Below are 144,179 nucleotides of genomic sequence, written 5' to 3' on the forward strand. Positions count from 1 at the left end.
TACTTGATATGAACAAATCGAATCTCCAAAACCCGGGTTTGATTTAATGACGAAAACTCGCAAATATCGATTATTAGGGATTTAAGTCGGAAATAAATCATGATAAATATTAAGAACGTATTAAAATTTGTTATGAATGAATGAAAATAAGAAATTAAGACATTAAGACAAAAGGAACGAAATCAACAGAAAACAGAGGAAGAAGAAGAAGAGCAGGAACTGCGGCAGCCTCTGGAAGAGGCGCAGCAGATGCTGCGACTCTTCGAAGAGGACCACCATTTGCTGCGTTTTTTCTCGACGTCTGGTTACTGCTGATCCGTAAAAGCAGTTTAACAAAAGGGTTTTATAAGTCGGTTTTAAACATACTTTTGATGTAAATCTTACATTAATTGGTACAAAAATAAAATACAATAAAAAAAAGACGGGATTTACACCCTCAGACTTACATGTTTGACGAAACGAGATTAACTAAGTTAACGGTTTAGTGATTTGCTCGACTCGAATGTGTTGGAGCTTGTGTCCTCCACAAATTAGTGTGATAATATTTGTAAATCTCTTACAGGTTCACAAGGGTATACTTCGTATATTTAATCAGTTGATTAACGATTACCTAATAACGGTTGGCTTGCTAGAAAGTTTGACGTTATTATCATACAGATGGTGGTGATCAACTGGTCCCTAAAGGTCACACCTATAGGATGTGTTTGAGAGATGTGGTTATAGAAATATAATCACATTGATGCCTTATATGACTAAACAGTTAGTCAATGTGTTGATGAGACAATTATTTAATGAAGATTAAATAATATTAGTTGAGACGAATTAACTGTCAATTCATAAATTGATAATAATAAGTTATATTTAATTAAATGTATGTAATGTTAGCTTGGACGAATTAATCTGTTAATTCGTAATTAAATGTAATCGGTTATATTTAATATCAACAAGATGAATGTGTCATAGTGGTAATAGTGAGGGTACTCAAACCAAGAGGTCATGGGTTCGATCCTCACTAGATGACAATTTACACATTTTATACATTTTTGGAATAACCGAAAAAAAGAGAAATTAACTCTCTTAATTTCAGTATATGGGCCGAAAATTTGGAAGGAAAATATCTACCCTATTACACCTTATACTCGGTTTTATAAGGGTATGGTAGATCATTATTTTTCTAACCTAATTTTAACCTAGTTTTGCTCATCATTTCTCTCATCAGAAAATCACACAAAAACCCTAAAATTTACAGAAAATTGGGGATCTCATTCTAGCAATTTTGAGGGGTATTTCTCGGAGCATCTTGGGTTCAACTGATAGAAGAATATCATTGTGATATTGTTCATAGGCCTAATTAGCTAGGACCGAAGGTTATTTCTAATTCTCTTTACTCTTTTGTTTATGTAATTTAATTTTATGACTAGCATTCATCATGATATATTCGTTATAGTCCTTAAATTCAAAGGGATGCATACAGATAAATCCCACAAGTGGTATCAGAGCCAAGGCCACGAATTTTAATTTTGATGATTTTCATAAAATTGTTTGTAAACAATAATTAGGGTTTGCGAAAAAAAATATAATCGGCTGGAATTTTTTTTGAGCCGTGGAATTTTTTTTTTTCGTTTCCGTTACTGTTCACGGATGAACAGTATTTTTTTTTTAAAAAAAAAAATTTCTGTTTTTTTTTCTTTCGGTTTCTCCTGAAAAACCGATTAAAGTTTTTTGCGGCTGTTTTTGTTTATGCCAATTTGAAAAGCATCCGAGAAAAGGAAATTTTTTTTCCTGTTACTGTTCTTGTGGTTACTGTTCACAGAGGACAGTTTTTTAAAAAAAAAAACAAATTTTATCTTGTTTCGGGTTTTTACAGATAAAAACCGTGAACAATATGAGTAACGGGCTGTTTTTTTTTGTTCTTGCTGTTTTTGCCGTAAAAACAAAAGGGCTTGTTTTTTTTTCTTTGGTTTAGCCGAGACATATAAAAAAAAGGATTTTATTTTTGTTTGTTTTGGCCAATATTAATTATACATTACCTTTACAATGTATGATTAATTGTTGTGAAACGGTTCACAATTTTGAGATACCTGATTATTTTAAAGCAGTTTAAAATATTGATGGATTAAATTCATATTACAAGTTTAATATGAATTAAGATTGAAATTAATGTGATTAATTGAGGAATTGTCACTTAATTTGTTTTTAAATAGGTGATTTAGATAAATTAATCAACATAATTAAGGAATTGTGTCATGTATGTTTAATTTATTTTTTAGTTGATGCATTTTAATTTTGTTGAATGAATCGTTGAATGAATTTATTTACGTATTTTTTGCAATCGGTTGTAATTTGTAATACTTAGTGTGGCCTTAGTCAAATTATGTTTTCGTAATGAAGGAAACATGATTTTTTATGTAATTATGAGATCTCGAATCTCTTTTATTTTTCTTTAGTTTTCGGGTTTTGAAATTAGACTGTAATAAATAGGTTTATTATGTAAATTTATTTATTGTAATTTTCGAAGAAGACTAAAGATGGAGATTGGAGCTCACTCCCGCTACATGGATCAAGATGGAACATCGAGACAAGTTCTCGGGTCCAAGGATGGATTCCAAACTTGTATATAATGTTCATTTTGATAGGATAGGCCACACTAGGACTTTATTATTGCTTTTACGTTTTTCATTCCTATTGCTTTTCATTCACATGATAGTTTATGCATCATATTCCGCCTAAAACCAAACCACGTACTACTAAAATGCATGAAAATTGACTCATATAGAATGTTTGTTAGTTTTCATGGACATACAGATGTCATATACTCATTAAGCCATCACCTTAGTTTATTCATTCTCGCATGCTAGATATTAGTTCACTTAAAATGAATTAAAATAAAGTTGATGGGATCTTCCTCTAAAACGGAAATTGAGACTAGTCTTTATAACGGCAAACAACTATGAATCCCTTCTTCGTCGGTAGGCATAATATGACCCCTTCTACGTTAGGTAAGTAGTTGTGTTGACTTAGTTTACCTCAACATCATAGTCCGAAGAGTTTCTCGTGATTATGATGGACTAAAGATAGAATTTGTAGAAATTTATCGACCAAGAATTCTAACGGTAGAATTAGCTAAAAGGTTAGCTTATCAATTTACAGATAATTGAGTCTTGGGATCATTTATATAATTCTTGAGGGAGGTCAATTGTATAAATGTTTTGAGTCTTCGCGTTATGACAGTAGTTCATTAGACTTAAAAATTATAAACGATGCACATGCTTATTATTTTTATTCTTCTTCTCGCAGTGTAGAACACGTATATTTTCATAATACTGTTACAACTAAATGGCTGGAAATAACGCAATCCCAATGCTTAATGCCACACTTGGACGCGAGTCCTGGCTGAAAAATTTCATGGACCATATGAATCAGTCCACTCGACTGAAGAATGATGGGTCCAACTTTGCGGACTGGGAGGCGGCACTACGGAATGCTGCCATTGCCGACGGTAAGCTCAGGTACTTAACTAAGCCAATACCGGTAAACCCATGCCCCAATGCAGGAGTCAACGAGTCACTCGCTTATAGTGACTTCGTTATGGAAGCGGGTGCGATAAAGAACGTACTCATCTTTGCAATGGAAACCAATTTGCAGAGACGCTTCATTGCCCAAAGTGCGAACAAGATTTTCACCACGCTCACTAACGAGTTCTCAAAAGCACCGAGAATCGTTACACATGAGCATACCTATCGGTTCTTTGATGCGAAACTCCAGAAGGGCCAACCGGTTAGCCCACACATTCTTCACATGATTGAGAATGTCGAGAAGCTGGAGGCACTTGATTGTAAAATTAGTGAGAGCATTGTCATAGACCGAATGCTTCATTCTCTTCACGATGGTTTTGCCCTTTTCAGGGCGAACTACTACATGAATGATTTGAAAAAGAGTCCTCATGAGCTACACTCCCTTCTCGTACAGATCGAGAAGGATATGAAATTGAGTGGGTGCATGAAGCAGGATGGTCTCACGATTTACAACAAGGGTAAAGGTAAGGGCAAGGCTCATGGCGACCTAGCTGTAGGTAAGCCAAAGTTTAAAAAGCCAGGAAACGGTAAGAGTGCGCCCGGTGAGACTAGTGTCTCACAGGGCAAGGCAAAGAGCAAGGGAGGTGACATTGAGTGCCACTATTGTCACAAGACTGGACATTGGAGGATGAACTGTCCCGTCTACCGTGAGGACATCATAGCAGGCTGTGTCGTTTCTGTTGGTATGTCTTCTTATATTCATATGATTGAGATTAACCATGCAAGTTTCAGAACTTGGGTACTAGATACTGGTTGTGGTTCTCATCTATGTAATCATTTGCAGGGCCTAAAGAACATCATACCTCTCGAAAAAGGTGATGTGGACCTGCGAGTCGGGAATGGAGCACGAGTTGCTGCTGTCTCGAAGGGAACATACGTAATCCAACTCCCTAGTGGTTTTGAGTTATTTTTATATAACTGTTACTATGTACCCAGTTTGTCTAAGGACATTATTTCAGTTTCCGTAATTGCTAAAGACGGTTTTGCATTTTCAATAAAGGATAATAGCTGTATTTTCTCTTTCAGTGAAATGATTTATGGCAAAGCAGTTTCCATGAATGGAATTTACATCTTAGATCAAACCACGGAAGTATTACACATGAATAATAAGAAATTAAAGGTTGGTGACAAAGATCAAACCTATCTATGGCATTGTCGAATGGGACACATAATTGAAAAACGTGTAAAGAAACTCGTCGATAATGGGACTATTCCCGCATTCGATTTTTCTACATATGGCACGTGTGAATCATGTCTCATTGGCAAGATGACTCGAATTTCCTTCAAAGGTGTTGGAATGCGCGCTAGTGACCTATTAGGACTCATACATACTGATGTTTGTGGACCTATGTCAATTACCGCTAGAGATGGCTATAGATATTTTATCACTTTCACGGACGATTTAAGTAGATACGGATATGTCTACTTAATGAAGCATAAAAGTGAGTCCTTTGAGAAATTCAAGGAATACCAGAACAGGGTACGGAACCAACTGGGTAGAAAGGTTAAAGCACTCCGTTCAGATCAGGGTGGCGAATATCTTTCAAATGAGTTTGATCAACACCTTAAAGACTGTGGAATCGTTCTACAGTTAACTCCACCTGGAACACCTCAATTAAATGGTATGTCCGAACGTTGAAATCGAACCTTACTTGATATTGTTCGATCCATGATGAGTCACACGGTAGTGCCTGATTCATTATGGGGTGTTTCTCTTTTGTCAGCTGCTCTTATACTTAACCGAAGTCCGACTAAAGCTGTCGACAAGACTCCATATGAAATGTGGAAGGGAACGGTCCCTAACTTGTCCTTTATTCGGGTTTGGGGCTGCGAGGCTTATGTCAAGTGGAGACACGAGGATAAGCTCGGCCCGCGATCGGTCAAGACATACTTTATAGGTTATCCAAAAGGAACATTTGGTCATTACTTCTATTCGCCTACCGAACATCGAGTTTTTGTTGCGGCTAGTGCGACGTTCTTAGAGAAAGAATTTCTCGAGAACAAGACGAGTAATAGAACCTTCGAGCTGTCGGAGATTCCAGAACCAACAACCGAGGAACGGATGGAGGAAGTTGTTCCTCCAACTAATGACACGCTTGATATTCCTGAGGAACCTAGGAGGTCGGGTAGAGTCTCTAATCCTCCGGACAGATACATTGGTATGGTCGAGGAGAATGACGTTTTACTCCTAGAGAGTAATGAACCCGCAACCTATAAAGGTGATATGGCCTGTTCCGACTCAAAGCTATGGCTCGAAGTCATGCAATCCGAGATGGACTCCATGTATGAGAATAACGTATGGGATCTAGTTGATTTACCTAATAAGGTAAAACCTCTACAGTGTAAATGGCTTTACAAAATAAAGCATTCTGTAGACGCACAACCAGATACCTATAAGGCACGACTTGTGGCAAAAGGTTTCACTCAAATGCACGGATTGCATTATGATGAAATTTTTGCACCTGTAGTCATGTTACGTTCCATTCGGATAATCTTAGCGATTGCCGCTTTTCATGATTATGAAATTTGGCAAATGGATGTGAAAACCGCCTTATTAAACGGTTACTTGGAGGAAGAGTTGTATATGGTGCAACCCGAAGGTTTCATAGATCCTGAACATCCTAAGAAAGTATGCAAGCTTAAGCGTTCCATTTATGGACTTAAGCAAGCTTCTCGGAGTTGGAATCATCGTTTCGACCAGGTGATAAAAGAGTATGGTTTCACTCGATCGGTCGAAGAACCATGCTTATATATCAAGTCGAGTGGGAGCAAGATTGTATTCTTGATATTGTATGTCAATGACATACTCCTGATTGGGAATGACATTCCTCTCCTATATTCGGTTAAAGAATGGTTGAAGAACCATTTCCAGATGAAAGATCTGGGTGAGGCATAATGCATATTGGGAATCCGTATCTACCGAGATAGATCATGACGAACGTTATCACTTAGTCAAGAGTCTTATTTGGATAAGATTCTTGATAAGTTCAGCATGACCAATTCCAAGAAGGGAACCTTCCAATGACATTTGGGATGCAGTTGAGCAAGTCTCAGTCACCCACGACGCCCGAAGGGGTTCAGCGCATGAGTCGTGTTCCTTATACATCAGCTATAGGATCAATCATGTATGCCATGATATGCACACGTCCAGACGTGGCATATGCATTGAGTATGACGAGTCGGTACCAAAAGAATCCATGAATCTACGGAGGACTAAGGATTGGGTATTGACTTATGGAGGAGATACTAAGCTATGCGCAACCGGTTACGCAGATGCTAGCTTCCAAACGGATCGATATGATTAGAAATCTCAGTCTAGATTCGTTCTTACTCTTAATGGTGCTGCGGTCAGCTGGAATAGTTCCAAACAGGAAGTTGTAGCAGATTCTACTACTGAGCCATTGAAGTATGATAAGCATGGAGGGCACGTTATTTCCATGAGAATTAAACATGTTCCTGAGTTGTAATAGTTGATTATGAATTTGATACATTATCTTTTTCATATACTATTTATAACTTCATCGTATTAATATAATATTTTGTTTTTCATGTGGATTGTACTGACAACTTTGAACGCCACAAAGTGAACTGAATTACATTATATTTTGTTTGGTCCGTAATCGCCTACAAGAGCTGATAACTCTGGCTATTATATTGTGCAGTCGATTAATGGTGGGTTCAATGAGCCATAAGTCAAACTGTTGACTGATCGATCACAAATGCGAGATTATAACGATACCTCGTAGGACAAATTTTTGTGACAACGTAATGGAGTCCTAAATGTTTAAAAACATTCGGTGCCAGGTCGTGGATAGGACATCCATTGTGTTCCTAGAGTCGATTCTTTTGACTATCGACTGTCTCTTGAGATTAAGGCAGTTTTTGGGTGACTTTGGTTTCTTTCTCACGGTCTGCCGTAACTGAAGGCTAAGTAGATTTTTTCTGGGTCATTTCATATTGTGCTTACATCTGCAGGATTCGAGTTGAGAAAAATATCCAACCTTTATCAGGTATAGTTATTTCTCAGGGCCACTCGAGGAGTTGTAACTGAAATGCATGGCCATGCTCGAATGTTGATTCGTTTATCAGTTAAGTTACTCTCTAGTCGGGGAAACCACTCTTGATAATGATCGCTTGTAAAATACGACCTTTGTGAATACGGATTTGTAAATTGTTTTACATTGAGTGGGAGAAATTTTAGGATATGAGAATCGGTTATCGCACATACACTTGTGAGGACAAGTGGGACTTTGTTGGAGCTTGTGTCCTCCACAAATTAGTGTGATAACATTTGTAAATCTCTTACAGGTTCACAAGGGTATACTTCGTATATTTAATCAGTTGATTAACGATTACCTAATAATGGTTGGCTTGCTAGAAAGTTTGACGTTATTATCATACAGATGGCGGTGATCAACTGATCCCTAAAGGTCACAACTATAGGATGTGTTTGAGAGATGTGGTTATAGAAATATAATAACATTGATGCCTTATATGACTAAACAGTTAGTCAATGTGTTGATGAGACAATTAATTAATGAAGATTAAATAATATTAGTTGAGACGAATTAACTGTCAATTCGTAAATTGAATATAATAAGTTATATTTAATTAAATGTATGTAATGTTAGCTTGGACGAATTAATCTGTTAATTCGTAATTAAATGTAATCGGTTATATTTAATATCAACAAGATGAATGTGTCATAGTGGTAATAGTGAGGGTACTCAAACCAAGAGGTCATGGGTTCGATCCTCACTAGATGACAATTTACACATTTTATACATTTTTGGAATAACCGAAAAAAAGAGAAATTAACTCTCTTAATTTCGGTATATGGGCCGAAAATTTGGAAGGGAAATATCTACCCTATTACACCTTATACTCGGTTTTATAAGGGTATGGTAGATCATTATTTTTCTAACCTAATTTTAACCTAGTTTTGCTCATCATTTCTCTCATCAGAAAATCACACAAAAACCCTAATATTTACAGAAAATTGGGGATCTCATTCTAGCAATTTCGAGGAGTATTTCTCGGAGCATCTTGGGTGCAACTGATAGGAGAATATCATTGTGATATTGTTCATAGGCCGAATTAGCTAGGACCGAAGGTTATTTCTAATTCTCTTTACCCTTTTGTTTATGTAATTTAATTTTATGACTAGCATTCATCATGATATATTCGTTATAGTCCTTAAATTCAAAGGGATGAATACAGATAAATCCCACAGAATGTATGTAGAAAGTTGTAATACCCATCTTTTTAGGGACCCATTGACCGACGTTGACTGACCTTAGAGGCGTGTTGTAGCCTTTGGGAATTCGTACAAGCGGTGTCTCGTGTTGTGATAGACCTTGGGATGAGTGGTACTCGATCTAGTCGAGGCTACTCGATCGAGTAGCTTGGGTACTCGATCGAGTAGGGGCCATTCGATCGAGTGAGTTAGTTACTCGATCGAGTAGCGTCTTTTCAGTGAGAGTTTATAATCGTGTTTTGATAGAAAGCATTCGTATGCCTTTCTAACCCTCGAGTTCATGAGCTCGTTTAAATACGAGCCGGTGGAACAAACGGTGGAGTTCCGTTTCATGAATACCAGCTTTGTCTTGACCATGGACTTGGTTGCTTCTCACCTTGGCTTGGCTAAGCCTGCCAAGGGAGCCCTTCGTGACATACCGACCGAGTGTGGGGTTTGCAGTCTTATGCCTTGTATCACCAGGAAATCAGCTCCCACTGCTAGTAAAATGTTGATCAATGATGTGCAACATGTTATTTTGAAGATATTTCTTCGTGCTTTGTCGTGTCTTCTCTACGAGAGATCGGATGTGAGTAAGTTGAACTCACATGAGTTGATGCTTCTGATGGCGCACCTTAACCCCGAGCGGACTGAGAGAGTGACCTTTAGTGCTCCCGCCATAGTGTGTGCCACTCTAGCTTTGATGGCCTCGTCTGACACTAGGATCCTGAGTTGTGGTGCCATTGCCACACGGTTAGCTGAGAAGCTAACTTCCTTTGAGGCTTCTTCGGCCTACACCCCTTTAGCCACCCCGGTGCTTACCTTGGACAGAGTTTACTTCCTCGCCTTGAAATGGTTGAGAACCTTGGAGGATGGCAGTTTAGCGTGGAGGGTGTGGGGCATGAGTTGGATGAAGATACCAGCTCCTGAGCACCTCCCACCGACAGAGCCTTTACCTGCGGCAGTTATATCTGCCGATTCTGACGAGGAGGAGGAGGAGGTTGTCTGTCCTGCGAGGCAGACATATTTCATCGACCCGGAGATCCTCCGAGTCATGCCTGAGCCGAGGAAGGGGGAAAACGTGAGAGCTGAGGAGGATCGACCTAGGATGGGGAGAGGGCCACGCTGAGTGCGAGAGAGAGTGGCTGAGACACAGCCACCACAGCCAGTACCACCACAGTATCCGTTTCCTGTTTACCCTTCTTTTGATACCCTGGAGATGCGTGAGAGCTACTTGGCCGAGAGAGTGTCCTTTACCTTGACGATCCGGAACTTGCATGAGATGGCGTATGTTGAGGGTATTGGGACTTCGCGACCTCATCCGGTTTGGTGGAGGGGATTCGGGGACAGCAGCGGGGTTTTCCACTCTTGTGGGGTGGACATGTCTACTTGGGGAGAGCCTAAGTCGTACCCTTACGGTGGTTTGACCCCTTGGTACGTGAGACCATATGCTGGAGTCGGTGGTGATGCGGGTCTTGGTGCGTCAGGATCAGGCACTTCGGGTGGTGGTGGACATGAGGATGCCGTGATGGACGAGCAGCAGCAGGAGGGGTGATACTCCGTTTCTTTCTGTTATGTTTGTAGGTTATGATGGATATTAGTTGTTTCGGTTAGTACTTTTCTTTCGAACTTGGTTTGTATCGGTGGCCATAAGGCCGTACTTGCTTATTTCTGGACTTGCGTTACAGGATTTTTGGCCGGGTTATCATCCTGACTCGTAGTTATCTGATTATATAGCTTGTGTTTGGACTTCAGGGCAATTCTTGACCTATAACAACTCGATCGAGTGCCCCTCACTCGATCTAGTAGCTACAGGTGTGTCTATTGGAGGGGTATTCTGATCTCGGGCTACTCGATCGAGTAGCTAAGATACTCGATCGAGTAGAGCCAGCTCGATCGAGTGCCTGACCAACTCGATCGAGTGTCATTGTTACAGGCACTTTTCGAGATTTAAATTGTTTGAATGCTTTTATTTTTGGATGTTTCGATAGTAGCCATGGTTGTTGATGGTTCGTAGCATGTTTTAGTCTCATTATTAGTCACGTTTTGACTTGTGCTTGAGTTATAAGTGAAATTTGTGAGATATAGGTGTGACGGGACAATGACACATATTGTTGCGGAAACTTGGCATGCGAGTGATGTTGTTTAAGTTCATAGTTTCATATGTACATATCTATAGCGTATGAGTAATGGTTATGTGGTGTCGGATATCATGGGTGGATAGGGACTTGAGTAATTCACGCAGTCTTAGTAGCATTTGTGTTACCATGTAAGCTTCATGCACCTACCGTCTGTCGTAGTTTGGTCGAATAATACGTTTCTAATACTCCCACTTCTTCCGTGCGGTTGTATTATATAAAGTTATTGAGAAGCTGCTAGTTTGTCACAAGATATATCTATATATGTATGTATCCGTGAAGTAGTGTGTAATTCTAATGGTTTACGCTTGTATGGGTTGTGATCGCATAGTGTCCATTAGTAAAGTACCGTATGTATATGAATCGATGTTAGTGATGGTTTATGAGTAATGTCAATAAAATGCAATAGGTGTCGGGTTAAGGGACAAGAAGTCGTTTGATGGTGAACTTCGGGGACGACGTTCCTTTTTAGAGAGGAAGAGTAATGTCGCAAAGGAAAAATGCCGTAATTATCACAATTTTGCATTATGTTTGTGATGTTTTATAGTATCTTATTACATTTAAAGTATGCGTTTATAATTGTTTTAATAGTTTTGTTGTGGGAATTGTATAATTGAGTGAGAGTGAATAATTGTCGAACAAAATGGCATGTCGTTATACCTTATTTTCAGTAATCATTCGTTATGTTATCATGAGAATATGATGTCATGAGCAGCAGCGGGGTTGTCATCAGTAGTTTTGCGTTGTGTGGCTATGAATCATACATTGTTGTGAATCTATGATAGGACCGTTGTGTTGCATGTTTTGTGTTGGTAATTGTTGGCCAGTGATAGCATAGCCCGGTAATTGCGTTCAGGTATGTCTGCATAATTCGGTGTAGCAGGACAAGCGATGGTCGAGTTGGTGCAAGTTGTGTGTTCGGTAATTCAAGTAGTGGTTCTTCGAGACTTGAGTGTGTGGTGTGTGTTGAACAATTGATGATGATGATGATGTTTGATGGACATACGTAGTGGGATAATACTTTTAGAGAGTTGTTGACCTGTGTCGGGTAAACGGTGGTGTCGACCTTGGTTTCTTGTCGTGTGGTTTGGGGGAGGATGAGTCGAACTTCGGGGACGAAGTTATTTCTAAGGGGGGAAGACTGTAATACCCGTCCTTTTAGGGACCTGTTGACCGACGTTTACCGACCTTAGAGGCGTGTTGTAGCGTTTGGGAATTCGTACAAGCGGTGTCTCGTATTGTGATAGACCTTGGGACGAGTGGTACTCGATCTAGTCGAGGCTACTCGAGCTTGGGTACTCGATCGAGTAGGAGCCACTCGATCGAGTGAGTTGGTTACTCGATCGAGTAGCGTCTTTCAGTGAGGGTTTATAATTGTGTTTTGATAGAATCACAATTCATTTCTGCCTCCTTCCTTCAGACCTAGATGTCGCCTTACCTCATTTCCTTCACTATAATTCCTTCCATGGGAGCCTTTGAGAATGCTTATGCCTTGGGGGTAGGTTGCTTGAGTCGGGTAGCGGTCTTGACGTCGATATGCGATGCGTAGGTATGTCATCATCATCATCTTTGTCGTTGTTGTTTCTTGTAGGGTGGTAGCGATAGTAATAGGTGTTTGTACTGTTTGTATAGGGGTTTTGCTTGCTTGGTTGATGTCATGTGATTGATCAAGGAATCGTTGCGGTTGGCTAAAGGTAGGTTCGCTTACTCAGTTTCTGTTGGTTGTTTAGTGTGTCGGTTGTTGTGTTGATTGTAGTGTCAGTTTGGTTGATTGATTATGGTAATCGGTTGGTGTTGTGTTGTTTCGTTTGTTGTTGTTGGGGTGCAGCTGATTGTGAATGATTATCTATGGTTCTCGAGGTGCGTCCTCGGCTGAGTGGGGCACTTGCGGGAGTGGCTTCACGCCCTAGTTTCGCCCTCCGTGAAACCCGCCACGGGAGGGGATGTGCACATTAATGGGACAGGGTTATCGCTCAGTATGATGAGCGGGGCTTAGGTGGGAACGACTGCGGTCCCCCACTGGCAGGACTGGTCCAGTGGACAGTCGGTGACGGTGATTGATCGGAGATGTGGTGTGTATGTGTTTTGTGTACTTGTGTAGTGTCTGTGGTTGTTGATGTGTTGCCTCAGTTACTGACCTTGTATGGTTTTGTCTATTGTTTGTTTCTGTTGTGTCTGCCGTGATCTTTTATGGTGAGCAGTCGGTCTTTCAGGTGATATCTTGGAAGTTGGCTGGAGTCTTGATAGGGCTGGATCTTTCACAAGTTACGTCAAAGGATAGTTCACCTAAGACTGTCGAGTTGTATTTTCTGTATCAATAGTTTTGGTTTAATCACTTGTAATATTTATAAATGTTCTTTTATCGACTTTTGATCATTACTTGCCTCGGGTAACCGAGTTGGTAACGCCTTTATATGCTAGGTGAGGTCTTGTTAAGGCTACTCGGTATATGAGGGTGTTACAAAAGTGCCCTCGTAAGAGGATTTAGATTAAGTTGATTGATGTGTAGTGGTTAAATTGGTCGGTCATGCAACGTAACTGGTACTCAGAATGATCTGGGCTTACGTGGTCGATTGATCAAGCACGTAGACGTCAAAAGCTTAGAGCATGGTCTTAGAATGCAAAGGGAGAAGAGAAGGGCGGGCACTCGTATGAAAAATATGTGGAACGAATTTCCCTATTTATACTAAAAAATATGGAGAGTTATGGAATGACTCAAACTTTGGAAACAAATCACGGAAAAATCTGAAAACATGCAGAAATGAGCTGGGCGCAGCAGCTGCTGCAACCCTTGGAAGAGGCGCAGCATCTGCTGCGTCATTTCCCCAGTGGTTTCCTGCTGCGGAAGAAAGAATTCCGTGTTTCTTTTATGGAATCGCTGTGGATCTCAACTTATTTCTTAAAATAAGATTTTCGGGATATATTTTGCCAAAAGATATAAATTTAATTTATGGAATAAATATCTGGAATATTCTAGGACATCCCGACTCGGCATTTTAAACGGTTATTAGAAAATGAAGCGGTTTTTGACCCGGACTCCAAATAAACTCTAATTACTGTCAAAACGACCGCATCGGCACGTAGATAACGACCAAGGGGTAGACATAAGTATTTGAGCTATCAGTTGACGATAAACTTACGAACTGTCATAAATAGTTCCGCGTACCAAACATGCGGCCCAATCATCACTGGGTGGTTGGCGGGAGGTGTAGAAATGAGGTATCTATAGATACCCACTTTGTTTTTGAACATGGGCTGACAAGCATGACCATATAGCTCAACCACAAATCCCAACCACACTTTTGCTATTTACGTGTGGTTAGTTGTCTGCTGGATGAAATCAGTACAACTAAAACTTGAGCTTGTTTTGTCCAAACAACGCCTTTTCTTTCAGAAAGTGCTACTATAGTACTAACCTATCATCTACTGATAACGAAAGTTGGACTATGTAGATCGATGACGAAAGTTGGACTAGTATTTGAAAAGTCTGATAACGAAAGTTGGACTATGTAGATCGATGAAGTTAGTTTTCAAATCTAATGATTGTAAATACATATTATATCTAGGTTCTTCGCTCACTCCAATCTGTGTTCCATATTCCAATGCCATTTCATAGTCCACCTGCAAGGACCAATTTTGAAAGAACAACCAAATCAAACCGTATTTGATTAACTACACTATGATTGAACAAAGAAAAGATAAAACAGTCACCAATGGCGTTTTCAAGCAAAAAAATGTATATAATCTTACCCCCGTTTTAGGACATCAGATCCAGATGACCCTATATGAAAATTACGTCCAGAAATAACAAGAATTGCATCAAATGATTTGCACTTCACAATAAAAAGAAGTGCAACAGTAGCCGGTTTGCTTTCTTTCACCAAAATCTATGGAGGAAGCCAACAAGGTGAAAATTAATATTTACTCGATCCTCTTTACTGCTGTCCTTGTGATCACATCAGCACCTTGCTCGAACAAAAGTGGTATTCGGTTGGCAAAACGAAAAATGTTTAGACCCTGCAATGTAGCAAGAACTAAAGATAAGAATCACGATGTCGTAAAATCTTCCCAATAAATGTCCCCAATACATTTGTATGCATAGTCTAAACAGCAACTCTTCTATAGGACCGTCCTATAGCATAAGACGGACCCAATAGAGAAGATTAGCCCAATAAATAAATGATAAACCAAAATGAAATTAAAGAAAAATACAAAACCCCTACGCTGCAGTGCTACACTACCCTTTCTTGCCAACTGCTCCATGTCCATTCGCAGCCAACGACATCGCCAAAACCACCTCCTCTACTGCTACAACAAATTGCATCCTCGCCACCTTCACCGTTGTCCTTCCTGTCAACTCCCTTTTGCCGTTTATGATCTATCCCTCCCCCAATCAATTAAAACTCAAAGGTGAAGATCCCGACATTCATTGCCGGCGACTCTTCGACGCCGACTATCAGAACTAGGTTTCGTATTTATTGTCAAATTTCCAGTTTTAAAGTTGAATACTTGTGTTTTTAAATGGAAAACTTTGAATTTTAAGGTGGAAATTATGAGTTTTAAATGGAAAACTTTGAGTTTTAAGTTGAAAACTATGGGTTTTATGAGTTGAAATTTTGTTTAACTTCCCTTTAATCATCTTATATTTCTAATTTCAAAACTCGCAATTTTAATTTGAAAACTCATATAAAAGCGATGAAATCTCAAGGTTTCTATTTTGTTTATTTTCTTTATTTATGTTAAGCAAGGTTTTAGTTTAATGACTACTAAATTTAGTTTAAAAACTTAAAATTGTACTTTAAAAAATCATGGTTTGAGTTAAATGATTGTGAAGAGGTTGCGGTGGGTTGCGCGTTGTCGTTCTGGACTAAAGGCTATCGTTGCCGATGGCGGGGACTTTGGATGTTGGTTTCCTATTTTCGTGAAGATTTTAGTTGTACGGAGTACTCTATTTGTTTACTCATGTTGGTTGCCGGCATCATGGCGGGGACTTTGGATGTTGGCATCATGGCGGGGACTTTGGATGTGTCCATTCCGAAAGTAGTGTTTTCCTTATTAGTATTAGGTAGTACGGAGTACTCTATTAATTTGTTTTATGTGGGCTTAGTTAATGGACTGGTTTTATGCTAAGAGACAGTCTTATTAAACAATTTGCGTAGTCTAAAACATGGCTGATGGGATAAGGTAAAAACCGTAACGTGACAAGAATATATATATATATATATATATAATCATGATCTCGTACGAACTAAATTAGGGTGCGAACTGTACGAACTGACCTAAAAACCAAAACAAAGTTACACGCGCTGACATTCTCTCACCTCACCTATACTGTATACACTCCCAAGTCTCTGACATTAATTATTCCCAATAACCATTTTCCCTGTCACCTCGACACATATACCTCCGTTCGGCGACGCCGGACCACAAATCACAGTCAGAAAACGCCGACAACCTCACTGCAACCACTTAATCCACCAGCGATGTCGGCATTCAACTTAGTTAACCCCGTTCTTATTTCATTTATTTCTTTCATGCTTCACATTATCGTTTCATCTCGCCATTTACTGCGTTTAGGGTCACGCTTAGGATCTCGTTGAGGCGTGAGGTAAGTTGCAGGTTTGGATCGAGCTTTGAATCTAGGCCAGTCGTGGAGCGGTGGGTATGGGGTCAAGGTTTGGCTTATCTGGGTTGGTCGTGGGTCTCTGGTCGTTGGATGGTGGGGCTTGGGTGTGATGAGTTGGCGGTGGTCGGAGAGGCGGAGGTGATGTGGTGGCTGGTGGTGATCGTGAGATGGTTGGCAGGTGGTTCAGTGGCTGATGGTGGTTGTATGGTGTTGAGCGGTTGTGGTGGGCTTGGTGGATCATGGTGGAGCGGTGGATACACTAAATATCAGCCCGGTTACACATGGTATTACTACCGGATACCCAAATTGCTCTTGGATACACAAACCGATTTGTGTATCCAGTAGTAATACCATGTGTATCCAGTAATAATACCATACGTTTGTGAGGTAGTTCATATTGTGTTACTGGGTCTAAAGTTTTGACATTCTGTTGAGAAAGGTGTTCTGAAATTTTGTTACTGAATGAAAGAATTGCTGAATTCCATAATTCATTCGTCTTGCCTTTTTTTTCTACTTTGTTTTATCAATTGATTAAATTAAATTATGGCAAACCACAATAAAGTAGCTACTTTTACTGAGTCTTACGTACAATTTGGGTCTTCTCCAAGATTTAATTTGCACTTCATGATTTAACCCTCGATTTCTCAACGAGGTAGTACTACATTCGTCTTAATTATCTAAGAAACAAATGAGTTAGACGGATGAATCTAAAAAAAAAGGGAGAGGGAAATTGAGAGCTTCTTAATTAACTACACACCCTGATGTTAGCTAGTTTGGATGGCACCCATCTCAAGGAACCTTTTCTTGCTAATTTTTGGGTCATAGTTTAGATCTTAATGAAGCAGAAATGTTAAGTTTATTTTTGGGTCATAGTTTAGATCTTAAAGAAGAAGAAATGTTAAGTTGCCATCTACAGTCTATTTTTCAAATATTTTGTTCGGTAAAATAATTTGTAGATGGATAATAGCTATTGGATAGACAAACCGATTTGTGTATCCGGTAGTAATACCATGTGTATCCAGTAATAATATGATCCGTATGTGAGGCAGTTCATATTAGTGAATTGTTTAAGGGCTTTATCGCAGAAAATCATCCCAACAATAAGTCATATCGTTGTACTTCTTTGTATTTCCTTATGTTGCTCAAGCACCTAACTACCCAAGTATTGTTACTAGTTTGTCGAAATGGTTTCCGAAATAATCAAAATTCATTCAGAGCGTTCTCTTCGCTAATCTTTCAAAAACCTCTTTTTTGTCACTTCTAAATCGTATACTAAAAATGGTCATGAGAGGCTATTAAATGAACATACTGAGAACTTTACAAGACAGTTTGCAAGTCTACTATTATTGTAGGCTTGTTCCACAAGGATAACTTCATTCTACTCTTCTAATGCTATCTCTTGGATGTTCAAGTCAGATATCGTCTCCTTCCCGAAGATGGTGAATCCAACTGTTATCTGTAGTGCAAGCAATTCAGAATTATGGTTTATGACAACAGAAAAATTTAGTTTAATTTTTCTCAACATGCAATATTTATAAGCTAAGCAACAAGAATCGAAATCCTCTCTTGTACTCTATGGCCTATGACTATAACATGTTGAAGCAACTTACTTTGAATTTACATAAGAGGCCATAACTAAGGATTCAGATTCAATAGTAGCCCTCATTGCGTCAATAGCTACAAAATACGAATGATGAAAACCAAGGTTAAAATTCAAATGTGCTTCCCCATCCCAATCACATTATCCTCATCTCAAATTAATTATCACCTTCCCAATTACAGTAAATTAAATAGTGAAGATCTTATATTATTACCTATTTAATCATCACATTATCTAAAATTCAATCATTTAGTCAAAGCACAAAAAAAAGCGAAGTAATAGTCGTTACCTCGGAGAAGTGTTGGCAGTGATGACGTATTGGATCAAGGTAATGATGAAAAGCAATAGATAGAATCCAAAAGACCTGAAGGAAAGCAAATGTAGTAAGGTATTAGAGTTAGTCTTCTTAAGACGATCTTTAAAGTTACGAGCATAAAGCATTGGAAGAAGTGGTATTAAGCTTAAGACGGTCTCAAATGAGAAAATAGCATACCAGGGGTGATTAATAGCATTATCGAAGAGTTGGTGAGTAGGGTTGACAAGAAAGAGTATGGAAAAGTAGATGGCGTGAATGGTGACCAGCAAGAGCTTTAAACATAAGGTTGATCTCCGACCTGAAGGAGAATAAAAAGTCCATAAAATTGGGACGGAGGGAGTATTAATTAAATTAGAAATAAAAATAGAAATTGGTTTAGAAAAGGTACCAGGATCGGAGAGACAAGGGAGGCAGGCATTGCATCGATCTCCCAAATCGGCCATATTAATTAAAAAACTATAAGCACATAGCATTCAATTGAATCAAATAAAATGAAACCTAGAAGACAGAAGACTGGTAAGAGTAAAAGACTAATTGCTTCAGAAGACAAAAAGTTCATCAAGAGGTAGTTAGACGGAAAGGAAACCATCAAAGAAAGCAATCCCTAACATCTTATGACGAACAAAGACATGCCGATCAAGCCAACTCAAAAAGACAGGGATCACAACTTAATGTGCAAGAGCGAGAACAAAAAGTATTTCAAACAAATGAGTGGTAATCAATATCAAATCATGACTTCATTCACTAAATGGAGTCAGTAACACCATATAACTAGATACACTGTTGATAACATAACTAGCATAGGTATGACCATAGTTAACAGATGTTACCTATATCAGGGGGATTTAGAATGTCACAAGTATCTATTCTTGCATGCTTTTTCTCTAGACAGATTTGGGTTGGTCTGCAGGAATGGATGGGTGTGAAGACGGGCAGGATGGACTACCTTGGGTGCACTGAATTGGATATCCTGCAAGTCTAAGAGGAAGCATTGGAGAGCATGTTGGATCCGTAGCTGTCTCCTTGCTGCTGTGTATTCCATTTGGTTGGAAAGGGATGCTAGGGCGTTCTCTGGTAAAGAGAGGAATGTTGAACGGTGCTGGCCAAGATTAAGTTTATAATCAGTTTCTAACACCAGGATACCAGATTGCCTTAGTCCAATACTTCATCCATCATGAAAATTATCGACCACATGCAATAAGATTATAAGCCTCAGTTTAATTTGTCTCAACATGCAATATTTATAGATAAACTCCTTTACCTTACTAGATACACATATTTGTCATGCTAGATACACTCCTTTAGATTGTTAGATACACATCTATGACATGCTAGATACACTCTTTTATCTTGTAAGATACACATCTCTAACAAGCTAGATACACTCTTTTACCTTGTGAGATACACATCTCTAACAAGCTAGATACACTTCTTTACTTTGCTACATACACTCCTTTACCTTGTTAGATACACATCTCTAACACACTAGATACACTCCTTTAAAATACGATCACACAATTTGTCGACCAAATATCTCACTTGTCTAATAGAGTAACACTACAATAGTAAAAAACACTCTCAACATATAGTGGAATTATAAGTAAACCAGTTAAATCGCTGAAGCACACAATTTTACATCTAAGTAAACAAATTTAGCTCAAATCCTAGTTATCCACAAAATGACAAACACAGAGAAAAAGCAAATCGTAAACTCTTACATTACAATCAAGCAACATGAAAGAGAGTATCAATCAGTTATCAACAAAATGACAAACATGAATTTTTTATCATAAAATACACGAATCCGACACTTGAACACAAACCCGTATCGGATACTTCTAACCAAGTGCGAGCAACATAGGCAACAACAGAACTCAAATATTAAGCGACCTAGCTGATACTTACGGCCTCTTGAAGCTTGGGGAATCATATTACCATGCAAGAGGTGGACACACAGAGTCCTCTCTCAGAAGTGTCAGCATCCCAATCTTGGCTATCCGTGATTTCCTTAAGCTATAGCCCGTCCTATTTGGTGAGATGCCGTAAGGGACACTGTGGAACAATATATTAGAGACCCTTCTGATCTCCACCTTAAGCATATCACCGGGTTTACTTTGGCCTCGACAATAGCAAGTAAAATTAATAAATTGTTATTTGTCCTCATGGCTGACAAGAGAAGAGATACAACACGTCCAATTCTAGACCACATTGTTGAAGCTTTCTGAGGTTGTAGTCAATTTATAGGAAGTAACTGTGCAACTTTTGACACCTCTTTTTACCTTTTCATCTCAGGTATAGACTATTTTTGAGGTGTACAAGTATAACATCAGTATAAATTTAAGGATTTTGAAATTGTTGGGAACACAACACAAGTCCTCAATTATTCAACACTCCCTTTACCATTTCTGCCAAAGTCTTGGTACAGTTGAAAAGAAAATCATGCATTCCTTTAATATCTTTGAATAGTTTCGTTTCTTTAAAGTCCGTGTCATAATTGATTATATTTGTAAAGAAATCAGAAATCGATACGAAATCAATTGCGAAAAGCTATCAACTCAAATCAATAGTGTTTTTGATTTCACCTATCGGATTTACGATTAGCATTATGGACTTATCAAGTGAAAATAACATAAGCATATCAACAATTGGGGAAAAAAATTAGGAAATTAGGGTTTGGGGAAAAAAATTGAGAGGACTTACGTAATAAGCTTGTAGTGCTGATGAAGGCTCGTCACTTGTCGTCGGCGGATAGCACCACCTCCGACGTGTGGTGGTGGTGGTGGCGGTGGGGGTTGTACTGGATCAGGGAGACGGAAGTCAGGTATGGTGGTAAACTGGTAATGGCGTATCAGAATGAGAAAGAAGGAAATCACAGTTGATTATGGTTTTGCGCGATTCAGGGGAGTTTTTAAGTGAGTTCGTACGGTTCGTACTGAACTCAAGTTCGTACGGAGGATCGCCCTATATATATATATATATATATATATATATATATATATATATATATATATATATATATATAAAGCTGGGTTGAAGCGGTATGGATGACGCGTGTCAGCCACAACCAAACCTTTAAATACAAGTATTAATTACAATTTGAACATTAAATATAAACATAATAAATCTTTGTATAAATCTCAAAGAAAATATTAATTATAGCTTAATAAATTTTATTATAAAATTACATTGCATAATTACGGTGATTTGATTCTAAATTTATTAAAAATTTATTTTGATAAAAATCCTAAAATGTAAATAATTATGTTTATTGCGAAAAATGCTTCAAATTGAGTATAATTTTCATTATATTTATTGAAATATTTTGATTTGTAGAGATGATTAAAGTGAGTGTCTCATAATATTTTATGTTTACGTAAAAAGATATTTTGAGAAAGTTATAAAACTTAGACTATTAAATCCTAAGAAAAATATATTTGGAAGAGTCAATTAAATCCTAAGAAAAATATATTTGGAATAGTCGCAGTATTTCTTAAAAATGTAACTTAAAATAAAACTACTAAGAGATAAGTTTTTATGTGGTAATGAAAAAAAATATTTTGCGAAAAAATGAATACATATGAGATTTTGATAGATTTAAAAAATGTGATAACAAAAGTATTGATAACAAAAGTATGTGTACGAGTATGTATGTACACAGTGATCGCGAATGCATTTGAATAATCAAAACAAAAGTAATGATTATTAAATAATATAGTATTATAGAAGACATGAAAAAACAGAAAAAAAACATTACATTTTTCTTTAATATCTTCAATTAAAATACGTATACGTCAAGTATAAATATTGATTATAACTAGCTAAATACGGAGTATTACTTTTAGTTAACAATTTTATATGTTATATTTTAAATACTTTGAAGTTAAACCTAAAAAAATATTATTTGAGAAAGTTTAACCTATTTTATTTACAGGTAAACTCTTAAGCATGATTTATATATATAGTTGTTTAAAAATACAAAAGCTGCAATTTTTATAGATATGTTTGATACATAACATATGCAAAACACAATCAAAACATTTGAATAAGTTGAGTTTGAATTCTATATGTTTGATACTGTTAGGCCCAGTTTAGCCTGGTTTGACTCTAACTTAGCCTGACCCTATTAGGCTGATTAAGACCTCCAGGGGCCGGACAAATGTGACTACTATCTGGCAGATGAAGAGTATTACAGGATAAGCAGGCTATTAGATCCTGGAAGAAGAGCCTGATAGTAAGTACGGAATAGCTTGGCGGGGCATTCAAACAAGTGGATTAAGAAGATAAACAAAAAGTGCAGTTGTATGAGTCAATAACCGTGTCCTATTCTCAAGGAAGACCAAGTCCAACCATGAGACTATATCATCTATGAATCAGGACGGAAAGAAGAGGAAAAGCTGAAGATTGGTTCAGAGTGGAACGGGTCAAGCGAATTAATAGGGAGCGTGCCCTATTAATCCGGCAACAGCTCCTACAATTGGGAAAAACGTTGAAGATGAATGTAACGGTAGCATTTGTAGAACTATAAATAGCAGAATCTAACAATTGTAAAGAGATTCATGATTGGTCGACTATTTACACTTTATCTCTCATTTTATTCTGAATATTCACTACACACACAAGATTGTACTCACTTATCAAAATAATACAAACGTTATTCCTTATACTTAATTCTTCCCTTGTTATTCACTCATAATATTCCAAACTTATAGAACTAGATACCCAAATTACTCTTTGATCAAGCCGGATCCGATCAGGGGGAAATCTGCTAAAACAATTGGCGCCACCGTGGGCCATCTAGTTCTTTAATCAAAAAATTCCTTTTACCATTTTCCATTTAATATTCACACACAAAAATGGTGGAACTAACCCCAGAACAACAACTAGCGGCCGCTTACGACCAAGATCAAGGAATTGGAGACAATCCAAGAGAAGGCACCAAGGAAATAGAAGTCGTAGGCTTAAGGAATCGAGTCGACCTAAAAAGAAATTGGAAAATCGGGCTTGGGTTCCAAGACCATTCGAGCCAGGAACACCATTCTCATCCATTATCAAAAACATTGACTTTTCCAATTTTGGAACTCCGGAGAAGGATACCTTATCGGCACCGGACCACTCCCAATGATGAAACAAACAAAAGCAAGCAAAGAATAATGATGGCTATGCTCCGGGAAATTCAAAAACTCCACAACAAAATAGAAAATATACCCGGAGTGCCGGACCCGTGGTGAAGTAGAAATTGACAGCTTTGTCGACTCGCCCCTTTGCAGATGAAATTGCAAAGATTGATCTCCCAGAAATTCACCGTCCCATCCATGAGAACTTATGATGGAACCTCCGATTCACAAAATCACGTTGCTATATTCAAACAGAAAATGCTAGCTACCTCAATACCCGGTGAACTCAGCAGTCCGCATGTGTAAAGGCTTTGGTACAACACCGACCGGAGCAAAGCATTGCAATGGTTCATTAATCTCCCAAATGGAGGTATCAAGAATTATGCAGAATTGATCAATGCTTTCAATCAACAATTGGCAAGCAGCAGAGATATGGCCAAGAGACCCAGTAACCTGTTCAGGGTAAAGCAACTTCCTGAAGAATCTCTTAAAGAAATCCTGGCAAGATTTGTCAAAGAGAAGGTGGCCATTCCCAGGTGTGATGAAGAGACAGCGGTAGAAGCCTTCGTGCAAGGAGTCTGCTTGATAGTGACATCTATGCGGACTTAACCAAGAAAGCATGCCCAACCTTTGCCCTTTGTTCAATCAATCGCCTTAGAGCATGTCGATTGGAGGAAGATCTCAACTTCGGGACGAACTCATCCGGAGGAAAGCAAGGCTATGGACACACTAACAGGAAAAGCTCCTACCAGAAAGGAGGCAACCCCAGATCAGCACCCTAATACAGGCCTGAACGATCTGAAGTCAACATGGCACAAGAACACAAAGGTAACCTTTCTAGCCTTCCAACTATTCCTGAATATAACTTCTCTATCAATACTGCAGGATTAATCAAACGCTTGGAAAGCCTGGGAGATACAGTCAGATGGCCCAAGAAATCCGACAACCCCAGGAAAGACCCAACAAGATGGTGTGACTTCCACCGGGACATCGGGCACACCACAGAAGAATGCATCCAACTCAGGAAACAGGTGGCATATCTCCTAAAGAAAGGCTTTTTGAAGGACTTAATCCAGCAGCCAAAGAACAAAGATGAAGGACAAAGCAAGAGAGATTCAGGGAACGGCAGAGATCCTCCTTCTCCTCCCCCCATCTATGAAGTTAAGTTCATAAATGGAGGATCGAAATCGTGGTCCGACCAGCTCGGTGCCAAAAGAATATCCAGGGAATCGGACTTGACCCCTTCAAGGTCCAAGTCATTGCCTGCTATTACTTTTGATGACTCGGACCTGCAGGGAATATTGGATCTACACCATGACAGCTTGGTAATCACCATGCAAATTGGCACAGTTAAGGTATCAAGGATCCTGATAGACGGAGGCAGTTCAATTAATTTGGTGATGCTTGACGTCCTCAAAGCTATGAAGATAGATGAAGGAAAAATCATCAAGAAAGCCAGCGTCCTGGTTGGATTCAGCGGAGAAATAAAGAACACCCTGGGAGAAATTAGCCTGCCAACCTATGTGGAAGGCGTGGCTTCGTATGAAAGATTCGGGGTAATGGATCTTGCCTATCGTCATATAATGTAATCTTGGGCAGACCATGGATCCACAACGTCAAAGCAATCCCATCAACATACCATCAATGTGTGAAAATACCAACCGAATGGGGGATAACCACCATCAGGGGAGAACAAAGGACGGCTCAGGATTGCTACACCCAGGCTTTGAAACCCTCAAAGTCAGGTAAGTCCCTTGCATAGCAATTAAAGTCACCTGTCAGGGAAGAATATATTGCACAAACACAGATGGAAACAGAAGAGGTCATTTTGGACCCGAGTTCCCTGACGGGAAGGTACTTGTAGGGTCGATGATGCACGGTTCAGTCGGACCAATCTGGTCGCTTTCTCAAAACTAAAATGTCTGTTTTGCTTGGTCACATTTTGATATGACTGGTATAGATGCTGATGTTATAACTCATAAGTTGAATATTGACAAATCATTTAAGCCTGTCAAAGAAAAGAGAAGAAAATTCGCAGAGAGGCATGAAATCATCAACCAAGAAGTTGACAAGCTATCTGGACATGGGAATGATCGGGAAGTAATGTACTGATCGGCTTGCAAATGTAGTAGTCGTCCAAAAGAAAAACGGCAAATGGAGAGTCTGTGTAGACTACACCGACCTAAACAAAGCCTGCCCAAAAGATCAATTTCCCCTGCCACACATCGATGCAATGGTGGATGCCACCTGCAGCCACGAGATGTTAACATTCATGGATGCCTCCGGATTCAATCAAATAAAGATGCACCCTGCAGATCGGAAAGCACGACTTTCATTACTGAAAGAGGTATATATTGTTATCTTTGCTATGCCCTTTGGATTAAAGAATGCGGTGCAACCTATCAAAGGCTAGTCAACATGATGTTCAAAGACCAAATAGGAGATACCATGGAAGTCTACATAGATGACATGGTAGTCAAGTCAAAAAAAAGGCGAAGACCACGTTAAAAACTTGGAAGTAGCCTTTCAAAACTGGAGAAATTCAATATGAAGCTCAACCCATAAAAATGCCATTTTGGGGTCTCAAAGAGGCAAATTCTTGGGCTATATGGTGACAAAAAGAGGAATAGAAACCAGCCCTGAACAGATCAAAGCTATCCTGGAGCTAGAACCACCAAAGACGGTCAAAGACATACAAAAGTCGATTTGGAAGAATAGCAGCCCTGAACAAGTTCATTTCAAGATCGTCAGAGAGGTGCAAATCATTCTATAACCCGCTAAGGAAGAACAAGGACTTTCAATGGACCCCGATCATCAGGCGCCTTTGAAGACCGAAAACATATCTATCCTCTCCTCCCTTGCTGGCAAAACCATTCAAAGATGAACCCCCGACAGTATACCTTCGATCAGAAACTTCTTTGTCGGTGCGGTCTTGGTCAAAGAAGCAGACGGACAACAACACCCCGTCTATTACGTAAGTAAAAGTCTTTGGATGCGAGAGATCGGTATGGCCTGCTTGAAAAATATGTTTTAGCCTTAATTATGAGTTGCACAAAATTAAGACCATACTTTGAAAGCCACCCTATAATAGTCAGAACCAATCTTCCTATCAAGTCTGTACTTAGGAAGCCATAATTGTCCGGACGAATGTGCAAATGGTCAGTCCAGCTAAGCACATACAACATAACATTTGAACAAAGGACAGCAATTAAGTCACAAGCACTAGCAGACTTTGTGACTGATTTTAGTTCAACCCTAGAACCCGACCTAATAAAAGAAGTAAATAAACTGACCAGCGACCAAACAGACCTAGAATGGACCCTATTTGTCGATGGTGCAGCCAACATGAGGGGCACAGGCCTGGGGGTAGTACTAAAATCGCCACAGGGGGATAAGATAGTACAAGCTATAAGCTGTGCATTTGAGGCTACCAACAATGAGGCAGAATATGAAGCCCTAATAGCTGGATTAAAGGTATGTATTGACCTTGGTGTACAAAACCTAAAGCTACGTACTGATTCCCTTCTTATTTCCAACCAAGTAAACGGAATATATACTGCAAAAGACTCAAAAATGATGCTTTATTTGGAAGTTGTTCAAATTTTAAAATCAAAATTCAGCAATTTTAATATTGACCAAATTCCCAGGGACCTGAATAGCCAGGCCGATGCCTTAGCCGGCCTAGGATCCAACTTCAGTCCCCTGGACTTCGACAAAATACCCATCGTACATTTATTAGAACCTGCAATAAATAAACAAGATGAAATTTTCCCAATTTATGTTGCCAATTCTTGGACAAAACCCTACTATGACTGGCTACAACAGGAATCCTTCCCTAAATAAGCAAGATGCCGAGCACTAAAAATAAAAGTCGCTTCATATACTATTATTAACAACGTGCTTTTTAAGAAATCGCAGCGGGGCCGTACCTCGGATGCCTGGAACCTCAAGAAGCGAGCAGATATTATCAGAAATCCATGAAGGATACTGTGGAAATCATAAAGGCGGAAGGAGCCTGGCAAGTAAAGTACTCAGAACAGGTTATTATTGGCCCACCTTGAGGGCCGATTGCCTGAAATTTAGCTCTAAATGTGAAGCTTGCCAGATTCACGGACCATATATCCATCGACCATCGAGGAACTACATTCCATATCCGCACCCTGGCCATTTATGAAGTGGGGCATGGATATAGTAGGAAACTACCTCAAGCACCCGGACAAAAAGTTTTCATGCTAGCAATGTGACTATTTCTCCAAATGGATAGAAGGTGATTCATACAGGCAAGTCAAGGAAAAAGATGTCATAGCATTCATCAAACACAACATCATATGTAGATATGGCATCCCCTCCGAAATAGTATGCGACAATGGCACGCAATTCGTGGGAAAAAAAGCGTGACCTTCCGTGCTCAATGGAACATCAACCTGGTAACCTCCACGCCAGGATATCCAAAAGCTAACGGTCAGGCGAGAATCCAAGAACAAAGTAGTAATCAGCTGCATAAAGAAGAAGCTAGAAAGAAGGAAAGGCGGATGGGTGAAGAGCTCCCCCGGTCCTCTCGGGGGGCGTGAGAACCACGCCTAAAACATCCACGAGGCCAAACCCCTACTCCTTGGTCTATGGATGTGAAGCGATAATCCCGGTGAGGTAGACATTCAATCAGCCGGATGCGGCTGAACACAATAACAAGCAATATACCTCTAATGGAGGATAGCCTGGACTTAACGGAAGAGCTAAGAGATGCGCCCAAACATTAGATTGATGAGATATCAAAGCCAAAGAGTTGCGAAAAGCTACAACAAACTGTCAAAGCTAGGGTATTCGGGGTAGGAGACCTTGTCCTCGGAAAGTCTTCCAAAACACAAAAGAAAAGAATCTTTGGCAAATTGGCCCCAACCTGGGAAGGTCCCTACCGATTGACTCAATAGTCGGCCAGGGGAGCTTATAGATTACAAACCCGGACGGCGAAATGATCCCAAGAGCTTGGAATATTGCACATTTAAAACTATTTCACATATAAAATATATCTCCCAGTCCAGGTATAATTTTCACCTTAACATTTCTTGTCTGGCTTGATATGAAACTACATGTATGATACTTGCCATTATATGAATAAATGCCTTATATAATTTCTCCCATGATGTGCCCAATTACTTGTCAACATTCTCATATTTCTTTTTACCAAGTAGAATCTTCAATACTTGTTTTATATACTGCACTTTACTTAAAACAAATCTTAAAGATTGGGGCCACCCCCACTAATATCCAAGCGATACCCAACTTTCGGTTGCAAAAACAGCCTTAAAATATCGAGCTCAACTTAACATACAAACCTGGAAAATCTATTCCTGGATTGTATAACATAGATGGGTCATAAGCCCTCCAGACAGGCAGGGGACGTAAGCCTTCCAGACAGGCAACAACCCCACCCATAACACAATAAATTGGCCAGATGCAGCACAAAAAACTGGCCCGATCCAGTCGAATAACTGGCCAGATCCAGTAAGACATCTAATACTAAAAAAATGCCTTATCAAAACACAAAAAGGAATCAACAAAGACCAAAAATTTATTCATCCAAAATAGTCAGCCTTGCCACATACCTAATAATTATCCATTCCAGGGACATCCCCCCTGGATGGGCCAAAAAAATACCTAAATATCCATTCCAGGAACATCCCCCCTGGATGGGCAAAAACAAAGAAGAAAAACATAAATCTAAGTAGGTTTTGAGCCAGTAACCGACTCACAACCATCCACCATTTCGATCACCGATTTTTCCTTGGAAGGAGGAGAATCCACTTCTTCTTCTTGACCCATGTTGGCCAAATCGGGATACCGAGTGTCCGATCTTTGTCTCATCCCGGTCCGGATCCCAATTAACCCGGTCGATTCCCGATCCCTCATAGCATCAACCCGGCCTTTCCCAAAGAAATCGACGGCGGCATCGCAAGCCGCGCCTCCACTAATTCCTTTTCAAAGACCAAGCTCTTCATTCTTCCTCGGTGATCTGCATTGCCTCGCTTCTCGGCTGACCAGCTCCCCCTTGATGACCTCCAACTCTTGCACGACAACCTTCTCGGCATTTTTGCAGCCACCTCACAAACTATAGCGACCCTGGATGCCTCTCTAGTTGTCGCCGGTGAGATTGAAGTACTACTTCATTACCCCTGGATGTGTGCAGCTCACGGTTAACCTTATCTAGTTTTTCTTCCAAAGTAGAAACCCTGGCACAGGCATCCCCGAGGCGACAAGCGAGCCAACTCGACATCCAATCCCTACAAGAAACAAAATTAGTCAGCCCAATATAAAGCAACACAAAGAGCACATAAACAATTAAAACATCCTTTTACAACTAACCTCCTTAGCTTGAGAAGCAAGTTCAGCAGCCTTTGTCACAAGAGAAGTCAGGATAGAAACCACTTTAGTAGAAGACTCAAGGGTATTAGCAGACAAAAGTTGGCAGCCCATTTTTGTAGAAAATTCATTTATCTGTGCCCGGGCAGTATCCATATCATCAATCCTAGCAGACACTTGCCTGATACTCCTGATCGGTTGAGCCTGAATAGGCTCTTTCTCTCCCCACTCCTCTTCAGGAATAACATCTTCCCTTCTCCTTTTAGAAGCCTGAACGACCTCTGGTGATACTAGCCTGGGCGGTTCTTGGGGAGGCTGGACATCAGAAACCAAAATATCAAGCGTCTTGTCACTCCCACTAGCCTCCTGGTTCTTGGACTATTCAGCAATCCTAGCCACCCCAGCCTTTAAATCTTTTGTAGAAAAGCTGGCCAACCTAGCATAAGACCTGAATACTAGATACATAAAGAATATACATAAATATCAGATAAAAAGCGATAAGAAGGCAACAATTAACATAAAGACATATAGGAAACATACAGGAAAGAGCAGTAGAGCTAGGCTTGCCTTTGGGCACTTTGACCCCACTCAGCTTGGTCTTCATATACCGGGGCAATAATTCCCTGCCCAGACTGGCAGGCCAGGTCCTCTCTTCCTCAGGAATAGAAAGGAAAGTGTCTATCCTTGCAACAGCCTCCTCATCAAGAGGATCATGGTTCCAATCAGGAGCTACAAATATTACAAAAACAAAAATATGTAGGTAAGACTTATATATCCTACTTTCATTCAATATAAATTTCAAATTAAAAGTACAGGAACCGTACCACTCTCCAAACGAGGATATCTCAAATAGTCAAAGCCTGAGCCCAGACTCTCAGTCCGGATAAACAGGAAAGTTTTCGCCCAGCTTTTATCGTCTCCAGAGTCCAGGTTAGTAATTAATGGAGACATCTTTGACTTAATTGTCAAATTAAAACGACCATCAACAGTATTTTTCATATGATATATTGCCTTGATATCATTAATAGTAATTACAAGGTTGTGTTTAGCACATAAACTTTCAATGGAATGAACAAGTTTCCAAACCATTGGCATAATCTGAAAAGGTGATACTTCCATAGCACGAATGGTATCGATCATTAAAGGAGTAAAAGGTAACTTACAACCTGCTTTGAACGCCCATTCAAAAATACAGAACCAACCAGGTGACACCCAGTTAGCTCTGACTGGACAAGACTCAGGAATCCATACCTCAGTCGACTCATGAATTATTTTCTTCTCCCTTAAAACCTTGTCATAGTTTGTTTTCAATAAGTTCTCTTCAGGGAAGTAAGGATCCAGAGATTGAAGGGCAGAAAAAATAGAATCCTGATATTTAAAAGCTATGGCACGAGCAGGAGGATCAACTTCAAACACCTCCTCCTCCTGGACGTCTTTGGGTTCAGGTTCAGCAACGGATTTCTGAGGTGCAGGACGCTTTTTGGCTCCCATATCCTTTATTATTTAAATTATTGTGATGAATTTTATTTATTGAAAAATTATAAGTTGGAAGAGTAAGACTCCTAAGAAACAGGGGAGAATTTTAGAGAAAGTTGAGCAAGGAAAGTGGAGGAAATTTGGTGAAAAACAATCTCATCCCAAATACCGTATTTATAGAAGGGGAATAACGGTGTAAAAACCCTAGAAAACACAAAACTGTCAGCGTGGCATCATACAAATTAGCCGTTGCAAGTGTTTAACGATAACTAGGAGTCTAAGAGTCATTGAGTAAATATAATTCTTTTTATTGTTTAACCCGGTAAAGTTGACATCTCACCCCTGGCCTGATCCAGCACGGGCAAAATGTCAAGGGGCAATTGTTAGGCCAGTTTAGCACTGGTCGACTCTAACTTAGCCTCGACCCTACTAGGTGATTAAGACCTCGGGGTAGGACAAATATGACTACTATCTGGCAGATGAAGAGTATTACAGGATAAGCAGGCTATTAGATCCTGGAAGAAGAGCCTGATAGTAAGTACGGAATAACCTGGCGGGGCATTCAAACAAGCTGGATTAAGAAGATAAACAAAAAGTGCAGTTGTATGAGTCAATAACCGTGTCCTATTCTCAAGGAAGACCAAGTCCAACCATGAGACTATATCATCTATGAATCAGGACGGAAAGAAGAGGAAAAGCTAAAGATTGGTTGAGAGTGGAACGGGTCAAGCGAATTAATAGGGAGCGTGCCCTATTAATCCGGCAACAGCTCCTACAATTGGGAAAAACGTTGAAGATGAATGTAACGGTAGCTGTTTTGGCAGGGTTTTTACTGATCTAGATTGTCCTGCCAGGGATTTATATGTAGGTGATCTAACTCAAACAACTCGCCTGATTGGTATAGTTAAGTGCAAAATGAACTAATAAATAATGACACAAAGATTTTTATACGTGGAAAAACCCTGGGAATAAGGGAAAAAACCACGGGCACCAAGCCAGGAGTGATTGTGACTATGGTTTTGGATAGCCTGACAGAGTATTGTTATATCAGGCGTGACAGGCGAATAGATTGCTTAAGAATATAAAAATATAAGTAAAAGTAAGGGTATATCCGATGATCCTTCTGATCTTCTCTTCTTTTCTATTTATAGCTGATCTCTCCTTCCTTCTTATGCCGTTTAGGGTTTCCTGGTAAATAGGGAATGTGCCCTATTTACCCGGAGGTGGTTGCCTTTTGATTAGCCGTTGCTTTGACTGCTTCCTATATCATAGCTTTCTGGAACTGGTCTTCCTTTTTTGCAGGGAACATATATCAACTGCCTGTTTGTCGCCTGCAGTGGCCTGGTGCTTTTCCTTTTCATTCTTTGGTTATCTTTACTTTGTCTTTCATCAACTCTGCTTGGTGCCTATCCGTGTTTGAATAAATGCCTGGTTTCATATGTCTTTTGCTTGGAACTTGTCTTTGGATGTTGCCTGGCCTTCGTCGGGTCAGGCAGAGAATAATTTTAGGCCCAACAATTACCCCTTATCTCGCTTATTCCATTCTTTTGGGTCGGCCAGGAATAAGGAGATAAAAATTTGGGCAGGCAAGTGATTTGTGTAGGGACTTCTTATCGGATTAGAATTAGTGTTTGATTTGGCTTCTAATGCTGATTTGCCATTAATAGGTAGGTTCACAAAACCCTAGGAGAGTCATGATTAGTCTCTACCACTTGCTTTTCTTGCCGTTTAGGATTTGCGGTTATAAATATCCTTCCTTTGCCGTGATTGCTTCCACATTCCAATCCTCAAATTTCTTCTTTCCCTTTCTTAAAAATTCTCTCTTTGAAAAATTCATCTTCCAGAAAAAATAAGATATGGCTGGTGGCAGGAGAAGGACAAAGCGACTTCAAAAGCTCTCGCGAGGTCAAGAAGTTCTGTTGAAGTTGAAATGGTTTCTCTTTGAGGTTGAGAGGGTCCCCGATATCATCCCCCGAGGATGATGTGGTGGAGATTGTTGCTCCTCCAGAGGTTCTGTCCATTTCTTATAAGGGGGTTGAATATTCTCCTAATAAGGCTTTGGCGGCTTCTTTTCAAGAAGCCAATCAACTGAAACCTACTTTTGAGCATTATATAAAGGGCAGGGGCCTTATTCCTTATGGGGCTGAGGTTTGGATTCGAGAACGGTCTGTCGGGGCTAATTGGAGTAGCCGGGTTGGTTTGTATTTTTGAGTGGGCGTTCGGGGTGGCGGTCGGCTCCCCTTTCTCCTTTCATGGACCGAGGTGATTAGGGCTATCGGGGTTCCTCCGTTTCAACGCATGCCAATGGTCCGGAAAATTGTCCATTATGTTGAGCATTTATGTTCTAAGCATAAATTGGTTATTACCCTGGATGATTTCAAGAATGTCTATCACTTGAAGAGTCATTCTCTTTGGGAGGTTCAATTTTCGAGTCGGTCAAAGATGGCTCACCTGATTACCAACTTTGATTCAGGGGATGATAAAGGATGGGCTCAAACCTATATGTTTATCAAGGTTGATTCAATTGCCCCTGACCTGGACTATCTCAATTACCCATTTTGTTGAAGGAGGTAACTTTCTTTCTGCATTATTTTTGGTTTGGTAATAATATGTTTTGGAGAGTTTACTTACTTTGCCCGTGCTTTCTTTTAGTAAATGATTGGGTGAATGATCCCGATTCGAGGGGGTGGACCGGATAGCAGCGTTTATGGCGTTGCACGAAGAGGAGAGGGCTTGACCGCCTGTGCAGGGGCAGTGCTTCTATACCTCGTTTTAAGAAGGCTAAGTTGAGTACGTATAAGCCTGTGAAGAGCACTAAGGTTCCAGGGGCATCTTCGTCAGGGAGTAAGTTCTTTTGCTTATTTTTGTCATTGTTTCTGTATTGGATTCATGCTTATATTCTTGATTTAGAAACTCGTAAACAGACTACCGGGCTTCGAAATTGCTAGTTTTGGTCTGTCTTTGGTGAAGGCGGGGGTCTCTCAAATTACAGGGGGAGAAGTCAAAGAGCGGTGAGGCAACGGGAAGTGATAGTCTTTGTTCAAGTTCGGGAACTGTGCGTGCGGGAGGTTCGATTGGCGTCGCTGAAAAGATTGTGGATGATAGTGACCGTCACGAGAAGAGGAAGAGAGTGGATGAGTCTTTAGGAGGAGTTCATGAAGTCGGGGGTCGGGGCTCGTATGGATGAGGTCCGGTTTGCAAGGATCAAATTCGGACTCGGGCTTTTGTGGTTGATGATCCCTATTTCAAGTACTAGGCGGAGGATGCTTCTCGCCCGTGCTTTGGTTGCTATGTATCGTTCCGGGACTATCGCCAACCCGATTACCATGCTTTAGGAGGTATATATTCTCTGTCTTTGTTTATTATGGGTTTTTGTGTGTGTTTTCTTTTTTGTGGCTTAGATAGGCATTTTTCTTTTGTTTAGAATGTTAATGATGTCTTTGAGGAGCGCTGTCAATCTGGAATCAGTCCATGGTCTAAAAATACCTTGGATTGGGAGGTACAAATCTTGAAAAAAGATCTTTGACAAGTTTAAAGCTGAGTTGGAGGTGTCTAAGGTGAGAATCATTCTTTGAAGGAGGATAATGAGGCGGGGAAGGCTCGGTTCTTTGGTGGAGTCTTCTAAGTGAAATCGCTCGGGATGCTCAAAGCTCTTGAGGCTAAGTTTGATATTGCTCGGGAAGAATTGAAGGTGAAAAGCAGGCTATGCGGGAGCGATTAAAGGTAAATGAAGAATTGGTGTAGAGAGGGATGAGGTCCAGGCTAGGTACAAAGATCTCAGACTTTGTATTTCTTTGGCTAGGGCCGTGTGGATGCTATGAAGGAGCTCTTTGAAGTCGAGGCCTTTTTGGAATCCCGATCGGGAGTTGGCTGATCTCAATACCACTTATCCTGGGCTTTGTAAGTTGCATGCTAACGAGGAAGTGGACTCTCCTCCATCCAAAGGGAAAAATAGTAATGCTGAAGGGGAGGGAGATGAAGAGGAGGAGGCTGCGATGAGGGGATTGGCTCTGCTCATGTGTCAAGGCGGGCTAGTTTGGTTTTTTCTGTTGTGGAATTTTGTGTTGTTTTGGCCTATTCAGGGGGATGTTCCTGAACAAACAATTTAGAACTTGTTTTGGTTTTTTGGCTTTTCCTGGATAAACGGTTTGTTCTTTTGCCTGGGAAGGGTATATTCCGGGTAGGTTTTAATATATATATCCTTTCTTCTCTTGATTTTCTTCTTTGTGTTTGATTGGAATTTGTACATGTACATTCATGTGATATTTTTTGTTAGAGTGATGCCTGTCAGGAGGGCTTATGGCCCTCGTTCACGTGTTTATGGGGAATGGTGGCTCTATTTGCCTGTCGGGAGGGCTTTTAAGAATGAGGGTGGTTGCGGTCGGGAGGGCTTATGGCCCTCGGCTGTCGGGAGGGCTTCTTTGACAAGTACTCTGGTCTATTCCACCTTTGTACTTGTCTTTTTGTGTCGAGCTCGTTTTAATTTTGGTCGGCGGCGGGTGCCAAATTAGAGCATTTTTAGAAATGCTATTCGGGTTGGGTGGAGTGGCCTCAATCACGAACATTTGTTTAAGCCTAAAGTGTAACATATAATAAGTGAAAAGAAGGCGTAAAACAAGTTTTCTGTGGATTTGAAATAAAGTTTTAGATGAAGCTAAGAATAACAGGCAAGCAATTTAGCACATAGCAGGAAGTTCTGTTGACATGTATATAGGGTGGGTAATTTTACTTGCTTCTCAGATATGAAATAGTTTTAAGTGGAAAATGTTCCAAGATCTGGGGATCATTTCTCCTTCCAAAGTTTGTAGCCTGTAAGCTCCTTGTCCTACTATTGAATCAATTAAGTACGAGCCTTCCCATGTAGGGGCTAGTTTGCCTGCGTTCTTTTCTCTGGTGTTGGGGAAAACTTTCCTTAGGACCAGGTCTCCTTCTTTGAATACTCTGATGTTGACATTTTTGTTGTAACTTCCGCTCTTGCTGTTGGTAGGCGGCTATCCCGACTTTGGCCGCATCCCTCGGTTCTTTGTTAAGAATAGGTTATCCCGCAATAAGGGCTGTTGTTCTCTTCTATGTGTTGTTCAGCCGCTTCGGTAGTTGGCACATGAATTTCTGCTGGTATTCTTCGCTTCACGGCCATAGACCAGGGAATATGGTGTCGGCCTGTGGCTGTTTTGGGTGTGGTCTGTCGACCCATAAGACTAGGGGAGCTCTTCCGCCCATCTTCCTTTTCTTCTTTTGAGCTTTTTCTTCAGCACTGATTACTACTTTGTTACTTGATTCGCTTGGCCGTTGGCTTTAGGGTAGCCTGGTGTAGATGTGACTAGGTTGATATTCCATTGTGCACAGAAGTTTGCTGTTCTTTTTCCCACAAATTGTGTACCATTGTCACAGACTATTTCTGAAGGTATTCCATATCTGCATATGATATTCCTTTTGATAAATGATATGACATCCTTTTCTTTGACTTGCCTGTAAGAGTCCGCCTCTATCCATTTGGAAAAGTAGTCAGTCATTGCTAGCATGAAGACTTTTTGTCCAGCGCCGAGGTAGCTTGCCTACTATGTCCATGCCCCATTTCATGAATGGCGGGGGCCTGAGATGGAATGTAGTAGCTACGATGGTTGATGGATATAAGGGGAGTGGATTTGGCGGGTTTCACATTTTGAGCTATATGCTATGCGATCAGCTCTCGGGGTTGGCAAGTAGCCTGTCCGAGAATTTTGCTTGCCAGGCTTCTTCCACCTTTATGATTTCCGCAGTATCCATCATGTATGTCTTCTATGACTGGTGGCTTCATTTGGTTCCGGCAACGTAAGTAAGGTCCGACTGAGACTTTTTAAACAGGTGTTATTTATAATGGTATAAGTGGATGCTTTGATTTTCAGGGCCCTTGCTTCGTTTTTATTTGTAGGGAGTATCCCTTGTAAGAACTAATCATAGTAGGGTTTAGTCCAGGAGGTTGTATCTTCCTGGATAGGGCAAATTTGTTCAGGCCTTTCTATGGTTGGTTCCAACAGGTGGACGATGGGTATTTTGTCAAACACAGCAGGGCTGAAGTTTGATCCCAGGCTGGCTAGGGCATCTGCCTGGGTATTTAAGTCCCTTGGTATTTGGTCAATGTCAAAGGTTTTGAATTTTTTGCAAAGGTTTTTGACATATTCCAAATAGAGTATCATCTTTGAATCTTTTGCAGCATATACTCCTTTGATTTGATTGGAAATTAAGAGAGAGTCAGTTTTTACCTTGAGGTTTGTTACACCGAGTTCTATACATACCTTTAGTCTAGCAATCAGGGCTTTATATTCAGCCTCATTATTCGTGGCTTTGAATTCACAATTAATAGCCTGTGCAATTAGGTCTCCCTGTGGTGATTTTAGGACTAGTCCTAGGCCAGTGCCTTTCATATTTGTTACCCCATCTACATGGAGAGTCCATTCCTGGTCTGTCTTTTGGGTGTCAAGAAGATTGACCTCTTTTATGAGGTCTGGTTCTAGGGTAGATTTGAATTGACCACGAAGTCTGCTAGTGCCGAGATTTAATTGCCGTCCCGGGTTCAAAGGTTATATCATAGGTGCTAATTTGTATCGACCATTTTGCCATTTCGCCGACAACTCAGGCTTTCTCGTGACAGTTTTGATAGGCGGGGTGGTTTTTACAATAATTGGGTGACTCTCAAAATAAGGTCGAAGTTTAGTGCAGGACATTACTAAAGCAAGTATATATTTTTCAAGTAAGCCATACTGGTTTTGCGTCTAGGAGACTTTTACTTACATAGTAAATCGGATCTTTGTTGGCCATCAATTTCTTTGGTCGGGACTCCACTTGCTGTTTACATTTGTGAGATAGGTAGACCGTCGGGGTTCTCCTTTGTCCTGGTTTGGCAAGTAGTGGAGGTGTAGTCAGGTACGTTTTTAGCTCCTGGAAGGCTTTCTCGTGTTCAGGCAACCATTTGAATGCCTTGTTCTTCCTGAGTAGGTCATAGAATGCCTTGCACCTTACTGATGATCTGGAAATGAATCTATTCAGGGCTGCAACTCGTCCTGTTAGTTTTTGAATATCTTTGACTGACTTGGGGGATTCCAGTTCTAGTATGGCTCTTATTTGTTCTGGGCTGGCTTCTATTCCCGTTTTGGTCACCATGTAACCTAGGAATTTGCCTGAAGATACTCCAAAATGGCATTTGGATGGGTTAAGTTTCATATTAAATTCTTCCAGGATCTTAAAGGCTGTCTCCAAGTCCCTGACATGATCTTCAGCTTTCTTTGATTTAACTACCATGTCATCAATATAGACTTCCATGGTGTCTCCTATTTGGTCTTTAAACATTGTATTGACCAGGCGTTGGTATGTTGCCCCTGCATTTTTCAGGCCAAAGGGCATTGCTGTGTAGCAGTATATGCCTCTTTCCGTGATAAATGCAGTATGTTCCTGATCAGATGGGTGCATCTTGATTTGATTGAATCCACTTGAGGCATCCATGAATGTCAGGAGTTCATGCCCTCATGTAGCATCCACCATTGCGTCTATGTGTGGGAGCGGAAATGGGTCTTTTGGGCAGGTTTTATTGAGGTCTGTGTTATCTACACAAACTCTCCACTTGCCATTCTTCTTTTGTACCACCACTACGTTGGCTAGCCAGTTAGGGTACATGACTTCTCTTATCATCCCCATGTCCAATAATTTGTCCACTTCTTCATTAATGATAGCATGTCTTTCAGCGGCAAACTTTCTTCTTTTCTGCTGGACAGGCTTATAAGACTCATCTATATTTAGTTTATGTGTAATAATATTGGCATCTATGCCGGTCATATCAAAATGTGACCAGGCAAAACATGAAGATTTACCTTTAAGAAAATTTACTAATTCTGGCCTGATGTTATCAGGGACATCAGATCCTACCAGTACGTGCCTGTCAGGGTACTCAGGGTCTAAAATTACTCGATCAGTTTCCATTTTGGTTTCTGCCACATGAGTTGTCCTGACAGGGTACTGTAATTGCTAGGCGAGAGACTTACCTGCCTTGGAAGGCTTCGGTGACTCAAAGATAGCATTCCGGCGATTTATGTTCACCTTTTATGGTTGCTACTCCCCATTCTGTTGGTATTTTGATGAATTGGTGATAGGTGGAGGGTATGGCCCTGACGTTGTGGATCCATGGTCTTCCCAATATGGCATTGTAGGATGATAGGCAGTCCAGGACTCCGAATCTTTCGTATGAAGATACTCCTTCCACGTATGTGGGCATGTGTATTTCTCCCAGTGTGTTCCTTGTTTCTCCACTGAATCCTACTAGGACATTATACTTCTTTATGATTTGGCTTTCATCAATCTTCATTGCTTTAAGGACATCAAGCATGATCAGGTTTACTGAACTGCCTCCATCTATCAGGATTCTCATGACACGTGCAGTCCCTATTTGCATGGTGATGACCAGGTTATCATGGTGGAGGTCTGGAATGCCCTGCATATCAGTGTCGTCAAAAGTAATTTGAGGTAAATTGATAGGTTTAAAAGGAGATTTCATTTTTGACTCCCTGGCAATTTTCTTTGCAAATTTGAAATGGTCGGACCACAAATTTCGATCCTTCATTGATGAATTTGACTTCATAGATGGGTGGTGCAGGGGGTAAGTCACGTTGTTGCCTTTCTATGTTTTTTCTTGTTCCATCATCTTCCCTGTTCTTTGTTGGCATCAAGTCTTTCAGGTATCCTTTCTTTAGCAGGTAAGCCACTTGTCTCCGTAATCCCAGGCATTCTTCTGTTGTGTGCCCTATGTCCATGTGAAATTCGCACCACCTGGTGGTGTCCTTCCTTGAGTTGGGGTTGTCTGACTTCTTTGGCCACTTGACAATGTCTCCCATATGGTCAAGTCTCTTGATTAGTCCTACAATGTCAACAGAGAAGTTATATTCCTGGACAGGAGGATAAGTATAGGAGTTACCTCGTTGTTCATGTGTATAGTTGACTTCGATCCTGTCGGGTCTCGTGTAGGGAGATGGTCTGGAACGCTTCCTCTGTGGTTAGAGCTTTTTCTCGTTGGTTTTGTCATATCCACGAGTTGTTGTCGGCATTATACGCCTTATAGCCTTTGTCTTCTTCCACTGATATAGCCTATGGCTAATTCTTGGACATCTTCAAAGGTATGACAGGGCTTCATGGTCATTGCATCGTAGAAATCCTTTGTCCAGGGGTAGCCCTTGCCTGAAAGCTTCAACTTGTTCCAACATCACATCCGGGGATTGAAACTTTTTCTTTGTTGAATCTTGTTATGTAGGATCGATGGATTCTCCGGACTTTTGTTTAACCATGTATAGGTCACTGGATCTCTTTTCTAGTTCCCTGCTGGCAAACGATGATTGAAATAGTTGACCAGGTCGTGAGCAAAGGACTTGATGCTTCCATTTGGCGAGGTTTATGTACCATTGCGTAAGGTGTCCGTTCGTGAGTTGTTCCAAATCCCTTACACATGCGAGACTTGACGTAGTTCATCGGGAATTGATGTCCAAAGCATCCTTTGCTTGTAATAGGCAACATGGTTCGTGGATCTGTGGTTCCATCATAGATTCTCATTGAGGGAATCACAAATTTCTTTGGCAGGTCTATTTTTGCTATTTCATCCACAAAGGGTGAATCAAAGATAGCTCTCTCGGATTTGCTTCTTCAATTGGGGTAGGAACTCCTGGAATTTTTTCAAATCTCTCATGAAGTTTTTGGATTTCTTGGAGCGTAGCCATCATAATGGCCGTGTTAGTCTGATCTGATGAGGTCTCTTCATTTTGGAGTTCTCCTGAGTCTGTCTCTTCTCCTGCTTTGGACTTTGATGGAGTAGGAGTACCCATATTGGAGAAATCAATGGTCCTTATGATTGAGGAGAATGGTGTGCCAGACTGGACTTTCAACTTTGATCCTGAAGCTTTTCTCCCAAAATTTGTATTTTTAGGCCGGATTTCGATTCTTTCAATTTTGCCATACTTGGCTGGACCATTTTTTGTTTCAGTTATTCCATCTCCAACAACTGTTGTTTGGCAGTAGCTAATTGTTACTCAACGCTATCTCCTGCCATCTTTTCTTAGTTTTTTTGTGGTGTTTAGTTATGTTCTTTGATTATTTTTGAGCTAGATGCCCCACGGTGGGCGCCAATTGTTTTGGCAGGGTTTTTACCGATCTAGATTGTCCTGTCAGGGATTTATATGTAGGGTGATCTAACTCAAACAACTCGCCTGATTGGTATAGTTAAGTGCAAAATGAACTAATAAATAATGACACAAAGATTTTTATACGTGGAAAAACCCTGGGAATAAGGGAAAAAACCACGGGCACCAAGCCAGGAGTGATTGTTACTATGGTTTTAGATAGCCTTTGTGAGTATTTTTATATCGGGCATGACAATGAATAGATTGCTTAAGAATATAAAAATATAAGTAAAAGTAAGGGTATATCTGATGATCCTTCTGATCTTCTCTTCTTTTCTATTTATAGCTGATCTCTCCTTCCTTCTTATGCCGTTTCGGGTTTCCTGGTAAATAGGGAATGTGCCCTATTTACCCGGAGGTGGTTGCCTTTTGATTAGCCGTTGCTTTGACTGCTTCCTATATCATAGCTTTCTGGAATTGGTCTTCCTTTTTTGTAGGGAACATATATCAACTGCCTGTTTTGTCGCTGCGCAGTGGCCTGGTGCTTTTCCTTTTTTTCTTTGGTTATCTTTCGCTTTGTCTTTCATCAACTCCGCTTGGTGCCTATCCGTGTTTGAATAAATGCCTGGTTTCATATGTCTTTTGCTTGGAACTTGTCTTTGGATGTCGCCTGGCCTTCGTCAGGTCAGGCAGAATAATTTTGGGCCCAACAGTAGCATTTGTAGAACTATAAATAGCAGAATCTAACAATTGTAAAGAGATTCATGATTGGTCGCCTATTTACACTTTATCTCTCATTTTATTCCTGAATATTCAGCTACACACACAAGATTGTACTCAGCTTATCAAAATAATACAAACGTTATTCCTTATACTTAATACTTCCCTTGTTATTCACTCATAATATTCCAAACTTATAGAACTAGATACCCAAATTACTCTTTGATCAAGCCGGATCCGTTCAGGGGAAATCCTGCTAAAACAGATACATAAATATCATATGTTATATATAAGAAAATTAAAAATTTCATAAAATTATATTCACATTATTTTGAACAAACATTAATTGATTTGAAACCTAATGTATTGTGAAATGATATAATTTGAGAACTTAATGTTGACTGTTGCATTTTCGAATAAATTTTATTTTAATTAATAGAGAAAATTGTTGATTACAGCCTTTTATAAACCTCATTTTGAAAATTACAGCCTTATATAATTTTTTTTGAAAATTACATCCAAAATATTACTTTTCTTCTAAAATTGCACCAACTTGAGTTTTCCGGTGAATTTTTATGATGTTTTTATGATGTTTGGGGTGATTAATTGGTTTGTGTTAAGGAGAGGTAAGAAATTTGGGTAAGTAGGCTCTCAAATAATAAAGGGTACATCATAAAAAACATCATCAAAAATCACCAAAAACCTCAAGTTGGTGCAATTTTAGAAGAAAAGTAATATTTTGGATGTAATTTTCAAAAAAAATTATATAAGGCTGTAATTTTCAAAATGAGGTTTATAAAAGGCTGTAATCAACAATTTTCTCTAATTAATATGATATTTGATCAGTCCCAAAATAATTTATAAAACGTTGATCAACATAATTAATTATCACTTATTAGTTTTAATTAAAATTGTATAAATTTTATTTTAACATATTGAAAATAAACCTACAAAAATTAAATTTGAGAATAATTTATTTTTATTTATAAGTAAAAATATTAAAGATCTTATATAAATTATGTTATTTTCTTCAATTATAATAATTAAATTTTCAAACAGGCCGCGCGAAGCGTGGGATACTACCTAGTAACCAATATGTCCAAGCAAGCAACATTATAACTTTACCTTTTTTTTTAACTTTCTTTTAGGAAAGTAGTTTAACATATAAGCATTTCCTGCATTACAATACCATTATCTGTTCCTACAGTGAACTGTGTCCCTACTTTTGAATGGCACATATCAACAATGAGGATGAAATACTCACATGTTTAACATCTTTACCGCCCACACTTACTCCAGCCTCCACAATAAAAGGATGACCTTCAAATACTTGAGCACTGCACATTCGTAAAGTACAAAATGGCCATGTTTAAAGTAAGACGAAACTGAAGTATTTTCTAGTTCATTACAAAAATCTATTACGAAACAGTAACGTAATTGCGCAAGTTTGCCAAGGCAAATATACAGCATCAAGTCACCAACACAGTCAAAAAGACAAAAATCAAGTGATGTGAACGGTAATACAGACCTGCCTGAGTGCGTAGCAACCATGTCAGGATGCAACTCTTTTATAATTCCTAATTGATGATTGTACTCCCCTGCAGGACTGAGGCACTGCACATAGTTGACAACTCATATCAAAATGCAACGAAAGGTACTCAGCTCAGCAAATTCAAACTCAATAGATGGAAGTAATGAATATGTTAGTATGGAGCAACTAACATCACCACTAAGATCATCAAATTTAGCCTGACGAAACAACTGACGAATGCGAACTATTTGCTGCGAGGTCAGTGACTTTACATCCATTTTGGGGCTGAATTCTGGGCCCATTTCCCCTACAGATTACAAACATACAATAACGGATGTCAATGTCTCATTTGATAGCATACTTGAGCGAGCAGATTGATACCAAATCAAGACACTCAACCGTGACCACGTTTTATAAACTACTTAGGTAACCACGGTACAGCCACTGGACACCTTTGTTAACATAAATTTTGGTCATTGCTCTTTCATATACATCCTTTACTCAATCATATACAACTATCCTTTTTTACCCCTCTCATTTTTTCACTCATCTTTCTCTACACTCCCCTTTCTCTTATACGCGGGGAAAAAATTGACAAGTACTACCGTCGCCCCCCGCCCCCCACCTTCTTTACCATCTTCTATTGCCCCCTCCACCACTGCCGCCAATGTTGCTCACCGGACCCACACCTCTCACACTTCTAAAAGTTACATGTTGATTAACAGCAAAATCGAAAGCATGTGTCTTACGGCAACTTCTAAGTTAAATTTAAACACTCATTTTCCATGCTACATTATACATCCAGATTATTCTTCCTAATGATGACAATAACAAATTTTAGTATCGCCTGAAATTTAGAGTCATGGTTTGGTTCAAATCATCATTCATGCCATATTTTGTCCCTAATTTGCCATTCTACATAATTCACTAATGCCATAGTCTTGAATTTAATTAAAATAACCATATGCCAATCTTGTAAATTTCTATTATCTAATTAGGAATTTGATTGGGGAAAACCTCCCAATTAGTCGAAGTATCAAAACCTTAATTGGAAGAAATCTCAATTAATTCATCAAAAAACAAAAATTCATACAATTTAATCAACTATACAGATTTATTACTTGTCTGATATGAGAATTGAGATCCATAATTGACATCTCGGAGGAATTAATTTATAGAGGAAGAGAAAAACGAGAACTTATGTTTTGTGTTTTGAGGGGAAGGATAACTTATGGAAAAATTCTGGAAAAAAAAGTACATGATTGAGTAATCTTAAGATCTTTAATATTGACAAGTGAAAGGGTTTCAGTAATAGTTATAGAAGTTATTCGTCAGAGAGCATTGCAAGATAATCATCTATAATCTTGTCAAAACTTCGCAGTAATTTTGAATTTCCCATTTCATTTCAAAGTGCTACCACTCTGTACAACTATGGTTTCAAACCTTTCTGGTTCATTGGGGAAGTCATAGGTGTTAAGTGTAAGGAGCCGCAGTTGTAGCACACCATCTCTAAAAATTGCGCGCGCGGTCCTTTCTTTTCGAGGCCTTAGATTTCTTATTTGTACTCATGTATTTTCATTTTTGTTTTTTGTTTCATTTAGTACTCCAAGACTACTTCATGCGTGTCAAATCTTGGAGTCCCGTTTTTAGTTTAAGATACGTTTTTAGGTGTTTACAAAACGTATCGCTATTCTGCGGAATCAATGTATCCTGCTACAGGACTCAAACTATCAAATTTGTCACTATGAGAGGTGCTAGTCAATAAAAACCACTTCTCATCCATAAGCTTGATCTTCCTTGTTTTTTGCTTTCAATAATCGTATTGCTTACTTTTATTGCTTTCGTGTGCCGGACTTGATAATCGTGACTAGGATTCCCGACACACGCCAACCGAGACCGATTACGAATGCACTAGTGATCCTTCACTACTGCTTGACGCTCTCGCTTACATTCTTGTCGTGTGATAGACAAGGGTGCGCGCCACGTTCCGACTCAAAGTCCCGAACCGTGACATTTGGTATCAGAGCCGGGTTTCCACAATGAGCTGCTGCATACGATACCGTAGAACCGAGAGGGAACAAAGGAGAAACTAGGGCCCTGGTGTCGGCCTTAGAGAAACTACTTGGAGGACGAAATTCCGTATCTGGAAGGACTAGTGGTGAGTCTCGGGGGCACTCACCACGTCGTAGATGAGACGGTAAAGGGGGATGAGGCTCGCCTTGAAGCCGTAAACGAGACGATAAAGGGCATGAGGCTCACTTCTACGTCGTAGAGGCATTGATCCCGCATGAGTTCGGGGAAGAGATGGGCTATGTCCACGAGAGACTCGGACAACTGGAGAACATGTGTAATACATTGATGAAACTGGCCGCAGACGGGAATTTCGGTGGGACTCCCAAGGTGAAGCCGCCTGCACCTCACAAATATAGTGGGGCGAGAGACTCGAAAGAACTCGATAACTTCCTCTTCGACATGGAGCAATTCTTCCGAGCGAGTGCGCTCGACGAGACACTGAAAGTCGCTACTGCGAGCATGTATCTAATCGATGATGCCAAACAATGGTGGCGCTCTAAATACGCCGAGATTGAGGCAGGGAGCGTGGTGTTAGAATCATGGGACGATTTCAAACGACTCTTTAGGGAACAATTCTATCCGGAGAATACCGACTTCCTAGTTTGATGAATACTCAAGAGCTTGAAGCATACGGGTTCCATCAGAGAGTATGTAAAAGCCTACTCGACCGACGTGTATGCTGGAGATAACTGATATGACCGAGAAGTATCGTGTGTTCCTGTTGATGGTTTGAAGGAGTTGGCTCAACGAGAGATCATGCGACAGAGACCCGAGTCCCTCTCCGATGCAACAATAACCGCGGTCGAGAGGCTAGTCGTCTATTATACCGAACGTGAAGCTGCTTAAAAGAAGGTATTTCCTGCAGCAAGTGGGGGCCACCCCAGATTTGGAGGAAACACGTCACAAGACAAAACTCCCTCTACGGGAAACAGCCGATTCCGTCCCGGAGGAGATAATAGAAGGTGGGGGCAAGCTAATCCCTCCCTAACTTCCTCGAAAGGGAGCACGTCAGAAGCGTCTACTGCTAATAAGCCGTTTTCCTGCTTCTTATGTAAAGGACCACACCGAATGTCCGAGTGCCCGCACCCAGTGGAGTTCAACACTCTCAAGAAGAACTTATCTAAGATATCGATGGAACCAAACCCCGAAGGGACGGACTTAGAAGCGGACATGAGAGACGAGGAGGAGTCTAGTGAATAAGAAAAAGTGGCGCGAATGGGCGCGGTGCGCATGATGTGTTCAATGGGAAAAGGCACCTACCACTCCGTGCCCAAGTGAAGTCCACTGAGCTCATGTATGTAGAAGTGTGAATTAATCGAATTAGCACTTGTGCCATGATAGACACGGGAGCCTCCCACAATTTTGTCACCCCAAATGAGGAGAAGCGACTCGGAATGAAACTAAACCGAGAAGGAGGTAGTATGAAAGCTGTTAACTCCAACGCTAAGCCGATTCAAGGCGTGGCCAAAGACGTGATTAAGATGGGTGAATGGAGCAGAAAGCTCGACTTCACCAGTGTCCCGATGGATGACTTCAAGATCGTCCTCGAAATGGATTTTCTAAAGCGAACACCAACTTTCTTAGCACCCCATAATCGCTCCCTTATGATGGTCGGGTCGAACCCTTGTTTGGTGAAGGTCGTGGGAGGAGATCGCAAGATGAAGGGACCCCACCTTTCGGCCATGCAATTGAATATAGAACTTCAAAAGGGTGAGCCGACTTACTAGTGTACCGTGTCCATGAAAGAGGACACTGCCACCGAATCAGAGGAACCCTTAATAAAGTATGTGCTACATGACAACAAGGACTTGATGCCATATCATTTACCTATAAGTCTTCCGCCACGACGCTCGGTGGACCATCATATTGAGTTACTCTGCGGGACAAGACCTCCCGCTCGAGGGCAATACCGCATGGCGCCTCTGGAATTAGCTGAACTTCGAAAGCAGCTACATGCTTTGATTTGCTCGGGGTCGATTCGACCCTCTAAAGCTCCTTATGAAGCCCCCATGCTCTTTTAAAAGAAACAAGACGGTAGTCTGAGATTGTGTATCGACTATCGGGCCTTAAATAAGTTGACAGTGAGAAATCGCTACCCCATTCCTCTAGTAGCGGACTTGTTCGATCAGTTGTAGGGTGCCGTGTACTTCACCAAGTTAGATCTCAGATCTGGTTATCATCAAGTTCGAATTGCCGAAGAAGATGAACCAAAGACAGCTTGTGTGACAAGGTATGGGTCTTTCGAATGGTTAGTCATGCCTTTTGGGTTGACGAACGCACCTGCCACGTTTTGCACGTTGATGAATCACGTGTTCCATGAGTACTTGGACAAATTCGTGGTGGTGTACCTGGATGATATCGTTGTGTAGCCGCTCTTTGGCTGAACATGTAAAGCATTTGAGGCTTGTGTTCGCAAAACTACGGGACAATAACTTAATAGTCAAAAGGGAGAAGTGTGAATTTGCCCAACCTGAAGTCAATTTTCTCGGCCACATCATGGGGAAAGGGAGACTTAGAATGGATTCGAAGAAGATTACTGTCATCAAGGACGTGTAAGATCATTCTTGGGCTAGCAAACCACTATTGGAGATTCATTCTGGAGTATTCAAAAATAGCCGCCTCGCTAACCGATTTGCTGAAAAAGGATATCAAGTGGGAGTGATCTATCGACAGAAGAAGTGCCTTTGAGTAGCTCAAGGAAGCGGTGATGCAGGAGCCCATCTTGGCGCTATCGGATATCACCAAACCTTTTGAAGTAGAGACGGATGCGGATGCATCTGATTATGCCCTTGGGGGAGTACTCCTCCAAGAGAGTCACCCAGTGGCCTTTGAGAGTATAAAGTTGAATGGGGCCGAGACTCGGTATGCTGCCCAAGAGAAAGAACTTCTTGCTATTGTTCATTGCCTACGTGGAGACACTACCCCACACTATCCCCTATCTCTTGGGATCGAAGTTTGTCGTCGTGACTGATAAAACCACGACATCCCACTTCCTGACTCAACCCAAGCTCAACAGCCGACAAGCTAGATGGCAAGAGTTATTGGCCGAGTTTTATGTGGAGTTCACTTATCGACCGGGAGCAGCGAGCCTATTCGCTGATGCCCTAAGCCGTAGGTGCGACTTGGCCGCACTGCACCTGATTGCTCACTTGTCCACTACTACAGTGGTCACAGATATTTGAGCTAAGACGAAGGAACACCTCGACCAAGACCCAATGGTGAGGACTCTGAAACAGTTGGCCTTAAAAGGGAAGATTCGCAAGTTTTGGATGGAAGATGGACTTCTATTCACGAAGGGACATCGGATCTTTGTTCCAAAGGCGGCATGATTGAGGAAGATTCTCCTCCAAGATTGCCATAATACCTTGTGGGCAGGTCACCCGGAATGGCAGAGAACTTTATGCCTATTGATGATAAGTTACTATTGGCCGCAAATGAAGGATGATGTGATGGAGTATACGAAGACATGCCTCATTTTCCAGCAAGATAAGGGAGAGAAACATAAGCCGCGAAGGCTGCTAAATCCGTTGCCGGCGCCAACACGGCCATGGGAGAGTATCTCGATGGACTTTATCTCTAGGTTACCGAAGATAGGGACGTTAAGTGTGATCCTTGTCATTGTGGATCGATTCTCGAAATATGCGACTTTCATTCCCCTTCCTAAGGCGTGTAGCGCTGAAGAAATAGCCACGATGTTCTTCAGGCATGTTGTGAAATATTGGTGAAATATTGTGAAATACTGGGGATTGCCTCAAAGTATAGACAATGACCGCGATTTTTGCTTCACGGGACTATTTTGGGGAGAGTTGTTCAAGCTCCTGGGTTCCAAGCTGCGGATGTCCTCAAGTTACCATCCCTAAACGGATGGATGGCCAGATTGGAAGAGTGGAAGAGTGAGTACTTGAGACACTTTGTGGGGGCAACTCAAATGGAGTGGGGAACCGGAGACCAAGGGAGTTCAAAGTAGGCGACATGGTCATGGTGAAGCTGAACAAAGAGCAGATGAGATTTCTCCGAGGACGGGACAAACGACTAGTGCGAAAGTACGAAGGCCCCATCCAAGTGATCAAGCGGATTGGGGAAGTAGCATACAAGCTTGACCGCCTTGCCTGGATGAAGTGTCACCCTGTCTTTCATGTGATGTCTTTCGTGTGAGCTGTCTCAAGCCTTACCATACAGATCCTAAAGATCTCACCCGCAACAAGAGCAAGCGTGCGAACATCCGTTCCAATCAACTTCCTGCGACATCAGCCCATCAGCCCCAGCCGACTAAACGAGCCATGCAGATTTTCCAGCGTTGCCGAGGACGGCAACAAATTAGGTGGGGGAGAGTGTAAGGAGCCTCAGTTGTTGGGCACAATCCCTAAAAATTGCGTAGGCGGTCCTTTCACTTCGAGCCCTTAGATTTCTTATTTGTTCATGTATTTTCATTTTTCTTTTTAGTTTCATTTAGTACTTCAAGATTACTTCTTGCGTATCGAATCTTGGAGTCTCGTTTTTAGTTCAATGTATCCTGCTACCGGACTCAAACTATAAAATTTACCTCTATGAGAGGTGCTAGTCAATGAAAACCACTTCTCATCCATAAGCTTGATCTTGCTTATTTCTTGTTTTCAATAATCGTATTGCTTACTTTTATTGCTTTCGTGTGCTGTACTTGATAATCGTGACTAGGATTCTCGGCACACGCCAACCGAGACCGATTACGAATGCACTAGTGATCCTTCACTAGTGCTTGACGCTCTCGCTTACATTCTTGTCATGTGATAGACAAGGGTGCGCGCCACGGGCCGGCTCAAAGTCCCGGACCGTGACATCAAGCCAGTATACCACATTTGACGCCCATATGAAAAACATAACATAACTGTACAACAAGAGGAAGCATGCATAATGAGATCCACCGACACTACCTTACATTCTTGCCAATCAGACGCTCAGCATGGGATTTTCCAATACTCACAAACTCATGTCAAGAAACGCAATGCATTCTCGCTTTGAAGTTTCCCCAATTAGCCGCTTGATGAGGAGTAGAGCAACCGCTGATGGATGATACTTTGTTTCCATGGGCACAAGAGGCATGACATCTGTTCTCCGAGCGAATCTTACGGTCACATTTTTACTGCATTAGAGAGAGAGAAAAAAACTCAAAAGGTGTCCCAAATTGGAGAGAAGAACAAGTTTTCCATACATAACGCAGCAACTGAGTAATACTGCCACAAGGATACAAATGGATATGTAAGGCATGGCCGGGAAAATAATAACAAGAGAAGGACAACATACTCAGTTGTTTCTGAGACAAACTTAAAGAGGAATTGGGCATAAGGTGTGATGAATGCCATCTGACGCATGTAATGCAAGATCTTGGACTGTAGGAGGAAAATGTTACCAATAATCAGAATAAATGCATAACCTGTAGGTAATACTACTGAGCAAAGATGAGCGACAATTGTCATGCATACCCTGTAGGTAGTCCAGTTACCCTCGATGACAATCTGAATTTCAGCTCCATGCCACCGGTCTTTTTTTTCACGCTTGTCATGCAAATGAACATGGGGGATATTCCTGACAGGCTAAAGTCGTATGCCTCAAATTAACAATTTATATCACTTAAATCCAAATACTAAACAGTAGTAAAGCGGAAATAAGGGTCGAACCCAAGGGAATCAGATTAACAATTATGCAATTTATAATGTAGGAACAGTCGATCTTTAATGTAATTAAAGATCGTAGTAACAAAAGGGGATAGGTTTGAGTAGATTTTCTAATAAACTAAGATTAATAGCTAATGAAAATTGAGTAGTAAAACTAATGACTTTCAGTGTATCAAATGATTTAAAAAGGGTCTTAGAGCCAACTAGCCAAGCATATATCCACACTCAATAACAATTGATCACTGTAAGACGGTTTCAATTACTAATTTTGATTACTTTATCGTGAATGACAAATTCCAATTCCCCTTACGAATAGTTAATTAAAAAGAATCCCGTTCTTAATCAACCCTAACTGTTAAACAACCTTAACAGTCCAGTTCAAGATTTAATTCAACAGCAGCAATATAAAATAGATGATGTGACCATTATTTGCGCACATTTAGTCCCCTAATTGAGCCCATTTTGCATACTATTATAACATTCTATGACCATTTTATCCGTCAAATGCTTTCTATTTTGCATTCCTAGTGCATTTTACATGTTTTGTAGGAAAGAAGATAATAAGGCGGAAATTCCCGTCTTTCGTGCATATTTGGAAGCTTATTGACGATATTTGATGGACTAAGTATGAAGAGGAAGCAAGAATGATGACCAAGGAAGAAGAAATAAAGAGTATATGGAGGCATCTTAGGCTTAAAAGCAAAAAGAAAGGGAATAGCAGCTCAACCCGCGCGGGTCAAGTCTATCTGGAGCAGGATACTGATGAAACCGCTCGGGTCAATTTCAAACCGCTCGGGTTGAGGCTCAGGACGCCCATATTTCGCTCGGGACAGGCGTATTCCTAGACAGGAAACTTTTTCCTTGCTACGTGAACTACAATCCGCTCGTCTTCACCCTTGGACGCCCGGATTCGGCTCCAGCACGAATTGTCTTCTTCAAGCAACAAAGAAAGAAGCCCTTCCTTCGAAAAATACCGGCTCCTCCTTGCTCAATCTAAAAAGTGTAATTACTAGTTTAGCCCTTAGTTAACCCTAATGCATCCTCCCTAATTTTCACTATAAATACCCCATTAGTCTAATTAGAGGAGCATGTTCTTCTTATCAATAATTAGTGTAGTTAATATCAATCAAATCTCTCTTTAGTATTATAATCAACAATTAATCAAGTTCTAATACAAGTTTTATTTCCTTAATCTCTCTCTTGTTCATCCTTTATTTTGGGTAATTGAAGATTATTTGGGTTATTATTGGGAGATTGACAACCTCTCAATCAAACATCAAGTACTTCTATTATTCTTGCTTTGTTATTGGAATCATTAGTAGGTATAATCTCTTAATCCCTTTTTAATTATTGCTAATTACTTTTATTTGTTCATCATGTTTCACTATGTTAGTATGATTGACAACCTTGCTAGCATGTTCAATATGATGACGAGTGAGTAGTATCTTAGCTAGGGTTAATGGGTGATTAGGGGAAACCAACATGGGGAATGATTCATGCTTAAATTAATATGCTTTCATGTTTTATTTGCTTGCTTGTTTTGATCTCAACTCATGAACATGTTATGTTTGATGAAATCCTAAGCCTATGAATCCTTGCATTTACCACCATCACCTATCTTTTCAATGAGACTTGTAAGACATAACCCAACTCGAGTCTCATTAGACCATGCATGTTGTTGAGTAGGGAAGGCTAAGTCGACTTGTAGGTGTTGTACAATCTAATCGATTCGGCTCCGGGACCCAAACTTTCCTAGGATTGTAAGATATGACCCAACTCAATCCATCACAACAATAATTGCTTGCTTATAATTTGAGAACATGTTTGTATGATCATATCCCATGATTCCCCTATGATCCCATGACACCCTAGTGCTTTTTAATCAATTGTTTACATCTTTCCTTTTGTTGCTTGTTTATTGCTTTTATTAGATTAGAATCATCAACCCATTATAATTGTGACAACCCCAATCATAACCATAATTAGATTGAATAATTTGAGTAACCACCGTCCCATGGATCGACCTCGACTTACCGCTAACTAGTTGTTTGTTGAGGATTATAAATGTGTTTGATTGGATGTGACCCGACGACATCACCCACATCAAAATGGCGCCATTGCCGGGGACGGTGTTGTTTATTTGAATTGTTCTTTTGTCTAGTTTTAGTTGTGCTTCTTCTTGAGGAATTTTGGTTCCTTGGGAATTTATTTCTTGTACTTGTTCTTTTTCACATGCTCAACATGTCTACATTCACTTTTTGGCAATATGAAAATGAATCATTTGATAAATATGTTGCAAGATTTGAAGATTATATGACTCATGCTTGGCATCATGGTTTTACTCTTTCAAATTATGAAGCATGTTGTGTTGTTTATAATGGCATGAACCTTGAAACCCGCAACTTGGCATTTCACTTGAGTGGTGGTAGGATATGTGAGATGAGTTGTGAGGAATTTTGGGAATTTGTTGAGTTCATGACCACCCATTGTCTTAAGCAAACTATACATGACATCTTTGAGAATGCCAAGGAAGGTATGGAAGTGATAAAAGCCACATTTCAAAAATTCATTGAGGAAAACTATGATGAAAATGAGATTTGTGAGGATGAGAAACCTTCCTATAACCTTGAGCCAACCTACTTTGTCCACAAAATTACCCCACCTTGGGAAGATGGAGTGCTAGATGAGGAGAGTGATGATGAGGAGGAGTACATTCTTGATTGTGAAACTAATGCTTGGATGCCGTCATCCTACTCTTCTTGTGTTTCAATGAAATCAACCTCCATGGAATTTGATGTTAATGGGCAAAGTCAGAATGATATGGATGTGAACTTGAGTGAAAACTCACCCTTTGAGGATGACATATTTGAGGGAGACAATTGTGTTGAGCTTGGTGAGCCTTGCTATGACAACCCCTTTGATAATGGACCTTGTTGGGATGAGGAATTTGATGAGGACATTTGGGAACCTCAAATAGACACCCTTGAAATGACCTTAAATGATAATGAGAGTACTTGCATTGAATGTAGTGATTTTGACTATTTGGAGGATGAGTTGAGTGAATTGCCAACCAACTACCCATTTCATGTTCCTTCCATCCATCATTTTCCTTATGATTTTTGTCATAATGTTCTTGACATGCTTATTCGGTCTCTTACTTGGGAATTATTTCATTGCATAATTTTGTGTTGCTATGCATGCCTATTCATGTCCCACTCCCAAGAATTTGACCAACTTCTACGTGCTTTGAGTGCTAGTGATAATTTTCTATGAAATTGTTAATTGATAGTCCTTGGTTTGATGGAGTTCCTCAATAACCATTAATTTGTATATATGCATTTAGTTTAGTTTTGCATTCATTTAATTGCATGAGAGATGAAAGGGAGGGATCTCATATTTTTAATTGAGTTTTTGAAGGAAATTCATAAAAATGAGAAGATGAAAAATGTCAAGAAATGAAGAAAATGGAAAAATTGGGCTTATGAGTAAGTGTGTTAACAAGGGAAAGGTGTTGGGCCAAAATCTCAAAAAAGACGCCCATCCCGAGATAAATCCGGGCGGGTTGAAGGCCAATAAAAGAAGAAAAATTCCCTGCCCAAGAATCCGGCGGATTTTAAGAAATATGCCCTTCTTTGCTGTCAACCTGAGCGGGTTGAAACTATCTGGAGCGGGTTCCTAGCCAACCCGAGCGGGTTAATTCTGTCCCGAGCGGGTCCACCCTCTGATTGCTGAAATTTCACAGAATCACGGGCAGAATAATACTACCCCACCCGTGTTCAGCCTTTGACTCGTGAATGCATTGATTTTCAGCTATAAAATTCACTCTACACTCAAGCTCACCTACCATCTTCATCTTCTACCTTCAAACTCAACCTCAACTCACAAAACTCACCCAAATAACCATAAAATCCAACCAAATCACCATCTAATTACTCTAAAAATCATTCTAAACCATTTCTACACAATAAAAACCAACTTTACAACCTTCTATTTGCTCAAAATCACCCATTTTCATCATTTCAAAAATTGGAGCTCCAAAAATCCGTGAGCAACAATTGATTTTCGGGTTTGATTTTTGCCTTCTAGCTTCACTACATTGCTTTTAGTGTTCTAGTAAGGCATTTTCAAGGTTGTTTGGCTCTTATTTGTGAAGATTTGTGGCATTCTTGAGTAGTGATACTTGGTGGATTTCAAGACTACAACAATGAATTTTTGGGGCAAGAGTAAGGCTACTACTTCTAAGGGATCAAAAAGAAGGAAAGGAAGCAATTCTAATGCTCCACCGGAGTACCAAATGCAAGAAGAGGAGTTAGTGCCGGAGATTGAGCAACTTGATGATTTCCCGGAGGTAGTATTCATCAAAAATGAGCATAGGAAGCGATTTTTGAAACTACTTGGTAAGGAGTTCGAACCCACTCGTTTCATTTGTCGTTAAACTTTGGATAAACTTGGTATTGAAGGACGAACCGAGTCCTTATTTAGAGAAATGGGTCTTGAGACTTTATTTAATATGCATGAGGAAACATACCTTAGCCTCACCTTGGAATTCTTGTCTAGTCTCAAAGTATTTGAAGGAGAGACATATGGGGTGTCTTTGGAATTTAGGTTGTGTAATGAGACCCATCAAATGAATTTGGGTACCTTTGGTGAAATCTTTGGGCTTGCGATACCCGAGACCGACCTTGAAAAGCCCGTGGGGTTCACGGAGTCACATTTGTGGAGAGCAATCACCGGGTTGGAATTAGAGGGTTTTAAGAGGTGTCATGCCTTTTGCATTCATCACCCGGTTATTAGAATGTGGCATCAATTTATAGCGGGGACTATTCATGGTAGAAGTGACACGGGATGTGTGAGTCAACTTGACATGACTTTTCTTGAGTCATATTTGAATGTCCAAGGTTTGCCAAAGTACAACTTTAATCCCTCTCTTGAATTACTTGTCCGATTTCGAAATCTATCAAAGGGTAGGACAAAATCAAATGGAATTGTGATGGGCGGTCTTGTGACTAGGATGGCCGATGCTTTATGTCCGGGGTTTAATGATGATGGGAGATATGAGCCTCTACCCGGAGATACTTTACTTAATGAGAGGGTCATCTTTAGGCATCACAAATGGTGCAAACATAATGATTTGGGAGGTATTGATTGGTACACCAAGGGAAGCACTACATTCACCCTTCCTTGTTGGGACCTTCCTCCTATCACACCTAGGTCGAGTTACCTTGCACCCATGCCGAGCTACCTCCTCCCCATTGAGAGGATTAGGGTTCCACCACCTAGGAGACATGAGGAGGCACCTTCTACTCCTTCCCATGCACCACCACCGTCCCAAGGTCCAAGCCTTGGATTTCCACCATTCCTTCGTGATGTTCGGCCCTCATATGCGGAGATACCTCCATACCCCCATGTCTACCGACCCTTTTCACCTTCTCCCCCTCGCCCGAGTAGCCCGCCATCGGCCATGGATATATTGATGGGTATGATAAGCAACATGGATGTTAGGATGCACCGAGGGCAAGAAGACAACTATTTGGCCCTCTATCCTCAATATTATCATATGGCACAACAAGGGTTTATTGATCCTAATGGTCCTAGGCCTTCTTGGGTGAAACCGCACCTTGTGTTCCCAAACCAAGGCTTGAATGAAGATGACCAAAGAGGAGGAGAATAAGAAGAAGAAGAAAGTGGAGATGATGATAGCGTTAATGATGGAGGCTTTGATTGAGATCGTGATTGTAAGACCCTTCCTTCCTTATTTCTCATGTATATTTTGCATTGTAATATACTTCACATGATTAGATTAATTTGCATTGTATTTATCCCACATGATTCATGTAGATAGTTGCATATAGACTAGAATTCGTGCTTAGTTACTAATGGCCAAACCTATTCATTTCTACACTAGAAATAGTGTTTAAATCGGTTTGGGGAGGTTTGATCATAGGTGACTTAAGCATTTATCATGCATCATATAGTATAGTTTAGATTGCATTCACTTGTTATATATGTCATATAGAATTGCATATAGTTAGAGCATGCATTCATTCATATCATATCATTGCATTTGTACTTCAATTTCCATAAAATCAAAAACCCAAAAACATGTATTTCCTTTTATTCCTACTCCTACATGTACATTGAGGACAATGTCCAAAATAAAGTGGGGGATGGGAATTTATATTCCAAAAAATGATAAAAATTGAAGAAAATTTTTGAAAAATCCCAAAAATATGTCTTTTAATTTCATAAAAACAAAACCCATAAAAATTTGAAAAATTTAAAAATCCAAAAACAAGTTCATTTCCTTTGTAGTGTAGTCATGTATATATTATTGTATATATTGTGTTTGTTCATCCTTATTCACATTGATTGACTACGCCACATCCGAGACATGAGGATACTGAAGACCGCATGGTATGATCTTTCCAATCTCCTTTTTCCTCTTTATGTTAATGACTATGTGGCTTTATTTTGATTGATGCGGTAAAAACAATGTGAATTTAGGATTGCATTTAGTTTATTTGGCATATTAGTTGGTAGAATCATATGCATTAGGATGTTTATATGTTAGTTGCATCATGGCATATAGTTGCATGTTAGAAAATTTTTGCAAAACCGTCTACTTGGGAAGCTTGACAAGTGTATATAGGCCCTAGTAGATGCTTTTTCTTCTTAAGACTTTGCTTGTTAGAATACTTGTAAAACACCCTAGGATGTGTCATGCTAGTATCCTTTGACCCATGTATTAAGGCCTAGTCAAGAGTACCTTGTGGTGTGATAACTCCTTGGCTACCGTTTATTCCAAGGTGACCCTTGAAACCATGCATCCATCATTCATCCATGTTCTACCATACATTTTGTCATCAAAAAGGGAATGGGTACAAAAAAAGAAATCAATTTGAGTTCAATGAAATGAAAAATGAAAGAAAGTTTGCAAAATTGCATCAAATGAAAAGAGGAGCAAAAATAGACTCCTAAAAGCTTCAAATATAAGGCACCCTCACTACATATGGGGTGACTTTGAAAATGTTCAAAAGAAAATGCAAAAAGTTGAAAGTTGTCAAGTGTTGAAATGCCAAAAATCAAAAAGAAATGGCAAAGAAAGTGTTCTCAAATGTCAAATGCCACAAGAAATTGGGGGGAAAAAACAAAAACAAAAGCAAACTCCCAAAGTGAAACTCAAATATCTATTGATCCCTTTATCCATCGTATCCATTTTTGTGCATGGTAGAGAGGGGACGACCCTTCTTCTTGTCTAGGCAAGAGGGGGAATTCCGCGATCCTCCAGTGTTTCTAACACCATAGGGAGTCTACTCTTGACAAAAGCATTTAACGATTAAGGACAAAGGTACCCTAGCTTGACACATTTTGGAGGTGATTTATTGGTATCCTTCTAGGCTTAGTAGTTTGAACAAATTGCATCTATGAAGGATTATGTACCCTTGAATTGCTTCCCTTGTAGATAATTTCCGCCACTTAGATGAGGAAAGTGGCTATTCTTTTGTAGATGCATCCATTACTTGATTTTGTGTGCTTAATGTTTGGATGTGTCGCCATTTTGGCAAGACCCACCTTGCCTTGCAAGAAGGCATCCTACCTCATGGTTGTCTTGTTGTGAGTTGAAGGGGCGGAGTGAGACCCGCTAATTGTCTCATATCGGCTTTGTTATTAGGATAGTTTAAATAAAGGTCTAGTTTTTGTCACCTCTTTACTCGGGACGAGTAAAGGTTCGGTTTGGGGATATTTGATGTGACCATTATTTGCGCACATTTAGTCCCCTAATTGAGCCCATTTTGCATACTATTATAACATTCTATGACCATTTTATCCGTCAAATGCTTTCTATTTTGCTTTCCTAGTGCATTTTCCATGTTTTGTAGGAAAGAAGATAATAAGGCGGAAATTCCCGTCTTTCGTGCATATTTGGAAGCTTATTGATGATATTTGATGGACTAAGTATGAAGAGGAAGCAAGAATGATGACCAAGGAAGAAGAAATAAAGAGTATATGGAGGCATCTTAGGCTTAAAAGCAAAAAAGAAAGGGAATAGCAGCTCAACCGGTAGCGGGTCAAGTCTATCACGGAGCGGGGATCGATGAACCCGCTCGGGTCAATTTCAACCCGCTCGGGTTGAGGCTTAGGACGCCCATATTTCGCTCGGGACGGGCGTATTCCTGGACAGGAAACTTTTTCCTTGTTACGTGAACTACAATCCGCCCGTCTTCACCCTTGGACGCCCGGATTCGGCTCCAGCACGAATTGTCTTCTTCAAGCAACAAAGAAAGAAGCCCTTCCTTCGAAAAATACCGGCTCCTCCTTGCTCAATCTAAAAAGTGTAATTACTAGTTTAGCCCTTAGTTAACCCTAATGCATCCTCCCTAATTTTCACTATAAATACCCCATTAGTCTAATTAGAGGAGCATGTTCTTCTTATCAATAATTAGTGTAGTTAATATCAATCAAATCTCTCTTTAGTATTGTAATCAACAATTAATCAAGTTCTAATACAAGTTTTATTTCCTTAATCTCTCTCTTGTTCATCCTTTATTTTGGGTAATTGAAGATTATTTGGCTTATTATTGGGAGATTGACAACCTCTCAATCAAACATCAAGTACTTCTATTATTCTTGCTTTGTTATTGGAATCATTAGTAGGTATAATCTCTTAATCCCTTTTTAATTATTGCTAATTACTTTTATTTGTTCATCATGTTTCACTATGTTAGTATGATTGACAACCTTGCTAGCATGTTCAATATGATGATGAGTGAGTAGTCTCTTAGCTAGGGTTAATGGGTGATTAGGGGAAACCAACATGGGAATGATTCATGCTTAAATAAATATGCTTTCATGTTTTATTTGCTTGCTTGTTTTGATCTCAACTCATGCACATGTTATGTTTGATGAAATGCTAAGCCTATGAATCCTTGCATTTACCACCATCACCTATCTTTTCAATGACACTTGTAAGACATAACCCAACTCGAGTCTCATTAGACCATGCATGTTGTTGAGTAGGGAAGGCTAAGTCGACTTGTAGGTGTTGTACAATCTAATCGATTCGGCTCCGGGACCCAAACTTTCCTAGGATTGTAAGATATAACCCATATCAATCCATCACAACAAAAATTGCTTGCTTATAATTTTAGAACATGTTTGTATGATCATATCCCATGATTCCCCTATGATCCCATGACACCCTAGTGCTTTTTAATCAATTGTTTACATCTTTCCTTTTGTTGCTTGTTTATTGCTTTTATTAGATTAGAATCATCAACCCATTATAATTGTGACAACCCCAAGCATAACCATAATTAGATTGAATAATTTGAGTAACCACCGTCCCATGAATCGACCTCGACTTACCGCTAACTAGTTGTTTGTTGAGTATTATAAATGTGTTTGATTGGATGTGACCCGACGACATCACCCACATCAATAGAGAACTCGATAGAGAATAAATAATGCATACAATCCAGTTGCACTTTAGATATTTATGTGAATTGCTTCTAAGTACTAATATCAACGTATCCCGTTCAATATTAATTCCTAGTTGTTACTAGCGTAGAGTTAATCAATAAACCCTATTCAATTAACAATACTAACAATAGAATGAAGAAATCGACTACTAGTTGCGCACCTAGCAGTAATCAATCACATTCATATAATTAATAACTAAGCAATTCACAATAATCAAGAAGAGAAATTAAAACAATTAAACTCACAACCGGATTAGAGTGCTTCAATCGCTTGAATCCAAGAATAAAGATTAGTTACACATCGTCTGCTAATAACAATAATAGGGTTTTCTCTTCTCAAAGTTGTGTAAGTTTTTCCCTAAAGATGCCCTCACTCCTTATATAGTAATAAGGTAAATAATTAATATAGGAAATAAGTACTAAAAATAATAATAATAATAAAATTCATCGGAATAAACCGAGTCAAATAAGGAAAGAAAACACGAGTCTTTATGTTACGCAAAGCTGGACGCGGACACAGCAAGCACGCGCCTTGGTCGCTCATAGTTCGTGCATAGGTCGCACCTCGGTCGCGCGTAGGTCGCGCCTAGCAGCTGCCGCCCCTTCTCTTTTTGATTTATGGGCGCTCAATTAGTGCACCTTAAGCGCACACGTCTCAGATATCTTCATAGGTTTCCGGGCCTACTTATCCTCAAGCTTAGCTTCCGTTTTTGACATACAAAACCGACCCACAAGATCTTCTTCATCGTCGTTACCAAGCTTAATTCTCAATATTTGAATCCAAGTTCCGCCAATGTTACAACTTAAAGCATTGTACCATTATAATTCATTAAGGACCGCCTTTATAACTTGAACTTCAATAATTCGACCCTCTTAATACATACTAAAACCGTCTCATCAATTCCTAAAAGCAAACCATTATATATTTATATGGGTGAACAAATACTATACAACAACAACAATGCCTTAATCTCTAAATGATTTGGGGACTAGGGGTAGGCTGACATGAATCATAATCTGAACTCGTCAAAGATCGATTGCATATATAAAATATAACGAAAGAAAATGGATACGGAAAAGGGGAAAGGAAAACATGAGAAATTGTGAATCTGAATGTGAGATCATACTGATGGATGTCAATGTCCAGCCTGCAAAATGTGGTAAAATTTTGGTTCTGCATTACTGATGAGATCTCTATGGGCAGTCCCGTACTCATCTTCGACCAAATCAAAGCCTACATAAGTATGACACAGATAACATAAACCAAACAGCACTTATAGAAATGAAAGTGCCTGCAGAAGGACACACTGACCATCTTTGCACCTAAACCAAACTTGCCACGTGTTTGTTTCAGTCCATATTTAGTTCTAGATAGAACTGCACAAGTTGTCAAGTTAAATTAGACAAAAACTAAAAGCATACATCAGATACAAGTTGGGATGAAACAAAAACCTCTCCCAAACATATTTGGTATATCATCATGTGGCATTCCCTTTCCATTATCCTGCAGCGAAGAAAAATACAAGTGAATGGGCAAGGAGATAGACACATAATTGCATAGAATGCAGAGAGAAAATCTGGGTAGAGGTTGAATGAGAAAGTGAATGACACACCTTACAAGTGACCCTGTAAAATGAGGCTTCACCGCGACCTTTGAAGGGCCTTGCGGCAGGCTCCTTAAATTTCTTGCCCGAAGCAGCATTTTTGGCCTGAATTTCTTGATCTCGGGCTTCCTTGATGAGACGTTTCTATGAAGATTAAAGCAAGAAAACCTAGAAATAAGTAGATAGTTGGACATAAAATTGCAATGCATTGGTGACATTAACGACGAGGCAGAGTGAGTTTAGGGTTAGAAGGTAGGAGAGAGGGACCTGGCGAGACTGAGTAGATTCAAAATCGTCATACAAAGCCTGATTAACACATTCTCGATCAATAAGACCAATTGCAATGCATTGGTGACATTAACGACGGGGCAGAGTGAGGTTAGGGTTAGAAGGTAGGAGAGAGGGACCTGGCGAGACTGAGTAGATTCAAAATCGTCATACAAAGCCTGATCAACACGTTCTCGATCAATAAGACCAATCATGGAGTTAAATTTAGTCTTACCAATCTCTTCACTGGAAAATGAAAAAAAAAATAGAAATGAGTTCGGGTGTAATGACTAATGAGGCGAGTGATGAATGAAAAAAAAAGCGGGGGAAAGAAGTAAAGACAGACATGGTAATCTCGACAAGAGGAAGGTTGCAGATTGACTCGGCAGAATCAAGAGAATTTTCAACAAGCTCCCAGACAGTTGTATATAGTGATTTACCCGGCTTCTAGCAAAGGGATAACATGACAAATTAGTTAGAGTAGAATGTTACAGTAATTAATTTAGTACTCTGTAATTAAACAATTGAGTATGTTTTTAAGAATTAACAGTAGTAGTAACAACATACATTGTCGAAGCCCGCAATATTTTTGTTGTCTGCAAAGAACTCGGCGGGGGATTCTGGGGAAGCATTACAATTAGCAATAATTAAATAATTAAGAACCCCCCTAATCTCGAAATACATACATGAATATAAATAGAAAGAACAAGAACAAACTCTGCTTCAGAATGCTGTCCTTGGGCTTCCTGGGGTTCTTCAGTTTCGTCGTCTTCTTCTTCGTCTGCTCACTCGAACTCGGACTCTGAGTCTCGCTCTCGCTCTCCATTTTAATTATAAACCAATATCAAGAATTAATCAATAAAAAAAATGCTCTTCTTCTTCTTCTTCTTCTTCTTCTTCTTGTTTTATATATCCGCAGTTCCGCACTGGTAGTGGTGTCCTGCTTGCTTACTGGGCTTACACGATTTCTAAATATTTCGTAATAAAATGTATGACAATCTCTTATTTACACCAGCAACTTAACTCTCGTATACGACAATAGGATGAATTAGCCCAACAAAAAGAGTTATTAGGAAGAAAAATAAAAAGAAAACATAGAATTCTCCGTTAAACTCTCATCAGCAGCTGTTAAAGTCTATATCTTCTCCTCCATCATCACGATCTTGTCTCCCACCACCTCTACAACAACCGAACTGCCATCACTGTCATCCCGCTCACTCCCCATTGCTTTCACTCTGCTTCATCTTTCCACTACCGCAAATCAATTAAAACAAACTGAAGAAAAACATTCATCGTGAGGGCGATCATTAGCAAGCTGGTTATGAAATTGATATTGTGACTTATATTCTCACCGGAGGTCTTTTTGTCGCTAACCCAAAGACACAGCTTGATAAGTACTAATAGCTTTAATTTCAAAACTTACAATTAATTTGAAAATTTTGAAAGATTTTATGAAAACCCAACTCTTTAGGAGGCGTTTGTTTCGTGCATGGGTATGAGTTTGGAATCAGGAATCATACCTGGGTGGTATGGGGTTGGAACTTGATTCCTCATGCGTTTGTTTTAATTCTGAGCGGTATGGGTTTGGAGTTCAATTAAAAGTTAAAATTAGTAAAATAAAATATTCTAAATCGAAAATTTTAGTATTATAAAATCATGAAAATAAAAATTTAATCAAAAAAGTATATAGATGATTTGATTTATATTATGCTATAATTTTTATTTCACATTTTTGCTTATTTTAATTTCATTCCTGTGGGTATGAATTTCACACATACCCCCCTTCTTGGGTATGAGAAACCCATACCTCATGGGTTTGAGGTATGGGTATGAAACCCTCACATTTTCAAACTAAACACATAGTATGGGTTTAGATCATTCTAAACCCATACCTCATACCTTTTACAAGTGAACCAAACACCCCCTTATTGTTTCTCGTCTTTCCCCCTATGGTTTATTTTTGTAAACTAGAATGATTAGTTTAATTTGTGGTAACTTTAGAGCATTCGCAAAGGAGAGAAATCACCTCCCCATTTGCCTTCTCTTCCCTCAAATGAGCAACTCCATTGTTGCACAACCCTCCTCATAAAATGGGGCTCTACTGTTTTTAGGGGAGGTCCAAAAAAAAAAAAACTAAAGCAATTTGTGTTACTTTTGGGAAGGTTCCAAAATTTTTGTGTGTGAATTAGGAAACCCCATTGTTGCATAGATATAGTTATGAAATGGGTTGGGTAAATGGAAAAGTTAGTGGAAAATGAGGTGGACGAATAAGAAAAGTAAAGAGAAAATATGGGGAGCCTCACATTTGCGGATGCTCTTATCTTCAAAACTTCTAATTTTAATTTGGAGGTTTTTACAAGATTTTCATTAAATAATGTCCGTCTTTATCATGGCTCCTTGTGATTTATTTTGTAAAATAGAATTTTAGATTGATAACCAGTAACCTTGGTTTGACAATGTAGTATTTTAAGAGTATAGTTGTTTTTCTCAAGTACAGTATGAAGTTTAGTTTACGGGCGGTTGTACTTTGAGAACTTGTCGTTTTAAGTTAAAAACTCGTAACTTAGAGATGAATATCTCCGGAGAGGAGCTATGTAGAATCGAAACATCGGTAGCGTGAGCTCGGTCGCCGATACAAATTTGAAGATGAAGAATTTGAGGCATCGCCATGTGGCTTTGAGGGTAGTATGGTGTAGTGTGGCGTGACCATGGAGGCGTAGAAGAACGAAGAGGAAAAGTTTGGACAGGGTGATAAAGTTGTCATAGGAAGTTTGGCTAGTTTATATGGGCCTAATTATTTATTGGACTGGTCTTATATCATAAGACAGTCTTATAGAACAATTTGTGTATTTCCACACATTGCCACTACTTGACCCAAGAAATTAAACACTCAAAACCCACCCTAATACTAATCTGGGTCAATTAGTAACCCCTGACCAAACCCACTAAACTAAGCCTTCCCTCCAAATTTCCCTAACCTAACCCAATATACTCCCCTAAACCAGTTCAAATTTTCTCTAGAAAATTCCATACTCAAAAACCAACCACCAACTAATCCTCTCCCATTTACTCATCTCATCCTTTTCTAGATTATTTTAAAACCCTGATCCTACATTCTCTCCCTCTCTCTAACGCCGCCTCCATCAGTATTCTGCCTCACCATTTCCTCTGTCACTTGCAAGATCTCTTCCTTATTCTTCATCCTCTTTCAATAATCGTCTTTATTCTTCATCTTATTTCAATAATCGTCCTTATTCTTCATCCTCCATCACTTAAAGCTTTCATCTTCGTTCTTAGATCTATATGGCACCTTCACATGCAAATTGTTCCAAGGAGTGTCTTCAATGTGTTCTGAATTGGTACCGGCTTGGTTCATCTGAAGATGAAGAAAAAGACGAAGATGATGAATCTGGGCCTGACTCACCTCCTCCAAAGACGATAGAGCCTGACTCTAAAGATCCGGATGATTTAGTTGATGAATCTGGTCCCGAAGAACCTCCTCTAAACATCATACTGACTGGCTCCCTAGATCTGGATGATTTAGGGTCTCAAGTTGAAGAAACAGAGTTCGATGATGGTTTTGTATGTATTCTTAAGTCCCCTGAGAACGATGACTTGTCTGGTATCCGTCCTGTTGTCAAAGAGGGTTGTAGATCTAGTGAGCCTAAATCACAATGCACAAAGAAGTTAAATGGTTATCTGAAAAGAATGGCTGAGAAGCGTCAAAAAATCCCTTGAGAAAAAACTGGGCCTGATGAATATGTGGAGATTGAGTCTCCATCACCAATCTCAAATAAATTCAGGGCTTATGTGGCTAAATTATGTGCTAAGCGTTAATTATTCAAAGTTGTAGGTATAATTCTTAAATCTGAACCTTTTATTGTTATTTTTTATTTTTTTAGATCTTATTTGAACATTTTATTTAACTACTGATGGGATTAAACTGCTGTTAGGATTTATTGGCAGGATTTGTGTGTATTTCTGTAGTTTTGTGTGCATTCCGTTTTGAACTTTTTATTCTCTTTAGATCTTTTATTGGCAGGATTCTGTTGTGTTTTTGCTGTTGTTATTAAATGGAGGATTTGTTCTTGGTTTAATGTTATATTTATTGTTTACAGTCCAGTATTGTTGGTTTAATTATTTGGTTTAATGTTGTTTGCAATTCACAATTATTGGTTTAATGTTATTGTTATTGTTTACAGTTTAGTGTTGTTGGTTTGAGAACTTTGTTTTATTTACAGTTCAGTCTTGTTGGTTTCAGTTCACAACTGATTGGTTTAATGTTGTGTTTTTACTTCTGTCTGCTTGCTTACAACAATTTATTCTACTTTGTAGTACTGAATTTACATGAGCCTCAATGAATGGTCCTTGATGCCCATCGTTGTGCACCAAAGATAAATTTATAATTCCTATCTACAACTATAGATAGCGGTAGCAGGGTCGAACCACAGAGAGGCAGATGTAATTATTAGTTGTTTAATTTCAGTCTAAGGTAACGATTATGTGGGGGTTGTTTTGAATTGGCCTATAACTAATGAGCAATAAACTAAAGAAATGTATAAAATCAAATATAAAAGGGGTACTAAGATGATCGGTTCACTGTAGTTTCGGCAGCAACATACTAAGTAGGTCTGGAATAAACACATGAGGTGGGAAAACAAGAGGTCCTCTCGGTCCACTCTCAACAAGTAGCGTCTTTCGATCTCGCTACGGGTCCCAAATATCACTAGTACTGACTCTCGTCCTAAAAAGTGATTAAAAATCTAAACTTTACCTATCTTTCGATCTTAGCATAGTTTAGTCATTTTAATTGGTAGTCTAACAACTTTCCCTATCTTTCGATCTAATGGGACGGTCATTTCCTGAGCATTCAACTAGTCGCGTGCACTAGATTCGTCAAATATAGAATTTAAATCAATTAAAACGAAGCAAAACCTCACGTGGCCAGTCGATCGACCAGGGTGTGCGGTCGATCGACCGTGGCGCGACTCAGGTCGTACTATTCTATTGTCGCCTAATCTACAGATTCCCTACATCCTAGCACGAGGTATTTAGCTACTCATAATATTGGTAAAAACAACAACAAGATTAACGAAATAGACTACTAAATTCATGCTTAAATTAACGGAACAAAAGATTAGCATAAAACGATAATTATGGCTTCGGGAAACTAATCTATCAATCCTAGCTACGAACGAAATAAAGCAATAAAACTGAAATAATGAACAAAGGAATACCAATAGAAGAATTGCAGGAAGAAAAGCACGAACGAAAGAAATTGTATTGAATGATTCAACTCGGAAACCAAACCCTAATTAATGATAAATTAAAACTGGATGTTAGCTCAATGAAAACTCAATACCTAAAGCTTAATGTCAGGTTACGTTATATAGGAATCTAATGTAACAACTTATTCCTAAACCTACAATACATTGGGCTTTCCTATTCTTGATCTTTTAATTCACGTCTGAAATAGTGGTTTGGTCGATCGACCACACAAGGCGATCGATCGGCGAGGTATCTTGAGCAGGGAGTTCTGTAAGTCGGGCTCTGGTCGATCGACCATAGGGTCCATTCGATCGACTAGATTAGCTGATAATCCGCTTTTAATTCTTCATAAAGTTGTCTTTCAAACTTCGAAACGCGCACCAAGTTCATCTCTCGAGTCTCTACTTCATGTCAAACGCAATGCAAGGTACTCAGGGACGGATTTAGCTCAATATCTACTCATTTCTGCATAAAAATGCAATATTACATAAAAATACGAAAGTAGACGAAATGGGGTAAATAGTAGCATAAACTACCACTACTACAGAAACAGGCTTAGAGAACTGTTGAAATTAGCATTAGAAAACGCCTTAAAGGCGTTCTTCAACTCAGTGTTCTCTAAAGCTTAGAGAACGGTTAGATGAGGCGTTTTGTATTCACAGTCATATAGAATGGCTCAAATGAGCTTTAGAGAACACCTGATAAGCGTTCTCTTTTCCAAGGAAAAGAGAACGGTTGAGTAAGCTAACAGTTCTCTATCCCTCTTGGTTTTTTTTAAAAAAAAAAATTGATGACATTTGCTAAAATTAATATATTTGTTCTCATTAATATAAAATACCAATACCAATACACTTGTTTCACAACCTGAAAATTGACGAAGTCCTACTCCGTATTACATAACTTCGAAACATAGCATTACGTGCACCCATAATCTCATCTTTAATTCATGTTGTGACTCCAACCGCCAACTTCAATTGATCGACTTGGAAGAAAGGAGAAATAGGAGGGTAAAATATTTCCAATGATAACCTGTCACTAATAACAAGAACAAATATATGTAAGATATGAGTAGTAGAATGGAAAAATAAAATAAGCAGTGAGTACCATAACAATGTACGTACACGTTGTTCTAAAAGGTATTGTAATTTGTCAAGTGAATACGAGCGAAGACGATAAATAATTCCACAATGGTATTTAAGAGAATTAAAAATAAACAAATGATAAATACTAGTAGTCAATTATTACGAACGTTGAATTTATAGGCAATTAAGTCTTTTTTTGCTATAACGCTAGGGCCTTCACATAAGATAATAACCTTAACAAACCATACATGAAGGATTAGCTCGATTAAACGGAAAGTGGGGAAAATCAGTCTTTGAAAGGTAAGCTTGATAAATCGCATAAAACGGTGGACGTGTTGGAGAATTAGTAATTATTTGGCCGCCACTGACCAAGTGATTAAACTATAATAATAATAAAACCATCATCTATCCAACTTAAAAAACACAATAAAAGCACAATTACACTAGTATATACATATTAATAAATAGACAATAGAGAACCAACAATTCATAAACAATGTTCAACCAGCCACGACCATATCTTGGTATGGATTTGACCAATTTCTTAACAATGAGTAGCAAAGAAACTAGGAGAATTGGAGATGGAGGTTTATTGCTGGAAAATGGAATTGGGGGAAGTAATAATACTCTGGATATTGGATAAGGTGTGAGCTTTAATTTATGATTGGGGGATTAAATTGAGGTAGCATAAACGAACGACAATACATACCATAAAAAATCACAACGAAGTATAAATTAGGGTGATTAAATTGAGGGAGTATAAGAAATTTACCATAACAATCACAAGCATCTTTTTCTATAGCAATCACACAAGCAATTTGAACTCACTTGTTCTAGCCATCTCCCTTCATCTTCACCTAATAAAAACGACAAAGACATTGAACCACCATCAATGATTTAATAATTTGGTGATGACATAAGAGACTTCACACTATCTAATTCTTAGCAAGGCATACATTGAAGCAATGCAGCGAAAATTATATATTCGACCAGATCGACCACGTGCTTGTAATGATGCAACCAAACAATTTGGGTAAAGACACGATCATTCAAGTAAAAAGGTCAAGCCTGCGAAGAGTCAAATGTATATCCATCATATGTTTCAGCAAGTAGAACAAAAAAAAAAAAAGGTCCGGACCTTGCGAGAAATTAAGACAAGAAGCCAAATGATGTATCTTTATCCAATTTATATTGGCATCTTCTATCTTAGACTTGGAACAAAAAACTTTAAGTCACCAATAATTCTTTGAATAAGGCACAAACAACACAGTCGGATAAGAATTAAATTAGGAAGTATATACTTGTATAATTAACCAGTCAGGTGCGTCTAACTCGCTCATAGCTAGATAAGAATAGAACAGACGGACATACCATTATATAGCTGTAGATAAAATACCAGACGGACATACCATTGTATAACTAACAAGTCAGCCAAAACTAATCTAGCAAATATTGTGTACATAAATCTTTTGGCAAAAGCCAAAGAATGTTAAGGAAATCCAAATAGATAACTCGATTAACTGGTAAATAAGAATTCCACGGTAATTTTGAGATAGTATAAGTCGTTGACATTAATCTTAAAAGTAACACATCTCGTAGTATAAATATTTGAGCAAGCAAACTGAGAACTGAGATATATTCACATTATTGATAAAATCTGCACACGGAAAAAAAAAAGGAGCTACATACATCAATGTACTTTGGCATTCTTAACACTCTTGAATGCTCATTGCTATCTATGCAACAAGATATGGTAGAGTCATAGGTAAATGTTGCATAGCCTCGTGTGTTCTTCTCCTTGAATTTGTCTGTCTTTCCCTGTGATACAACAGGAGGTATGGTTGGATAAGTGGCATCATGGAATTACAGCAAACATTCTGCAAACCTATTCAAATTAGTGGCACAAAAATAATTTCTTATAGAGTATCCAATTTGGAATAGCAGCGCCCAGTATTTAGCAATTAGACTGTAGACAATTAGGATAATTTTGACAAAAATTTAACAAGAACTGAAAAGAGTAGATGAAATACCAGTAGAATGGATGTAAGAGTTGTGAAACATCAAGACAATCCCCAATTCTACCCATTTTCATCGACTTTCCTTGTTCACTGTAAAATCCCCAAATTTCTAAGGTTTATTGAAGTAAAAACCTCAAATAGAAAAATCAACCTAAAATTAAATTAGCCATATCATTTTATTCAGTAGTAGTTTGTTCTTTTCTGATTGAAATCGGATTGCTGCTGATTGGGCTGCACAAACTTTGTCTGGAAGATCTCCATTTGAACACTAATTTATGACTTTGCTCCCTTATAAAATAAGGAGTAGTTCAACAAGTATAGTTTGTATCAACTGACCAATTGAAAACGAACAATAGATTGAACACAAATTTGGGAATTAGGGTTTACTTAAACTGAAATTGAAAACGAAAAATTAGACAAGAATAACCAACTTACCAATTGAAAAGAACAAAAATGATAAAGGAGGTGACGTCGTGCATCAGAGCGAATGAAGACCAGACGAAGCGGCGCACGAAAGTTTTAGGAAGAACCGCCTAAAAGAGAAGTAATCAGAAAATAAAACAAAAAGTATGAAGGAGGTGAGTATACTGGTATGTGTGCGTCGTTCGATTCAAGATTCAATATAACAAATTAATAATTAATTATTTATAAATTAATATTAATATAATAATAGGAGTAGAAAAAGGCGCTTCCTTGTACCCATCACATAGATAATGCTTATTATCACAAGTGTTCTATATTTTAGTTTTAAAGAACAGTTTTATGTTGGGAGCGTTCTCTATTAATTTAGAAGACGCTTATCCAATTAAGGTGTTCTCTATCTAGTGTTACTTATTTCATTAATTGTATTAGTGTACACAAATGAGCTCTGAAATGCGTGTAAAATGGGGTGTAAAACATCATATTTAAGATACGCATCAAACTTCCCCAAACCAAACCCTTGCTTGTCCCCAAGCAAGAACTAGACTCAATCCTAAAACCTAATGGAATGAGTTCAATCTCAGAGCGAAATGCAAACTGTACGGCCTAAACCAATTTAATGCAACAACCAACAATCAATCAGAAATGTGAATCATGCAAACGCGTTATGAAGTCGTCAAAAACTGCTGAACCGTCAACGATAGAGACTTATCAATATGGACTCTCACGGGTCGCTCAAATCACTCAATAAATACAGGTGAGTATATTTAAAAGATAGAAAGAATTTACTTTGTAGTGACTCTCACCTAACTACGACCTATAAGAACATGCCTGCAATATAATATGAAAATGATCTCTACAACCGTACATACGCATTCCAACCAAACAAATGACCATGACACATGCCGAGGTAGATAAGGGATATGTGAGGTAATGGGCAGGAAGAGGCAAAACATTTATGGGAACGTGGAGGTACAAGTGATCAAGCTAGTACCCTAACAAAAACATATGACAATATCCAACTTCTTGCTCAAAATCTTCGATGAAACCAGTGCTATTAGCAAGCACAAAACTCACAATCTCCATAGTAATCAATCAACTAACTCCCCATAAGATATAAATGCAACATGGGAGCAAAAATCGCCATATAATAAAGACTTTGAATTATGCGAATTGATTTTTCTTTTCCTTCTCGGGCATCAATCGATCGACCAGAATGGTCAGTCGATTGACCACGTCTACAGTACAGTACTCTTTTTTTTTTATTTCTTTTTCGAAACATTTTTTTTTCTCTTCTTTTTTTCTTTCCAATTTTTTCTTTCTTCTTTTCCTTTCCTTTCTTCATCTTCCCAACAACATCTCAAAATGAGCAAATGCCACCAAAAACATAGTAAGAATCCCAAAACTAGACTACTAGCTTAACAAGGGCAGGCTAAATGTAGGATGTAGTAACGGGACAAAAAGGCTATTTCTGGCAGTGTGGAGCTTATAGGCAAAATGAATAAAGGAAAACCTCTACCATATGTGTCCACTAACCATAAACCGAATGCATACAGGTATTAAGCAGATCAAATTCATATTTATGCATATTTATGTAACATGTCTCATAAGGAGAACTACTCACAATCCTAGATAAACTGGTTATGGATGTCACCAGTTATAGGCTCTAAATCTCAGAAAGTGATGTAGTTTGCCAAAAATCAAAGTCAAGTTTCAAGTCCAGCAAATAATTTAACGAAAACTCGTAGATTATGCATATTTGATTCTACTAATAACATGTCAATTAGCAAGGCTTAGGCAAAAGATGCAAATGCAATGTCATCATTGAAATACTATCGTTCCGACTCGGCCTATATACTAAAATAAACGTGCATTTTTTGAATTTTTTTCAATTTTTTTTTTTGAATTTTCTGTATATATAAAGGAAAATAAGCAACAATGCAAGACAAAAAATGTAAACGTGAATGCAAGCAAATGAAATGCAACGCAAAACCCTTCCCCAAACCAAATCGCACAATGTCCCCATTGTGCAAAATCATATAATAAAATAACAGGAAAACGGGAATTTGCGTAAATTAACTACATAAGGCATGAAGTAAGAACTCGGAAACTCACAAGACTTTAAGCGCAGCAAAAAGAAACCTCCCCAAACCAGCGTGAGCTAGGAGGTTTTAGTAGCTAGCAGTGCTACCAATAAGTACCTGAAAAGACAACAAATACCACGCATAAAACCAAGAAAGTAAAGTGGATGCGGTAATTATGTGCAAAAATTAAAACGGAAGAAAACAGAAATATGGCGGAAAATAAAGAGGAGAGAAGACTCCCTCAAGTCCGTAAAACGACCAAACACAGCAGGGGAAAGGTTGAAGACAGGTACAGCAGCGGGCAACGGTCGATCGACTACCTCACCCAGTCGATCGACCAGGATGTCAGAAACAGAAGCTCCTGGAACTGTGCAGCCAGTTGATCGACCATACAGACCAGTCGATCGACTGGAATAGCTGCTGCAACCTTCTGATTTCTTCGAATTAGCTCACTAACTTGAGCTAATATGGTCTATATACCTGTAAAAACACATAATAACGCGCCCAAAATTGCGCAAAACCCAAAGTAACCGACTAAAGTGTTTAAAATCCTAAGCAAACGTATTAAAATGCGAAGTCTTGCGCACATGAAAACAATAAAAAGTCTTAAAAAGCAATAAAATGAAAGTTTGAAAAAGCATGTGATCAACTAATAGTTGATCAAGAACGGCCACGGAATGGCCCACTTGGTCGGCTTCTGGCTACAAGAGGTAGCCTCAACAGTGCTCATCTCCTCAGCTGCACTCTTCTCAACTCCAACATCTGCAGGACTCAACGGATCAACAGGTCGGACATCTTCCCACTCAATGACCTCCTCTAGCTCATCAAAGTCCAAGTCGGACTCCCTCACTTTGACTGGCTCATCTTCAAGCTCCTCATCAGTACCATAGCTAAGACATCCTAAGCCGCCTCTTGAGAAGATTGGATCCTGCACAGCTGGAGCAACATGCGGCTCTTCCTTCGCCAAACCAGCTCCTGCAATGTCTAAAACAGAGGAATCGTCCTCCACTTTCCTCCCAATCTGGAGCGGAGGGGTTACAACAGGAATAGGCGTAGAGACAGACATATCAGGAATAGTCGATCGACTGACATACCTGTTGATCGTCTTTTTCTTGTTATTATTCGTTACAGCTTTCTTTTGACTCGGTTCCACTTGATCTTTTTCAGCGACATCCTCAACCATAGCGGGCCCATCAAGGGTAGACCCACTCCTCAAGGTAATTGCATTTAAGGTCTCCTTTTGATCAGTTTGAGTCGGTAAATGTCCCGGAGCTCGAGTTGTATTCTTTCTAGACAATTGGGCGATTTGGCTCTCTAACATCTTCATCCCGGCCTCTCTAGCTTGGGACTCCTTCAGCAACAAGTTCTTCAATTCGGCAAACTCAGAATTTTGGGATTGCTGTTGCTGCTGAGGGACATATGGAGGGTTTTGGAACTGTTGTTGCTTATGAGGGGCACATAATTCTGCTGCTGCTGTGGAGGTTGATTCGGATTCAAGACATTTTGGCTGCTCCACCTCAGATTCGGATTGACATTCGGCTCATAGTAAGTGTTTGTCCGCCTATAATGTTGAAAGGCGAGTACAAGACTCAAAGGGACTAGGACAATTGTCCGAAACATGTCCTCGGCTCCACAACTTTCACGAGCACGAAAGGACCGTCTGAAACAGCATTTACATGGTAAATCCCTCCTTTTGAAGCTCCTCCCAACTCGTACTTATCAAATCTCGCCGTGAGAGCCTCTAATACAGCTACAGAAGGAGATTCAGCAGCTCTCCTTTGATTTCCCCTAGAATTTCCATACTCGGCTTTATGAGTGGCCAAGTCATCAATGATCTTCCACCCCTTAGTTTCCCCCATATTCTCCTGGAATCTGCCACTAGCTGCCACATCTAGGATAGCTCTCTGATCGTCATAGAGCCCATTATAAAACTGATTGCATAGGCTCCACTTCTCAAACCCATGGTTCGGAATAGTTTGCACCAGCTTCTTGAAACGGACCCACGCCTCATGAAAGTTCTCGTCAGGACCCTGTTTAAAGCTTGTGATCTGAGCTCCAATAGCATTCGTCTTCGAGGTAGAAAAATATTTCTTGTAGAATGCCAAGGCCAAAGAATTCCAGTCGGTGATCCCATTAGCAGCTCGATCCAGGTCTCTATACCACTCCCTTGCAGCATCACGGAGTGAGAATATAAACATAGTCTCCTTTACCTGGTCCTGGGTCACACCGATCGGCGGGGGGATAGAGCAGCAATAATCAATAAATATCTCCATATACTTGGCTGCATCTTCATTTGCAGCTCCCTCGAATTGGTTTCTCTCAACCAAGGTTATATAAGAAGGCTTCGGTTCGAATTTTCTATCAGCTCCCGGTAATTCAAACCCCTTATATAGATTTGCAGCTGTCGGCTGAGAGTGACTTGCTATAGTCGCTTCTTCAGCCATTTCTAGAAAATTTGGAGATGTGACGGTCTCAGCTGATGAAGTGGAAATGGGAGATGAAGGTGGATCTTCCTCAAACAGCTCGTTCTCGTAGTAACTAGACAGAGTACTCACCTCTTCCTCTGTCGGCAATATCCTAGATGATCGTCTCGACTCGCGCAAAGTCTTCTCAACCTCAGGATTGAACGGTAGTAATTCACCACCCTGTGACCTGCGCATAAGAGGAAACTACAAAAAGAATATGAGAATAGCTTAAGGAACGAATGTCCCTTAAACTAAGAAACAGACTAAAATAAAACAACTAAAAAGTTAGAACAATTGCCTCCCCGGCAACGGCGCCAAAATTTGATGCCCGTCATTGTGCACCAAAGATAAATTTATAATTCCTAACTACAACTATAGATAGCGGTAGCAGGGTTGAACCACAGAGAGGCAGATATAATTATTAGTTGTTTAATTTCAGTCTAAGGTAACGATTATGTGGGGGTTGTTTTGAATTGGCCTATAACTAATGATCAATAAACTAAAGAAATGTATAAAATCAAATATAAAAGGGGTACTAAGATGATCGGTTCACTGTAGTTTCGGTAGCAGCATACTAAGTAGGTCTGGAATAAACACATGAGGGGGGAAAACAAGAGGTCCTCTCGGTCCACTCTCAACAAGTAGCGTCTTTCGATCTCGCTACGGGTCCCTAATATCACTAGTACTGACTCTCGTCCTGAAAAGTGACTAAAAATCTAAACTTTACCTATCTTTCGATCTTAGCATAGTTTAGTCATTTTAATTGGTAGTCTAACAACTTTCCCTATCTTTCGATCTAATGAGTCGGTCATTTCTAGAGCATTCAACTAGTCGCGTGCACTCGATTCCTCAAATACAGAATTTAAATCAATTAAAACGAAGCAAAACCTCACGTGGCAGTCGATCGACCAGGGTGTGCGGTCGATCGACCGTGGCGCGACTCAGGTCGTACTATTCTACTGCCGCCTAATCTACAGATTCCCTACATCCTAGCACGAGGTATTTAGCTACTCATAATATTGGTAAAAACAACAACAATATTAACGAAATAGACTACTAAATTCATGCTTAAATTAACGGAACAAAAGATTAGCATAAAACGATAATTATGGCCTCGGGAAACTAATCTATCAATTCTAGCTACGAACGAAATAAAGCAATAAAACTGAAATAATGAACAAAGGAATACCAGTAGAAGAATTGCAGGAAGAAAAGCACGAACGAAAGAAATTGTATTGAATGATTCAACTCGGAAACCAAACCCTAATTAATGATAAATTAAAACTGGATGCAAGCTCAATGAAAACTCAATACCTAAAGCTTAATGTCAGGTTACGTTATATAGGAATCTAACGTAACAACTTATTACTAAACCTACAATACATTGGGCTTTCTTATTCTCGATCTTTTAATTCACGTCTGAAATAGCGGTTTGGTCGATCGACCACACAAGGCAGTCGATCGACTGAGGTATGCTGAACAGGAGTTCCGGTAAGTCGGGCTCTGGTCGATCGACCATAGGGTCCAGTTGATCGACTAGAGTAGCTGATAATCCGCTTGAAATTCTTCATAAAGTTATATTTTAAGCTTCGAAACGCGCACCAAGTTCATCTCTCGAGTCTCTACTTCATGTCAAACGCAATGCAAGGTACTCAGGGACGGATTTAGCTCAATATCTACTCATTTCCGCATAAATATGCAATATTACATAAAAATACGAAAGTAGACGAAATGGGGCAAATAGTAGCATAAACTACACAAATGAGCTCTGAAATGCGTGTAAAATGGGGTGTAAAACATCATATTTAAGACACGTATCAGTCCTTCGATGTTGTAACACCCCCAAACACCAAGGTGCCTTACCAAGACCACCTAATGCATGAAAGTGCTACCGTCTCGGTTTCCCGAGGCAATGAATATCAAATAGACTATAAAAGAACGTACTTTAAAGAAATAGTTTAAGTGAAGACTTCTACTAGACACGTGATGACACATGCCCAGCTACCCTCGCACATCCAAATCATACCTCACTACAAAAAAAAGGTTTTGATGCGACGGAGACATTGCGACGGACACTTAACCCGTAGCAAATGAAATCCTACGACGGACCTTGCGATGGACCACTAAGTCTGCGACGAAATTGCGACGGAAATTCCGTAGCAGCCAAATATCACAAGCCTGCACAATAACTGCTCACCATCCCCGAATGGATCGCCACAGTTTTTAAAACAATTAAACGAAGTCAGTTACTGCATACACAATATAAGATGATACAACAACAACAATACACACAATTCTCCAACACCGTCACATCACCAATCACCTGACTTGCCTAAAGGTCCAGTCCTGCCAGATTACGGCCGCAACCAGTAATCCACACCGCTAGTGGGGGACCGTAGCCGTTCCCACCTAAGCCACGCTCATCTTTACCGAGCGCAAACCCATGTTCTTTAATGTGCACATCCTCTCTTATGACAGGTTCCACAAGGGGCAAATCAAGGGCGTGAAGCCACTTGATACGTGCATTTTATATAGACTTTTTGTACTAAATTTGCACGCATTTCTAAGCATATTACATAGTATTAAGCTACAAATGTCCCTCGAAATGTCTACTTTGGTTTCTCTTGTCCTATTTGCAGGAATGAACCGGAGAGGAGCCTAATCAAGCTTAAAACATGTCCCTATGCATACATTTAGGAGATGAGTTGAGTCGGAGCTTGGAGACTACTATTTTGAGATGCGCATAGAAGTAAGGAAGCTTAGCGGACAAAGGAAGAGCTTCATATTACTAGTGTCTAATTTATAGAGCCATATCTCGAGTTCTGCAATTGATAATCAGGTGATTATAATTGGAGATAAAATCTTATTCCCTTAGATTTCCAACGCCTCTGAAAATGCCTGATTTATCCAAGTAACGAAGAAATGGCGGCTGTTTAAAGTTCAGGGCACGAAGCAGGAATTACGCGCTGGAAACCACTCGATCGAGTACTATAGTGCTCGATCGAGTACTTAATGTCCTCGATCGAGTGGTGCCTTTTTTTATAGTGCTCGATCGAGTACCTAATGTCCTCGATCGAGTACTTTTCTATCTGACGCAAGATTTTAATATCTTGTTATCGTATCTTAGGTTTAATAATTGTCTATCCTATAAATAGGATAGACGTAATTAGGGTTAGGATATCTCTTTTCATATTTCTGGAACCCTTTTTCCTGTTGAACATGGCTTGTCTCTCTTTTCTGGATCTAAAACTTTTGTAATTCTTTCTTCCCTTTTACTCTAAGTTTTGTTCTTCTCTTGTCATCTTTATACCATGCTTACTATTGTTCTATCTTTCGTTCTTGTTTTATTCATTGTTATGAGTAGCTAATCCCTTAATGCTAGGTTAGGGGAGCATGATAGAAATTGATGACGATTTAATTGGTTAGGAGGCTTGTTGTGAGAATTGTTTGATAGCAATATAACTGTAATTGTTAGGTTGAATGCATGCAACTGAATCAATTAATCCGGTTAATTTCAGACATAGATCGAGAGATTGGAATGAATAGACCTGTTATGCACAATAGACTACACTAATGAGGGCGAGAGCTAAGTTAGTAGTATTTTAGGGCGGATAGCGGACCGAGAGGACCTTTCCACTACCCTTCTCCCATCAGACCTACTGACCTACCTTAGCTAATTTGTGTAATATCATGGTTAACCGACATCTTGGCATCTCACTCTTTAATTGATCTTAATTCTCATTACTCTTGCTTTATTACTCTTTAGTTTAGTCAAACAACTCAAACCCCCCATTTTGTGACCGTAGACAGACCAGAATAACGAGTAGATAGTGACCGCCTCCCTGTGGATACGATACCCGACTTGCCTCTACTATATTAGTTGAGCCGGTTGGTTTATTTTTGATAGGGTTGCGACAACCGTGTCACCACTACCGCAAGTGACTCCACTCGGCCGAGGGTGCACCTCGCGAACCACAGAAAAACAACAACAACCAACCAGAACATCAACAATACCAATTCAATTACGATATAGACAAATGCCATTAACCAACAATGAACAACCAATCAACTATCTCATATTCATGTAAACAATAATTGAGTAGGAAACCCTACGTGAAAATGCAATCCTCACAATCGACACAACAACAGATCAAAAACGCTCCTCTACGAAATCACCTCTTATCAACAGGCAATCATACAATCACCATCTAATACCAATAATACTCCCAAAACCCCCCAAATTACTCAATTAGGGTTTAAACCAAAGTTAACGAAATAATATAAAAACTGTACTAGGATCTTACCCACAATACGACGGTCTCAAAAGTGTAAAGAACTCTGCAATCCGACACTCTAGCCCTTTGGATTTGATAGCAATGTGAGAGAGGATTCAACGTAACTTGTTTTCTCTTGTGAAAAGTTTAGAATGAAGTAAAAAGTAAAAAGAAAATGGTAAAAATCCTTTATATACCAATCTCGCGTTGCTATCAAAACCCGGCTAAAAACCCGTAAGAACCGATGCACTCGATCCAGTAAGTGAGGTACTCGATCGAGTACCCAACAGACAGAACACTGTCCAGAATGCCAAAACACACTTACTCGATAGAGTACCCAACAGCACATAAAATAGTAGTATTACAGTCTTCTCTCCTTAAAAATGAACTTCGTCCCCGAAGTTCAAACCCATACTCAAAAACAAACATACTAACTCAATCATTACACAACAACGCAACGAAAACTAAAAAATAAAACCCATACGCAACCCATACCGACTCAAAACAACCACTAACTGTACCAAAACCAACATAAAACCATATCAAAACCTTATGTGTTCATCTCCTACCCTCCTAAAAGAAACATGGTTACGTCCCCCTAACCACACATACCTAATAAAAAAGAGACGGATACTGCTCCTTCATAACCTCTTCCGCCTCCCAAGTCGCTTCCTCGACATCGTGATTAGACCATAAAACCTTAAGCAACACTGTTTCCACAGATCTTATTTTGCAAACATTGCGATCAAGAATCTATTTTGGCACCTCTAGATAAGACAAGGATTCGTCCAACTTGATGTTCTCCACCTCTAGCACATGGGAAGGATCACTCACATACTTCCGTAACTGAGACACATGAAACACATTATGTACACGATCCAAAACTGGTGGCAAAGCTAACCGATAAGCAACCTCTCCCACACGATCCAAAATCTCATACGGAAAATTGAACTTTTAGCTTAACTTCCCTTTCTTACCAAACCGCATAACCCCACGCATAGGTGACACTTTCAAAAGAACCTTATCCCCAACCTGAAACTCAATGTCCCTACGATGTAAGTCCGCATAGCTGACATGTCAAACATCTAGCCACAAACTCAGCTGTCTCCCTTTTCATCCCAGGCCACTAGAAAGTCTTCTTCAAATCTCTATAAAGCTTGTCACCACCCGCATGCACTGAATACAGTGTGCAATGCGCCTCTGTCATGATTACCTTTTTCAACTCATCATCCTTAGGCACACACCATCTCCCATCAAACCGAACACTCCCATCAGAATGAATAGAGAACCGAGACAATGTCCCTTTCTCTACTTCAGCCCTCCACTCCTGAATCTTAGGATCAAGAGCCTGCTTCTTGCGAATATCATCATAAAGATCCGGCACCACTGTCAAGTCTCCCCTAGCATCCCCCTTTTGAATCACATGTATCCCCATCTTACCCACCTCATCTCTCAAACTCATCAAAGACATGGATGTGCAAAGAGAATGCACACTCTTCCCGCTCAACGCATCAACAACCACGTTTGTCTTCCCTTGATGGTATATGATATCCATGTCATAATCCCCAATAAGCTCTATCCACCTCCTCTGTCTCATGTTCAGCTCCTCTTGAGTAAAGATGTACTTTAGACTCTTGTGATCAGAAAACACCTTAATAGTCTCCCCATAAATATAGTACCTCCAAACCTTGAGAGCAAACACCACTGCACCCAACTCTAGATCGTGCATCGGATAGTTCTTCTCATAAGGCTTCAATTGCCTAGAAGCATAGGCAATAAATTTCCCGTTCTGTATCAACACACAACCCAACCCGTTCTTTGAAGCATCGGTATACACCTCAAAGTTCTCACACCCTTCAGGTAAAGCTAAGACTGGTGGTCAAACGCTCCTTTAATGTTTGGAACGCCGTCTCACAACTTTCATCCCAATGAAACATGTTCTTTTTTCTCATCAACGCGGTCATAGGTCTGGCGATCTTTGAAAAGTTTTTCACGAACCGTCGATAGTACCCTGCCAAACCCAAGAAACTCCTGATCTCGGCCACGTTTTTTGGTGCTTCCCACTTAGCTACTGCCTCTATCTTGCTAGGATCCATAGATACACCCTCTTTAGAAATGACATGACCCAGAAAAGCCACTTTCTCTAGCCAGAACTCACACTTAGACAACTTTGCATACAACTGATTGTCGCACAGAGTTTACAACACCAACCTCAAATGCTCCTCGTGCTCCTCCTTAGTCTTATAATAGACTAAGATGTCATGTTTGAACACCACTACGAACTGATCCAAGAACTGACCGAAGACCCGGTTCATCAAATCCATAAACACTGCCGGCGCATTAGCCAACCCAAACGGCATCACCACATACTCATAGTGACCATACCTCGATTGAAAAGCTGTCTTTGGTATGTCTTCATCCCGAATCCTCACTTGATGGTACCCAGATCTGAGATCAATCTGTGAAAATACTCATGCCCCACTAAGCTGGTCAAACAGATCATCTATCCATGGCAAAGGATACTTGTTCTTCACTGTAACACTGTTCAACTCCATGTAGTCGATACACAACCTCAAGCTCCAATCTTTCTTCTTCACAAACAAAACTGGTGCTCCCCACGGCGATACACTAGGTCTAATGTATCTCTTCTCTATCAAGTCATCCAACTGCTTCTTCAGCTCCCCTAACTCCTTAGGCCCTATGCGGTACGGGGCCTTAGAGATCGGTCCCGTCCCTGGTTTCAACTCCACACTGAAATCTATCTCTCTCTTTGGTGGCAAACCCGGTTTCTCCTCTGGAAAAACATCTGGAAACTCTCCCACCACTGGTATCTCATCTGATATCGGCTCCACCATACTATGATATTTCACATGGCATAGAATCAAAGGACATCCCTTCCTCAAGTAAGACTTTAAGGTCACCGCTGCAATCACTTTGACTTTGGGTTTGACAACAAACCCACGATAAGACACACTAACTCCCTCAGGGCCTCTCAAAGAAACTTTCTTTTGGTGACAATCTATTTTAGCCTTGTACTTACCTAACCAATCCATACCAACTATCATCTCAAAACCATCCATAAGAGATTCTAACAAATCCACTGTAAGATCAACCTGCCCAACTATCATGGATACACCCTTATACAACCTCCCACAAGACACTAACTCACCCGACGGTATAAAAACTTCATCTTTTACAGACTCAAACTCTCTCAAACCCAAAAGCTTAGCATGACTCGACGATACAAAAGAGTGTGACGCCCCCGAATCAAACAAAATAAAGGTAGAAACATCATTAACAAGAAAGGTACCAGTGATCACGTGTGCATCATCCTCAGCACCTTTCTTGTCCATTATAAACAACTTGCCACTAGTCTTCTATCCATCTCCTTGTACTGTACTAGCTGAAGTAGATGGCTTGGCAGCTAACCCCTGATTGTTGTTAGCTGCCGGTTTCGGATAAGAATTACCGCCATTACGGTTGGACCCACTATTGTTGTTACCATGTCCTCCTTAATTATTCCATGACCCAGCCGGTCGGTTGCTAGCATAACTCTGTATCGGACCCTGCGAAAAACTCCCCTACGATGGTCTCTGAATACTTCTGCCCCTGGCACTCGTGCACTCATGCCTCTTGTGGCCCATACCGCCACAGTTGAAACAAGAGATACTCCAACTACTGCTTCCACCACGTCCACGCCCATAAGAAGCTCCACCAGTGAAACCCGATCCCAACGAATAAGCCCTTGCCTGGTTATGATTACCCCTCTTATAGCTAGAATGACCACCACCCTAACTCTCAGCCTTTCTCTTTTTCGGACCCCTCTCCTTGTTTCTTTAGCCATCTCGACCAACCGCTCAGCTCGACCTGCCTTCTTATATATTTCCTTAACATCAATAAGGACCCCAACTGGTAGCTTCTCCATGATCTGATAGGTAAACCCCTTCTCAAACCGAAGTGTCAAGTTCTCCTGGGTTAGCCCCATGTCCTCAGCATATCTCGATTTCTCATTAAACTTATGATAGTACTCCGCCACCATCATATCCGAGGTCATCTTAAAAGAATCAAACTCCTCCCTCAACTTACTACGAACGTGCTCCAGAACGAACTCCCTCCTCATCGCTCTCTTGAACTCAACCCAGTATAGCTGACTTACCATAATTCAGATAAAGATCTAGGGCACTCTCCCTCACCTTGTCTCACCAATCCTCCGCAACATCTCTTAGATATAACACAGCTTGTTCCACCTTATAATTCTCGGGACAATGAACCACTCCCAAGATATTCTCCATCTCCTTATGCCAATTGTCGAGCAAAATTGGCGCACCAGTACCCATATATTCTTTTGGGTTAAAGCGGGATATCATAGTACTCATCTTGGCAAAGTCTACCCCGACATCTTTGTCTTTACCAAACCTCTTAAGGACCTCGGTAAGCGCATCTTGATGCTCAAGCATCTTGGCAATCTCATCAACACTCATCTCTTAAGCCCTAGCATACATGACAGACCTCTTTGGCTGCATATCTTTAAGCTATTAAGAGGAGAGATAAACGTAAGCAGTAAACACATAGCCTACGGCTCAAAGCAAATATGACCCGCACAGCACCTACTCGATCGAGTAACCACACCTACTCGATCGAGTAGAGGTCACTCGATCTAGTTGCCCACTTACTCGATCGATTTCCCCAATTCCAGAACCTGACCAGAATTGACATAAAAACACACTCGATCGATTCACACACATACTCGATCGAGTAGCCCTCACTCGATCGCGTTCTCCCCCTACTCGACCGAGTTGCTCAAAATAGCAGCTACTGCCGAACGTTGTCATATACTCACTCGATCGAGCTCAGCCCACTCGATCGAGTCCACCCTACTCGATCGAGTTACCCCCACTCGATCAAGTCATGCTGACGTTTCTAACTACCCGCATGCCTTTAACTTAATAACTTTTAGTCAAAACCAAAACATAGTATACCTCACAATATCTCCTATTCACATGTTACTAATGTGGCCACATTATAAATCAATTCATCATGCAACATGCTAAACCAGAATCATATTATCATTTACATCTACCTTCACCTTTTTCCACCACATCCTCCATTCAAACACACATCATCCATCCAACATATTCATATAAACGTTATTAACCACATAGCGATCCCACGACACCCCATAGTGACCGGTTCAAAGTTGTAGGGCGAGTTCACAACTTTAGGACGTCTCCCAAGTCTTTGCATTATCTCCTAACAACTTTCACCCGGGTTCATTTTAGTTTGACTCTCTAACACTACTACAGATACAGGCTATAACAACGGTTAAAAACCGTTGTTATATAAAAAAGCGGACGTTGTTAAAGCGTCAGTTGTTAAAGGTTTTAACAACGATTGGTTTTCCTAAGAAACCCGTTGTTAAAACTATTAACAACGGTTTTGAGTATAAAAAACCGTTGTGGAAAGGGTGACTAAATTTTGGAGGGAAAGTTATAACAACGGTTACAGTATAAAAAACCGTTGTTATAACTAAAGAAAACGGTTTTTTTTAAATAACCGTTGTTTATTTTTTTTTAAAAAAAAAGAATTAAATTATATATTAATAGATGCATGCATGATTATCCCCTTAATTATAATTCCGATGCAGCATGCATTATTACTGCCAAATTCCTGTATGAAAGGACAATAATATATGGAATGAGAAGGGTTATAAGATTTGAAGCAGATATTATGGCACAACTTCCTAAACAAATATTAATTAAAAAATAACTCAAACGACACATTACTTAGTATAAATTCATGCATTATCTCAATAATTAACCATCCATTCCATTATCTCACTAGCTATCTCCAAACCCTAAACTGCTAAAACGAACTCCAAACCCTAAATATTTCAAACAAACTCCAAACTTCCTCAACAATAAATGATACCATCCGTAAGATTGTTACTATGACCGAGTACAACAGGAGTTTCATCCGCCGGTTGCTGGAGATCGAGGACAGGTTCAGGAGCTACTTAGATGAAGCTCGATCTGCACTCAAGGACGCCAAAAAAAATGGCTTGACAGAGCAGCAATTGTTGCAGCTATATGACGATATAGCAACTGCTGAACGAAACCTCCAAATAGCAAAGGAGGAGAGGATGGATATTATAGAAGAGAATAAGACTCTCTATGCATATCTAAGAATTGCATTTTTGTCAATGTAATTCGTTTTTTAATTTATGTATTTATATATATATATTAATTAATTAATTAATTAAGTTTATCATGTATTCCTCTCTATCATCTTGCTTCTTCTTTGTTTTATTTTATTTAATTTGTTTTACAAGCTAATAAACGTTGAAAAACAACAGTGACAAAACTAATTAAGTGAATAACACTTAGAGAAGAACATAATGATCGATAAAAACACATACAAATAAAATAATTAGAGAAAGAAAATAATGACTGAGATGACAAAACCTAAATTAAACCATGCATCTTTACCTGATAATTAGAGAAAGTAAGAGACGATGAAACCAACAGTGACGGCGAGATGATAAAGCGACGATGAGAAAGAGAGAAAGAGACGATGATAAAGTGGGTGTTTGTGTTTGTGTTTGTGTTTGTGTTTGTGTTGTTGGAATATGTGTCCTCCGACAATAATGCGATCACGACTGTTGATCATGATGATCACATGTTTAAGTCTCATTAAAATGAATACAATTGGGAAGTAATATTGTTCTTGTCAATCGGTCAACATATATCGGTAATGATTGGTGACTAGAGTTTGACATTCTTGTCGTGTGACGGTGGTGATCAATTGACCCCCTAGGTCATACCTAAAGGGCAATACTCTTAATTGATTATTTAATTAATCGTATAATGTTACGAGTTAATTAAATTACTTGAAAATTGACGGACGATTTTGGAAGTAAAATTTACGTATCAAATTGAAATGTGATTAAATGAGATGCGGTCTGAGTAATTGAATTGTATCATTACTCGGATGAAATAATTGTTTAATGTAACAATTAAATTGAATGAATTGTTATAAATACAATCAGTTGTGATTTATAAATTGGTAAAATTTTTGGCACAAGTAAATATGAAATTACTAAGTCAATTTTTGTATGTGACGTATTTTTATTAATATGTTGATTTTTAATATGTTAAAAATACATAACAAATATATGTGACATGTGACATGTGACATATAGACAATTGACAAAAATAATATGGAATCCATATTATAGAATGGGCCGAAAATTAGAAGGGTTTATACTAATTATATGTTGCTTGTAATTAGTGGAAAACACAATGATTAAAAGGAAACCTAGCCATGCAAGCCTATTGTTCCTTGTGAAGAACAATTTCTCCATGCATTGGCTCACCCTAAAGCTCCTCTTACACGGTTTTGGGGAAGCAAATGTGATCATTGTTTTTTCTTTAATTTTGCCTAATAATATACTAAAGGTAGTGTATTATTTCCATTCCATTCACTCATCCAAAAACACAAGTTCTAGTGAGAAGAAAAATCCTCTCTTCTTCTCTCTTAAAAACCGAAATTTATAAGAGTTTTATAAAAGTTTTTGGTTCAATTTTCTACTAAAATTAATATTATACTAGTATTGTAATATTAATTAGATTAAGTGTTAAGCCTTGGGTATAATACATAGGGAGAGATCTTACACTTAGATCTTTATTCTTCCATTGGAAAAGCTCAAGAACAAGAAGAGAAAGGTGATCTCTCTTGTGCCATAATAGCCGAAATCTACTATGTAAGGACATGATTTCTCCTCTATTTATATTATTGTTTGCATGCATAAGATCCGTAATTAATTTTATGACAAATTATTTAGACATATAAGAGTATGTTAACATGTATATGAATCTACATTTCCTTCAATCGGTATCAAGAGCCACGGTTGTTTGCATGCAAATTGGTTAAAAGTTTTTTCGAGTTATATGAATAACAAAATAAAACTTGTAAAATTTGTGTTATTATGATATATCACGAAATTATTACATGCATGTTAATATTTCTGGTCCTAAAGTGTTTTAGGATATTTTGGTTAATTTTTCGGATTTTTATTGTTCATAATTTACAATAATGGCATTTAAATGTGATTTTATGAGTAAAAATGTCATTTTTGGTCTAAAAATAGCTATACTTCGAATTTTCACTTGGTTTTTGGATATGTTGTTACATATATTATTTTGAGATAACCTGTAAATTTTCATAATTTTTGGACTTGTTATGCTCGAAAAATGAATTTTTCATCATTAAATTCGGATTTAAGAGAAAAATAGGTTAATATGAGTTAAATTTCGAATCTGGTCATAGAAAATTAATATGTTGTCACATGCAATTTTACAAGATGTGTGTAAAATAATTGGCTATAAAGAAGTCATTTAGCATGATTTATGAATTTTTGAAGAAAAATAGCATAAATAGTGACATTATTAGTGAAAAATTAATAAAACATAATCTATGACTTAGGAAAAACGTCTAATGTTGCATTTTATTATATTTTTCAGATCTAAAATTGAAAAGTTAATGAAAATAATTTTTCCATGTTTTTATGATTATTTTATTATAAATTGATAAACCGCAACATTGTTTTTCCGGAAAAATTTCGAAATTTTTAACCTAAGATTTTGAACATTATGAGTGTCATGGAATTTTTCCAGAATGTTCATGAATTTAAATTTCAAATTTTGAATTTAATTGAAATTTTTAGATTTATTTGAAGTTTAATGGCTTATTTTTGTAATTTTTGGTCCATTTTTGAACAATTTTATAAATAAAGGTTAATTATGGTCAAATTATTAGTGAAGACTATATTTTGAGTCCTAAGAGGTTAGGGTAATTAACTTATGCATAAATATGAGTTTATGCATTTTTGTGATTATAAAATGTTGAAATCACGCAAATCAGTAAAAACCGAGTAATATACGATATTGGCTAATTAAAAGGCGATTTAGCATAAAAATTGAGCATGTTCATACATATTATAATGCTGCATTTTCTTTATGATTGTCATAATTTTAATTTATGTAATTTTTGAATTATGTAATTTTACTTAGTATGGCCTTAGATTTTAATTGGTATTTCCCGAAATGTATGGGAATATCGATTCGGTTGTAATTTTTATTGTGATCTCGTATCACTGTTTTGTAATTTAATAGATTTATTTTATTTTAGTTACAAATGTATAATAGGAAATTATGTAATTTATTATGTAATTTTATTCATTAGGAGTTCCAAAAGACGGATTACTTCAAGAATGGCGATACATAAAGACGGTGTTACCTCGAGATGTGTGTCACAACCGAAGTTCAAGGGACCAATGGAGTTGGTTTCCGAATATGTAATAGATTAATAGTTTTTCTATTTTAGGAAAGGCCATACTAGGATTTTTATCTTTATGCTTGCATTTTATTTTATGTCACATGCATCGCTAAATCGCCATAACTAAACATGCATCCTTATTTTATCGAGTTTATCGACCGTGTCAATTAGAATTATCGTAGTTCACCGCTTTAGTTCACTTATAACGTGATAGATAATAAATTGACATGACCTCTCGCTAAAACTATCAATTGAGACATAGCCTTACCAAATAGTAGAAACCATGAAAACCTATTTCATGAGGGAGTGCACTCGGCTACCCCGGGGTACAAACCTTGTTACGTAGGGGAAGTGGGTGATAAATGTGTAATCCACCGAATTCATGTTGATGAGGGTTTCATCGGCTACCCCGTGCCTAAGTTAATGTGGGTTTGGATAATGGACACATTTATTCGAAATTTGGATTGAACTCAACAAAAGTAATTGATAAGGGTTTCATCGGCTACCCGTGCCCTTGTTGATGTGTTTTGGGCTATAGATAAATATTAGAGTAATTTTATCGACCAAGAGTTCTAAAAGTAGAATCGATTAAAAGGTTAATCCACCGAGTTATATTGATGAGGGTTTCATCGGCTACCCCATGCCTAAGTCGATATGAATTTGGGTCTTGGAATCATTTATTCTAGTTGGGTAGAGGTCACTAGAAAAATGCATAAAACTTGTTTAAATCATTCATTTTTACGAGTATAATTAAAACGACAAATGTTTTACTCCTTATATTTTGTTTTGTAGACCACTTCTTATTCATAACAAATGGCAACACCAACTCCTAATGCTACACCACTCGCTACTTCATCTTGGCTCCGATCCTTTATGGATCGATGTAAACTTGAAAAGAATGGGTCAAATTTCTCCGAGTGGGATGCCCAACTCAAATTAGCCGAGGGTGACGACAAGCTTCGTTACCTTACCGAGGCCTCTCCACCCGAACCCTCCGCTAGGTCCACCGCGGCCACTAGGGAAGCCTATGAGGCTTACCAAAAGGAGTCCGCCGTAATGAAAAATGTATTAATATTTGCGATGGAGGCGGAACTCCAAAGGAGAGACTTCAAAATGGGCAATGCTAATGAGATTTACTCCAAACTTGTGACCATGTTTTCACAAACTCCGCGGATCGTCCAATATGAGGCGGCCGCGGCATTCTTTGATCTCGACTTCAAAGAGGACCAAAAGGTTAGCCCTCATGTGCTCAAACTCATGGAGCTTGTCGAGACCTTGAAAATTCAAAAGGTTGAAATCCCCAAAGAACTCATCGTAGATAGGATTCTACACTCCTTGTCTAAAGTCAAGGCATATGTGCAATTCCGGGTGAATTTCAACATGCAAGACAAGGATGTGTCTCTTGAGGAGTTGCACAAGTTACTTGTGCAAGCCGAGAGGGACATGGGGTTAAATGTGAACCCTCCCAAGGATGTGCTTAACATAAGCACAAAGAGTAAGGGGAAGTTCAAGAAGAGTGCAAGAAAGGGTAAAAAGCAAGCTCCCACATTCACCAAAGCTAAGTCTTGTGAAGCTAGCACCTCCAAAGTCAAGAAGGGTCATCTTGACAAATGCCATTATTGTAATGGCATGGGACATTGGAAGAGGAATTGTTCCAAATACCTTGGTGATATCAAAGCTGGAAAGATCACTCCAAAGAGGTAAATGACTAACCTTCTTTTATGTTTCTAAATTCAACTATGGTATTATGATGCAAAGTTGTGATAATGTATCTCCTTTTTATTGTAAATAGGGCCTCCACCAAGCAAAGACAAGGGAAAAGAAAAACAAGCATGAGAAACCATGGAGAAGCTAAGGATAGCTTTTATGGAGCTTTGTTTTTCATTGTCTTATTTTAAGTTATGTTTTGGATTCTAGAACTTTGAGTTTCCGTGTTCGACATGGAAAAGTATTTTGGATAATGAGTTGTATTTTGGATGATAGTGACTTGGTTTGCAACCTAAGTCACCCGTTTTATCATTTATCCTTTTAATGTTCTAAAATTCATCTTTAAATGCTTGCGTTTTGAAACATAAGATCATTCACTTAAAGGTGATCTAATAGACAATTATAATGACGGGTTTAATTATATGTCCACATGCTTAAGGCTTGTGTATGATCATTTATGAAGTGATTTTGAGTCTATGAACTCTCTTAAAGGTATGTCAATCACCAAGTACACACATGAAATCAATTACTATTAGTCTGTCTATGAGATAGTTCTCCTTATACTTCAACATCATTGATTAGTGTCTCATATACTATCTTTGAATATATAGTGTATTTATTCTAAAGATAGAGTGGGAAAAAAATGAGGACACAACACACAAGGCAAGATAAAATTGTGTACTTGTGTAAATGTAGATCTACACAAGAGAAAATGATTTGAATAAAGGTATATCTATTTACATAGTATACCAAATAGATGAGATCTATGGTCTCAAGTTAGTTCTATATAACTAATGAGACCAAGTGTAGTAATCATAAGAGTAAATTCTCAAAATAACTACACGAGGAGACCAAAAGAAGTTTTGGATAAAAATGACTAATGTAAAGTCTTAACAAGTTTTGACTAAGTTCTATATGATAAATTTTGACCAAATAGTTTCAATCATGAGTTTTACTTAAGAGCCTAAATGAATCAAAGTAACATACTAGTTATGATCAAGATTAAGTTGCAAAGATTGATATTCCGATACCTTCAATAGCCAACGTTTTAACCACGCAAATGTCATTGCTTAACCTCGCTAGGAAATGGTTAATCCTCCTTCCGAAAGAGTATTCCGAAGGACGTATTCTAGATATTGTTTATATTTGAATAATGACATTACTACACATCATTATGACATGAGTGTGTTAGAGATTTAAAAATCTCTTTCCGTAAGGTTGAGATGAGACCACTTCAAAATAGGCTTTTGAAAGGATATGATGGGAACATATATGGTTTTATCCTAGTAACTTGGCAAAGCAATTTATATTTATATCTTTGACAAATTTCGATCGAGAAGTCAATTTCGAAATATGTTGAATTGAGTGGGAGTTAGGAAATTCTCATGTGAAGACATGGAATTTAGTGGGAGCTATCATCCTTGAATGTATAAAACTCATTACTCATTAAAGAATGACGAGCTAATACCTTCTTTCATAAAGAAGCTTTTGAGTTTTCAATTCTGGATGAAAATGGACAATGATGAATCCAATTACATCATGGGATGTTGGATTAGTATTAAAGAGATACACATCGTATCAACATATACATAGGATATTCATATGAATGAAAATGGAATTAGCATTAGCGATCATGGTAGTTCATTGAACACGAGCGGTTGATCTCATGATTATCAATAACTAATGTTTCCGCCATTAGAATAATCATGTACATGTCCAATTTTGAATCATATGCATAAGAGCATGATGATTGGTTGGTGAGCCATAATAGAAACGTCATGAATTCTCAAGTAGAATCCGATGAGCGATTTCGGTGTTTGACGGAATACTCGATTATGTGACAATAGGTTGCACATATATATGAAATCCGAACACAGGTAAGGATTTATTTGAATCCTAAAACTTTAGAGCTAGAAAGAGAAATGAGAAGCTTTGGAAAGATGCTTGGTTGAATAAGAAGTTATTCAAAAACAATCTTTCCTAGTAAAGCTAGGACTTGTGAGAAGTGCTAAGCTGAATAATCTTGTAAATTGTTACAAAATTCTACAAAACATATACCTAGTGCATTGTGTGTGGATGGAACACTTGATCAGTACAAGTTGTATTATTCATCGCAAATTCGTTCGTTATGAGATGAGCGATAAGAAAGTTCTTTCAAATTAAAGAACCAAAACCAAGGTCGAGAACCTTGATGTGCACTTGGTAAGATTCATGCTATGAGAGAAAACATGAATGTGAAGGAAAATGCAAGTGTAAGAAGTTTGAACACATGGACACATGGGATGTTAAACTTCTATTGCAATCAATAAGTGTTTACACTTATGATAAACATCACAAGGTTGCAATATGATATTGACTACCCAAGTGTGATGTCGACATTTGTCGTATGAGTTATTCTTAACTCACCCTGTACATTGTTATATCCAAACGGGTTGTAGAGACAATTGAACCCCGTTAAAGTGAACATGGATTAACATTGTTTTTGCCCATAGTTACTTATATGAGGTGACGTCTCGAAGTGACTAGAGTGTGAGGCGATTGATGGCAAGTTCAAGTGCCATACAGTCATGTGAGATGACTAGTCGATCACATAGACAGATGTTAGGAACATTTTGTCGGGCCTAATGACCGCTTATAGAGTTCGGCAAATTTATATAGCCTGGTCGTGGCGAGAGCTACTATAGTATTCGAATGAGTCGATTCTTTTGACTAAAGACTATTCACCTAAGATGGCACGATTTCAGATTAACTTTGATTTGTGTTACTACGACCTTCGTAAATGGGGTCAAATGGGCATATTTTGGGTTATGATGGTGTGGCTAGTCGAAGGGAATGAGTGCGATAGGAATTGTCCACCCCTAGTCGGGGTTATAACAATATCTCGGGGCCACTCGAGGAGTAATGAGCGGAAATGCGTGGCCACGCTCGGAAAGTATCTATGGATAAGTCCGGTCAATCGTTATTCTCGGATCGAGGAAACCACTCTCGATATGATCACTTGCAAGTACGACCTGAAAGACACCTTGCATTGAGTGGGAGATAGTAATAGGACAAGAGAATTGGTGACGCACACTTGTCGAGGACAAGTGGGAGATTGTTGGAATATGTGTCCTCCGACAATAATGCGATCATAAATGTTGATCATGATGATCACATGTTTAAGTCTCATTAAAATGAATACAATTGGGAAGTAATATTGTTACTGTCAACTGGTCAACATATATCGGTAATGATTGGCTGACTAGAGTTTGACATTACTGTCGTGTGACGGTGGTGATCAGTTGACCCCCTAGGTCATACCTAAAGGGCAATACTCTTAATTGATTATTTAATTAATCGTATAATGTTACGAGTTAATTAAATTACTTGAAAATTGACGGACGATTTTGGAAGTAAAATTTACGTATCAAATTGAAATGTGATTAAATGAGATACGGTCTGAGTAATTGAATTGTATCATTACTCGGATGAAATAATTGTTTAATGTAACAATTAAATTGAATGAATTGTTATAAATACAATTAGTTGTGATTTATAAATTGGTAAAATTTTTGGCACAAGTAAATATGAAATTACTAAGTCAATTTTTGTATGTGACGTATTTTTATTAATACGTTGATTTTTAATATGTTAAAAATACATAACAAATATATGTGACATGTGACATGTGACATATAGACAATTGACAAAAATAATATGGAATCCATATTATAGAATGGGCCGAAAATTAGAAGGGTTTATACTAATTATATGTTGCTTGTAATTAGTGGAAAACACAATGATTAAAAGGAAACCTAGCCATGCAAGCCTATTGTTCCTTGTGAAGAACAATTTCTCCATGCATTGGCTCACCCTAAAGCTCCTCTTACACGGTTTTGGGGAAGCAAATGTGATCATTGTTTTTCTTTAATTTTGCCTAATAATATACTAAAGGTAGTGTATTATTTCCATTCCATTCACTCATCCAAAAACACAAGTTCTAGTGAGAAGAAAAATCCTCTCTTCTTCTCTCTTAAAAACCGAAATTTATAAGAGTTTTATAAAAGTTTTTGGTTCAATTTTCTACTAAAATTAATATTATACTAGTATTGTAATATTAATTAGATTAAGTGTTAAGCCTTGGGTATAATACATAGGGAGAGATCTTACACTTAGATCTTTATTCTTCCATTGGAAAAGCTCAAGAACAAGAAGAGAAAGGTGATCTCTCTTGTGCCCTAATAGCCGAAATCTACTATGTAAGGACATGATTTCTCCTCTATTTATATTATTGTTTGCATGCATAAGATCCGTAATTAATTTTATGACAAATTATTTAGACATATAAGAGTATGTTAACATGTATATGAATCTACATTTCCTTCATGTGTTTGTGTTTGTGTTTGTGTTTGTGTTTGTGTTTGTGTTTGTGTTTGTGTTTGTGTTTGTGTTTGTGTTTGTGTTTGTGTTTGTGTTTGTGTTTGTGTTTGTGTTTATGTCTGTGTTTGTGTTAGGTTTGTGTTTTGTGGCTGTAGTTGATCTGTGTTTGTGTGGTTTATAGTAGGGAAAGTATTGAAAATGGTTGTTAAACAAAAAACCGTTGTCATTACAGAATATATTAACAACGGGTCCATAGTAAACCGTTGTTAAAAAGTATTAACAACGGGTTTATAAATAACCGTTGTAATTACTTTTCACTAAATTTGCGCCAATTTTGCGCCAAATTATTAACAACGGTTGTGGATTTTTGACCCGTTGTTAAAACCTATAACAACGGTTATCGAACCATAACCGTTGGAATTAATTTTAGTAAAATTCGCGCCATCCGTTCTACAACGTCTTATGGTGATTTTCGTGAATAAGCGTTGTTAAAGGGGCGTTGTAGTTGCCTGGATTTGTAGTAGTGTAAGTTCATTAGATTCATTAGTTACAGGTTCCAAAATCGTCGCTCTGATACCACTTTGTAACACCCCCATATACAAGGGTGCCTTACCAAGACCACCTAATGCATGAAAGTTCTACCATCTCGGTTTTTCGAGGCAATGAATATCAAATAGACCATAAAAGAACGTATTTTAAAGAAATAGTTTAAGTGAATACATCAAACTCCAAAAACTGTAAAGTAAGATACAACTGTTCCCAAACCAAAAACAAACTTAAGTAAATGAAATGTTCGATAACACAGCGGAAGACTTCTAATAGACTCGTGATGACACATGCCCAGCTATCCCTCGCGCATCCAAATCATACCTGCTCAATAACTGCTCACCATCCCCGAATGGATCACCACAGTTTATAAAACAATTAAACGGGGTCAATTACTGATTACACAATATACAATAATGTAATAAGAACAATACATACAATCCCCCAACACCGTCACATCACCAATCACCTGACTAGCCTGAAGGTCTAGTCCTGCCAGATTACGGCCGCAACCAGTAATCCACACCGCCAGTGGAGGACCGCAGCCGCTCCCACCTAAGCCCCACTCATCTTTACCGAGCGCAAACCCATATTCCTTAATGTGCACATCCCCTCTTGTGTCAAAAACCTTTATATACCAATCTCGCGTTGCTATCAAAACCCGGCCAAAAACCCGTAAGAACCGACGCGCTCGATCGAGTAAGTGAGGTACTCGATCGAGTGGCTATTTGCCAATACTAAAGGCCTAAGTCAATAAAACAAGTAAATGGGCAATGCTGAAGGACCCCCATGACCTCTGAAAGACTCCCACAAGTTAGGGGCAGCCAAATGAAAGAAGAAGGAAAACTACACTTCAGGACGTGCGTCCCAGAGCTAGGACGTGCGTCCCAATGCTAAGGACGGGCATCCCCAAGCTCAGCCCGAGCGTCCCCAAGCCAGGACGAGCGTCCCTCAGTGCAGGATGAGCGTCCATCGGAAGGAGGTCGTGCGTCCTAAGCTAGGACTTGTAAGGCGTTGAACTTCATTTAAGGGGCTTAATCATCATTTAAGTCCTTAGTTGACCTAATCCTTGTACTTAGTATAAATATTCCTTTGTAATAGGAGATTAGAAAGAAGTAGATTAGAAGAAGTAGATTAGAGAAGTCAATTAGAGATTAGAGAAAGATTAGACATCAATTAGCTTAATTACACTTTAATCCTTCCTTAATTATTATTCAAGAATTCTTAGATCTAGTTGGGTAATTGAAGATTATTTGGGGTTTTTTTGGAGAATTGACAACTCTTCATCACCAATCAAAGTTTTCTTCTATTATTTGTGCTCATCTTAAGATTGGTATAATTTCTTTACTCCTTACTTAATTATTGCTTATTGCTTTACTCTTCCATCATGTTTATACTTGTTAAGATGATTGACACCATTGTTAACATGTTTTTCATGATAATGAGTGAGTAGCTCCCTAACTAGGGTTAGTGGGGGATTAGGGGAGTTAATTATGGGGTAGATCTATACTTAATAAGTTCATATGAATGCTTGCTTGTTGTAATTTCAACTTATGCACATGTTATGCTTGATGAAATGCTTGATTGACAACCTAACATGATTCTCATCTCCTTTCATAAATACTTGTAAGACAGAAACTAACTCAAGGCTTGTTAGACCATGCATATAGTTGAATAGAGAAAACCAAGTCGATGTAGGTGTTGTAAAGTTTTGATCAACTCGGCTCCGAGACCTAAGTCTCCCTAGGAATTGTAAGACATAAACTAACTCGATTCCATTACAACAATAACTGCTTGCATCTATGTAACTTATTTATGCGATCTCATCATGATTCACCTATGAACCCATGACACCCTAGTGTTTTTAATCAATTGCTTACAACTCTATTTGCTTACTTTGCTTTGCTTCCATTTATTTACTTTTCCTTTGTTAAGTAGTTTAAATTGCAAATCTCAACCTCAACCCAAATTGTGACACTAAGACATAGCTATTTACAACCGATAAGTCAATATAATACCCGTCCCTTGGTATCTGACCTCTACTTACCGCTCTACTAAGAGTAGTTTGTTGAGATTATAAATATTGTTTGAGGGCATAGAATAGACGACAATTCTAGAGTTACATAAAAAACGGCGCCGTTGCAGGGGACGGTGTTCAATTGAGTTGTTATCATTTGTTGTTTTTAGTTTTGTCTTTCTTAATCTTGGGGAAGTCAATCTCCTCAAGGTAGTTTTAATTGTTTTCTAGTTGTTTGATTTTTGCATGTCTAGGAGATCATAAGGCGGTCTTTTGCCTATTGATCCCGAAATCGAGAGAACTTTGACAAATATTAGAAGAACCGTTAGAGGTACTTCAACAATTGTGGGTATTGAAGAACTTTTGGACATTGGTATCATCCAAACGGATAGTGTTGAGTTTACCAACCCTTTTGCAAGACAAGGAGAGGATAACCCAATTCCAAATCAACCTACAATGCCTAAATTCTCATCTCATTCCGTCTCAACCGAGGAGAACCTACCTAAGGGTACTCCAACACCACCCCACTTGACCGATAAATTCATTGCCAAATTCGCATTCATACAATTATATGAACGAAGTCAATTTGGAGGGATGCCTAGTGAGGATCCTCATCTACACAAGGAAACTTTTTGTGACTATTGTGATGCAATTTCCCAAACGGGGGTAACACAAGATCAAATTCGATGGGTATTGTTCCCTTTTTCCTTGATTGGAAACGCGCAGCAATGGTTGAAGAGCCTAGACAAGGCCACACTTGTAATCGATTAATGGAAGAAGTTAGCACTTGCCATTTACAAGAAGTTTTAACCTCCGGGGAAAACCAACATGTTAAGAGACCAAATCACTGAGTTCAAGCAAAGAGATGAAGAGTCTCTATATGAGGCATGGGAAAGACTCAAAGATACATGTCGCTCTTGTCCTCATCATGGGTTAACCGAATGGTTTCTAGTCCAACAATTTTGGAATGGGTTGTATGAAGACTCAAGGAATGTGCTCAACATGGGTTCTAATGGAAGATTCACCGAGGTAGATGATAACCAAACTTGGGCCAAGATAGAGAAGATGGCGGTTCACAACTCTCAATATAGTAGGCCAAGAAAAGCTACTAGGGGAGGGAGACATGAAGTTGAGTCCGGCACACAATTGAGTGCCGATTTGGGAGCCCGATTATGCTCCCATATTGACACATTGAACTTGAAATTTGACAAGGCCATAGCCAAGATGAATGAGGCCTCTCAATCACCCAAGCAACATCAACAAGTCCATGCCATGGTGAAACCATCTTCTATTCTAAATGGAGTATGTGAGAATTGTGGAACTTTGGGACATGATTAACAAGAGTGTAGGGGCACAAATGAGCAAGTTAATGCTTTCCAAGCATACAAGAATGGCACCCCTTACTCCAACTTTTACAATGAAAATACCAAATTTCACCCAAACTTCCCATATAAAAGCCAAAATGTTCAAAATCCTCAAGCAACATACACCCCACCTCCAATGAGAAATCCTACTCAAAGACCCTTTTTCAACCAAAACCAAGGATTCCAAAACCAACCTTCTTACAATCAAACCAATGACCAAGCTTTTGATGTTAAAAAAGCGGTCCTTCAAATAAAAAGAACCAACAAGACTTCTTCACTCAAATGCAAAGAGATAGCCAAGCCAAAGACACTACCATTAAAAATATCCTTGCTCATACCAAGATGTTGGAAACACAAATGACCCAATTGGCCTCTTTGAGTTCCTAAAGGCAAAAAGGACAATTACCCCCCCCCCCCCCCACAAGGTAATCCTCGTATAAAGCATGAAACCATTAATGCCATTCACTTTAGGAGTGGTACACAATATGAGGGACCTAAGAAGCCGATTTAAGAGGATGTTATTGAGGAAAGTGTCAAGCCAAGAGATGTGATAGAACAAAGAAAGGAGTTGGAACCATTGAGGAGAAATCTTAAGGTAGTGGAACCAACTATCAATGAATCATTGAAGAAGAGAAATGAAGAGAAGGCCAAAGAGGTTGAAAGAGAACCTATTGTGATTAGACTTCCATTTCCAAGTCGCCAAGCCAAGCCCAAGCTTGATGAGCAACTTGGGAAATTCATGGAGATTGTGAAGAACTTAGAGGTTTCCATCCCATTTACGGAGTTGATCAACCATGTGCCGGCCTATGCAAAATACATGAAAGACATCCTTACCAAGAATAAGTCCATTAGGAAGTTGGAAACTATCGCATTCATAAAGATAAGTAGTGCAATACTTCAAGGAAATTCCCCACCTAAGCTCAAAGATCCGAGAAGCTTCTCCATTCCATATACCATCGACGACACAACGATCAATAAAGCACTATGTGATCTAGGTGCAAGTGTGAGTGTCACGCCGTACTCGGTATGAAAAAGGCTAGGGGTGGGAGAACTTAAGTGCACTAATATGACTCTGCAAATGGCGGACCGAACAACAAAGAAACCACTTGGGGTATGGGAAGATGTACCCGTGAGAATTGGAATTTTTTTTTTATACCGGTGGGCTTTGTTATCATTGACATGGAGGAAGATTCCAATATACCAATCATTCTAGAAAGACCGTTCTTACACATTACCGGAGCGGTGATTGACGTAAAGCACGGGATGCTCGAACTTGAAGTTGGTGACGAAACAATCACCTTTAATCTTGAAAAGACTATGAGAGCTGATACCCGTCGTGAGGTGTCAAAAATAAGATTTATAATTTCCAAATACAACTATAGCAAGCGGCAGTCGGGTCGAACCACAGAGAGGCAGATGTAAATTCTAGTTGTCTAATTCTAGTCTAAGGTAACGGTAAAGTGGGAGGGGTTTGATTTGAATTGGTCTACAGCTAAGAGTAAATAATAAACTAGAAAGAGGGATTAAACAGATAAAGAAGGGGTACTAGGATGGTCGGTTCATTAAAGCTTCGGCGGCATCATACTAAACAGGTCTAAATTGAACACAAGTGAGGCGGGAAACAAGAGGTCCTCTCGGTCCACTCTTAAGAAATAGCATCTTTCGATCTCGCTATAGGTCCCTAATATCACTAATACTGACTCTCGTCCTGAAAAGTGACTAACGGTCTAAACTATACCTATCTTTCGATCTCAGCACAGTTTAGTCATCTTAATTGGTGGTCAAATAACTTTCCCTATCTTTCGATCTAATGGGTCAGTCATAAATTAAGCATCTAACTGGTCGCATGCATTCGATTCGTTAAATACAACATTGAAATCAATTAAAACAAAGGGTAACCTCACGAGGTCAGTCGATCGACCAAGAATGTCAGTCGATCGACTGACACGCGAATCAGGCCGTGTTCAATATTTTGCCGCCTACGCTATAACTCGCCTACATCCTAGCACGAATAATCTAGCTACTCATGCAAAGGGTAAAAACAATAATAACGATGGTAAAATTAACTACTGAATTCATGCTTGAACGATAAAGTAAACAATTAACAAAAACAATGAATTGGCTTTTGGGATCTTAACTATCAATTCTATACTAATGAAAATAAAGAAGAACTAAAATTAGGGAAATAGAATACCGAGATTGCAGAGGAAAGATTAGGAATAAGAACTAAAAATCCAATGCTCAACAATAATCCAAACCCTAAATTATGATCTTCCAAAATTCAATGTGAAACTTAATGAAACTAGACGTAAAAACTGAATAAAAACTGAATGCCTAACTTAATGTTTCTAGGTTACGTTATATAGCAATTAACGTAACTTCTTATTTCCTAAACCTAGCATCATGGGCTTGCGCTTCCTCAGTCTTTTAATTCTCGTCTGGAATAGCAGTTGGGTCGATCGATCGATAGGATCGGGTCGATCGATCGGTCTTAAAGAAACAATAGCTTCGGAACCGATGGTTGGTCGATCGACTGATGGAAGTGGTCGATCGACTGATTAAGCTGCTACTAGACTTCTATAAACTCGTGGACTTGTCTTTTGGGCCTTGAATTGCGCACCAAGCTCGTTCCTCGGGTGAATACTTCACGTCATATGCAATGCAGGATACTCGGGGACGGATTTAGCTCGATTTTCATTGGATTCTTCACATTTCTGCAATAATGTGCAAAATACGGAAGTAGACGGAAATAGGGAGAAATGTAGCATAAACTACATGAATAAGCTCTGAAATGCGTGTAAAATGAGGTGTAAAACATCATATAAAAGACACGCATCAAACTTCCCCAAACCAAACCCTTGCTTGTCCCCAAGCAAGAACTAGACTCGATCTAATGACCTAATGGAACGAGTTCAATCTCAAAGCGAATTACAAACTGCAAAGCCTAAACCATTTTAATGCACAACTAACAATAAATTAGTAACATGAATCATGCAAACGAGTTATGAAGTCGTTAAAAATATTGCTGAACCGTCAACTGTAGAGACTTATCAAATTGGACTCTCACGGGTCGCTCAAATCACTCAAATAAGCACAGGTGAATAATGTATGAGATAGAAAGAAGTAATATTGTAGTGACTCTCACCTAACTACGACCTATAAGAACATGCCTGCAGTCTAATATGAAAGCAATCTCTACAACCGTACATACGCATTCCAACCAACAAGAGACCATGACACATGCCGAGGTATATATGTGGATATGTGAGGTATGGGTAGGAAGCGGCAAAACATTTATGGTAAAGTGGAGGTACAGGTGATCAAGCTAGTACCAAAACGGAACCAAATGGCAACATCCAACTTCTTGCTCATAATCAACAGAAACGGTGCTACAGCAAGCACAAAACTCACAATCTCCAAAATAATAGTAATCAACCAACTCCCCATGAAATAAGAATAAAACATGGGAGCAAAAATCGCCAAAAGATAAAGGATTGAGTCATGCGAATTGATTTTTTTTCTCTTTCTCGAACATCAGTCGATCGACCTATAGGGGCAGTCGATCGACCGCTTAAACAGTACAAAACTCTTTTTATCTCCTTTTTTCGAATCATTTTTTCATCTCTTTTTTTTTTTCTTTTTTTTTTCTTTTTTTCTTTCTTTCTTTCTTTTCATCTTACCAAAATTATCTCGAACAGAGCATATGCCACCAAAAATGAGTAACAACCCCAAGAACACAGACTACTAGCTTGACAAAGGACAAGCTAAATGTAGGATGTAGTAAATAGGACAAAAAGGATATTTTTGGCAGTGTGGAGCTTATGGGCAAAATGAATAAAGGGAAACCTCTACCACATGTGTCAACAAACCACAAACCGAATGCGTACAGGTATTAAGCAGATTAAGTTCATATTTATGCACATTGATATGACATGTCTTATAAGGAGTACTACTCACATTCCTAAATAAACCGGTCATAGATGTCACCAGTTATAGGCTCTAAATCTCAGAAATATGATGTAGTTTGCCAATTTTCAAAGTCAAGTCTCAAGTTCAGCAAGAAATTTAACGAAAACTCGTAGACTATGCATATATGATTCTACTAATAACATGTCAATTAGCAAGGCTTAGGCAAAAACAGATGCAAATGCAACATCATCCTTGAAATACTACCGTTCCGACTCGACCTATAAACGTGCATTTTTTGGAAATTTTTGAAATTTTTCATTTTTTTTTTGAATTTTGTATATATGGATGAAATGAAATAAACAATGCAAAACAAAATGTAAACGTGAGTGCAAGCAAATGAAATGCGACGCAAAACCCTTCCCCAAACCAAATCTCACAATGTCCCCATTGTGCAAAATCATGTAATGAAAGAAAAGAGAAGTGGGAATTTGCGGGAAATTAAATAAAAATGACATGAAGTGAAAATCGGGAACTTACAAGACTTTAAGCGCAGCAAAAGGGAAACCTCCCCAAACCAGCGTAAGCTAGGAGGTTTTAGTAGCCAGCAGTGCTACCAATAAGTACCTGAAAGACAAACAAAACCACCCATAAAACCGAGAAAACAATTTTGAAGCAGTAAAATTGTGCACGAATGAGAAAATTAGAAGAAATAAATAATTGGACGGAAAATAAAGTGGAGTAGAAAGCTCCCTTAGGTCCGCATATCGACCAAACACTGCAGGGGAGAGGTCGTGAACAGGTACAGCAGCATCATAGGTCGATCGACCAAGGATGGCAGTCGATCGACTAAGGTGTCAGGAACAGTAGCTCCTGGAAAGTGCATCTCAGTCGATCGACCAATGTGGCTGATCGATCGATCGAAATCTTCTTTGTACTCCTTATTTCTTCGTATTTGCTCAATAACTTGAGCAAATGAGGTCTAAAAACCTGCAAGTGCACAATAATACGCGCCCCAAATTGCGCGAAACCCAGAAATAAAGTCTAAAGTACTTAAAAATCCTAAACAAACAAAATAAAATGCAAAGTTTTCGCGCACACAAAAGCAATAAAAATTGTCTTAACAAAAGCAAATAAAATGAAGTTTATAAAGAGCTCGATCAACTAATAGTTGATCAAGAAAGACCACGGTATGGCCCACTTCGTCGGCTTCTGGCTACTAGAGGTAGCCTCAATGGTGCTTATCTGAGCAGCTGCACCCTTCTTAGCTTCCACGTCCGTATGGCTCAACGGATCAACACTCTCATCATCACCCCAATCAAGGATCTCTTCGGGCTTGTCAGAATCCAAATCAGACTTTCAGGCTTTGACTGGCTCGTCATCAACTACCTCATCAATTCCATAGCTCAGGCAACCAAGACCTCATCTTTGAATGATCGGCTTCTTTACAGCTGGAGCAACTTGCAGCACTTCCTTCCCCAAACCAGCCCCTGCATTATCAGAAATAGACAAATCTTCCTCCAATTTGCTCCCAGTCTGGGGCGGAGGGGTTAACACAAGAGTAGTAATAGAGGCAGGCAATTCAGGAAGCACACAGTACGATTTCTTTTCAGAAACCGTGTTACAAGTCACCGGCCACATGGGGTCCTTTTTCTTAGCAGGTTGGGCAAAGACAATGGAATGCTTGCCTACCTTGAAAGTCAAGGTTCCTAGACCGACATCTATGACTGCACCAGCAGTGTGCAGAAATGGCCTACCCAAAATTATGGGTATATGAGCATCCTCAGGCATGTCAAGTACAACAAAGTCAACAGGGAAGAAAAACTTCCCTATTTGGACAGGGATGTCCTCTAAGACTCCTATTGGCTGGACCGCAGATCGGTCAGCCATCTGAACTGTCATGTCTGTCACTGCGAACCTAGTCAATTTAAGCTTCCTAGCTAGACTCAAAGGCATGACACTTATACTAGCTCCTAGGTCACATAATGCCTTCTCAATAGAGAAGGTACCTATATTGCAAGGAACAGAAAAGCTACTCGGGTCTTCTAGCTTATGGGGTGCAGTGCGAGACAGGTAAGAGCAAGACTCTTTGGTTAAAGCGACCGTGTGCACATGTTCAAGCGACTTTTTCTTAGACAGGAGTTGTTTCATGAATTTAGTGTATGCAGGCACTTGATTGACCAACTCAAGGAAGGGTACTTGCACATTCAAACTACGGATAACCTTTTCAAATTTATTGAAAGATACCTGTTCTTTTGTCGGCACTAGTCTCTCCGGATATGGGGCTGTAAGAAGTACCTTAGCCCTCTCCTCTAAATCGCGCGTGCCGGTATCTGTGGACTTAGGCTGAAAGTCCGTCACCTTCTCCTTGTTGAAACTTGACCCCTCTTCAGACCGTCTCAAATGTGAGCCATTAACCGTCGTCGGATCGAACTTCGGGGCCGGGACTGACCCATCAGCACTCGGGTCTTGTCCTAATGTCTTCGGGACTGTCGAACCCCGGAACAAATGGTCCCTCAAGTTATCGGGCATCGGAGGACTAAAAATCTAGCGATCAGCAGTAACCTTGGTCGATCGACCACTATCCTCAGTCGATCGACCGTTGTACGCGATTCGAAGCTCCTCGTAACCGTGTATCGGTCGATCGGAAGGTATATCGATCGATCGATCGATATACGGTAGACGCCTGTTTCTTTGATTTATTCGTTGAAGTTTTCTTTTGACTTGTTTCCGGCTCATCTTTTTCAACAGCGTCCTCGACCATGGCAGGACCCTCAAGGGTGGACCCACTCCTTAAAGTGATGGCATTTAAGGTGTCCTTTTGGTCGGTTTGAGTCGGCAAGTGTCCCGAAGCTCGAGTGTTACTTTTGCTAGCCAATTGAGCAATTTGGCTCTCTAGTAGCTTCATCCCGGCCTCTCTTGCTTGGGACTCCTTTAGAAACAAGTTCTTAAGCTCGGAAAATTCAGAATTCTGCGATTGTTGCTGCTGCGGCACATAGGGAGGTTTCTGATATTGTTTTTGCTTTTGATGAGGAGGTACATAAGGTTGCTGTTGCGGTGGAGCTTGAGTTGGATTCAGGATATTTTGGCTCCTCCAACTCAAGTTTGGGTGGGCATTCGACTCATAGTAGGTGTTTGTCTGCCTATAGTGTTGAAAGGCAGCACAAGACTCAAAGGGACTAGGCCAGTTCTTCAAAACGTGTCCCTCAGCTCCACACCTCTCGCAGACGAAAGGACCGCCTGACACAACATTTACTTGGTAAATACCCCCCTTTGAAGCTCTTCCGAGTTCATACTTGTCGAATCTCGCAGTAAGAGCTTCAAGCGCAGCAATAGAGGAAGATTCAGCAGCTCTCCTCTGGTTCCCTCTGGAATTCCCATACTCAGCCTTGTGGGTAGCTAGATCGTCAATGATCTTCCACCCCTTGGTTGCTCCCAAATTTTCAGCAAATCGGCCATTGGCTGCAGCATCCAAAATGGCCCTCTGATCGTCGTACAACCCATTATAGAAATGATTGCACAAGCTCCATTTTTTGAAACCATGGTGTGGTATGGTTTGCACCAGCTTCTTAAATCGGACCCATGCCTCGTGGAAGTTCTCATCCGGCCCTTGTTTGAAACTTGTGATTTGGGCTCTAATAGCAATCGTCTTAGAAGCAGAAAAGTACTTCTTGTAGAAGGCCAATGCCAAGGAATTCCAGTCAGTGATCCCATGAACGGCTCGGTCCATATCTCTATACCACTCCCTTGCAGCATCACGAAGGGAGAAGATAAACATGGTCTCCTTGATCTAGTCTTGGGTCACACCTATTTGGTGGGGGTATGGAGCAATGATGAGTCAATAAAGGTCTCCATATGCTTAGCTGCATCTTCATTTGCAGCTCCCCCGAACTGGTTTCTCTCAACCATATTATTGTATGAAGGCTTTGGTCTAAACTTCCTGGCATCTCCTGGTAATTCGAACCCCTCATATAGATTTTCAGCTGTCGGCTCAGAATGACTAGCTATACTCGCTTCCTCGGCCATGACTGGAATTTCTGGAGAAGTGACTGTCTCGGCTGAAGAAGTGGAAACGGGTGAAGAATGTGGGTCTTCTTCGAACAGGTCGTTCCCGTAATAGCTTGACAGAGTACTCAGCTCTTCCTCTGTCGGTAATACCCTTTGTGTTCGTCTCAACTCGCGCAAAGATTTCTCTATCTCAGGATTGAATGGTACTAGTTCACCACCCTGTGACCTGCGCATAAGAAGAAACTACAAAAAGAATATAAGAAAAGTTTAAGGAACGGATGTCCCTTAAACTAAGAAAGACTAAAAATAAAACAACTAAAATTAGAACTATTGCCTTCCCGTCAACGGCGCCAAAATTTGATACCCGTCGTGAGGTGTCAAAAATAAGATTTATAATTTCCAACTACAACTATAGCAAGCGGCAGTCGGGTCGAACCACAGAGAGGTAGATGTAAATTCTAGTTGTCTAATTCTAGTCTAAGGTAACGGTAAAGTGGGGGGGTTTGATTTGAATTGGTCTGACTAAGAGTAAATAATAAACTAGAAAGAGGGATTAAACAGATAAAGAAGGGGTACTAGGATGGTCGGTTCATTAAAGCTTCACAAAGATACTAAACAGTCTAAAGTGAACACAAGTGAGGCGGGAAACAAGAGGTCCTCTCGGTCCACTCTTAACAAATAGCATCTTTCGATCTCGCTATAGGTCCCTAATATCACTAATACTGACTCTCGTCCTGTAAAGTGACTAACGTTCTAAACTATACCTATCTTTCGATCTCAGCACAGTTTAGTCATCTTAATTGGTGGTCAAATAACTTTCCCTATCTTTCGATCTAATGGGTCAGTCATAAATTAAGCATCTAACTGGTCGCATGCATTCGATTCGTTAAATACAACATTAAAATCAATTAAAACGAAGGGTAACCTCACGAGGTGGTCGATCAACCAAGAATGTCGGTCGATCGATCGACACGCGAATCAGGCTGTGTTCAATATTTTGCCGCCTACGCTATAACTCGCCTACATCCTAGCACGAATAATCTAGCTACTCATGCAAAGGGTAAAAACAATAATAACGATGGTAAAACTAACTACTGAATTCATGCTTGAACGATAAAGTAAACAATTAACAAAAACAATGAATTGGCTTTTGGGATCTTAACTATCAATTCTATACTAATGAAAATAAAGAAGAACTAAAATTAGGGCAATAGAATACTGAGATTGCAGAGGAAAGATTAGGAATAAGAACTGAAAATCCAATGCTCAACAATAATCCAAACCCTAAATTATGATCTTCCAAAATTCAATGTGAAACTTAATAAAACTAAATGTAAAAACTGAATAAAAACTGAATGCCTAACTCAATGTTTCTAGGTTACGTTATATAGCAATTAACGTAACTTCTTATTTCCTAAACCTAGCATCATGGGCTTGCGCTTCCTCAGTCTTTTAATTCTCGTCTGGAATAGCAGTTGGGTCGATCGATCGATAGGATCGGTCGATCGACGGTCTTGAGAAACAAGAGCTTCGGAACCCGATGGTTGGTCGATCGACTGATGGAGGTGGTCCATCGACTGATTAAGCTGCTACTAGACTTCTATAAACTCGTGGACTTGTCTTTTGGGCCTTGAATTGCGCACCAAGCTCGTTCCTCGGGTGAATACTTCACGTCATATGCAATACAGGATACTCGGGGACGGATTTAGCTCGATTTCCGTTGGATTCTTCACATTTCTGCAATAATGTGTAAAATACGGAAGTAGACGGAAATAGGGAGAAATGTAGCATAAACTACATGAATGAGCTCTGAAATGCGTTGTAAAATGAGGTGTAAAACATCATATAATAGACACGCATCAAGAGCTCCCAACTTGGACGAACCATGCTTTATAGTTGATCATTATAGCCGGGAAGGTGACAAGAAGAAAGTGGAATCCCCATTCAAAGGTCAATTCAAAGAGGAAAATCCTAACAAGAAGGGCAAGAAAACATCGCCCAATTGGAAGAAGGAAGTGGACGATATTGAAGTGGCTCTATTTGGAGAGCATGTGATTTTTGATAACAAGAATGAGAGCTTGAAAGGCTCATCCATCATGACAAGTATCAATAAAGGCCTCATTGGCCATGACAACAAGAAAGAGGAGTTGCTCTTGCCAACTCATAATCCTCTCAACATGGGGGAAGAAGCAAATGAAGTAAATGGTCTATGGGATAATGAGTTTGACGTATTGGTTAATCCTTATATTGGAAACGCTATGAACCTAGATCAAGGCTTTGTAGCCCCTTGTCACCACAACATTGACTCGGGTTCCTACACTAGTGGAAGCAACTACGTACCGAGGTCTACAGAAGACTTCTACCATGAAAGTGAGTAAGCCTTCGATTACTTCTATAAGGCGTTGAGCAACATCAACAACGCCCATGCTTTGCCCCCTTGACACCTCTCAAAATGAAGGAGATTTTGGTGGAGTCCTCCCTAAACCACCATTTGTAAATATGCTAATCTCTTAACTTGCATTCCATTTAATTTGGGCATTCCATTATTTTTGCATTGCATCTTATATGCTTTGTTATAGGAATTTTGAGACATGAGAGCAAGTGAGGGAGGGTCGCTAATTGTGTTTGTAATGTGTATTATATGATGATCACGTGTGGGACAGCAATTGCCTGGGCTAGCCAAGCCTATGGAGTGCAAGTCAATGATGGAAAGATGGGAAATGAAGGATCAAAAATAGTTGAAAAGCGATCCCCACGAGTTGACCTTAGCTCATGGGGTTTATAGAAAAGAAGCCAAGGACTGCACTACAGCCCGCTCGAGCTGGAATCGAGATGGGCATCCTAGTTTTCAGCCCACTCGAGCCAGAGCCAGGTCGGGCATCCCCAAAGAACAAATGCAAACCTCTGAAGCATGATCCGCCCGTCCTGACCTGGGGACGCACGCCCCTACCTGCTAATCAATTAAAACATGGGATTCCTCCTTTCATTCCTCATTTCAATTTTCCCCATTTACAAACACAAACACCCTTCCCTCACTACAACACTCAACCCAATCATCAAAAACCCACAATACTCAACCAAATTCATCAACAATCATTTCAAACTTGCTCAAATTCAAATCGAATCACTCATTTGTCAACATTTACACCATCAAACATCAAAATCTTCCCAAATTAATCAAAAATTTCTAGGGTTACCACATTTTTGAAAATCCCCAATTTGATTGAGAATTTGATTGAAAGTGGAAGAAAGGAAGGGCATTCAAGCATACTAAAGGTTTGTTGACACCAATTTAAAGGAGAAATCAACATGGTAAGAACCAAGGGAAACACTCACCATCAAAGTCCCAAAAACTTTCAAAGAGACAAAAAGTTTTAGCATCCAAGGCATTGGTGGTGGTTGAACAAGCAAGAGAGCAAGAAAGGGAGCCTATTGAAGCCATTGAGGGGGTTGTCACTACAACACCAGAGGTCGAGCAACTCAAAGATTATCCGGAGGTAACTTTCCTTACTAATGATAATAGAAATGAATTCGAATCCCTTAGCAAAAAGAAATTCATTGCTGATACGTGCATTTTATATAGCCTTTTTTAAGTCTCATATGAACGCATTTCTGTGTAATTTACTTAGTGTTAAGCTACAAGTGTCCCCCGAATAGTCTACTTTTGTTCGTTTGGCTCTAATTGCAAGAACGGACCTGAAAGAAGCAGAATCAAGCCTTTTACCGCCCCTTAGCTTGCATTTATGGAGATAGAAGAATCGGAGCGAGAATGCCTTTACCTCGGGAAGCGTGAAGTCGTCTCGGAAGCAATCAAACGTCTAAGTATGCTGATTTCAGTAGCAGTAAATTTGATGGAGTACTTTTGCTGACTAAGTCACTCGATCGAAGCCTTTGTGGTGTTGAGAAGACCTCGAGCGAATACTTCATATGATCGATCGAGAGGTGCAAATATGGTGTTCCTCAATAGAGTAGTGTTGTAGTCGATCGAGAGGTTTTTGGCTGAAGATTACTCGATCGAGTTGTTTCAATGTACTCGATCGAGTACTTTGTTATCTGACGTGATATTTTCTTGCGAGAACTTGTTTATTTAATATCTTAGGTTTAATAAAATATCTCTCCTATAAATAGGAGAGACGAAATTAGGTTTAGGCATCTCTTAATTTCTCATTAATCATTCAAAAAACATTTAGTTGAGTACTGAGTTCTCTTATCGACGTTGCTTTTATTTCCGGATCTCACTTTGTGTAATCTCTTACTCTTTCCTATTCAGTTTATATTAATTCCTCTTTCAATTTCTAGTTTAATTCTTCATCTTAGTTTCTATCTTAATTGGTTAAATTTGTTTATATTAGATTTGTTATTTCATAATTATACCATGTCAATTCTTATTGTTATAATCCTTGCTATTAATTTTGTTAGTATGAATATGCGTAGCTAAATTCTCTATTGCTAGGACAAGGGGAGCCATGATAGTAAAACAATGATGTTATAATTAGATTAGGAGGTAAAAAAGAAAGAAGTGAAAGTGAAAACTGATTGGAAAAAGTGAAAACTGTTCCTGCTTGGATTAGATTTCAAGGTTTACCTCTTTAAGTTTTGGGGTAAAAGTCTTCCTAAGATAACTAACTTGATTAAAAAATATGTTAAGAGGGATACACCAACTGAATTGAAGACTAGACTTGGATTTGCAAGGGTTATGGTGGAGTTACAGTTGGGTCAAAATTTTCCATCTTCAGTCAAGTTTATGGATGAAAAGAATCAGTTGATTACAATTAAGGTAGAGTATGAATGGAAGCTTATTGTTTGTACTAATTGTAATCAGTTAGGCCATGATAAAGGTCAGTGTAGGAAAGGAATAAAGATTATATCACACAAACCTATAAGAAAGGAGTGGCGGCCTGTGAAGAAATCCGCAGCACCTCTGGCAGCACAGGCAGCACCCTGGCTGTTAGTCAGGATTCTTCTTCTGAAACTCCAAAAAAGCATATAGATAAGGACACAGTGGATGAAGAAATAGAAAGAACGCCAGAAGTGGGACTGGCATGAATCAATAAGGGATCTTTATCACCTGTTAGACTCAAGCCTAATGAAGCCAGCAGAGTCATACAGGCTTCCCCTACTTACATGGAGGTTCTCAGTGGATCAAAGTCTCCCAAGTCAGGCATTGGTATAAATGGTAATGGTATTCCAAACCCTGTTCCATGATGAATACTGGGTTCTGGAATATTAGGGGGGTGAATAGGGAGGGGAAACAAAGGGATGAAAATAATTTCTTAATATCAAATAATGTGGGCCTTTTTGGCTTACTGGAAACTAAAATCAAGTCTAGAAATTTGAATAAATCCTTGAATAATATATTCAAGGACTGGAGTGTAACAACAAATAATGCATATCATAAAGGAGGCAGGGTGTGGGTTCTTTAGAATCCAATCTATTTTGAGATTCATCTGTTGGAGTATGATGCACAATTTATTCATATGAAGGTGATGAATAAGGTCACATTGCAGCAATTTTACTTTACTGTAGTTTATGCCTTTAATGGGATTCAGGAAAGAGAGAGTTTATGGTTGAAATTGCAATCTATCTCAAACAAGCAGCAAGGACCTTGGGCCATTGGGGGTGATTTTAACTGTGTGTTACAAGCTAATGAGAGATTAGGGGGTAGTTTTAATTCTGCTGCTGCTGATCCATTTCAGAATTGTCTTGATGTATGTCAAGTAATAGACATTCAAGATTCAGGAGCCTTCTTTACTTGGGATAATAAACAGCCCCCAGAAACCAGAATTTATAGCAGGTTGGACATGTTTTTTGTTAATCAAGAGTGGTTAGCTGACTTCCCTGGGTTTTATGCTAACTTTCTTCCTGAAGGTCACTTTGATCATAATCCTTGTATTATTAGGTCAGGTAATAATGATCAGAAAGCTAATAGGCCTTTCAAATACTTCAATATATGGTGTTCATCTCCTAAGTTTCATGATATTGTGAAAGCTACTCGGACTCAACCTATCTATGGACTAATATATATAGAGTGGTCAGAAAGATGAAGCTTTTGAAACCTGAGTTAAAGTAGCTGAATAGATCTCAATTCTCTGATATTGAAAATAAAACTGATCTTACTCTGACTAGGTTGTATCATATTCAACAGCAACTTGTTCTACAACCAGGTAATGCAGCTCTTATCCAACAAGAGTTGGAGGTGAGTAAGATGTCTCAGGAACTACAGGAGGCAAAAGTGGCATTTCTTAGGCAAAAATAAAAGGCTCATTGGCTCACTGAGGGGGATTTAAATACAGCTTATTTTCATGGTTTGATAAAGTCAAGAAGAAATAAAAATTTTGTGCATCAAATTCTGGATCATAAGAATAAGCTGCATTCAGACCAGGAAGGGATTCAGCAGGCCTTCTTGAATTATTATCAGATGCTCCTGGGCTCTAAAAATGACACTAGAGGAGTTAGGAAAGCTATAGTTAGAAAAGGAAGAACTTGTACTGATCAACATATTCAACTCCGAATGGCTCCTGTTTCCTCTGAGGAGATCAAAGATACCATTTTCCAAATTCCTGATGATAAAGCTCCTGGCCCAGATGGGTATTCTAGTAAAATTTTCAAGGATTCCTAGGAGATTGTTGGGGTTGAGGTAACATAAGCAATCATGGATTTCTTTATCTCTGGCAGTATGCTCAAGCAATTGAATACCACTCTTATTACCCTCATCCCTAAGATTGAGAGGCCTACCTCTGTTTTGCAGTATAGACCAATAGCATGTTATAACGTTCTTTACAAGTGCATATCTAAAATCCTCTGCAATAGACTAGCCGGTGTTTTGCCTGACTTAATTTCTCCTAATCAGGGAGGCTTTGTCAAAGGTAGAAGCATCATGGAGAATATCTTAATTTGTCAAGACATTATTAAGCTTTATGAGAGGAGATCAGTTTCTCCTAGGTGCCTGATTAAGATGGATTTGCAGAAAGCCTATGATACTATTGAGTGGGAATTTCTCAGAAAAATGCTCAAAGCTTTAAAAATCCCTACTCAATTTAGACATTGGATCATGCAATGTGTTACATCTGCCTCATACTCTCTTAATCTCAATGGTAATATATTTGGATTTTTTCAGGGCTGCAGAGGCTTGAGACAAGGGGATCCCCTGTCTCCTTTGTTGTTCACAGTTTGCATGGAGTATTTAACTAGGCTGCTGACTCATACTACATAGGTTCCTGAATTCAAACACCATCCCCTGTGTAAAACCCTAAACTTGACCCATTTAATGTTTGCAGATGACCTACTTTCTTTCTGCAAAGGGGATGTGCCCTCTATGTTGATTATTCTTAGAACCTTTTCTACCTTCTCCAACACTTCTAGTCTAAGAGTGAGCAGTGGGAAGTCCAATGTATACTACAATGGTGTAGCAGATGGTGTGAAAATGATATCAAGCAGATATCAGGTCTAGTTGAGGGCTCCTTACCCTCCAGGTACCTAGGGGTCCCCATTAAAACTACTAGACTCAATGCCAATGACTGTAAACCTCTCATAGACAAAATGGTTAATAGAATTAGAGGGTTAGGGACTAGGAAGCTCTCCTATGCTGGCAGACTGGTCCTTATCAAATCTGTCCTTAAAACTCTTCATAACTACTGGGCCACTATGTTCATCCTTCCCAGTGGTGTCATCACTAGAATAGAAAGTATATGCAGGAACTTCTTATGGGATGGAGGAGTTGATTTTCTAAGGTCCCCACTGGTCTCTTGGAAGAAAGTGTGCAAGCCTAAGCAGGAAGGGGGGTTGGGTTTGAAAGATGATGTCCTTTGGAATAAAGCTGCAGTTGGTAAGTTAGTGTGGTGGATTACTTTGAAGTCTGACCATCTGTGGGTTAGGTGGATTAATCACATCTACCTGAGGGGTCAGAATTGGAAAACTTATAAGCCTCCTGCCTACACTAGCTGGTACTGGAGGAAAGTGTGCCAAATCAGAGATACCTTTGATAAAGCTTTACAACAACAACTATGGTCTGGGCATATAGGATGGGAATATTACATAGCTAAGGGTTACGAATGGTTAAGAGAGAAAGGAGACAAAGTTCAATGGAGTGGCTTAGTTTGGAATAAATGGTCAATCCCAATGCATAGCTTTTTGGTGTGGATTTATCAACACGAAAACAGGAACACAAATGCTAAGCTATTCAGTTTAGGGATCAGGGAATATGATACCTGTTTCCTCTGTGGTCATGATAAAGAGACTCTTGAGCACTTGTTTTTCGCTTGCAGATATAGTAGGGAAGTTCTTGAACTGGTACGGGCTCGTACTGGAATCAGGATCTCGCAGACTAACATTATGGAGTGGAGGTTGAGTAGAAGAGGAACTAAGGAAGAAAAAGGAGTAATAAATGCTGTGATTAACGCATGTATATACCTTATTTCGCAGCAAAGAAAATCCTGTAGAATAGATGAGTGCGTCTTGACACTGTCGAAACTTATCAAACAGCTTACACAGGATTTGAAGATCCGCTTCTCTGCTTTGATCAAGGGACATGAAGATGGTAATGATTATGTTAGGAAGTTTTTGGCTGGAGATGAATGTGAATCCCAATGGCGACAGGAAGAAGATGAATCCCCTAGGTGAACGATGAAGACGATGATAGTTTTCTAGGGTTATCTATTTTTGTGGATTTCTGATTTTGTTCCCAATTTGTTTTTGTTGTCGGTTGTGATATGATTTGGGCTTGTCCATTTCATTTAGGCACTCTGGATGATTGGGCCTTGTTTAGGCTCTTTTGTATCCGTTTATGGTGACTCATGCATATATATATATACGACTTACATTTTACCAAAAAAAATATATTATGAGGTTTTAAATGTGAGAATTGTTTCATAGCAATATAATTATACTTGTTTAGTTGAGTGCACGCTTCTAAATTAATTAAACCGGTTAAATTTAGACCTAGATCGGAAGATTGGAATGAATAGACCTGTTATGAACAATAGACTACTCTAATGAGGGCGGAAGCTAAGTTAGTAGTATTTTAGGGTGGATAGCGGACCGGAAGGACCTTTCCTTCACCCTCCTCACATCAGACCGAATGACCTTACCTTTAGCAGAATTGTGTGATATCATGGTGAACCGACATCCTGGCATCTTTCTCTCTTTTTGATCACATCCTTTCATCCTTATTAGTTTTTTTATCGTTGTCTCTCTCATTGCTTTTTATTTCGGTTCATTAGTTTAGAAAACAATATAAAACCCCCCAATTTATGACCGTGATGGACTAGATAACGAGTAGATACAATACCCTCCCTGTGGAGTACGATACCCGACTTACCTCTGCTATATTAGTTAGAACCGTTTGGTTTATTTTTTATAGGGTTGTGACAGCCGTGTCAAATTTTGGCGCCATTGCCGGGGAGGCAATTAGTTTATTTACTTGTCTTATTTTAGTTTGTCTTAGTCTCAATGGATTTCTAATTCCTTGAGAAAGTTCTTATTTCTTTTCTCATAGTTTTGTTTATGCCCAAGTCTAACAGGTTAGAATTAGTACCAGCTGATCCTGAACCGGAGAGGACTTTTCGCCGTAGACAGAACCTATTAAGAGAGATTCTCCGAGAGGAAGACTTGAGTACTCTTGAACCTGTTCTTGAAAACTTTACATTTGTGGAAGATCAGTCTTTAGAGGAAGACACTTCAATTTCTGCAACCGTTACTAAATCTGCGAAGATGCCTAACATTGCTAGTCATTCTGAGCTGACAGCTGATTCCATTCCTAAGGGTTTCAAGCTTGTAACAGAAGAGGGGAATACCTTTGACATTCGGCCCTGTTATATTAATCTGGTGGAAAGAAATCTGTACAAGGGAGTAGCTGGTGAGGATCCGAGGAAGCATATGAAGGTCTTCACAGATTATTGTTCTACTATCCCTACTACTAAGGGAGTTACTCAAGAGAAGATAAAGGAAGTCTTATTTCCTTTTTCTCTCACTGATGGAGCCCGAGAATGGTTGACTGATTTGGATAGGACTGCAGCTGGGATTACTGATTGAGAAACCTTGGCTCTTGCTTTTTATAAGAGATACTACCCTCCACGGAAAACTAATGCATTGAGAGGGCAGAATACAAGTTTTAAACAAAATCCGACTGAGAACTTGTATGAAGCATGGTGCAGGTTTAAGAAGCTGGTTAGGTATATCCCAATCACGGGTTTGGCCAGTGATTTTTGTGCAACCAGTTCTACAATGGGTTGTATGATGACCACCGGGCTATCTTAGATGCTACAGCCAATGGAAGATTTCAGAAGAATATTGATGATGATAAGGGTTGGGGTATTATAGAAGAGATGGCTACCCATTGTGCTGAGTATGGGAATCCAAGGAGTGGCACTAGGACAATTACCGCAGATAACAGTGTAATTGTGGCTCAGCTGGAAGCCATGAATGCGAGATTTGATGAGCTGGAAATGCTATGTGCGGGAAATCAACAGACGGTTCACTTGTTGACTAAACAAGAGACCATCTCATGTGAGAGATGTGGTGGTGCAGATGGTCATACTTTAGTGGAGTGTTTGGCTGAAAAGGAGCAAGTCTATGCTTTTCAACAATTCAGGCAAGGAGGCTCCTACTATAACAATCAAGCTGGAGTTCATCCCAGTTTGAGGTGGACTAGCCAAAATGTTTTGAATCCTACACCTCCACCGCAGCAACAACAAACTTATCTGCCACCACATAAAGCTCAACAACACGGCTATCAAAAGCCTTCTTCTTTCCCACCTCCGCAACAAGGTACCTCTTTTAGTGGCAATAATGACATAGCCGAGTTAAAGTCGATGGTTCAATCTCTGGCCATCAAAATGCAGAAAAGTGACCAAGAAAAGGATGCTTCTATTAAGTCACTTGAATCCTAGATGGCTCAACTAGCTACTAATCAAGCTTTAAGACAACCAGGTCATTTACCGTCACACCTGACAAGAAACCACATGAGACGGTAAATATGATCAATTTGAGGAGTGGTCATTCCTATGGGGGACCCAAAATATCAAAGGAGAATGCTTAATTTCTGACTCGGGGATTGAAGCTACTGTTCAAAGAAAGGCCTCTTTTGACGAAGAAGTAACTGTTCCGCGTGATGTACTCGATCGAGGGGTTGCTGATGGTCGATCAAGTGCTTTTGCGGAAAAAGTGCCAGATCGAGTGAATAAAAGTACTCGATCGAGCACTGAGGAAAGTGAGGTTCTCGATCGAGTAAACCAAAGTGCTCGATCGAGAGGTCCTATTCCTCGATCGAGTAACCTTGATGCTGAAGGTAAGAATTTGGCGTCGGAGTACATTTTGAACGACAATAAGAAGAAAAATGAAGGCCTGTCTATTCCAATTCCCGTCCCATTTCCAGGAAGATTGCAGAACAAGAAGATTGAGCAACAATTCGGTACGTTTGCGAGTTTTGAAAAGTCTTCATGTTTCCGTACCATTTGCCGAGTTACTAACCCAGGTGCCCTCCTACATGAAATTTATGAAAGACATTTTAGTACGTAGGAAGCATATAAATGACCATGAGACGGTGGCTTAACTGAAGCGGGCACTGCCGTTATTCAAAATAAGACCCCACCTAAGTTGTCCGACCCGGATAGTTTCTCTATACCATGTCACATTGGGACCCATTTAATTGATAATACTTTGTGCGATTTGGGAGTTAGCGTGAGTGTTTTACCATTGTCTCTTGCTAAGAGGCTTGGTTTGACCAAATTTCATTGTACCAATATGACCGTGCAGATGGCCGATCGTACTTTATCACGGCCTTTAGGTGTCTTAGAGGACATACCTGTCAATATCGGGAAATTCTTTATTCCCGCCGACTTCATAGTCTTAGATATCCCCGAAGACTCATATACTCCTATTATTTTAGGACGACCATTTCTATATACCGCTCGTGCAGTAATAGATGTCGGGGGGCAGACTTTGACTTTTCAGGTAGGTGATGAGGAATTGACCTTTTACCAATCTAGTGTTTGTAGGGCGCCTATACAAGTCAATCCCTGCAATACTATTCCCTCTAAAGACCCTGATACGGAACATCGAAATGACAATATTGAATCATGTGTTTCCATGTTAAAACTTCCGCCCCAGATTGGGACCAATATGGAGGACCATCCTATCATTTCTGTTGTTACAGGTGTTGGCGGATTTGACATTGGAGATCCCGATGATGGGAGTACATTGGAATTTGAGCCCATTGCTAAAGACGGTGTCGAAGATAAAGGCATTCAAGGAGAAGAGAAGGACAGGCCCGACAAAGTAAAGAAGAGAGTAATGGCATATGTAGATGCGGACTATTCTTCTTTGATCAATTCAAGTACATGGAGGCCTAAAGGGATGGTCCGCGTTGCTGAAGGTGCCTCCTCTAGTCAGAAGCCCTCTTTCGGGCTGTTCAAGTGTTTCGGAAGATGAGCCGTAGTGCTATTCGGCTTGTAAAAACAATTTGTAATTTTGAATTTGTTAGACATTTTTATTGCATTTATACATTAGGAATAGACGTTAGTTTAATTAGTTTAGGACGAATTTTGACTGCGTACTGTTATTTTGGTATTTTTTACGGGAAGTATTTTTGTGTTTTATGCAGGTTGGGAGGATTTTGAATCATTGGGAAGCGTGCTAAGAGAGAAGCACTCGATTGAACACTTTATGTGCTCGATCGAGCAAAATGCCAAAGAGGGAGTTCTCGATCGAGTAGTTCCAGTCACTCGATCGAATGGTCATTTTTCAGGGGTTATCGATCGAGGGGACCAGTTCTCGATCGAGTAGATTTGAAGAGGAAAGATTCTCGATTGAGTAACTTAAAAGTTCTCGACCGAAGAACAGTTCAAGCATGAGGAAAAGCTCTTGATCGAGCAAATGCAAAGCACTCGATCGAGCAAATTGAGGAAGCAAGTCCACGATCGATCACCTTAAAAGTACTCGATCGAGCACTTTCAACACATATGAGCACGAGGGAGTCTTTCTTCTCCTTATTCTATTTTCAAATTCATAATTGTGTTCTTCCCCAATTCCTCGACACCCCTTAAGCCCCATCCTAAATTTCCAATTTCTTCCCTAATTCTACCAAACTAATTACCCAAATACCCAAATACTCTTTAATCATCAATTAAACCATTTCCCCCTTGTTTGCATCACAAATTTTCGATTAATTTCGGGATTTACAAGTTAGGGTTTGCGAAAAATCGAGTCAATTCAATTAGTTTGAAGATTTTTCGGTTTTAATTATTTATTATTGTTGGGTAATAATTCGAGTAAGTTCCTTCCCCTCATTTTTATTGATTAATTGCGATTTTCCTTAGTTTTGTATAAATTAGGGTTTTGAAAATCGGTTTGGGGAATTTCGATTGTGTTGCTTGATTGTTTAATTGGAACTTGCTTCTGTTGTAGTTATGGATAGCAGTAAAGAAACTAGTGTCGAAAAAGCCACATCGACAACTGCTGCGTCGACTTCGACATGTAAGATTCATTAACCTATTATTAGACACTTCTAATAACTATATATTTTAGTTTAGTCGTAAACTAATCTAGATCTAATGCATGCAAAACAAAATGGTACAAAGTAAGAAGAAATCGATTAATCTTACATTGAGGGCCGAGATTGTTTATACTAAATGGTCTCCTACCAAGTTAGTCTTCTTTAAGAAAAATCCAAGTGCCCAAGAAAATCCTATATCCAATGGTAGGATCTACTCTTTAAAGTATTGTACCAAGGAAATCTCCCTTAAATCTTAAACTATTTAAAGACTAGAATTAGTATAAGAACCCTTTAAAATGACTAATATTATTTGGTTACTAATTCTAGTAATAATAATATTTGAGATTTTGTGAGTTTTCTTCTTAAGTTTTCAACAACAACTAGAGAGAGTAGTGATTATCAATCTAATTGTTTTATATAAGAATGAATGATAGAATAAGAAGAGAAAAACTCCCCTTATTCTCTATGGGTGGCCGGGTAGCATAGGGGAAGAATGCCCAATACTTTTTCAAGTTTGTTCTTCTCAAGATGTAGGCATGCAAGCCTATGATTAGTACGGCATGATTGTGTCTTCCACTAATTAAATGAATAAAGCACAACCAACCCTTACACCCTCCATTTACACGGCTCAATGGACTTAATATGGTCCATTTTAAGTTTGTCAATTTTCAATTTTCCGTAGTGTGACATATTGAATATGTTACTAGACATGTTGTTTTAATAATGCATTTTTAACTTATTAAAAATCATTATATATAAACAAAATAAATCACATATAAAAATTACTTAGTAATTCACAATTACAATTACTTAAAATGGGTCATAGAATTATAAATCACAACTACTTGTATTTATAATAAACCATTCATTCTTATTTTAATTGTTTCATAAACAATAATAAAACATAAGTAATAAAACAATTTAATTGCTTAGTACGAACCTTATTTAATCGAATTACAATAAGATACGAATTCTCTCTCACAAAATCATTTGTCAATTTTTAAAGAATTAATTAACTTGTATCAGCATACAATTAATTAATTCATCAATTAAGAATGTTTCCCTAGAGGTATGACCTTAAAGGATCAACTGATCACCACCGTCATACGATAGTAATGTAGTCAGCCAATCATTACCGATTAATGTGGATCAGTTGACAATAAAATATTACTTTCCCTCAACATTCTTAATATGTGATTTAAACATGTGATCGCATTATTGTCGAGGATACATACTCCAACAATCTCCCACTTGTCCACGACAAGTGTGCGTCACCAATTCTCTTGTCCTATTACTATCTCCCACTTAATGCAAGGTGTCTTGCAGGTCGTACTTGCATTTGATCATATCATGAGTGGTTTCCTCGATCTGGAGAATAGCTGTCTGACCGGAATTATTTACCATAGATACCTTTCCAGCGTGGCGACGCATTTCCAGTTCATTTCTCCTCGAGTGACCTTGAGATATAAGATAACCCTGACGAGGATGGACAATTCCTATTGCACTCTTCCCTTTAAATAGCCACAGCTCATTATAACCCAAAACATGCCCATTAGACCCCAATTACGAAGGTCATAGAACTTGAGTCAAAGTCACTTTGAAACTGTGCCATCTTAGGCGAATAGTCTTTTGTCAAAGAATCGACTCATAAGAATACTATAGTAGCTCTCGCCACGACCAGGCTATTAAAATTTCCAGAACTCTATAAGCGGTAATAAGCCCGATAGAGTGTCCCATACAGTCTGCCTATGTGATCGACTAGTAATCTCTCATGAATCTATGGTACTTGAACTCGCCATTAATCACATCACACTCAAGTTACTTCGAGACGTCACCTCATATAAGCAACTAGGAGCGAATACTATGTTAATCTAGTTCACTTTAATGGGGTTCAATATTGTCTCAACAACCCATTTGGATGTAACAATGTAATAATAGAGTTATAAAACTCAAACGATGAATGCATTATCACATATGTAAAATTGATATAAAATCAATTACTACATAATATATAATCCATATTCCATTTTGTATATGTCGCACATTTCAACTCAATTGAAATGACATGACTTATCATGTTAAACCTATGAAAAGGCTTTTGGTTATTAAGTCTCAGCAACACATTGCACTTTCTCTAACCTTGCTATATGCCTTTTCCCTTTGTAATGTATAATCCTTTATTATAAATCTTTTGAGTACGTGTCTAAATCTAATCTAGACATAGGCTCTCTTACCTTAGGATAGCTCCCACTGTCCTTACATTGTATGGGATAGGACCTTTGGTTAATGGAACGAACTACCATAGTTCCTCCAATTCATAAAACCGAATCCTAAATCATCCCTTCCTTCTTGCATATCTCATTATTGCAAGGGTACTCAATTTCCGTTGTTAATCCCCCATTGTTCTACTGCCTAGAACGTTTCTAGCATATATGCTCCTTAAATAATATAGCCAAGATGGTTTTCTAACCATCCTTATGTGTTTTAGAACATGGTTTTAGTGTAACTCCTTGCACATAGATCCATCTCAATTCTAAATGCTTAGTTTCATATCTTTAGTACTCCAAGAATACTAACTAATGAACTATATGGCTATATAGAGACTTCTTCACAAAAAAATGATTTGTAACTTTTCGTCATACTCCAAGTATAAGAAATTTAAGAATGGTGATACATCTAAGCGTAATGAATTAATCCTGCAGCGGTAGCAAGTTGATTCAATTTCTACATGTTCAATACCTTTGAACTTGAGTAGACTCTTATCAATATAAGAATATTCATTTAACGCTAATATCCTCTCAGAACTTTCTTTGTGGGTATGGATACCTTAGAGATGTATTATTCTTCTCCTAAGTCTTACATCATTCACAATGATCAATATGTCCCTAACATATAAGACTAACAACACCACATTACTCTCACTAAACTTTATGTATAAACAAAACTACTCGACAATTCAAGAAATGTTTAACACATGATCAAAACATACAATTCAACTCTTTGACATCTACTTAAGACTTCCTCTTATGTCCGAATCCTACTTTAGGATAGTTGCCATTTACAAAACTCATGCATGATGATTTTAAAATCCAACTATATCAAATCATATCCGAATAAAATGAAGCATTGTTGTTGCGTGCAAAACCCTTGCTACCAATCAACCAAGCTAAATAACCATTTTCATGTTTATGCTCATTTCGGACTTTTGCGGAGTTGAAATTAGATAAAGCATCTTAATAAGTTACAGGTTTGTTACTTTCAAAAATAACACGACTCCTGTCTACTTAGATTTCGAAGAAATAATTATTGATTTTGACCAAGAAGGAACATCTTCCTTCGTTTATTCTCAGTTTGTTTCTCTTGAACATTTTCTCCCACCCTGTCTATAAGAAATAATACTCTTTTCTCTAATAGAGAGTATCACGAACCACAAACCCTTTGTTCTTGTGATCATGTAGGGAGAGAGACCACACGTTCATTATCGAAACAAGCTACAATTTAGGTACCATGCCTAACCATATCACATATGAAATGTAGATGATTGCTTTAATTATGTTTTGTTTTAGTGGAATAAGTAAATACTAGACAAATTGTGATAGAAACTACTTGCAACTTTATAGTAAAGATTCAATCATATCGTATAGGATTCTATGTCACTTTCTAATATTATGAAGGTGAACATGTGATACCATATCATACTCTTTTCGGTGCATAAAAGTCTTCACTTTATTGTTCCCTATTTAAACAAAGTACTAATACTTTGGTTTTATAATCTCTAGGTTTTGATACTTTTAGACATTCATTGAACTTGTTCAAAGAATTTCGATTCTTACCTCATTAAGTGGATACCAAGTATCTACCTAGTTGGTTGGTAAAAGAGATGAAGAAGTAATAACACTTTCTGATTGAATTGTATTTAACCATACACATCACACTACAAGAAAAACGCGGCTTACTGACGGCCATACCGACGGAAAAAAGAGGCCGTCAGAAAACAAGGGTTACTGACGGATTTGTGACGGATATTCCGTCAGTATATTTTCCTGACGGATATCCCGTCAGTATATATTGGCGCGTTGACCAAGTCAAAGGCGCCAAAAGAACTGTGACGGATATTCCGTCGTAATGTCTTATCGACGGAAAATCCGTCAATGGTATTTGCACGTTAAATTATGTTACTTTGTAAATCACTTTAGCGTCGACGGATATTCCGTCAAGTGTTCTAAAATATCGACGGAATATCCGTCACTTGGTCAATTATTAGTCGTTGGTAGTGCGTGACAGGGTGTCACAGTAATTGTGGTACTGACGGATATTCCGTCAGAATTTTAGGAATACTGACGGATATTCCGTCAGGAGTTATACTTTAACTGACGTGTACAGTCACTTGCATTATTTTTCTGATAAAAGTGACCAGTGACGGATTTTCCGTCAGTTAAATAAGAATACCGACGGAATTTCCGTCAGGATTTCTACTTAACTGACGGAAAATCCGTCAGAGGTTTCTATTAACTGAAACACGCGACGAGTTTCTCCTTCACTTTACTAAAATTCCCCCAAATCAATTAAAATCGCCTTAACCCCTTACCTCCTTAAAACCCGACACCACCACCACCCTCCTCCACTTCCGGCGCCACCACCACCACCACCAACACCACCACGCCGTCGCCATCACTATAAGGTAATTAACTTTATCTTTTTTTTCTATTTCCTTTATCTTTTTCCTTCTCCTTCATCCTTTTCTTATTTATCTTTTTTTTTTTAATAGTAGACCGCCGCCGCCTCACTTGGCCGTCGCCGTCAATCGCCGTACCGCCCATGACAGCGCCTGCTTGCGCCACCGCCACTTCCTTTTTCATTTTTTTTTTTTGTCAAATTAATTAGGTATTACTCCTTTTAATTAGTTTAATTAATTTAGATTATTAGTTATTGTTTTAATCCGTCAGAGGTTTCTACCGACGGAATTTCCGTCAGAATTGTGAAAGGGTTGATGTTGATGCATGTTGACTTAGGATAGAAGCCAATATTGTGACGGATGTATGTTGTTAATGTATATTGTTAATTTAGATTATTAGTTATAATTTTTTTTTTTTTAATGTATGCATGTTGAGTTAAGATAGATATTTAATTTTATTATTAAAAATTAGATTATTGTTAAATGTTAATTAGAATAAATATGAATTAGACTAGATATGTAAAATGAAAAGTAAATCATATTAATTTTTGTTAATTGAAAAAGTAGTCATTGTTGTATGTTTTGTTTTTAATATTGTTAAAATTATTGTTTATATTGACCTAGTACCCGTTCAAAAATTACTCACTAGGAGTAATTTTTGAATAGTCCCCGTTTTGGGATGTCATTTTTGTACGTTTTAAGTCACTTAGGTAGTAAACATGTGCTTGTGATTTGTTAATGAGAAAAGAGTTTGATGACAATTCCTTTAATGTTCTCTAAATGCATATGTAGAGTAATTATTTATTCTATATTGTGTATTTGGAGAACGGATGGGAATTTGCGAATTTTTTTTCTCATTAATAAATCACAAGTACATGTTTGCTAGTGACTTAAAACGTACATTGATGGGTTTAGGTTGGAGTGATAAGGACCCAATTCAAAGAAATACAATATTTATATTGGTTAAAATGTTAAATTATTGTTTATTATGCTTGATTTTGATTGTTGTTAGGTTATTATCTTTTTTAATGATATATATAAATGTGTAGATATATAATAACATGAAAAGATTAGAAACAAAGTGGATGTATGAAAGATTAGACGAAAAAAAAGAAACCCAAGAAAGCATATGCAGAGGGGGTGAAAGAGTTTATTAAATTCGCGGAGGGAAGTAGTGAGTACAAGAATTTAGGTGAAATGAGGTGTCCGTGTAAGAAATGCAAAAACCTAGGTTTTAAAAGGAAAGCGGATGTTCAAATTCATCTTTGGTCGTATGGTTTCGCCGATAATTATTATGTATGGACGTATCACGGTGAGAAACTACCTAGTACAAATGCTAGTGAGAATCCTTACCGTGAGTTCGTGGAAAATGCATTGCGTGATACCGTTGACCAAATTTTGGAGGATCGACTTAATCCTGATGACCTTGACGATGAAGAAGTGCGTTATGAAACCCCGAACCCCAAAGTTTCTTCGTTCTTTAAAATGTTAGAGCAAGCTGAACAACCGGTGTTTGAGGGAAGTGATATGAGTTTGTTGCAAGCAATTTGCTAGGTTGTTATCAATCAAATGTGAGAACAACATATCTCTTAGATGCGCTAATAGTTTTGTGTCGTTCGTTGGTGACATAATTCCAAAGGAAAATCAAATGGCGCGCAATTTTTATGAGATTAAAAAAGTTCTGAAGGGACTCCAACTTCCCCATGAAAAGATTGATGCATGTATCAATGGATGCATGCTTTTCTGGGAGGAAAATTCTAATCTTGAAGAATGTACAAAGTGTCGTGCATCTCGGTATAAAGGTAAAAAGAATTCAAGTGGGAGGCGAATTCCATGTAAACCAATAACTTATTTCCCGCTTGCGCCAAGGTTACAACGACTATATGCAACCAAACACATAGCAGGTGAGATGAGTTGGCACTACAAAAACTCTCGATTAAGAGAAAGGGGGATAATTTTCTTAAGTTTATAATAATTTTCTTAAGTTTTATATAACTAATTTCACACTTGTTTTTTGAAACAGACTCATGTAAGATCCATCGATCCTGAGTATGATCCTATTCCTGAGTGGCAGGCGAGGGTAACGAGGCGGATTACCACTCTTATCAATGGAATAAAATATAACAAGAAACCGCCAAAGTGGGTGCCTGTTTCTTGGTTGGAGAACCTTAAGAATAGGCCTAATGATCCTACTTTTGCCAAACATTCGAAAGTGAACACGGCAAATAGGAAGTCGGGTGGGAAAGATGGGAAAGCATTGGGCACCCACACTCTTGGTCGTAAGAGTTGCTCCGATGCTTTCAAGGAATTGGTAAGTATTGTTTTTATTGCTTTTAAAAAGTGGTTAATATATATGATTGACAAAAATATACTTGATTTTACTTGTTTCCATAATAATTTCAGGGTCAAGAGGCCACCCCCCACAAGATGTTCATGAAGACGAAGAAAAATAAGAAGGGCGAGTGGGTTAACCCTCGAGCGGCTGATGTTGAGGTAAATTCTTGAATTTAATTTAATATTTATTTTTATTACAAAAAACGATAATCTCTTTCTTATAAAGATAGGTATATATATATATCATTTCTAACGATTTTCTATTTTTTCAGCGTGATTTCCAAGAGGAGATGAGCCAGCCATTGCCACTGGACGAGTCTCCGACGAGATTGAGGCCTACTACAAGGTGTAGGAGGATTTGACGAGAAGAACCGGATGTTTGGGACGGGACCTACAGGGCCCAAATATGGTATGATCTTCCTCCTAACAAAGTCGGGCGACGGTCTTTGTCTTATGCTCCTAGCATGATTTCACTGACTTTCCACCCAAATGAATGATGAGCGAGCGCTCGAGTTGCTCTTGAAAGACGGAGTTCAAGAACAGTGAAGAAATGGCGGCAATGAGAAAGGCTTGGGCTGATTTGCAAGCATCTCAACCCCCAAACACATGTTCACAATTTACTCCACATAGACGGGATAACTTTGGGGATGGTGATGACGGGTTTGGAGGTATTGGTGGTAGTTTTATTGACCCTATAAACACTTAGAGCCTTTAAGTTAGAGCCTTTAGGTTAGAGCCTTTAGGTTAGAACTTTAGTTTAGTTAGTATTGTCGTCTAGTAAGTATGAAAGACATGGTAAAACAATTCTCTGTTTAATTTGTAAGACAATGTACAAATTTGACTATGTTTTTATGTAAAACAATTTGCGTCCCCTTCTCTTTTGTTGTCTATTGATTCCCGCATTAGCGGTCGACGTGAAAATGGATTCCCGCTTGGCGGTCGACGATTGGATGTATTTTGCAGGTTTTGTTTATATTGGAAACGATGCAAATAGGCATCGTGGTCGGCAAAGAAGTCAGTATTTGAAACGATGCAAAAACGCATCGTGGTACGGGCAAAGCAGTCGCTTGTTTCGTGCCTGTTTTTTAATAGATCTGACGGAAATTCCGTCAGTAATTTTAAAATACCGACGGAATTTCCGTCACTGCTTTCCCTCTCCATTTTTCCAGAATTAACAGGAAAAGGCCACGTGTCACCGTAACTGACGGAATTTCCGTCAGTAAAGTGATAAAACTGACGGAAATTCCGTCACTACCCCCTGTTATTTTGATTTCAGAATCTTACGTGGAATGCCACGTGTCAGACGCAACCGACGGAATTTCCGTCAGTAATACAAAAAACTGACGGAAATTCCGTCACTTTTGACCTAAAAATAAGGACGGATTTTCCGTCATATATCCGTCAGTGTTTTGGTCGACTGACGGAAATTCCGTCAGTACAGGAGTTTTACTGACGCAATAAGCTGACCCTGATTCCTGACGGAATATCCGTCAGTAAATTGAAATACCGACGGAAATTCCGTCAGTTTGGGCTTTATTTTTCCGTCAGTTTCCCGCGTTTTTCCTGTAGTGTCAAAGTGTACATAGGGCGAATATCTTGCTATATTCATAATTATTTTCTAGAAAGAAGTCATGAATTAATCTTGCTTTGAATACAAGATTCACACATTCAAAGAGATTCCCTATCAAATCGTTTGGGACACTAGTCAAAACTAGTCTCTATGAGCAATTTCAATCGAGAATCGAGAAATAATGGGGTTCACCAATTTGAGTCTTATACAATATATATGATATTTATTTTAGTTTGAATATAATTACCTAGATTTGTATGGTCTCACCATAAACTTAATCGTGGTATGTAAGAGTTCAACGCTTGTTTTAATTGCATAATGGTAAAACCCTTTATCTTTTGTGCAAAACTCAAATTATATTATTCTTTAGACATATTATACATCATAAAAATTATTGAGATACATTTCTAAATAAAAAACTAAAATGAGTATACTATAACATTCAGTAGTTTATGGATGAAATGGAAACTACCCTAGTTCCATTCATGCAAATTTTTGAACTTGTTCTTGCTAGTCATCACATGATAATGCCAAATATGATGATGGAATCCACTAATTTGTATATAATATTCATGGTGTGGTATTTGGCAAGAATGTTATGTCAATGTCATAGATTTCAGAAGGAATATGTTGGAGTCACACGACCAACTTCCTAGATCTGTACTTATTTAGGGTTTGTATATATTTTAGTGTCTAACACCTCCTCTTTCGAGCCTAGTTCTATCATTAACAATTAAAATAGGACCTTTACTTCTTATTGCTCCCACTAACTTCAAGAATTTCTACTTGATGAAGACTTACTTCATATAAATTCCTAGTTAATCCTTCTAAGGACGAACTTAAATTGTGGTATTTGGTCAATGAAAATTTCTAGCAAATCAATTTACCAATTTAACATTGTCATATTCTTAACAACTTAAGTGCTTGATGACAAGTGTTTAGGTTGAGCAATAAGACTTTTGAACCGTGGATGCATAGAAGATATTATCAAAATATATTTTGACTAATCATTACTTCTATTCACATTTCTTCATAAGAATTCATAGGTATATAAGGAATTTAAGATGTTAATCTTATATTTGCATAGGACGATTCCTATTGAGTTCTATGGAATAGAACAATTCCTATGGATCTAGTCCACAACCTATGATACAGTTTATTTTAGAAAGACATTCTATTTGTCGTAAGTAAAAGTGGTTTAGCGGAGACTCGTTTTACAATCGAATTGATATCATATATGAGTAGGAGCGATAATAAAGAACAACATAAAACAACGAAATAGTGGGAAAATCAAACATTCATCGTTATATTCAAAACATTTAAGCATGTCTTAGCATTTATATAGTGACCTCTACCCAACTACAATAAATGATCCCGAGCTCCGAATTCATATTAACTCGGGCACGGTGAGCCGATTCATCCTTAATCAATATAATTTGGTGGATTAACTCTTTAATCGATTCTACTTCTAGAACTCTCGGTCGATAAAATTACTTTAATATTTATCTTAAGCCCGGAACACATGCGACTACGGTCACGAATACTTCCGTTGAGCTCAATCCAAATTTCTATTTAATAACAATTTACTACCCACTTACCCAACGTAACAAGCTTAGCACCCCGGTGAGCCGAGCCTACATCCTTATGAAATTGGGATTCATGGTTCTACTATTTGGTAAGGCTAATTCTCAATTATTATTTAGTGAGAGGTCTTGTCAAATTATTATCTATCAAGTTTTAAGTGAACTAAAGCGGTGAACTATGATAATTATAATTAACACGGTCGATGACTCGATAAAATATAATATACATGTGTAGTTATGGCGATTTGGCTATGCATGCAAACATATAAAACAAATGCAAAGTAAAAACAATAAAATCCTAGTATGGCCTTCCTAAAATAGTAAATCTAATAAACTATTTACAAATCCGGAAACCAACTCCTTTGGTCCCTTGAACCTCATTTGGCACGCACTCCAGGGCAACACTGTCTTTGCCGGAACGCCTTTCCGAATGACACCGTCTTCAAGGATCTCCGGGATAAATAAATTACATAGCTTTTCTATTTTATACATTATAAAAAGTAAAAAACAAAATAAAATAAAATTCATACGAGATCACATAAATTACAACCGAATCGATATCCCCATTCATTTCGGGAAATACCAATTAAAAACTAAGGCCATACTAAGCAAATTACATAATTGAAAATTATACCAAATTAAAATATGACAATCATAATAAAATGCAGTATTAATATATGTATGAAACATACCATGTGATGTGCCAAATCCCCCTATTTAAGCTAATATCGTATATTCGGTCCGGTTTTATGGATAATTGTGACTATTAAAGTATTAAAATCACACAATATTACATAAATTAAATCTATGTCCAAGTTAATTACCCCAACCTTCTTAGGACTCAAAAATTTAGTCTTTACTAAATATTTGACAACAACTCAACTTGATATTTTATTATTGCTCTTTAAACACTTTTATTCATAATAAAAAGGAAAATTTCCCAATAAGTCATAAAAATTTGAAAATTTGAAAATCATAATTTTGTATATTCTGTAAAATTCTCAAGATTCCAAAATTTTAATAAAAATTTGCCCATAGAATATATTCAACTTATTTCACAAATAAATCGCATAATACATAACTTTAACCTTTTAATTCCAAATTAAACATAAAATTATGCAATAAATCAAAATTAAAATTTTAAATATTCTAAATAAGTTTCTAGAACCTGTAAATGACAAATTTTTAAAGCCCATAATCGAATTTTTATAGTAATGACTATTAAAGTTGCTATTTATCAATTTATATCACATAAAAATTAATAACCATTTAAATCATATGAAATTTAACATGAAACATTAGATTTTATGTTCATATCATATATACAACATTGGGAAAAAATTTCATGACATAAAATTTATTTTAGCTATTTTTGCTAAAATAGTCACTATTTATGTGATTTTTACATCTAAAAATCATAAATCATGCAAAATGAAACCATCTTATTTCAAAATTTACATACAGTGTGTAAATATTTCATGTAACAACATACTAAAATTTCATGGGCATAAACGAAGTCTAACCATTTTTAACCAAAATATCTCTATTTAATCAATTTTTATCATGTAAAAATCATAAATCATGCAATATAAAACCATTTTATACGAAATTTTACATACAATGTGTAAAATATGTATGTGAGGTCGTGTAAAAATTTCAAGGTTATAATCATAGTCTAACTAATTTTAGTAATTTAAGTGACATTTTATTCAATAAAATGCAATAAAAATACCAAATTCTTATTAAAGAGCAATAAAATAACATAAATCATCAAAAATGACCTAAAATAAATTAAGGACCATAATGTTTAACATGCAAAAATTTCGTGGCCTATAGCATCATATATCACAAATTTCTAGTTTTATATGTTAACATTTTAACTCGGAAAAACAATAACCGATAATGCATGCAACAACCATTGCTCTGATACCAATTGTAAGATTCATTAACCTCTTATTAGACACATCTAATAACTATATATTTTAGTTTAGTCATAAACTAATCTAGATTTTATGCATGCAAAACATAATGGTACAAAGTAAGAAGAAATTGATTAATCTTACATTGAGGGCCGAGATGGTTTATACTAATTGGTCTCCTACCAAGTTAGTCTTCTTTAAGAAAAATCCAAGTGCCCAAGAAAACCCTAGATCCAATGGTAGGATCTACTCCTTAAAGGATTGTACCAAGGAAATCACCCTTAAATCTTAAACTAATTAAAGACTAGAATTAGTATAAGAACTCTTTAAAATGACTAATATTATTTGGTTACTACTTATAGTAATAATAATATTTGAGATTTTGTGAGTTTTCTTCTTAAGTTTTCAACAACAACTAGAGAGAGTAGTGATTATAAATCTAATTGTTTATATAAGTATGAATGATAGAATAAGAAGAGAAAAACTCCTCTTATTCTCTATGGGTGGCCGGGTAGCATAGAGGAAGAGTGCCCAATACTTTTTCAAGTTTGTTCTTCTCAAGATGTAGGCATGCAAGCCTATGATTAGTAGGGCATGATTGTGTCTTCCACTAATTAAATGAATAAAGCACAACCAACCCTTACACCCTCAATTTACACGGCTCAATGGACTTAATATGGTCCATTTTAAGTTTGTCAATTTTCAATTTTCTGTAGTGTGACATATTGAACATGTTACTAGACATGTTGTTTTAATAATGCATTTTTAACTTATTAAAAATCATTATATATAATCAAAATAAATCACATACAAAAATTACTTAGTAATTCACAATTACAATTACTTAAAATGGGTCATAGAATTATAAATCACAACTAATGGTATTTATAATAAACCATTCATTCTTATTTTAATTGTTTCATAAACAATAATAAAACATAAGTAATGAAACAATTTAATTAGTTAGTACGAACCTTATTTAATCGTATTACAATAAGATACGAATTCTCTCTCACAAAATCATTTGTCAACTTTTAAGGAATTAATTAACTTGTATCAGCATACAATTAATTAATTAATTAATTAATTAATTAATCAAATATGAATGTTTCCTTAGAGGTATGACCTTAAGGGATCAACTGATCACCACCGTCATACGACAGTAATGTCAAACTCTAGTCAGCCAATCATCACCGATTAATGTGGATCAGTTGACAATAAAATATTACTTTCCCTCAACATTCTTAATATGAGATTTAAAAATGTGATCGAATTATTGTCAAGGACACATACTCCAACAATCTCCCACTTGTCCGCGACAAGTGTGCGTCACCAATTCTCTTGTCCTATTACTATCTCCCACTTTATGCAAGATGTCTTGCAGGTCGTACTTGCATTTGATCATATCATGAGTGGTTTCCTTGATCTGGAGAATAACTATCTGACCAGAATTATCTACCGTAGATATCTTCCGAGCGTGGCCACGCATTTCGAGTTCATTTGTTCTCGAGTGCCCTTGATATAAGATAACCCTAACGGGGATGGACAATTCCTATTGCACTCTTTCCTTTGAATAGCCACAGCTCATTATGACCCAAAACATGCCCATTAGACTCCAATTACGAAGGTCATATAACATGAGTCAAAGTCATTCTGAAAATGTGCCATCTTAGGCGAACAGTCTTTTGTCAAAGAATCGACTCATAAGAATACTATAGTAGCTCTCGCCACGACCAGGCTATAAAAATTTCCAGAACTCTATAAGCGGTAATAAGCCCGACAGAGTGTCCCATACAGTCTGCCTATGTGATCGACTAGCCATCTCTCATGACTCTATGGCACTTGAACTCGCCATCAATCGCATCACACTCTAGTTACTTCGAGACGTCACCTCATATAAGCAACTAGGGGCGAATACTATGTTAATCCAATTCACTTTAATGGGGTTCAATATTGTCTCAACAACTCATTTGGATGTAACAAAGTAATAATAGAGTTTAATATAAAACTCAAACGATGAATGCATTAACACATATGTAAAATTGATATAAAATCAATTACTACATAATCTATAATCCATATTCCATTTTGTATATGTCGCACATTTCAACTCAATTGAAATGACATGACTTATCAGGTTAAACCTGAGAAAAGGCTTTTGGTTAGTAAGTCTCAGCAACACATTGCACTTTCTCTAACCTTGCTACATGCGTTTTCCCTTTGTAATGTATAATCTTTATTATAAATCTTTTAAGTACGGGTCTAAATCTAATCTAGACATAGGCTCTCTTGCCTTAGGATAGCTCCCAGTGTCCTCACATTGTATGGGATAGGACCTTTGGTTACTGGAACGAACTACCATAGTTCCTCCAATTCATAAAACCGAATCCTAATATCATATCTTCCTTCTTGTATATCTCATTATTGCAAGTGTACTCAATTTCCGTTGTTAATCCCCCATTGTTCTACTGCCTAGAATGTTTCTAGCATATATGCTCCTTAAATAATATAGCCAAGATGGTTTTCTAACCATTCTTATGTGTTTTAGAACATGGTTTTAGTGTAACTCCTTGCACATAAATCCATCTCAATTCTAAATGCTTAGCTTTATATCTTTAGTGCTCCAAGAGTACTAACTAATGAACTATATGGCTATATAGAGGCTTCTTCTCAAAATTTTGATTTGTAACTTTTCGTCATACTCCAAGTATACAAAATTAAAGAATGGTGATACATCTAAGCGTAATGAATTAATCCTGCAGCGGAAGCAAGTGGATTCAATTTCTACATGTTCAATACCTTTGAACTTGAGTAGACTCTTATCAATATAAGATTATTCATTTAACGCTAATATTCTCTCAGAACTATCTTTGTAGGTCTGGATACCTTAGAGATGTATTATTCATCTCCTAAGTCTTCCATCATTCACAATGATCAATATGCCCTAACATATAAGACTAACATCACCACATTACTCTCACTAAACTCTATGTATAAACAGAACTACTCGACAATTCGAGAAATGTTTATCACATGATCAAAACATACAATTCAACTCTTTGACATTTACTTAAGACTTCCTCTTATGACCGCATCCTACTTTAGGATAGTTGCGATTTACAAAACTCATGCAAGTTGATTTTAAAATCCAACTATATCAAATCATATCCGAATATAATGAAGCATTGTTGTTGCGTGAAAAACCCTTGCTACCAACCAACCAAGCTAAATAACCATTTTCATGTTTATGCTCATTTTGGACTTTTACGGAGTTGAAACTAGATAAAGCATCTTAATAAGTTACAGGTTTGTTACTTTCAAAAATAACATGACTCCTGTCTACTTAGATTTTGAAGAAATAATTAGTGATTTTGACCAAGAAGGAATGTCTTCCTCCGTCTTATTCTTAGTTTGTGGCTCTTGAACATTTTCTCCCACTCTGTCTATAAGAAATAATACTCTTTTCTCTAATAGACAGTATCACGAACCACAAACCCTTCGTTCTTATGATCATGTAGGAAGAGAGACCACACGTCCATTATCGAAACAAGCTATAATTTAGGTACCATGCCAAACCATATCACATACCAATTGTAAGATTCATTAACCTCTTATTAGACACTTCTAATAACTATATATTTTAGTTTAGTCATAAACTAACTAGATCTTATGCATGCAAAACAAAATGGTACAAAGTAAGAAGAAATCGATTAATCTTACATTGAGGGCCTAGATGGTTTATACTAAATGGTCTCCTACCAAGTTAGTCTTCTTTAAGAAAAATCCAAGTGCCCAAGAAAATCCTATATCCAATGGTAGGATCTACTCCTTAAAGGATTGTACCAAGGAAATCTCCCTGAAATCTTAAACTATTTAAAGACTAGAATTAGTATAAGAACCCTTTAAAATGACTAATATTATTTGGTTACTAATTCTAGTAATAATAATATTTGAGATTTTGTGAGTTTTCTTCTTAAGTTTTCAACAACAACTAGTGAGAGTAGTGATTATCAATCTAATTGTTTTATATAAGAATGAATGATAGAGTAAGAAGAGAAAAACTCTCCTTATTCTCTATGGGTGGCCGGGTAGCATAGGGGAAGAGTGCCCAATACTTTTTCAAGTTTATTCTTCTCAAGATGTAGGCATGCAAGCCTATGATTAGTAGGGCATGATTGTGTATTCCACTAATTAAATGAATAAAGCACAACCAACCCTTACGCCCACCATTTACACGGCTCAATGGACTTAATATGGTCCATTTTAAATTTGACAATTTTCAATTTTGTGTAATGTGACATATTGAACATGTTACTAGATATGTTGTTTTAATAAAGCATTTTTAACTTATTAATAAAACATAAGTAATAAAACAATTTAATTCTTTAGTACGAACCTTATTTAATCGAATTACAATAAGATTCGAATTCTCTCTCACAAAATCATTTGTCAATTTTTAAGGAATTAATTAACTTGTATCAGCATACAATTAATTAATTAATCAATTACGAATGTTTCCCTAGAGGTATGACCTTAAAGGATCAACTGATCACCACCGTCATATGACAGAATGTAGTCAGCCAATCATTACCGATTAATGTGGATCAGTTGACAATAAAATATTACTTTCCCTCAGCATTCTTAATATGAGATTTAAATATGTGATCGCATTATTGTCGAGGACATATACTCCAACACGACACCGTCTTCTTCGACAGTGGCCTCTGCTGCCGCCACTGTCCCTACTGTTTCTACCACCACTGCTACGGTGGTTACTACTGCTGCTACCACTTCTACGGTGTCGACCCCTACTGTGTCGACACCAGTCACGACTTCTGCCCTTATTCCTGCTGCTGTCGTTACTATTGTTGCTGCCGTTGCTGGTTTGCGCTCTGGGACGAGTACGGGGTTTTGCGCTGCTCCTTTACGTGTCGGTGCTAGGCACGCTGCTGACACTTCCATGGAAACTTTACCTGAGTTTCCGCAGGTACGTTTTATATCTCCGTCCCATCTCACTCGATTTTTACATTTGATGGAATGTGACATGACATCGACCCGTTTCTTATGTCGACCTTCCTTATAAAATTTTGGAATTTTAGAGCCCGTTATTGAGTTGCTCAACGGGACGGGTATATCGGGATTGACCACCTTGAAAGAGCTCACCTATCGACAACCCACCTTAGAATTTTTCAGCTCTTTTATGTTTCACCCTGCGGCCTATGCGACTGACCATGGGAGCAAGTGCATTACTTTCATACTGTTTAACACCACCTTTACTTGGACCTTAGCTGAGTTTGGGGACAGGTTGGGTTTAGTTAGTGACGGTTTTCTCGAGCCTTCTAGAAAGCTCGTGTCTCAGATATGGACTACACTTGCACACACTCCTTTCGGTCAGCGACATGGTGCCCACGTCCACTTACCCCCAGCTCGTTACTTTATCCGTCTGCTAGGAGAGACCATTTTTGGTTGTCATGAGCCTAACAATGTTAATAATGTTGAGCTGTGTATTTTAGCCGGGTACCTGAACATTTTTAGCGGTGCTCCTTTTGTTTTTAACAATTGCCTACGTGACAGCTCAACATTTTAACACTGTCGGGTTGAAAGTTTTGGGCAAGATAACTTGTGGTGGGTTAGTAAATCGTATTGCCCGCGGCCTTTTCCCCGTGGTCTTAAATTTATAGATATGGATAATGTCATCGACATTTCAGTCATGTCTTCTATGAACTGGTTGGCAGCTGACCATCAGACGTGGAAGATAGGCACTTCCCCGTCCGTGACTTTAACTTCACCCTCTCTACCCCGTCTTTCACCTTTAACTACTGTGATGGGTAGAGTTCTACCACCTCCACCTTCTTACCTCCTTGACTTCACACATACCGCTTCCAGGAAGCAGAAGAGGACTTCCCCTGCTGTTAGGGTAGTTGGAGAGGGTCTCGACCTACACAGGCTGGGCACACACCCGCGTCTGCGTCCACGTCCACGCCCACACCTACACCCTCGGTCTGTCAGCCGGCTTTAACGGCTAATTTTATTGCACCTCCTACTTTTGAGGCGCCCGAGGTCATGGACCAAGGGCGTCTTGATGGTTTATTGTTGGATATGTGCAGGAGAGTGGCTCTGATGGAGCGGGATTAGGCTCTCGCCTTATTCCCTCTTTACGAGTACCACATAAATGCGAGGTCGCCCAGTTCCAGCTGGCTGGCCACACCATTCTATCTACCGGTACCCGACGGAGGGGTACCCTCAGCCTCAGAGCCAGGAGGACTCTGTTGAGAGAGAGGAGAGGATCCGAGCTGACTTAGACGCGAGAGGTCGTCAGAGGAGGAGAGGATAGGAGGAGGAGGACCCCACCTACCAGGTGGTTGACGAGGAGGGTGGTGACGAGTAGTGTGCAGGCTACTCGCTTCCCTAGTTTGCTGTCTGGTTTAGGGAAGTTCATCTTGTATGTATTTCTGTTCTCTATTTCTTTTCATCTCCTTTCATTTTCATTTATTTTGTTTTGCATTTGGTTGTATTTTCCCGCCCCCTATTATTCTGCTGGTGTATGCTGGAAAACAATAAGGGTATTGTCCATTTTGGTTTGGGGAGGGTAATGCATCCGTTGAGTCTGCATTTGTATTTGTTTTGCATTCACGTTTATTGCATTTTTGTTTGTATTGTCTTTTATTTTCAAAAAAATTCAAAAATTCAAAAAAAAAATTAGAAAATTCCAAAAAATCAAAATATTCACGTTTATTTTTGCATTTAGGTTGAGCCGGAACGGTATATTTCTGTAATACCCTTGAATTTAGTAGTAATTTATGAGAATAATTTATGTAATTTACATAATTAATTAATGTCATTTCCGATAATAATTATAAATAAGACATTAATTAAATAAGAAAGTAAGTAAGTCAAGAATTTAATTAAAAGTCAGATGAGCTTTGGACTGTGTACAATAGTTATCGGCTGATTATATTAGGTCTATTATGAGTAATGGTCGGGATTTAAAGCGGAATTTAATAATAAAATAATAAGTATAATAATAATATGGTAATTCCTAATTATAAATAGAAAAGGCAATAGTTTCCTAATTGACATCATATACTCTCTAATTCTAGGCTATAAATACATAATAATCTGAAAAGTAATTCATAAAAATAGAAGAAGGAGTTTTAAAGAGACGGAATAAAGCGAATAAAGCGATAAAGGTAAGATCGTTTGAACTAATGTTTATATTGTCTCAATAATTTAATTTAACGTTTGTAGGCCGTATAGACCACCATGACCAGTACCGTTAACCTTAGTAGTTAACTTGGACCCCGTGGTGATGCTAGTGAGACCAACCGTGACCAGAGGTGACCACCGTGGATGGTGGGATTTGTGTCTAAAGGGGCGGCTATCGCGGGGTTTAAGACGAAGTGTGTAACTTGTGTGTACGTCGTATGAGCGTGGGACCTGGGTGGTTGGCTAACTTGGCTGAGGTAGGTTCTAATGATAGTGTCGGGGTGTCCTGAGGTGGTGGTTGGTACGGTGAGGTGTCGGGTGTGGTGGTTAAACGAGTTATGTGTGGTCTTTCATTTTGTGTGTCGTTTTGGGCTGTTGTGCGGGGTTGTTGAAAGTGGTAGGACCACCGTGGGTCAAGGGAGACCACAGTGGTGGGAGTAGGGTGGTCATGGTGGCATTAAGGTGGTGAGTTGCGTGAGTTGTGTATGTTGGTGCCGGGTTTAAGGAGGGAAGTTAGGGCATAGGTTTGTGTCTTGTATGTCGGGTTGTTGGTGGCTGGGAGGGTCCAGAGACACCGTGGGATGGGTGGCCAGTCACGGTGGGAGTGATAGTAGAGATTGTGGTGGGGATAGTGTAGGACGAGATGGTTGTCGGGTTTTTCGGTATTGTGGTGTCGATTGTTAGAGCGCGGGTTTAGGGACCCCTTATGGAGGCTAGGGTTTATGGAAGGACTGGTGTAAGGTGGCTGGAAGGTGGTTGGCAGTGGTGGACCTCGGTGGTGACGGTGGCAGGTCTTGGTGGGTGTGGGTTGGGTTGCCTACACGGGTTGTTGGGGTATTGAACATGGTTTAAAACCATGCATGTATACGGGGGGTGTGTGTGATAAGTGTTACGGGTTTGCATGGGTTATGGGTTATTGGGTCTTATTTAATTAAGACGGGTTTTACGTAATAATAATTTACACGGGAATCAATTAATATAATTAAAATATAATTGAATAATTAATATAATAAAGTTAATAAATAAAAATAATTGAATTATAATATTTTGATTAGGTGACGGTTGTGAAGAATTATAATCGGATTGGATTGCTTTATTTATTGGATTGCTTGAGCTACATAATTGGAATTTGCTTATCAGGTAGGGATAAATCCTACTCAACTTTTAATCGATAATGTTTGATATAATGGATGGATTATGTTTGATGTGGAATAAATTATATTGAGTTGTGTTGGTTGATATTATCATAGTTGTTGAAAGGGAGAATTATATTTTATATGCTGGTTATATTGTGGTGGAGTATTGTTGTGGTATTAACAGATTTATTCTGGCAGACATTATTTATAGTAATGTGGAGTGGTTGAACAGATTTATTCTGGCAGACGATATTTATCGTGTTTACTCGAGGCAGGCCCCAGATTGGTCTGCAGGCCATCTGGTGGATATTACTCAACTATATGTTGAGGCAGACATTACCTTTTTGGTAATGTAGTGTGTGTTTACTCACCTTCGGGTTGAGGTTGCCCCGGCCAGGGATTGGCGGGATGATTAGTGTAATGAGTAAGTAAAAGAAAGGAGCACATTGTCAGGGGGTTGTGCAATGAAAAAGAAAATTGGATTATTTATCGTATGTTTTTGTTGTTAGTATTTATTCCTACTCAACCTTGTGGTTGACAGTGTATTCGTGAACACCTGCGGTGAACCGTTTTATGGGGAGCAGATTTGATAGGTACTAAAGATTAGCTGACTCGGGAGCATTGGGATGAGAGCTCGACTTGGACCGTAGTTGAAGACTAGATCACATAGAATAATTATATCACTTATTTAATTTCCGCTGCGAGTTGTAATTATTTTATATTAAGTTTTAGAAGATTAGTTTGTAATAAACATGTAATCACTAAGTTTTAATTTAAAGTACTTTGGTTTGTTGTACTTTGTTATTCACTACCTCGGGAAACCGAGATGGTAACAGTCCTATTTATTTGGGAAAGTCTAGCTAAAGGCTCCTGAATAAATGGGGGTGTTACAAATGTTAGAAATCTATATCTCATTACTTTACATATTCATATATGTTTTTATTTTTAATTTAGTCATAAAATTAAAAGGTGATCTTATGCATGCAAACAATAATATAATTAAAGAAGAAATCATCATCTCACATTGATATTTCGGTTTATGGGCACAAGTGAGTTCTCCTACTCACTTGTTCTTGAGCTCTCCAAATGGAAGAACAAGGATTCAAGTGTAGAATCCCTCCCAAAAGCATATACCCAAGGAAAACTCATAATAACCAATATTATCTAGATCTAGTAATAATATTAGTTTTACTATAAAATTGACACAAAATAAATTGTATTTTACTCTTGAATATTTCGGTCAAGAGGGAGTATTTTGTGGTTTATTTCTCTAGAAATCTCATAAGATGTAGAGAGTATATATTTTCTTACTCTAGAAAATTATCATCTTGAATGAATGAATGAATGGGAAAAAGAAACTCTTCTCTTTTCTTTTCTTTTGGCCGAAAAAATTGGCTTGGGTAGGTTGTCCATTATTTTTCATTTTTGCTCTTCACAAGAGACTAGGTATGCAAGCCTACAACCTAGGGTTATGATTGTGTCTCCATTTAAAAATAAACAACACAATATAAACTACATACACACACCCTTATTTTCGGTTTTATGCATAAAATGGAGAATCCATTTTATTTTGTCATTTGTCAAATTTGGTACATGTAACATGTTACATGACATGTTACAATGCAATGTATTTTTATCATATTAAAAATCAACATACTCCTAAAATATGTCATTTACAAAATCGACTAGTAATTCGTAATTACTTGTACCAAAAGTGTTCCCGAATTATAAACTACAACATTCTGTATTTATAATAATTTTTTCATTCCGTTTCAATTGTTTCTGTAAACAATAATTTCATCTAAGTAATAAAACAATTCGATTACTTAGACCGTGTCTCATTTAATCATATTACAATAAGATACGTAAATTATACTCACAAAATTATCTGTCAATTTTAAGCAATTTAATTAACTCGTATCGGTATACGATTAATTAAATAGTCAATTAAGAGTATTTCCCTATAGGTATGACCTAAGGAGATCAACTGATCACCACCGTCGCACAACAGTAATGTCAAACTCTAGTTAGCCAATCATTACCGATATGTGTAGACCAGTTGACAGTAAAATATTACATCCCACATGTATTCTTAAAATGAGATTTAAACATGTGATCATCATGATCAACAGTTGTGATCGCATTATTGTCGGAGGACACATATTCCAACAACAAAGTGGTATCAGAGCAAAACGATCCTCAGGCCTAACCAATGAACAATAATGAACTTAGGTTGTGTCAAAATAAAATGAACCTTGGGTAGAAACTGTTAGGAGCCCCTCTTAGTACCGTTAGGAAATCGCGCCTAATCGTACCTTGGCCCTTCCAGTTTTAAACCGGGTACCTTGACAGATATTTTAGTGTGCGGTAATTTAAAATGAATATAGTATATTTCCCTTAGGAATTTGTTTTTCTTGTTTGAATGATTGTTTTCGTTAATAATTGCGGAAGATTTCTTTTTAAGCATTGTGATAAGCATGTCTTTGATACGGGGAAGGTATGTTGGCATGTATGTGGGAG

At 38.7% G+C, this 144,179-nt stretch overlaps 1 long non-coding RNA gene, 1 other non-coding gene and 1 pseudogene across 5 annotated transcripts; all 3 read right to left on the reverse strand.

Annotated features, from left to right (window-relative positions):
- Positions 1 to 14,524: 14,524 nt before the first annotated feature.
- Positions 14,525 to 63,732, reverse strand: LOC141630749 (DNA topoisomerase 6 subunit B-like; annotated as a pseudogene).
- Positions 17,744 to 21,406, reverse strand: LOC141627003 (uncharacterized). 4 transcript variants are annotated; one of them, XR_012536565.1, is made up of 7 exons: positions 21,192 to 21,406; positions 20,427 to 20,543; positions 18,880 to 19,590; positions 18,669 to 18,789; positions 18,465 to 18,539; positions 18,186 to 18,252; positions 17,744 to 18,031 (listed from the first exon to the last, which is right to left on the reverse strand). It is a non-coding gene; the product is annotated as an uncharacterized LOC141627003 (long non-coding RNA). The 4 variants fall into 4 exon arrangements; XR_012536562.1 differs by having other exon boundaries at positions 20,397 to 20,543; XR_012536564.1 differs by having other exon boundaries at positions 18,880 to 19,654; positions 20,397 to 20,543.
- A 35,565-nt stretch (positions 63,733 to 99,297) lies between the features above and the next one.
- LOC141635377 (small nucleolar RNA R71) lies at positions 99,298 to 99,404 on the reverse strand. The gene has a single exon (XR_012540070.1). It is a non-coding gene; the product is annotated as a small nucleolar RNA R71 (small nucleolar RNA).
- Positions 99,405 to 144,179: the final 44,775 nt, after the last annotated feature.

Source organism: Silene latifolia, chromosome Y (assembly GCF_048544455.1).
Source record: "Silene latifolia isolate original U9 population chromosome Y, ASM4854445v1, whole genome shotgun sequence".
NCBI classification, from domain to species: Eukaryota; Viridiplantae; Streptophyta; class Magnoliopsida; order Caryophyllales; family Caryophyllaceae; genus Silene; species Silene latifolia.